The sequence below is a fragment of the Cavia porcellus genome, unplaced genomic scaffold, assembly GCF_034190915.1.
Source record: "Cavia porcellus strain 051 isolate PalLab524CR breed Dunkin Hartley unplaced genomic scaffold, mCavPor4.1 scaffold_28, whole genome shotgun sequence".
NCBI classification, from domain to species: domain Eukaryota; kingdom Metazoa; phylum Chordata; class Mammalia; order Rodentia; family Caviidae; genus Cavia; species Cavia porcellus.
In genome coordinates, this window is record NW_026947511.1 from 39595074 (window position 1) to 39716969 (window position 121896).

Genomic DNA, 121896 nt, shown 5'->3' on the forward strand with positions numbered 1-121896 from the left:
GTTGGTCACTGGGCAGAGATCAGATGCCCCTTACTGTAGGTCACAATGATGTGAACTCATGAAGGGGCTCCATGTCTCACAGTTCTCAACCACTAACCAGCTAAGCAAGGTCTACATTCTCATCTCCAACCTGATACCCAACACTTCTCTCACCTTGACTGCCAGGTGGTCTTCCCAGTCATTGGTGAGGCTCTTATAGAACTCTCCATACTCTTCCTGAGTGATGTCATCAGGGTTTCTGGTCCAAATGGGCTTAGTTTTGTTCAGTTCCTCATGATCAATGTACTTCTCCTTAATCTTCTTAGTTTTCTTCTTCTTATCTTTACCAGTATCGTCCTCCTCATCTGAGCCCACATCTTCAATCTTGGGCTTCTCGTCATCATCCTTATCTTCCTCTTTCTCACCTTTCTCCTCTTCTGCTTCATCATCACTGATTTCCTTTTCTCGTTCCTTCTCCAACTAAAGTATCAAATATAACAGTTAACTTCAGAGGACATGATATTAGGGAAGAACGGCAGGTGGCACTTGCAGAAGGGCTCTGACACATACTTACATAAAGGGTGATGGGATAGCCTATGAACTGTGAGTGCTTCTTTACCACCTCCTTGACCCGCCTCTCCTCCAAGTACTCTGTCTGATCTTCTTTGAGGTGGAGGATCACCTTGGTGCCTCGGCCAATGGGCTCCCCTAGAAAGAGCCAACCAAGACTATCACCATAGACATACTATGAAAAGCACAACTGTTGGCGAAATTTTACAAATAGGATGCCCATAACTTGTTTGCTCCCCCAGAGGACCCTAAGCCAACCACACAGGGAAGCCAACTCACCATGGTCAGCACGGACAGTGAATGATCCCCCAGCAGAAGACTCCCAGGCATACTGCTCATCATCGTTGTGCTTTGTGATCACAACAACTTTCTCTGCCACCAAATAGGCAGAATAAAACCCAACTCCAAACTGCCCAATCATGGAAATGTCTGCACCAGCCTACCAAGAGTTTTAGAAAGTCAGACAGTTTTAATAAATAGCCAAGCCAGAAACACAATGAATGTAAACCTATGTGCACAGATGAAAACACCATGTACCTGAAGAGCCTCCATAAATGCTTTGGTGCCCGACTTGGCAATTGTTCCCAAGTTGTTTATGAGGTCAGCCTTGGTCATGCCAATGCCTGTGTCTACCAAAGTCAATGTACGCTCCTGAGGGTTGGGGATGATGTCAATCTTCAGCTCTTTGCCGCTGTCCAACTTGGAAGGGTCTGTCAGGCTCTCATAGCGGATCTTGTCCAAGGCCTGTAAATACAAACCACTTTCTTACATTTGCTTTTTAATTAGCCCCTCGTTTCATCCAAAGAAAATCTTGTAAGGAGAAGAAATACATTGATCAATTTGGGTTTTGTTCCCAAATAGTCTAAACTCTCATTGTACCCTAAGCTTAAGAACCAGTCACAGCGTCCCACTTACCCCTGACGGAGAGGCTCCCCTTTCAAAGATGGCCACCAAAGTGAAAGGCTATCTTTTTGGAACTGCTTGCTTACCCCCTTTAACAGCAGCCCCAACAAATACTCACTTTGTCTTCACCAGTATTGGGGGAGGGGAGTACCACAACATTCCAGGAGGGAAAAATGGAGCACTCACATCAGAAGCATTAGAGATCAACTCCCGCAGGAAGATTTCCTTGTTGGAGTAGAAGGTATTAATGATGAGAGACATGAGCTGGGCAATTTCTGCCTGAAAGGCAAAAGTCTCCACCTCCTCCTCTCCATGGTGCACCTCTTCAGGCATCTACAGGACACAGAATGTACAAAGGAACTGTTAAAAATCCTTAAGTTCACCTCAGTTTCAATTAAGACCTTAGAGATTGCATTCACCAAAGTATTACCTTTGCTCAAGAGACAGCAACATCTCGAGGGACCTTAAGCTTCACATTAAGACAAGCCAATTCACAAATGAAGAAAAACCTAATGCATCCTTCGAGGCGTACCCAAGTTCAGAGACACCCCAGTACAACCCAGGGCCCTAAAGACCTTCAGATGAGGCCTACACACGGTCACATTCGCCAACCAATTAGTGTGCGCTTAAATAAGGGAACACCGAACAAAAACAGCGGATATTTAACTGCGCCCCGCTTAGGTACCCAACTCCATAAAGATACTGCCTTGCCTAGCAAGGCCAGGTGAGCCCCCACAAGGGCGGTATCACCCGAGGACAATTAACCAAGGACAAAGGACTGGCATGGCAGAAGCTCCACTGCGACCCCTTCGCGCAAGAACCCATGGAAGATGGTGGTCGAACCTCATCTAGCCCCCATCGCAAGGAGTCCGCGGGGAGAGCGAGGTGGCGCCGCGTGTACCATCCCTCCCATCACCCCAGCATCCGGGCACTGGGGCGGGGCGCCAGCCTCCAGAAGCTTCCAGAACAATCTTAGCTGCCGAGTGGGGGGAAGGGACCATGCATCTGCCGAGCCCGCCTCCCCCGCGCATCCTCACGGTCGCTGGCGCGGTGGCCTTGCTGGAAACCGCGTGGATACAACTCCCGGCAAAAACAAACGGCGCAAGGCCACTTCGGGGTCCCGCGCTGAGTCACTGCACACCGCGGCCCCCGTAGCCGCGCCCGGAAGTGGAGGCCAACATGGCAGCGTCCGGACGGCGCGGCCACCACGTGCGGCCGTTCCTTGTTCCGGCCGGCCCTGCGGCCTGCGCCGCCCGATACACGGGACTTAAAGGACACGCTCGGGGCCCGCACCTGCCGCCCCATCCCAGGGCCGCCGAACCCGATTCCCAGAGCCAACACTCGCTGCCATGCTTCCTGCAAGGCAGAGGAAACGCAAACCCAAAAGAAGCTTGAGAGAAAGGCCCACGGCGGCCAAGTCTTTACCTTGATCCAAAAAAGGTGGAATACACGACAGCAAGTCGGCTGGGCCCGTGAAACGCGCTAGCAAAACCAGAGCTGCGCGGGGGTGACTCAAGAGAGCTGCTGTGCGCCCCCCGGCTCCTCTATATAGGTCGGAGCACCGCCCGGCGCCCGAATCTGGATCCTTCCGCCTTAAAGGAAGAACCCGCACCTGCTCTGCCCGCCCACCTTTACGTCATGCTCGGAGTGGAGGTGGGGAGTTCTGAGCACCCATTCTGGTCGGCAACGGAGCCTCGCGCACAGTGGCTCTGGTTCACAGCCCCATCTGCGCATGTAATACACGACCTGGGATTAGGGAGCGGGAGGAATCGTGGGGGAAGTAAACTGGGGTCTACAGTCGTCGACCCTCGGCTGCCCTCAAAATTCAGAGTGTCTGGGGACCCTAACAAGCAGAGTAGGGCACCACTTCGACTGCTGCCTCCAGGTCCCATCCTCTTGGGTCAATCCGCCCTGCAACCTGCACACCCCGATCGCCGACCCCGCCCCGGAGGGCGGTGCGGGACTGGCGCGGTGGGGAGGGCTGCGGGACTCTTTGCTAGGGCGGCGGAAGGGACGGCGGTGCTTCGGCTTTCCAGCAGGTTCCAAGCGCCTTTGGGGCTCCGCCTCTCGTAGCCCCCACCCTCGCTGCGGACTCCGCCTCCGCTGCAGCGGAGCTGAGCTTCTGGGTGGCTGCGCCCTGCGGTCGGCTCTACGCGTCCCAATTCCCTGCCTGCGTGCTCTGAACCCGCGACCTCTACACGTGAGGTCTGGGGCTCGGGGACGGGATAGAGCGGGGAACCCACCGCTTTCCGAACCGGCCGCTCTCCGGGAGCAGCAAGAACACCTGACCAGCGGCCCACCGTTTTCCAGTCTCGGCGAAAGGGGCGCTGCGAGCCCATTCGGGCCCAGGGCACGCCTTCCTATTTCCTCCTGAGTCGTCTACCAGGCCCAGACGACTGTTGTGTCCTAGAACAGGCTCCCGCTGCCCTGCGCACGTGGGGTCTGCCTGTCCTTTACCAGTCCGCAGTACTGGGGGAAAGATCGCCACTTCCCTGGGGCCTGTTCTCCTGCCCTGACCCGCCTTGTTCATGGCCGAAACCAGGGAACAAAGACAGGCCCTCGCCCTCCTGCTTCGAGACCCCTTTTCCACTACCTGGGCAAAGTCAATGGTGTGGAGAAGGTCCTGCGTGCTGTTCCTGTCCCTATCCCAAGCCTAAGGGTCGCAGCTCAGTAAAACACTATGCCCTGGGCCCAGATTCTGCACACCGCTGGCTCAACACGTGGTGTTTTGGTTTTGGGGTTTTTTTGTGTGTGTGCTGGGACTTGAACTCATGACTTCGCGCTTGCTAGCCTGCTGAGCTAAATTCCTGGCGCCTTCGGGTTTAATAAACAGGAAAACTATGGCTTCAAGTGTCTACCTGGGTGCCTAGCCCAGAGTCTTACCTACTCTGGAAGTGGAAAGGAGCTCCCAGGACCCAAGTTAAAGCACAAGAGGGCTGGTTCCCCCTGAGCTTGGCCTCCTGCAAGGTCAGGACCAGAGAAGACTTGAGGCCGAGCCTCAAGATAAAGACAAAAAAAAAAAAAAAAAAAAGACTGGGCCTACAAGCCTCCTGAGAGAGAAACTATATTAACATTAGTAAACCCTAATTGATCTCTTCCTAAATGGTCCTGGTTCTTTTCAGGTACACTTGTTAATGTGAACTGCATTATCTAAATGACTAAACTTGTAATCTTATTGATGGATAGTTTAGTTCCATGTTGTACCCACTTTGTAATTTTACATTCATCTCATGATTTTGGACCCCACCCCCTTGTGATTTTGCTTTATAAAACTTCCTTCGTGAAGTAGGCTTTGCAGCAACAAAGCTCTGTCTCTCACCGGAGCTGTCTCTCAATAAAATTTCCCTATTCTTAACCTCCGTTGTTCCTTAGAATTCATTCTTCGATCTTGAGAGGAACACAAACAGCATATCCCACATCTAGCAGTCCTATCAGTAGGATGCTTTTAGGCACAGTCCCCAGTAGGGGGAGTATGGTTCCATTCTCTTGGAGGAAGCCTTTCCCAAGCCCTTGCCTGTGCCCGGAAGCTCCATCTTGCCCCTACTCACTGACACTAAACTCCACTGTGAGCTTTACTAACCTGCCGGCTGCAGCAGGCCTAATGTGAACCTGGGAGTAGGGAGAAGCATCCGGGCCCCAGCTCAGCCCAGGGAGCAAGAAGGCTCAGAGCCATGCCTGGAGGGGACAGAGACCCCAGCGAGACCATGGCTCAGAACCCCAGAACCTTGTTCCCAGCAGCTCTACCATCAAGATCCCCTTTCTGTGCAGTCAAGTCTTCTGAGACCCAAAGTAACCCTGCTGTTGGGGGGGAGGGGAGGGGCGGCAGCGGCGGGGATCCCGCTGAATCAGAGATTAAAGAGCCTGGCCTGCAGCTGGTGGACCTAGTACTTACTTTTCTTTTTCTTTCTTTCTTTCTTTCTTTTTTTTTTTTTTTTTTCTTTTGGTACCGGGGATCACACTCGACCTTGTCAGGGAGGCGTTTGTACTGCTGAGCTAAACTCCCAGCCCCCATCTTTTTTTTTCCGTAGATGGATAATTTTTTTTACATCTTTTTTAATGCTTCAAAATAATTCAAAAGAACTGTTTAGACAAGTAAAAATTACATGAAATTTGAATTTCAGTGTCTTTAAAGTTTTATTGACTTTTTCCTTTCTTCTCTTTTTTTCTTGCATTGAGGATTGAACCCAGGGCCTTCACAGTGAACTATATTATCAGCTATTTCTTAATTTTGTACTTTAAAACAGTCTCAACTGAGTCAGGAAGCTGCTCAGTCTGGGATTTAATTTGCATTCCTCCTTCTGGGATACAGGCATACTGCACCATGACTGGCTTGTTTATGTTTCTTGATAGACATCAAATAGCTTACAAAGTAGTATCTACTACTGTTCTTACTTTTTATGGAAAAAATTTGCAGACCCCTGAGCTAGCTAATGTCAAGTGAAGTTTTATTTTGTTGCGGGAGAGGAAGGGATTGAGACTGGGTCTTTCTCTGTGATCCAGACTGGCCTTGAACTCACCATGTATCCCAGATTGCTCTCACACTCTAGAGCTTTCTGCTTCAGCCTGTGGAGTGCTGGCCTTACACGTGTTTGCTGCCGTGCTGGGCTGCTGGGTGAAGTCTTGTGCAGGCCTAGGGGCATCACAATGTCTGAGGGTTGTATGAGCAGAAGTGTAGCTATGTTATTTATCTGTCAGTGTTGGGGATCAAGCCCATGCATAGCAGGCGAGCACTGTACCACTGAGTACACCCCAGGCCCAACCCAGCCCTTAGCTCCCAAATTCTGTAGGGAACACCCTGAACCCACACCTCCCCCACTGGTGACTCCCATGCCCAGAGGATACATGGACAGCTGGTAGGTCAGCCCTGCCAGCAAACACCCCACCTCTTCTCCCATTTCACATTCCAGCAAGGCACAAGCTTAAGTCTTACACAACTTTTCCTCACTTTGTTATTCGTACATTTTTGTTTTTGTTTTGATGCCATAGCAAATGGAAAATTTTGTTTCACTTTCTGTTTTCCAGGCACTTTAAAATGCAATCGACTTTTTGTTTATTGATCCAGTGATTTAAAACTTCATTCTTCACATGTCTGTCAATTTCTTGGTGTCTTCTAGGTACAACCATGAGAATGAGAGTTGGGTTTCTTCCCTTCTGATTCTATTTCTTGCTTCTTGCACCAACTCGCTAGGACCTGCGAATGCTGAGGTGTGGGCGTGATGACTTGAGCCCTCTTCTTACTCTGGATCACAAATGCAACGCTTCTGACATTGCACCACTAAACACAGGACTCACTCATTCGTTTCCTCGTTTGCTACACATTTTAATAGAAGTGTTTACACTTTAGGAATCTACAGAGAATATTTTTAAAATTATTATGTTCATACAATTAACGTATTAACAGACATTCTAATATTAGGCCAACATGACCTGTTTCTTTGTAGATTTGTAGAACCTGCCACCCAAAAATTACCCATGGCTGTTATTTTCCATATGAAAACATCTTAACTAAGGATTCTGATTTTTAAAATGGTTTTTTACCTCTCTTTGAGTCAATTTGGTTTAATTTAAATTTTTTTCAGACAGACATGAAGACACATAAGATTATAAAATCTTAGGGGCTGGGGATTTAGCTCAACGGCATAAGTGCCTGCCTTGCAAATGTGTGGTTGTGAGTTAGGATCCCTGGTACTGATAAAAAAGAAAAAGAAAAAGAAAAAGAAAAAAATCTTAGCATTCTGGGAAGCTGAGGCAGGAGAATTGCAAGTTCAAGCCTAGCCTGGGCAATTTAGAGACTTATGAAGATCCTGTCTCAAAATGAAAAAAATAAAGCCTGGTATTTTAGATTGGTCTGAAGGCCCTACATGCAATCCCCAGTACTAAAACAAAGAAACAAACAAATAAAAAAATAAAGTTTACTGATTTTTTTTTTTTTTTGGTCTTTTTCATTTTTATCGGTACCAGGGATCGAACTCACAACGGCCTGCTTGCAAGGCAGGTGCTTATGCCACTGAGCTAAACCCCCAGCCCCAGTTTACTGATTCTTATGGAATCTTCTTTGATCAATTTGAAAATGGTTTAGTATTTTCATTACCTGTTAATTATTCTGTAGATACAGAAAAAAGCAACTTGGAGGCTGTATAGGATGCACTCCAGAAAAGGGGGCTGGAGGCCGAAGGTCAGGCAGGGTGGGAGGTGGGCTGAGCTCCCTATGGGTGAGGGCGGAACGTGGGAGCAGAGGGTCTAGGCATCAGCAAGCTGATGGCTGGAGTCACAGACAAGACCAGGATTTCCCGGGTGTGTGGTGAGCAGAGGGCCAAAGTTATGACCTAAGCCAACCTGAATTATACTCGCATCTTTGTCATCTGCTCTATTAATACACATGTCACTGTCTCCTTTTCCAAGGGTGTAGGGAGGTGACCATGTCCTGCCTGCCAGTCTGCCACTGCCACCTACCCTGAGTGTGCCCTCCTCCTGCCGCCTTGCTGCCAGGCACCCCTTTGGTCCTAGGCTGTGGCCGCAGCCCCAGACCTCTTCTGAGCAAAAAGGGAAAACATGAGCCCAGGTCGCTTTGTCCCAGAGCAGTTATACTCAGGGGCACCAGCCACAAACAGTGCTGACCTCCTTAATGTTTTGGCTGCCACCTGTCCTGTCCACTGTGTCTTCTCCACATGCAGGTCCTGAGCTATCACTGCAGGTCTGGGCCCGCTCTGCCCACTTCTCCTGTGGTGGACTGACAACTGGTAGTCAATTTGTAACACCAGCTGAACTTAATCAGCACGCTGCTGGGTGTGGATTGTTGTCAACAGCATGAAAAATGAGAACTGGAGCCAGATGTGATGGTACACACCTGTAATCCTAGCACTTGGGAGACTGAGGCAGGAGGATTGCTGTGAGTTCGAGGCCAGCCTGAACTGTACAGTGAAACCCTGTCTCAAAAAGAAAAATTGAGAGAGAGAGAGAGAGACAGACAGACAGACAGACAGACAGACAGAGACAGAGAAACTGGAGATGGTACTGTTGGTTCTCCTGGAGGAGCTTGTCATGCTGGCTTCCTGACATGAACTTGGCTGTTCTTATAGTCAGAGATTGGGACCTCTGCTCACTGAGGACAGCTATGGTACTTTTTGGGGGAGCTCTGGCCCTTACTTTGAGCATCATTTCCTGGCTCTAATAAGGCTCTTTCAGCCTACTGGCACAAATCCTTCATCTCATTGGCATGGACTTTCTTTTTATTCCACCCCTGATCTTTGGGCCTTCCCAGTGCAGATCCGTGAAACTGACTTGCATGAGATAGTATCACAGGCTCTTGGCTTCCAGTTGGACTTGTAGGGGCACTGCCATGGGCTCTAGGTCTTTAGCTGGACTCATGCAGGACATTGCCATGGGATCCAGCCCCTCAGTTGGGTTCTTTGAGTCCTTAGAGTGTGGACACATTTCCTGCACTCTTTTGCATTTGACTCTTTGTGACTACTGTAAAATAAGCCTGTAAATTATATGTCCTGTGTTATTTCCCTTGCAAAACTCTGACAACAAATTCTCCCCAGACAAGAGACAGCGGGTTGTGGATGCTGCAGCTAGCAGCAGTGACACCAGTTTCACCTGGCAGTCTGATCCTAGAGGTCAACATTCCCGGAGATGCAGGATCTCTGGGGACGTGGGCAGAGGTGACTGGGAAGACAGTGCACCAGGCCTGTGCTCAGGCCCTTTGTACGCTTGTCTCCTCCCTGCCTGAACCCGTGTGTGTGTGTGATCTACAAGGTGTTCTGCTGTTTACAGCACTGACCCTTTTGTCCCCTCAGCCTACATCCTCTGCAGTATAGCAGCTGTCAATGCAGCTAGAGCCTTGTACAGTCACTGGGAGGTCGGATGAGGCTAAGGGTGGGACACAGCATGAGAGTGGTGGGAAATGGTGTTATTCATGATCTCAGTGCATTTCCCACTCCTGAGCAATAGGGTGGATGTTACCAGCCCCACCACTTCACACACAAGCGGCCTGGCTCAAGGTGACCTGGACACACAGCCAGCAGGGGAAGTCTGATACTTGGTACAGTCCCCACCATTCAGACGCCAGGCCGGGTGACGTCACCCGCCCCTCCCCCACCCTGCAGGCAGACTGGAAATGGCTGGGCTGAGGTTGATTCTGGAAGCTGTTAGGACTGGGGGTGGAAAAGAGGAGCAGCTGGCCTCACAGGAGACCCCAGGATGCTTAGGCTCATCCTAATGACTGGGCTCTGTGTAGGTCTGGAGTCTCCTGCAGACACCCTTAATTTCCCTAACCAGGTCCATGCACGCCTTGTCACCTCCACCCTAAGGAATCAGGGTCACAGAGGACCAGTGTTGTCCAGGTTCTCACAGCTGGGATGTGGGCATAGAGGACACGAGTCACAATCTTGGGAATCTGTAGAAGAGGGCAGCTGTGGAGGGCAGGAGTGGGTCTTCCCCTGCCCTGCACAAGGAACTATGCTGCAGGCATAAGACACAGTGCCATGGGAAGGGGCCTGGGGCTCTGCCATCTCCACGCTCTATGCCATCTTGCCCTGGAACCACACGGGCCCCCAGGCTCCAGGTGGGCATTGCCAACCTGGCCAGGCTTGATCAGCTGGCTGACCACCTGCAGAAGCTGGCTGTTAGCTGGGCCAGCTGTCTCTTTAAAGTGACTTTGCATTTTTCTTCTCACATTCATCTCAAATCACTATCTGGTGACACAGTAGTCTGGGTTTTTTTTTTTTTCCTTCAAGAATTAGGGTTCTCCTGTCTTTATCCTTTTCTTCCCATCCTCTCCTCAAAGTCATTCTGATTTACAGGTCAAATCTCAGGCTTCAATTGTTTTCAAGAATGACTACTGAGGAGTTGGGGATTTAGCTTAGCGGCATAAAAGGCCTGCCTGGCAAGCACAAGGTTGTGCGTTTGATCCCAGCACAAAAAAAAAAAAAAAAAAAAAAAAAGAAAAAGAAAAAGAAAAAAGGTGGGGCTAGGGATTTAGCTCAGCGGCATAAGCACCTGCCTTGTAGGCAGGAAGTTGTGAGTTCGATCCCCAGTACCGGTAAAAAGGGAAAAGACAAAAAAAAAAAAAAAAAAAAAAAAGGCTGCTGAGGCCAGGAGTGTGGCGCACACCTGTATTTCCAGCACTTGGTAGGCTGAAGCAGGAGGATTGCTGTAAATTTAAGGCCAGCCTAGACTACATAGCAACAAAACAGGACCAGAGATTTAGCTCAGTGGCACAAGTTCCTGCATGGCAAAGTACAAGGCTGTCACTTTGATCCCTGGTACCAAGAAAAAAAAAAGGCCACTAATCTTACTGGATTCTCAGGGCTTTTGTTCTGTCTTGTTTTGTTTTTTGAGATAGAGTTTCTGCATGTGGTTCAGGCAACCTTGAATTTACTATGTAGCTCAGGCTGGCCTCAGCCTCCTGAATGCTGGATTACACCCACACACCACCATCTCTGGATCCTTTTTTTTTTTTTAGCTGCACCCACAGCCCTTTATAAACTTTTGAAATGCTGTCCTTCTAGCTCACTAAATCACCTAGGATGAGACTGAATTTGTGATCCTACTGCCTCAGACTCTCAGAATGCCGGAATTACAGGTGCCTCAGTATTTCAAGAGTGCTAAAGGTTTGGCGTGGTGGCACACACCTGTAATCCCAGCACTCAGTTCAGAAGGATAACCTGTGAGTTCCAGACCAGCCTGGGCTACGTAGTAAGACCCTGTCTCTAAAAAACAAAAACAAATAAAAATGAGTGCTTAGGGCCCCAACATTTACCCCCAAAGACTAAAAAAGTCAATATGGGCAGGGGTACAGGTCCCTCCGTGAGAGAGTCCAAAGTAGGTAGACCCTCACCCCACTGTGCCGCACCCACTCATGCTCGAGTCATCGTGCATCTGTGACAGGAACCCACAAGGCTTTGGTGTCTGCACTAAAAAGACTTGGAGCCATTTTTTCAACACCAATTTCCTCCTTCAAATCACTGAGGGTTTGACAGGAATCTATGTCTGGGAACCCAGACGAGTGCCACATGGCCATAGCTGGGTGGATGAAGGCTGTGGAGGGACGAGTATCACTTAGACACAAGCAGATGCCCAGTAGCCAACATTCCAAGTTCCTATGAGGCCAAGAATCAAGTAAAGCACCAGCCATAGCCTCAGAAATGTGACAGTCCTGTAGCTAAGATTAGCGCATGATCGAAGGTAAGTGACAACACTGCAGAAGTTCTGAGGTGCAGAGGAGGACATGGTGCAGACATGCCATCACCAGCAGAGGGACAGCCACACAGGGAGATGGCAGCATGTGCTGGGCAGAGGAACCCCACACCCCTCAGCTGGCTCTCAGATTATTCTTGTGGCCTGCTGAGGCATGGGGTCAGGTGACCTAAAAGAACACAGGGAGAATTTGGCTGTCAGCAACTGGTGCTGAGGAACTTGGGGTTTGGGGACCATGGGAAGGCAGGGAGGCTGTGGCTGGGCAGAGGAGGCGGTGCTCACCCTGAGCCTAAATTGGCCACATGCAATTTGCTGGCAAGAGCCCCAGACCACTGATTCTGAAGGAGGTGGGCCTGTCCCCACCTCAGATACATGCTCCAGCCTGACAAATGAGCACCTGGACTTTGGTCAGACACAATGGTGCATTTAACTACTCACCAGTGCTTTCCTTCATCAAAGGGAAAGAGAATGACCAACAGCACCCACTGGGTATCAGCCAGAAATTAAGTTCCTGAGAGAAAGAAAGTCCCAGGCCAGGTGTGGTGGCACATGCTTAGAAACCCAGCACTCAAGCCAGGCGTAATGGTGCATGTCTGTAATCCCAGCATTTGGATCATTGAGTTTGAGACCAGCCTGGGCTACCAAGTGAGCTCAAGGCCATCCTGAGCTGCATAGCAAGACCCTGTCTCAAAAAGATAAAAAACAAACAAAACCAAACCCAGCACTCAAGAGGCTGAGACAGGAGGATCACAGAGTTGGAAGCCAGTGTGGTCTACATAGAAAATTCAAGTCCAATCTGAACTACATCGAAAGACCCTGTCTGAGAATAAAAAAGGAAGTCCTGACAGAGGTGCCAGTTCAAGTGTGATCTGTTGGTCAGGGACCAGGGGAAAATGTGCCAGCTGGGCACAGGGTCCACCTCCTTCTGGGGGGCGGGCAATGGGGACCCAGAGTTGTACCCCACCCTCCTTGCAGGTCACTGTTCCTGGGCTCTCTCCAAGTCCTGTGCCATCCCTCTCCCCTCAGACAGAGCCATCAAGGAAGGTTCAGCCACCACAGAGAAACATAGGCCCCTTGTTCCCTAGGAAGCCTGGCAGGCCAGGTGCCAGGCAGGGAGAACCCTCAGGCCTCAGCCTCCTCCTGCTCAGTGACGTGGAGCCCAGCCAGGAGCTGGGTGGAGCTGGCCAGTTTTGCAAAGCTCATTTCAGGGACCAGGGACAGAGCTTCGGGGCGGGGTGAAAACAAAGGGAAAATAGGCTGTGGAGGGACGAGTATCACTCAGACACAAGCAGATGCCCGGCAGCCAAGCCTATGAAAAAGTGAATGCTAAAGCAAAGAAAAGCGAAGACGGTGGCTTTCCTCTTCTGGGCCATGGCCCAGGAGTCCTGTCCCTCCCTGAAGGTCCAGCAGGGGGCACTGCAGCCCATTTGAGACTGAGCAGTACCTGCCCACCCCCAGATCCAGGCTACCCCGGCCAAGTCCACACTGGATCAGGTTCAAGCTGGATCCATCTGCCTATGTTCTACCCTCTTCTCTAAGGCACCAAGCCCTGGCCAAAAGATATGGGGAACCATGGAGAAAAAAAAAAAGTTTATTTAATCAGAGAGCCTCAGAAGGCACCTGGCTTGTGTCGAGTATAAAAAAGGCAATAAAATGGCAACTGTACAGGGTGCATGACGGTTAGGGACAGGACAGGGTAGAAAGGGAGGAAGGAGGGGAAATCTGAGATCGGACCATACAAAGGTCAGTCCTGGCCCTCAGCCACCTGTGATGTAGGCAGATGAACGAACAGACACCAAACACATGTGTGCGCCTGCAGGGCCCACGCCTCTCCCATCAGAGCCATCAGTCAGAGCCCATGTCCCCTGGGACTCTCAGGGCACATCCTTGATGTCCACCAGCTTGGACCCCCTCCCCAGGCCTGGCCAGACGAGCCCTGCACAGAAGAAAGCAGGAGTTGGCAGAAGAGGAGACCTGCAGACACGCCTCGCATCCCCAGCAGAAGACGAGGGCAGGAGGCGGGCAGGCCGTGTGGTCCTCAGCCCACCCATGTCACACAATGGCCCGGAACAGGAAGGAGAAGACGGCCCCCAGCGCCAAGCCAAGGCACAGGAAGAAGGCCATGATGGCACCCGCTGTCTCCGCTTCAGCTGGCTTTACTTTCCTGGAGGACGGAGAGCGACACTTTCTGAGGACCAGCCAGAATCTGACCCAGACATCTGAGCACCCAATCCTACTGACTACCCACCTGTCCCAAGACCGCCTGCCCTCCCTTAGGGTGCAGGCCCCCCCGCCCACGGCAAGCCCAGGCCCCCCATGGGATGCCCCTGGCCTGGGACGCTTCCTTCGCTCTCTCTTGCTCTGCCAAGGTCCCAAGGTGTTCCAGGCCTCACCCTGCACACTTACTTGGGTCCGAAGCACATGCAGAGGCTGGCGAGGTAGCCATTGGAGAAGGCGAAGGCAGCCATGAAGAGGATGTACCAGCCATCGTGCTCAAAGAATACACTCATGTAGTGGCGCGGCTTCACATTGCATAGCAGCAAGAGAGGCACGAACACTAGCCGGGCCACCACCAGGCTCGGCAGCCAGCGGCTGTCCTTCCCCGGCTGTGCGTACAAAGTACGGCCCCATTAAAATGGGCCCTTTGGCTACACAGGAATTATCTCTGAACTTTTAAGAGAGTCGTCTGCTGGACATGATGGTGCATGCCTGGCATCCCAGGAGCTCAGGAGATAGAGGTAGGAGGACCACAAGGCCATCCTTGTGCAACTTAGCAAGACTCTATCTCAGAATAAATAAGGGCTCACTCTGGGAGGCTGAGGCAGCAGAATGGAAAAGTCTGAGCTCATGCCAGGCAATTTAGGGAGACCATGCCTTAACAAAATAAATAAATAAAAATAGTAACAATAATAATAGTAATAAATAAAAGGGGATGCAGCTCAGTGGTAAAGCATTTGCCTAGTGTAAAGCCCTGGGTTCAGTTTCCAGTGCTGCCAAAAAAAAAAAAGGTCCCCCCACCACTCTGTTGGGCTCCCTTTCCAGGCCTGTTTGGACCCCTTTTCCCACAGAGGCCTGGTCCACTCCCCACTCACCCACATGAAGACGGCTGTGAGGCTACGGCCCAGCCAGTCAAAGATATTAAAGACCAAGAAACAGGACACAGGGATGAAGTAGTCCCCTGAAGAGGAAGGAGAAGCAGCTCGGCACCTGAACCTCCCGGGCTCTGGGTCTCTAGGTGCACAATGGAGAGGGCACCTCTGGCCCTGGGAAGGGCAGCTGGGCCCAGGAAGGTGCAGCTGGGCCCAGAAAGGTGCAGCTGGGCCGAAGAACCCTGGCTCCACCCCACCCCATGCCCAGGCCTGTGTGGGGCTGTGTCCCATGCTGGAAACCCAGGCATGCTCACTCCAGGGGCCGTCGCCTGCAATGCTGGACTTGACATCTGCAGTCACGGCGGGAAACAGCCCGATGGTGATGGTGAAGATGAAGCAGACAGAGAGGGCCAGGACTGAGATCTGGAGGGAGGAGAGGTCTCACCCCAGCTCTGCATCTCTACAGTAGTTGTCATGAAGGAACTGAGGAACCCGCTCCCCCCCCCCCCACACACACACACCAGGGAGGGCACAGGCTCAGGTCAGAAGGGAGCAGGCAGAAGAGGGAGGGTGACCACAGTTGGGGGAAGGCAGGCGGGGACGGAGAGGCCTGGCTGCTTACGTTCTTCAGGATTTCCTTGATGGAAGGACTTTTGCCAGTGGGCTGGGAGCTGGGTGCTGAGACTACAGGTTCCTCCTTACCTGCTCGTGGCTCCTCTCCAGGTGGGTGAGAGGCTGTGGAAGGATCTGCATTGTGAGCAGGACAGAGCAACAAGGTCGCCCTTAACCCAGCCACAGCCCTGCCTGACAACTCTCCAACTCTTCGCCAGGAGGCGCCAGGAACCCTGGGACGCGTTACTGAAACTGCTTCCCAGTCCTTTTGGTCTAAGGGCTCATGTAGGGTCCCCCCACCCCATCAGTCCTCCCAGTCCTTATACTCTGCTGTCCCTTGCTCCAGCCATTCCCTCTGTCCTTCCCTGGCTCACAGCTTCAGCTAAGATGGTGGACCCATCTGTGTGCCCTCTGCTCCTGCAACCACCACCCAGCATGCCACCCAACTCAGCCTCCTCAGGTCCAAGACCTTTACTGATGAGGTCCAGCTTGGTCTCCTGCTCCCCTGGACCCTCGAGCTTGAGTTGCTGGTAGTAGCGGTAGAACTCCTACCAAGCAAAGGAGACAGGAAGGTGGCATCGGAGGCACTGCCAGCACTCCAGCCTCTCCCAGGAGCGTCCCCCTGGGCTCCCCATCTTCATCCCTAAACCCCAGCTTCTTCCACTGCTTACCAGCCGAGGCAGAGCCAGGTAGCACATGATGGCTAACACGATCACCACACAGGCCGTGATGAAGTAGCCAAAGGCACTTTCCGACAGCTCTGAGCCAGCTGGGGGACAGTGTCTGGGGTCAGAGCCAGCCCATCCCTTTTTTCCCCTTCCCTCCCCATCCCATCCAGGGACACAGGCAGGAGACAAGACTCACTAGCAATGGCGCAGATCATAGCCACCGCTGCAAATAAGCCGGCCAGACCCTGGCCGCTCATGATGGGGGCTGTGTAGCTGACAGGCAGGAGGCCAGCAAGGCCGAAGAGACTCCCTTGCAAGATGGCACCGAATGCTGGGGATAGACAGGGTAAGTGTCAGCCAGGCTCCCCAGGAGTCTTGATGGCCCAGGTCCAGGCTTCTCAGGCGTCTGGGTTGTCACTGCCCTGAGTGTCCTCCCAGCCCGACCCAACCTACAATTGATGAGCATGATCTTGATCATGGTGAGAACAAAGAAGGGCAGAGGATCCATCTGCACCTTCACCAGGATTGCGGTGACCAGGAACACCAGCAGGATGGCCACCAGGCTGCCCAGGATCCGCACGGACTGGGGGATCCTGCAGAGGGAGAGGCAGGGGGTGGTGAGGGCTGGCAGGCCAGGCACAGTGGGGTGAAGGAGGTGGAGTGGTTGCGCCCACCTCTGGTGCAGGAAGGAGTTGAGGCAGGTGAAGAGCAGCAGAGGCAGCATGGCACACAGGGTCATGACGTTGTTGAAGATGGCGCTGAGGGAGTTCCGCTCCGACGTGGCCTCTTCGGGGGAGGCTGAGGCTTGGATGTCCGTGCTCGGCTCGGCAGTGGCTGAGGACACATTCTGGGGCACTTTTATGCGTGTCGTGAAATACTGTGGGAGTGCAGGAAGGAGTGTTGGTAGCCAGGGGACTCACCATCCTGGCACCTGGCACCTAGGGGATTCACCATCCCTCCCAGCTGGTCCCCAGCCTCACCATAGTGGCTGTCATGAAGAAATTCCAGGGAAGGAGCGTCCCCAGGCCCAGCATAAAGAAGATAAGCCAGACGGCTTTGTATCTGGGACAGGAGGAAAGAGAGGCCAAGTCACCCACCATCTACCCTCCTTCCCTGCCCCTGGTTCCCCAGGTGCGCCAGAGCACAGGACAGCCATGCCTACATCCTCCCACAAGATGTGTGCATGCAGGTCCTGGCACAGGGCACAGGATGAGCTGGAAGAAAAAGGGTCAGGGACACAGGACCTCAGTTTTTAGCCATAGGGGACCCAGTAGGCTGGGGGATCAGGGTGACCTTCATTCAGGAGACACCCTACAACCCGAAGGGCCCAGGAGTGGGAGAGGTGCGAGTGACCAGCAGTCACCAGGTAGGTTAGAGCTTGGGTTCCTGAGGTGCCTCCAAGGTGGAGAAGCCCCCAGCAGCTCTGGGACCAGTGGGGTGGGAGGTTGTGGCGACTCAACACCTGGAAAGTGAGGTCTCACTGATTTCTCTTCAGCCAGATAGTACTGCCTGTGTAGGTCACAGTGCCCTAGGGCAGGCTGGGAGTTCTAGGGCCGTCCAGGGTCACTGGATACGATCTGGATCCAGTGTAAATGTGGGCCACCCAGCTCTGGCCAGGTCCTGTTCCTTAGTAGGCCTTGCTTGTGAGCTCAGAGACTTGGTCTCTCCCACCTGTGGCTGCCACAGCATCCCCAAGACAGTGAGGAGCCTGTTCTGGCCAGGATGTGTGTGCCTGCACTATCAGGCCTCACGAGGGCAATGGCTGGGTCAGTGCCTGATTGGCATACCCCAAAGCCCTCATGGATCCTCCTGGGGCAAAGACTCTGATGCCCTGAATAAAGGCACAATGCCCAGGCAAAGTCACCTAGGTCACAGGGTCAGTGGCAACTGGGAAGCTATAGCATTCCAACTAGGTGGCAGACAAGGGACCAGGTGTGGCAGCAGGCAATGTGGGAACACAGGAGGTAGGGGGCACCCAGGTCCACATTGCCCAAACATCTCCCTTCCAAATGGAACCTATGAAGTGGACTTTTATTTATTTATTTTGTTTTGTTTTGAGGTACTGGGGATGGAACTCACAATCTCATGCTTGCCAGGCTGATGCTTTTGTCGCTGAGCTAAATCCCTGGCCACTAGGACTTTTTTTTTTTTAAGTACTTGGGCTTGAACTCAGGGCCATTGCATTGACCTACTTCCCAAACTCTTTTTAATTTTGAGGCAGACTCTTGTTAAATCACTGAATTTCCTGGTGGAACTTGAATTCACAATGTCACCTCACCCTCCCAGAATACTAGGATCATAGGCATTGTACCCTAGGCCTGACATATGTGGCTATTCTTGCTTCTATTTTGCAGAAAGTGAAAAGGCTCCCTTTTCCTCAAAGAGCCAGGGCTCCCTGGCAAAGTGAGGCCAAGTGCACGGGGCCCTGGGCTCCACCCCAGGCATCATAGTGATGGTGGGTCGCAGTCAGATGCGCCCTAGTTTCACAGCCTTTGGCAACGGAGAGAGTTAGCACGGGGAGGGAGGCTGAGCGGGCTTTGGGGCCTGAAGGAACAGTAAGGACAGGGCCTGACATGGCTTCACCAACTTTCTGGATCCCTGTTGGAGAATTTGAGTCAGCTTAGCCTCTCCCTCCAAAACACACATTTCCTGTCCTAACCACAGGTCTGGAAGGAGGGCTTCTCAGGCTCCAGGGCTGGGAAGGGGAGGAAAGTCCAGTCAAAGGCCAAGGTGACCTGGGGTCATCAGGGGTGGAGGCCTCCAGCAACCCCAAGAGACTGGGCAAGTCCCGCCAGATGTGCTCTGAAATGAGGGTGCTGCCAAATGTCTCCCCGAAGCGGAGATGGGAGGAGCCTACCTGGAGAGCAACATTGGAAACTGCCTTCCCTGCCCCTCTGTCTTTTGCTTGTCTTCCCTGCAGACAGGGACTGCTTCCACCCACCCTGCCTTCCTGGGGACAGCCGCCAGCACCCCGCAGAGGCATGTATGCTCCCCAATCTGACACAGACCTAACTCAGAGCCACCTGGCCGGAAGACCAGTCAATTATGGCAGCCCTGAGACCCAAAGGTTGCAGCACCCAGAACCTTGGAGATCCGTGCCCTGGAGTCCATCCCCATCCCACCCTGGTCCCAGTACCTGTCCTGTGGCTGGTGACTGGTTGTCATGGTGCCAGTGTTCTGGGCTGTGCCTGGCAGACAGTAGCTCCCTCCCTGCGGTGCTGGCTGGGGACAGAGGCACAGTGAGGCCCTGCTTCTCCATCTCTGGCAGACAGAGGAGGAGGGGCAGGGCAGCAGGAGGAGGAGCCCAAGACCCCTGGGCCCTGCCCTTGGGGATCATGCCACAGGACCCCCACCTGCTCTACAGCCCCCGCCCTCTCGGCCTCCACCTGGTTCTCTGCCTGGCCGCTGCTGCGCTATTTTTACCCAGCAGCCAAGCAGTTTAGAAGCTGGAAAGGGTGGAGAGCGGGAGAGGAGGAGGAGGAGGGAGCGATTGGAAGGAGGGAGACAGACAGGGAAGACAAGCAGAAGACAGAGAGTCAGGGAAGGCAGTGATGACAGGGAAGGAAGACAGGACAGAGAGAAAGCTACAAGGACAGAGTGTGGACAAGGCAAGAGAGAAAGCACAAAGCAGGAAAGCTACGACCTCCCCACCTTCCCCGGCCCTGCACCTCCTCAGCCCGGCTCAGGCTCAGGGAGTCTATCTGTCTGGAGGTACTCGGGCTCCAGCCTCACCACCTGGGGGCTGTGGGTGATCCTTCCCACTGGAAGCCACCCCCGGGGGCTTTCCAGGTCCTGACCAGTTTTCCAGGAAAACATTTCACAATGAATGTGGAGACACAGCCCTTCCCACAGCTCAGCCAGGCCTCTCCTCTGACCCCCCAGTTCTGGCCCTGGGTCATCCCTTCCCCTCCTCCCCAGTTCCTCTCTGTCTTAATCCCAGCCCACTTATCCTCTTCCCCTTTCTAAGTGGCCTTGAAAGCAGACTGCAAGAGCAGAGCACAGGCCAGAGTCAGAGGCTCAAAGCCTCCAGTGCATGCCTCAGTGTCCCTCTCTACTGGTGGGAGGGAGGCACCCCAAAATCACCAGGTTGGACAGCTTCCCGCCGCCCACATGCAGCACCTCATGCTCACCGGCTGCCTGGACTAGAGGCAGAAGGGTAGAAGTGGAGGGGTCCCCAACAGTCCGCAGTGGGCGGTCCTGGAACAGGGTCAGCAGGGCCTTGTCCGTGGGGTCCTGGGTGAGGGTCCAGAATGAGAAAGGTGGCACGAGAGAACCCATTGGGCCTCACAAGACCCTATCTTGAGAGGCCTCACATGAAACCTGGGAGCACAGTATTGGGAAGATAAAGGACACCCAGGGTCTGGGTGATAAGGCAACAGGGGATCTGGGTTGGGGTTCAGTGGTCAGCACTCATATGCAGTACCTTGGGCAACAGTGCACACACACTCACTTGCGCACACACACACACACACACACACACACACACCCTCAGCGGACTTCTGCACTGCAGCCAATCACCACTCCTCTGAAGCCCTCTGTGGCAAATTCCAGACTTCCCATCCCTAGCCCAACAGGCCCACTCAGCCCTCAGTGGGCTGCAGGCGAGGGTGAGATGGCAGCAGAAGACACCTTCTCATCCTGCCACCGTGGAATGCTTGCTAAGGACCTTGCCTGCCAGCCAGCTCCTTCCCACCCCCCAGCCAGCTGGAAGACCTCCATGGTGGAGGCCAAGACCCTCTTCCCAATACCAGGGCTTGGTCTGCAGCTCTTTCGCTGGCTCCCAGGAGCCCCAGCCCTGCTCTTTATGCTCTGTGTCCTCCACCCGTCCTGGGCACTGGGCACCTCCAGAGGGTCCTCTGCTCGGCCCACAGGCCAGCATTGCTGACCCCCAGCAGTGACCTGGGTTCTATATTAGCTGGAGCTCCTGGTGTCATCTGGCCTGCCCTGGCCTGCCTCAACTGCTTGTCTCTACAGGTTGAGAGAGCCACCAAATCCTGCCCTCCCCTGCCCCAGGCTCCAGGCCACTCCTCCTGGACCCCAATGTCTTACACAAATCTCTGCGCCACATTAAGTCTCCCCTGCCTGTGATCCCACACTGGGCCAATCACTACCTGCAGAGCCCCTCTTTCCTCCTGCCCCTGGAGCTAGTACCAGTGAGGGGGCTCAGAGAGGTTGAGTCAGCTGCCTAAAGTCACAGAGCTACTGAGCATCAATACAGGATTCAGACTCCATGCAGCTGGCTCTAGGGTAGTTCTGGGGAGAGGATTAGTGACAAAGTCTGCTTATAGACTGGGCTGCCATGCAGGTCTGAGTGCCAATTAAAGAGAAAAAGTAAGGCCAGGCCTGGTGACGCACACCTGGAATCCCAGCTACTCTGGAGGCTCAGCCAAGAGGATAGAAAGTTTTGGGCCCAGCTTGGTTAACTTAGTGAGGCCCTTTCTCCAAATAAAACATCAAGATAGGGCTGGGGATGCAGCTCATTGTAAAATCCCTAGGTTTAGTACTGCAAAGAGTAATAATAAATAATACTAACAAAAAATAAAAGGGATTGGAGAGGTAGCTCAATCTGAAGACACTGGGCTCAATCCCCGCTACTACAAATAATATTAATAATAATAAAATAAATAAATAAAAAGGGCTCAGGCTGCAGCTCAGTAGGCTCCATCCCCCAGTACCACAAAAACAAAACAAATGAGACAGGAAGGTGGGTGGGGTCCCAGAGTGTCAGAAGCGCGGGCCAGGCCCGGAGTGCTCACGTGGCGGAGACGAGGGGGATCCAGGGTCTGGGGGTGGCCCGGGTCAGGGTCCCAAGGGCGCCGGTGGAACCCATGCTGCTGCCCGGGAAGGAGCCGCGAGTCCTGGCGCGCCGGGAGCAGCCCGGGCCGAAGGCGGTTGGCGCGCAGACCAACCGCCGGCGCCCACCCCGCGCTCCCGACCCCCTACCCTGGGCCGCCCTCTAGGTTGGCGGGACGACAGCGGGCTCTAGGACAGCGGGCACTGGCGGGGGACTCCGCGCCCCGGACGCGCGCGCCACGTGCTCCGCCTCTGCTCTCTCGCGCCTCAGGGAAGCGGGGCCCCTGCCCGGTCCCCGCCGCCACCCCGTCCTAGCGGGTCGCCCCTCCGGTACACCCGGCCGCGCCGCACCTGTCCGGCGACTCCTCTGCGGACCCGGCCTTCCACACTTCCCGCGCCGGGGAGTCCTCTCAGCCGGCCCAGCGCCCCTCCGCGCCCGCCCTCCCCTGGCCCCGCCCCGGCCCCGCCCCGCCAACCAGCAGGGGGCACTCAGGCCCCCAAGGGACACCCCGGGTCTTTGCCTCCCAAGGAACGCCTTCCCAGCCCCATCCGCCGCCAGTGTGCCCCCAGGCGTCCCAGCGCCAGACCTCTCCTTTCCCCAGCGCTCCCTTTTTCTGCCCCATCTTCTTAGTTCCCCCCTTTTCCCTTCCAGAAGGCTCTTACACCCTTATCCTGCTGAGTCCCCCCAGTTAGCTGCTTTGTGTCCTGTGTGGAAGACTATGTGTCCCAGATTATGGGACACCCCCCCCACCCCGTCCCCTGCCCAGACACCAGGGTGTGTGTGTGTGTGTGTGTGTGTGTGTGTGTGTGAAGGGGAAGAGACACTGCCCTGAAGCCTCCTCCTGGTTCTATTTCCTACACCAGCACTTGGTAAAACCGAGGCACAGAGAGGAGGCCAAAAGAAGCCCACATCCTGTGTGGACACTTTGTTCCCATCGTCTTGATGGTCAGTGTGCACATCCTTGCAGCCTGGAGCAGGGAGGGTGGGCTGCTGAGGAGGGTTACTTCCGATGGGACAGGATTCCATCCCGTGAGCCTGGCATGGTGGAGCAGGCCTACATTCCCAGCACTGTCTCAGGCTGAGGCAGGAGGATGGGGAGCCCAGGGTCCAGACTAGGCAACTTAGTAATTTAATAAGACCCTGTCTCAAGAGAAAAAATAAAAGGGGACCTGGGGATGCAGCTCAGTGAGAAGGTCCAAGCCACAAAAAGAATGTTTGTTAGGCTGTAAATGGAGAAAGGGGTTCCCCCTACAGCAGATCTTAGTGCTAAACAATAACTCAAAATCTGCACAGTCCTCAGGAGAGAAAATCCTATCCAGGCCGCCCCTACCACCACCACACACACACACAACCCAGATACCCAAGGGCCTTGGCCTCTGGAGAAGCCGCAGCCGCTAATTAACAATTAGCAGTAGGAGCAGCCTAGGGAGGTGGTATGAAGCCACACCCTGTCCCACCAAGCCTGGGCCTCCACAGTGGGCTCTGCCCAGGCTACTCCAGGAGGGCTTTCTGACTCCTACAGAGATGACACACAGCTTCTCTAGGCGCTAAGCAAACAGGGCAGGAAGACTGGCGTGGGTGGTATTTTTCTAGCTGCTGCCCCTTGGTCTGTCGCCTGCCCAGATTCCCGCTCTCCTGTTTTGTCTGATCTCTGGCTCTTCCTCTCCAAGTCCTCACCCGCCTCTGCCTTGGCCCCTGTCCCTCTCCCACCTTCCTTCCTGGCTCTGACCTTAAGAAGGTAGCAGACTGGTGGTCACAGAGATCTGCTGGGCACACCAGGCTGGTGGCCTTTGGTCCAAGTTGTGTGCTTAGGGAGCTGGTAGTGGAAAGAAGCCACAGGGTCAGGCAAACGGGGGAGGTTGGTTCCCTGCTGCTTGGTAGATGGTAAGAGCCAAGCTTGTTGTTGTTGGAGAGAAGCCCACCTGGCACGCACCCGCCTGGCCCCAGCCAGCACCCACGGACCGACTCCCAGGCAGAGCTGGGTGCTAGATGCCAGGGCCCCCTGCTGGACAGCGTGGGAGCCCAAACACACCCAGGCCTGTGTCTGGCATTCTTTCTCCTGCCCAGCCCAAGCAGCCTCTCCATCCTCATCCTGTTACCAGGATGCCTCCCACCCATTCTCAGTTGGATTTGTGATTGTACCACAGGTCCTTGAGCAGGACTGGAATGACAGTCAGGCTAGGTTTGGCCTAAAAAGTCAAATTGAAGGGGATGTCAGAAAAACTCAGTGATCAATATAAATTATAACTGTAAGGTATGTATTTTGTTTTCTGTTGCTTTATGGTGCTTAGGATCAAATTCAGGGTCGCCTATATGTTAGGAGGGATGTGCTCTATCACTGAGCTACACGCTTAACCTGAATGCAACATTTAAAAAATCAAAGTTAAATGGGAAGAATGGTGCAGTTCTATAATCCCAGCTATTCTAGAGGCTGAGTCAGGAGGACCAAAAGTTCTAGGAAAGCCTGGGCTACATAGTGAGTTCAAAGCCAGCCTGAACTACATAGTGAGACTTTGTCTCAAAAAAAAAAAAAAAAAAAAAAAAAAAAAGACAAAAAAAAACCCTCATCACAAATAAAAATAAAAATTAAGAAAGGATGGTGCAAGTCTGCAATCCCAGATAGTCCAGAAGCTGAGACAGGAGGATTGTAGGCTGGGGCCAGCCTAATTTTATTTTTTATGGTACTGGGGATTGAATCCAGGATCTTCACTGAATTATATCACCAGCCATATTTAAAAAAATTTTTTTAGGGTGGGTGTCACTAAACTGGTAAATTGTCTAGGCATAGCTCAAATGTGTAATCCACCTGCCTCAGCCTCCCACAGTGCTAGGATTATCCTATGCATCAGCATGCTCAACTGAGCCTGAGTAATTTATCAAAAAATAAAAAAGAGCTGGAAATGCAGTCCATTGGTAGTCCCTGGATTTAACCTTAAGCGTGAGGGGGTGTTCATGTAGACCCACAGTGCACACTATATCGGAAATTTTAAATAGTGACAGATGTGCACACGGCGTGGGTACTAGGTCAGAGTTCAAGCATTCTTTTTTTGCTATCTAGGCCTGGGCCTGGTCTTCCGGTCTAACTGCTCAGGCCGCTGCCAGCTACTCTCTGCTCTGGCAAGTCTCTGACCTTGGGACCAAGAGTAGGTGCTGGAAGGGCAGTCATCTAGCGTCACCTCCAGACTCCCTGACAACTGTCCTCTCTGGAAGAGACCGCAGGCACGGCCTCTCCGGATGACGCAGCGCCTAAGCCCAGCAACGGTCCCCGCCCGCGTGCGCCCCCGGGCCGCGTGGGAACCTCGCGAGCCCCTCCCCTTCCACCTCTGCCCCCTCCCACCTGCTGCGGGCGGCTGAGGCGTCCGGCCCTGGGCAGACGCTTCCGCCCCACCCCACCCCCACCGCACCCCACTTGCACCCCACCCCCACCTCGCCCCGCCTCCTCACCTCCGGGCCGCAGCCGCTGCCGCAGCCATGGCGAGGGGGACAGGTGGGCGCGCTGCCCGGCGAGGGGGACTGCGACAGCGGGGATGCAGCCGCCTTGGCACCGGTGGGAGAAAAGGGGGGCGGGGAGGAGGAGGAAGAGGAGAAGGGGGGGCCGCGACAGGCCCAGGAGGCGTGGCCGGCCTGGCCGGGAAGGTGAAAGCGCCCCGCGGCCGGCCTTTTGGGGTACCCGGACGCAGAACCTGGAGGGGGCTGGGCATGCGCCCTGGCCTTGAAGGACTCGGGAAGAAGCGGGTCGGCTCGGGTCAGGCCGGGTGCGGGGGATGGGGTTCCCCTACAGGGGCCTGTGTCCCACGTTGTCTCCTCCTAGCCTGGATCCCCAGCCCATCCTGGAGTCTAGGATGGCTGCTGAGAACCACAGACAAATGATCCTGAGGCCTGGATGCAAATGTGTCACAGTCTGTGGGACAGGGCCCCCATGGGGAGGGCAATAGAGGCTGGCACCAGTTTTCAGATCCCCTCAGCCCTCCTGGGAAGCACCCTCACACTTGTCCCCAGGGTCCTTTAGCAAACAGAATTGTCTTCCCCACCCTACAGCTGAGATGTCCTCAAATTTGCTCAAAGACAAACAGCCCCCCTGCCTCCAAGCCATCTGCTTCTCTCGACAGACCGGAGCCCCAGAACCGTTAGTGGTCGCTGAGCAACACCATTTCCCAACCGAGTCAGGCACTACCCACAGCTTCCAGGTCTTAAGGGCTGAGCTGGAAATGGAAGGAGTAGCCAAAGGGAGGTGCCTATGGTGGGCAGTGGTGGCACATCAACCCCAGCATCCAGGAGACTGAGGCAAGAGGATTGCCAATTCCAAATTCAAGGCCAGCCTGTGCTACACTGTGAGACCCTGTCTCAAAACAAACAAAACTCCACAAAATCAAAAAGAGTACCTTGAGACTGGGTGCCCCCCTCCCTGCTAGCTCAAACTGTCTTGCTGGGCAGAAGTATGGGTGACAAGACTTTCAAAGGCACCCCAGGAATTAGCAGGTATTTATTGAGCTGTCTTCCATCCTTGCTATGTTCTGGCCTTTGGGAGTAGGTCAGCCTCCAGGGGTCTTATTCTTTAAAGGTCAGTCCCAGGTCTGGAAGGCAGTTTGGATTCACATATCCCCTTTGAGCTAAAATACCACTTAGCCCCCCACCGTGAGGCATTGTGCATCACTGGGCTTTGCTGTCCCTGTCTGCTGGAGGCCAGGTCCGCTGGAGGCCAGGTCCCTGTCTGCTGGAGGCCAGATTCAGGGAGTCCTTTCAGGAGGACCCCATTCATGCCCAGTGCCATGCCAGGCTGTGGCCGAGTGGTGCCAGGACCAGCCCACTCCAGAGGGAAGTGCTTTGCCACCACGGCTGCCAGGAGCATGGCATCACTTTCGGGGGCCTCGCCTCTCCTTCTGCTCCTCAGGGTCCACTCTGGAGGCTTCCCTGGCGTCTGGTGGATGTTGCTGGCTGAGGACAAGCAGCAGGCAGCCCAGCACAGCATCCCGAGTGTCCTGTGAGCCCAGGCGTTGGGCCAGGCGGCGCAGCAAGGGCAGGAGGTGCTGGCGGGCCAAGCGGGCAGCAGGCAGCAGCAGGCGGGACAGCAGCGTGCGCACCAGCAGCGGGAGCAGAGGGGCGGGCATGGTGACCAGGCTCCTGCGAAGGCAACCCTGACTGTAGATCCCAGCCCCTGCTTCTACCTCCCTGCAGTTTAAACCCTTCTGCTAACCACCCTCCTCATGTACACCTCCACCCTTCAGCCTCCTTCCTTCAATCTCCTTTCAACTTCCTCTTTCAACCCAGCAGAAAATTTCACCTTTTCTTTGGAGGCCCTTGATCCACCCAGACCTGTACTCCCTCCCCTCCTGTACTTTCCCATAACCTCACCGATTAGGGGCAGCTCTCACCCTTCAAAAGGGCTGCTCCGAGCCGACTCTGGCTGGCTTTGCCTGCAGTGGAGACAGCCTCACTGCTAGACCCAACACAGGCCTGCCCCACCCAGTGTGGCCTGCTTGGGTGGGGAACAATGGGGACAGCTGTAGTCTAGCACCTGGCATATTCAGGCGCATGGGCAGCTGGCTGGTTGCCTTCCCAGGCTGTGTGTGAGGAGGGAACAGATGCGAAATTCCCCAGCCAGCGTAGACCTCCAAGTTGGAACCTAGACTGTGCTTTCAAATGTGGGACTTGAAGCATCTTCACTCAGGGTTCCGGACCCCTCGTTTGCAACCTCATCACTGGGGGCATCTGGGAGGGAGAGCTGGAGAGGACAGTATGTGACACATACCACATGTCCAGGTCTCAAGTATGGTCTGGAGTGCAGCCAGATACACGCACCCCAGACATCAAGTGGGCAGCCATCCACTCTGGGGCAGGGCAGCGAGGGCACCGTCCATCACTGAGCCGGGCACAGCTGACACAGCTTGAGCATTCCCACACCTGGACAGCAAGGTGTCACCCAGCCTAAGACCCTCTTTTACTTGCTCCCCCCAGATGGAAGGGGTCACTGGAGGTAGCCAGGTGCAGTGACTCGGGTCTAAGCCTGGGTTTTGTTTTCTAACACTTCGTTCTACTTCACGCAATACTTTTTTTTTTTTGTACTCGGGATTGAACTCACGACCTCGTGCTTGCCAGGCAGGCGCTTACGCCACTAAGCTAAACCCTTGGCCTTAGATAATGCATTTTAAAAATTTATCTTTATTAGTACCTATTTGCAGTCATAATGATCACATTCACTGCAGGGAGTTGGTACCTGCCCCTAACATCTTAGTTCTCTTTACTTTTCCTTCCCCGCCTTTTCTCACTCCATAACTTGGTCCCCTTCCCATTTGCAAAATATCCAACTTCTTGTTTCCTGTCTTTTACTTTGCTCTTTAAGTTATTTATACTTTGGGTCTCATATAAAAGATACCATACCATATGTAAGCTGTGTGTCTGATTTCTCTAACATTGTTGCCCCAAAGTACACCCACTTTCCTACACAGCAAATAGGTTTAATCTTTATCTTGCTGGATTCCAGGGAGAGAATGGTACGCAATGTTGTTCAGATTTCAGAGCCTTGGGAAGGTGATCCTTTATCTTCATCTGCCAGCACTGCCATTGACATCAGTGTCACCTCCAGTTACCATCAAGGACCTTGGAGATAGAATCTTCTGATGGTTTCCAGAGGAAGCTGGGCCACATGCTCAACCCAGGGGATGCTGTGGATATAGATGGAACACGGTGTGCCCATCCTGAGTTCATATTTCAGTATTTTTCACCGCTACCCGTTCATAGGGAGGTAGTGATTATAACCATCCTATATGTGTGGAAACAGCCTCAGAGTGGTTTTGCCTCAGACCAAGTCACAGAGCAGGAAAATGGCCTGATCTCCCCTAGACCTGCCCTATCCTAAGCTTTCCTGTTTCTCAAAAGTCATTCTATGTTCTTTTCTGCCAAATTCTCATGTTTCTACTTCCAAAGTATCCATAATTGAGGCTTGGGGTGTAGCTCAGAGGTCAACACTTGCCTGGCAAGTGGAAGGCCCTGGGTTTAATCTTCATCTCTTAATATGAAGAATCTTGCTGTGCTCAGTAGTGTACACGTAGAATCTCAGCATTCAGGAGGCTGAAGCAGGAAAATCCGGCCTAGTCTGTGCTCCAGAGTGTTCAAGGTCAGTCTATATCACAGCAAGACTTCATCTCCAAAACAAAACTACAGGCTGCTATTTCTCTGAAGTTCACATCAAATCATCCAACCTCGATTTGCAGGACTTTGAGGAAAGCACAGCTCCTGTTCTTAGTCATTCTGAGAAAGAATTCAGGATTCAGTCCAATTTATAACTTCAAAGATAATCTGATAATGAGTACATTATAGTTTCCTATCAAAACTTTTTTTTGGATCAGTGCTAGAGATTGAATTTAGCACCTTTACATTCCCAGCTTTTTGCTTTTTAAAAATTTTTTTATTATCTCACTAAGTCTCCCAAGCTGGGCTTAAACTTGTGACCCTCCTCCATCATTGTCTCAAATAGCTGAAATTACACACATGCCACCATGACCAGCTTCAAAAGGCTTTTGAAAGTCTAGTCTGAGATTCTTTATTTAAATGTCCATCAGAAAACCCGGTCTCAAAAATAAACAAAAGTAGCCAGGCATGGTGATTCACACCTGTAAATCCAGCACTCGAGAGACTGAGGCAGGAGGATTGCTGCCTCACTTACACAGTGAGTTTAAGGCCAGCATGAGCTACCTAGTGAGACATCGTCTCAAAAAACAAAAAGCAAGAATAAGAGGGAGTAGAGGATGTAAGCCAGTGGTAAAGCGGTTTCCAATCATGCAGAACCAGCATATACAAAGAGAAAAAGAAAAGAGGAAAGCAAGAAAGCATGCAAGCATTTTGAAGCTAAACTAAACCAGGAACTTATCTGATTGTTCCTGCACTCTGTATAGGTTTAGGTGAATTCTTTTTGTTTGCTTCTTTCTTTTTTGAGATGATGTCTCCCTATATCATTCAGGCTGGCTTCCTGCCATTGCATCTGATGGTTTAAGTAAATTTTTCTGTTGACATTCCCCAAATATATTGAGGTTCCTGAGTTTGTCAAGAAATGAGGTTTTTTTTTTTTTTTTTTTTTTTTTTTTTTTTTTTTTGGTGCTGGGGATCAAACCCACAACCTTGCGTTTGCCAAGCAGGCACTTATACCGCTGAGCTAAACCTCAGCCCCAAGAAGTGACATTTCTTACCTATCTGTAAGGCAACTGTGATGGCACCAGAAGTAGAGTCATTGCTGTCACTATACCTGCCATGTGGCTCAGAAGCCTTTGGAACTGATTTGTGGGAAGATTTTAGCAAGGTTTGGGGACAGCGGGTAGAGAAGCTCTGGAATGCTGTAAACTGAGCATGATGGGAAATTCCAGGTGCAGCTGAGATCAGAATGCTAAGAATTCAGAAAGAATAGAATGTGCTTCTGAGGTTTCAGATAGGAACAAGACTCCACTGGGAATTGAACTGTTACATTCTGGAAGTAAGTTTATTCATATTTTGTCCATGTCCAGAGTCTTTACAAGAGGCCAAATATAAAGGTGGTGGACTGATATGTAATGTAGCTCAGTGGTAGAAGATTTGCTCAGCATGCATACTGTCCTGGATTTGATCCCCAGTACAGCAAGAAAGAAAAATAAAGGTGATGGACTGATTTCTTCCTTCCTAATGTAGAAGCAGAAATTTCAAAGTAACCCAATATTTAGGGTGTAGCATGGATAATGCTGACTGCTTTAGGCTTATAGTGGGAATCAGGAGCAAAAAATAGAGTAGAAAGACTTTTTAAAAAACTTTCATTTTGGCTAGAAGAGACATTTATAAAGTTGGGGCTAAGACAGGTGTGGTTGCTGAAAGAGGTCTATGCTGTAAAAAGGCAATTGACCATTTTGTGTTGGAACAAGAAGAAAGATACCTTGAGGACATTCCCCAAATCAGCAAAACACCATCCATTGTAGGCTCAAGAGTGCAAACATGTTGACTATTCATTTGAGAAAATAACTCCTGGGCTCCTTGCCAAAGCAAGGCTTCTAAGAGAATTAGTTACCTGGAAGTTATTTCACTGTACTCAGCCACCCAGGCACTCAGAAGCTGCTGCAGCCACAGTCCAAGGGGGACAGGCTACTGCTTCAGTGGCAGCAGGCATTGGCATCATTTATGTGATCTTGGTTTTGCAGATATGCAGAATGCAAGAAATCTCAGGAGCTCCCAGTCACATTTCAAAGGAAGGCCCTGGGAAACCAGGCAATGTGTCACAGACCTGGAGACCCTGACATGCCTGAGATGGCAGCGTGTGAAGCTGTGAGACTGAAGCAAAGCTGCAGTGGCGATCCCAAGGAGTCAGATGCCAGGAATGTGGACTATCTGCTGAGGAAAGCCACAAATAGTAAGCAAAGCCATCCAAAGAGAGGAACCATGTGGACTGCAACCTTCAGGGCCATAGGGTTGGTGCTGCCCATGGGCTTTGGAGGTTATATCTCACCACCATGTGCCCAGGGTGCTAACATGGAGACTGGGAGTTAACCTTTGACTTGATAGGTTTCAGTCTTTCTGTGATCATGTTTGTTTTCTATCCTGCCATTTCTCTCTTTTTGAATGGAAATGTTTCCCCTGTCCCATTTTATCTTGTGAGTGTGAAACTTTCTTTTTGGTTTTTATAGGGGTTGACAGCTAAGAGTTTACCTTTAGTCTCAGAAGAGATCTTGGACTTGGACTTTTGAGCAATGCTGGAACTATTGAGAAATTAGTGTGTTTTGATCACACGAAGGATAGACACATCATGTTAGGTGGAATTATGACCTTGTTATTGTCTCTTATTTGGAGATTAAGTATGGTTTAAGGAGAGGTATTCAGGTGTCAAGTTGACAAGGTGTGGAATTGGGATAATCTTGATTGTCAACTTGGTTTGAGATACACCCAGGAAGCTAATAAATTACGCTTCTGGGTGGGTGGGTCATGAGCATATGACCTCACGGGTTATATCTGGTCCCTGTCCCCTTCCTCTTGGAAGCTCTTTGGGTTTTCAGTGGCATGAGCTGGGCACTTTTCCTCCACTATTCCCTTCTGCCCCTATGTTTCTGCCTTGGAGAGAGCTAACCATGGACTGAAGCCTCCAAATCTGTGAGCCAAAACAAACTTCTCCCCTAAATTGTTTATGTTAGATGTTTTTGCTCCTTTAACAGAATTCTGACTATATTTAGGAACGAGTATGTAAAGACTCCTCCTCCTTCTCACCCCTAGGGTTTGTCTCAACTCTGTAAAGTCAACCTTAGTTCCTTAAAACTATTTGGTCATATCTGATTCTACGCTCATTTCAAAATATGTTCTTCATATTTTGAAGCCTTGGTATTATACTCAGTGTTTCCAACTGTATGTTGCAAGAAAGAGGGTTTTACTGAACTTGTACAAATAACTACACTGCCATAAAAATAAGGATTTTCACTAAGAATTCTGAATTCCGGAGCTGGACATGGTAGTGTGTGCCTGTAATTCCAGCTGCACAGGAAGGAAAAGCAGGAAGATCATAAGCTCAAGATCAGCCTAGGCAATTTAGCAAGACTCTGTCTAAAAATTAAAAAAAAAATTAGCCAGGCGTGCGTTGCACATCTGTAATCTCAGCACTTGAGAGGCCAAGGCAGAGAATCACTGAGCATTTGGGGCCAGCTTGGACTACATAGTATGTTCTAGGCCCTGCCTGAATTGCGTAGGAAGACCTTGTCTCAAAAAAATTTTTTAAATAAATATATAAAGAGCTGAGGTTATGTAGCTCAATATTAGAGGACCCCTGGGTTCAATTTCCAATAGTGAAAAATTAAAAACAATTTTTTCCTGAATTCTAAAAGGACAAGTTAGGTATGAAAAAGAAGCGCTCCAATAAAAAAGGTGACCTTAAATTGCTGAATATGTTCCCTTTAGTCAAGCCCCATCTTTTGATCCTAAAGTTATGAGACACTTGTAGCTGTCAGATCTATCCTTTGAATCTCTTAAAGATAGAGAACCTGAGGATTAGAGTTGCTACAAAGTTTTCTGGAAGGCATCAGAGTAAAGGCTGGAAATGGCCACAGTGAAGAATCTGATAAGCAATCATTACAATGGTATTTCAAGGAAATTTCAAAACTTCTGCTTCATACCTTTTTTTTGTTTGGTACTGAAGACTTTCCTGTTTTGTTTCTGTAAAACAATCACTGTGTAGCCCGGCTGGCCTCAAACTTGCTGTAATCCTCCTGCCTCAGCCTCCTAAGGGACTAGGATCACAGGAATGGGCCCTTCACCCAGCTACATAACATATTTCTTTTTTAAAATTTTTTTAGTTATTATTTTAAAGGGGTAAAATTAAACACAACAAAACAGAACAAAATAGGACATAAAGAAGCAATGTAAGATACATAAATTTCAAAGCTAGACAACCTGAGATCTTCATTGTCTATCATATTGTCTCTTGTTTTCTTCCAAATAGTTGTCCATGTCTTCACATAGAGAGAATTCATACTAAACAACATAGTATAAAACTGATCCAAACAGAATGAGGGAGGCGTTTTAGGTCTTCAAAACCAGACAATACGGAAGTTACTACTGGCTATCATAGGAGAGTCTCTCGTTCTCTTCAAAATAGCTGTCCACACCTTCATGTATACTGAAGCTCAACAAAACAAAACAGGCAGCAGGGGAGGGAGTGTTGTTTGGTCTCCCAGCGTTCCAGGTCCCAGAATGGCACGGGTCCCAGTAAACGCCGGTGGCCCCTGTCCTGGGCTGCCGCAGCCTGCTACACTCACAGCCACTCCCAGGAGTGTGTGTGTGTGTGTGTGGTTTGCTTCAAGCTGTTTCTTTCTAATGAATGACCATTTTACTGCCCAAGTGCTGAAATGGCCAATAGACCATGGAAAGACATCTCTTTAGGCTCCTGTTGAAACCAACAGTGTCAGGAAGCTGTCGGCCTTGATTCAGGGCCGTACATAACATATTTCAAGATAAACAGAACTATAACTGATAACATACTCACACCATGATGTACCAGATCACTAGAAATTTCTTCCAACTGCTAGAATACATAAATATTAATGAATACACCTATATAAACAACCTAAAGAAGGTTTAGCATGGCTTAGTATTTGACAATGTTCCTCCTGTTATTTAACATATCAAATAAATCTAATTAGAGTTGGGGTGTACTCAGTGGTAGGGCATGTGTGTGCTTAGTGTGTGCAAGGCCCTGGGTTTGGTTCCTAGTGCACACACGCACACACACACACACACACACACACACACACAAACACACAGCATATTAGATTTACATCTTTGTTTTTACAAGAAGAGAAAATACATGAGGTTCTGAGATGTTCCAGGATTCCATTTTGAAAACCTGGAAGTTTGAGGTATTAAAAAAAAAAAAGACTAGAATTTGATTTGGGAACATGTCCAAAAATTTAGAACATTTGATTAGTATGATCACAGACTGTTAAGAAACAATTCTCCTCACCTCTGCTTGCCCTGTGCTAGGGCGGGAACCCAGGGTGTGGCACAGGCCAGGCAAATGGTCAGCCCTGAGTGGTACCTCCGGCTTCTCTGTTTTGTGAAGTAATAAAAAAAGTGAATGAATTAGCATAAAGCACAGGAAATTACTTTGACAAAACATAGAGTTCTCCCTCCCCAGGGGATATGGAAAGGTTTGTTTCACAATCTCTTATCCAGAAACAGAGAAGCAACCAATGTGAAGTACAGATAAGGCACATATGAATCATGGTGCTCTATCCCAAAGCGTGTGCAATTTCAATATTAATAAAAATACAGAAAACAGAAAAAGCGAACCAATGCTCCAGAAGACCTCACCTTTTTAAGAGAGAAGACCAAATTCTCATTTCACATCTGTTCTTTTGTAGCACTGGAGATCAAACCTTGGGCGTGTGAGGCCATGTCTACCACTTAAGCTCACCCACTTGAGCCCGTGGAGGGGCCCATCAGTGAACCTGTCCAGATCACCACCGACCGCCTTGGAAAACCATTACAAATTCATTCAATTTAGTTCACTTGACGACATGAAATTCTCTATCTCTTTCCAACTTTGTTTTGTTTTGCTTGTGGTACTGGGAATTAATCTCAGGACTTCACACTTGCCAGGCAGGCACTGCAACACTGAGCTATACCCCTGACCCCCAAGATTTCTTTTTTCTTTTTCTGATATAAGGGTGACATAGGACCTCTAAATAAAATATTGTAACTCTCAACCTACTAGATGCTTGATACACCAAGGTCGTGTTCCCCAAATTCAAAGAATGGATTTTAAGGAAGAACAGCTGGCCTGAGGGAGGCTGAGGCAGAGGATTGCTGTGAGTTGGAGGCCAGTGTGGGCTTTAAAGTAAGTTCAAGGCCAGCCTGAACTGCATGGGAAACACTGTCTCAAAAGGATGAAAAATAAATAAATAAATAAATAAATGGAACAACAGAGGTTCAGAGTAGGAAATTATTTATTGAGGGAGAGGCAGCTCCTGCCTAAGAGAGACAGGAGGGGACCTGGAAAGTGGATTGCCATGGACCCCACTTACAGGGGAGGCTTTATAATCATGAGGTGGGTATAAGGTGGGACAAAACTATGGTCAACCAATAAGATTACAAGTATAGTGATTTAGATGATATGTATCCAATGGGGAAGCGAGTCATGTAAAGAATAAGAACCTCTCCTGGAAGGTGATGGGTCAGGAAGTCTTGGTCCCCCACCCAAGGTGACTAATGGCTATTTAGAATATCAGTCATTATTGTTCATCCCTTGGGGAAGTGTGTGGGGATAGTCATTTTGCCTTCATCTTAAGGCCTGGTCTTCAATGAATGTGCCTCCAACCATAATTGTAATGTGTTCTTATCTTCTGCACTGACTTCTTTGGGGGTCTAGCCCTATCTGACTGCCTATAGTATTTCTAACTTAGCTGTCTATAACATTCCCCGCTCTGAAGTGGTACCTATAACTGCTGTGAGGGGCAAGGAACAAGATTACTTTGGCTACTTTTGGCTGAGGGAGGTTGTAACTGTGATTAGAAGTCAGAGGTACGCTATAGAAGATCTATCTAAAGGCCCTTGGGAGACACCAGGCATTTTTGTCTTGGGTAGACATAGCTCTAAGTCTGGAGATGACAAGGCCAAAGAAACAGTTAAATATACGTGGGCCAAATAATAAGATCAACAAGATTATTATAGGACCCTTACTCTTACTTAATAAACTCTTACTGGAGTCTGTAGAGAGGCTTTAGTGACATTCTTAGAAAAAATTTGATTAGGTCCAGGATCATCAAAGGCATAGTATAAAGGCAACACAATTACTTTGTAATGGTGGACTAAACTATGAACCATTAAACCCTTTGTGTCTCATCAGTGTATTCTGGTAGGCTATTTTAATCATCTCCTTGAAGTGGGAATACCCAACAAGGAACTCCTGATGTATACTGAAACCCCTGCAGAGTGTTTAGGACTCCCACCTGGCCACATGGCATATGGAGGCAAAATAAACACAGAGAGATAATATTCTTCAGTTGAGGAGTTTGTAGAACCCAGTGATCTCTGTGGAACAAAGACCACAAGTCCCAAAGTTCATGGTTTTTATTGGTATCAATCAGGGAGGTGGGTGGGGGTCTCAGTCAGAGCACTAGGGAAAAGAAACTTCTCAGGCACTGGCTATAATGAGAAACAGTAAATATGTACCAGGCACAGAGGCTCTCCAATTAGCAATGTAATGGATAGTTTGATGTATGCAAAGCTGGCACCTTTACTGCAGGAAGATATAATTCTTTTTGAGTCCCATGGCCTCAGTTGAAATGCTACCTCACATCTTAAGCCCTGGAATCTCAGTAGCTCCTGTTCAAGCCCTCAGCTTAGCCATCTGCAGGGAAGAAAATTCTCACCCATGTGCTGTAATGAGGCACATTGGCTTCGCCACTGGACTGGATTCTTTTGGTCAATTAAGGAAACATCTATTTAAATATAACCAGCTCTGCATATCTCAGTAAACAAGGCTGAAAGAAAGGTCAGGGAAAGATTGAGGCAAGGGGCCTCATTTTTTAGAAGAGTGCAGCTTACACTGATGTACTTCACAAGGTGAGCAGGCCACATATTTAGTACAATCTTTGTTGTAACAACTCTGTGTAGTTCTGTGTCCATACTGGGAAGGAATTGTATGGTAAAGTAATTAGTAGAAGGGCTGAGTAGCATTTTAGATTACAGACTTTGTCTTCTTTTCAAACAAGAATTTCAAGACTTCTATGGGTTCACAGGAGTATTTGGATGGTTACACTTAGCAACAATTTTTGAATCTCAGGGCTTGAGTTGGGTGTGGTATATCTAGGAGTCCAGACCTGCTACCTGGGAAGCTAAGGAGTCAACAGGATTACAGTGTATGTGTTAGGGCACAGTCATATGACTCATAAAGGCACAGTTATAGAATAACAAACTTATAGACATGTTATAGCAAAATCAAGAGTAGCCTCTGCCTGTGCTCTTGCTGCTTGCCACATAGCTAGCCTGGCAACTTCAGTCAGCCTTGACTGTCTGGGCCCAGCTGCTTATCTTCTGATGATGCACTGGGTCAATTTGACTATTCTCAGCTTATATTTCCCTTAATTAAGAAACTATATCACTTCTAACTAACTTCAGTGACTTTGGAAATAACCCAGTCCAAAGATATTTTTTTAACTCTGCTTGCTCTGGTTGAATCTCCTCCTCTTGTCTCCAGGATGTTGCTCTGTTGTGATAAATAATTCCTTTTAAGCAAATGTATTTAGAGTTAGTTTACCTGACAATATATGACTTAATTCAGTCCCTGTAATCAGTCATGTAATACCTTGTCCTTCCTACTTGTAAATTGTATTTAAACTGAACCCAAAACTGCTGCAGTGCTGATGATTTGGAACTGAGATTCCTATCAGCCTGCTAGCATAATAATCAGTTGCCTTCTAGATTCCTTGTTGCAAAGAGCCTTCCATTCAGTTTGATGTTGGCTGTTTGTAACATGGTCTTTCCCAAGTTGGTCCTAGGGAAGGAGATGATGAGGAAAGAGACTTCACAAGTTTTGAATCTCCAGGGTGGAATATGGCATTTTCCTTTTTCTTCTTTCTTTCTTGCAATTTTTATTTTATTTTATTTTATTTTCATGTTAGGTCACATTGAATCAATTTTTATTTTAAAGAGAATAAAACCAAGCAAAATAAAACAGAATAAAACCAATCAAAACAAAACAGGGTGACATGGGACTTCAAAACAAGATAATAGAAAATCAACAAAGGTTACCGTAATGCCTTCAAAATAGTTTCCCATACCTTCAGACATAGTAAAAATCAACAAAACAGAATAGAACCAATAAAAACAAAACAATGAACACAATAAAGGAATTCAAAACAAGTTAATAGTAAACCTAAAATGATTACTATATCTTGTTATCTTTCAAATAGCTGCCCATGCCATTAGATATAATAAAAGCAAATGAGACAAAACAGAATAAAATCCAGTCAAACAAAACAATGAAAATGATACAGGACTTTCAAACAAAATAATAGGGAGTTAACAGTGGTTACCATCTTCAGAAGGGGCTCCCCGGTAAGTGCACCTGAAGGGGCTGCTGCCTGGTTCTCCCCGCAGTGGCCTGTGCATGGCGTTGACTTGCAGAGAGGGCTTGGCTTCAGTTTTTCTTTTCTTTAGGTTGAGCTTTAGGCTGAAGAGTCTGTGGAATTTAGCCGATAAAGTGACAACTTTTAGTAAGCTATCTGTTTTTTTTTTTTTTCTTTTTCTTTTTTTGGTACCAAGAATTGAACTTCTGACCTTGCACTTGCCAGGCAGGCACTGTGTCACTGAGCTACGTCCTTGGCCCTGGCATCTGTTTTTCTATTGAAGAATCATTAGTAAGAAAAGGGCTTCCATAAAGCATTTTATGTGGAACAAGGCCTAGGATTTGCGGTGTATTTCTTACTTGGATAAGGGTATTTACCATGTCTCTGTATTCCTGGAAGGGCTGTGGTCTGATTAGGAGGACAGTTCTTTTGTTGTATTGTCTGAGAAAGTGCCCCCTCCCTTTTTTGTCTTTTTGAGACAGGGTCTCCTTGTGCAGTTCAGGCTGGCCTTGACCTCACTTTGTATCCCAGGCTGGTCTTGAACTCTCGATGATCTTCCTGCCTCTGCCTCCTGAGGGCTGGGATTCTAGGTGTGCCCTACCATGCCTGGCTGAAAGTCCCTTTATTTTATAACTTTGTAGCCATCTTCTGGGTCTTGTCTCTCTCTGAGTGAAAGGTTTGATGTAAAGACTTAATAATTTTCTACTGACTAGAACTAAGAAGGAATAATTTACCATCATCTGACTATAACCATCCTGATGGAAGCAACTGCCACCCATGAGAGAGAGTGCATTTGATTTCTGACAGAATATTTGGGTTGAGTATGGTCAAGGGACCCTTCCCAGACAAGGGGGGCCTAAAGAGGGGGCCCTTGAGCAACTTTTTTTTTTTTGCTGCTGCTGCTTTGACCAGTTGATTAGCTTGAGATACTTCATGACTTTTTTTGTGTCTTCTATGGTGGATTTTTGCTACTTTGGAGGACATAGAGACAGATGATAAAAGTCCATATATTTCCTTATGATACATTATGGCAGATAATTTTTTTCCATATTGGTGGTATGGAATGTAGTTTTAGCAAAACATTATCTTTTTTTTGGAGACAAGATCTTGCTATGTAATTGAGGCTGGTTTTGAACCACTTCAGGGCCCAGGCTGGCCTTGAACTCATGATGATCCTTGTGCCTCAGCCTCCTGAGTGCTGGGATTACAGGCATGTGCCAACACACCCAGCAAGTATACTATGAATCAGTATAAATATTGACTTTTTGTCTTTGCTGAGTTGGAAAGCCCTGGTCAGAGCTATGAATTTCACAAGCTGAGCTAGTCCCAAGGGCAAGTGAGGAAATGTTAAGTATCTGATAAAGAGTGACTACAGGATACTGTGCCTTTCTTGCCCCATGTTCCATGAACTGCCATCCACAGAGGGGGCCAAATCAGGGTCAGTAAGGGCTGTGTCTAACAAGACTTTTCTGGCTGCGTACATATGGGGAATTACCTGTTCACAGTCATGTCTTTTGGTCTCGCTTTTTCCCTTTTTTGGTAGAAAGGTGGCAGGGTTTAAGGAGGAATATGTCGGGGCTGGGGGTTTAGCTCAGCAGCATAAGCGCCTGCCTTGCAAGCAGGCAGTTGTGAGTTCGATCCCTGGTACCGATAAAAAGGAAAAAGACCAAAAAAAAAAAAAAAAAAAGGAGGAATATGTCTTTCTTTGAATGGCTGGTCCTTCTCGAAGTAGAGCCTGGTATTTAAGAAGCCCAGTGTCTGATAGCCACCAGCTTCCTTTGGAAGAAAGAAGGCCTGCCACTCTGTGAGGTGTATTTATAATGAAATCTCTGCCTAAAACCAGCTAGGATGCCTCTGGCACCAAGAGAGCTACTGCAGTCACAGCTCCAGGGCACACAGGCCATCCCTCTGCAATAATATCTAACATGACTCAGATATCCTTCAGGCTGTTGAGCAGGCCCCTAATCCTGTGTAAGCACTCCCAGAGGCCTGCCCAGCCTCCCATCAACAGTTTCAAACAGTGTGCTGTGGGCTGGTTCAGTGCTGGAGCATTTAGAAGTGTTTGTTCAGCCTTCTGGAACGCAGTTTGGGAATCAGGTTCTCAGGTTAAAGTATAAGTATCTGCATTTTGGTCTTCCTTTATGAGCTGATAGAGACACAGGTGCTGTCTCATCTATCCTGCTATCCAAAGGTGACAACAACTTGTGACTCTTAGGAATCTCCTTAGCTGTTTTAGGGTCCTTAGCTGTTTGTGGGAAGGAAAGTATTGGCTTAATTCTGTCTTGCCCCAGCCTTCAGATTGCTTTAGATATGATAAGGGCTAAGTATTTTACTTCAAGGCTGCAGAGTTGTGCCTTAGACCTAGAGACCTTATAACATCTCTCTGCTAGAAAATTCAGTGGCTCATGAGTGCCTGGAGTAGAGAGCTCTTCTGAGGAGTCACAAAACGATATATCATGTACATGTCATAAGACCATGGCCTGGGAAAAATTATAGTATTCAAAACAAGATGAAATATCTCTCCTCAGGAGGAGACCTGGACTTTCAGGCATAATTAAAAGGAATGAGTGAAGAAAAAGCCAGTTACAGCCCAAGGGTTGTGAGAAATAGTGAGTGACCTCTTCTCTAGCGACTCCTGTCACTGAGTATGATGGGGAAGGAAGGCCAGGGTTGAAAAGAAGGCCCGAGAGATAAGCACCAGTGTCTGGCGCTGGGCTGGTTTCTTTTCCGTCTATAGTCGTGATTACCTGGGGCTCCTCCATGGAGGAAATAGCCTGGCCAGAGGGGAAAGGCAGAGAGTGCCTGGAGGCCCTTCAGTCTCGCTGGACCAGCTGGGAAGAAGGGTCTGCGTTCTGGGTCCTCTTCTTCAGAGGGCAGTCTGGTCTCCAGTGTCACCCTTGCATTCAGGGCTTGGCTTCCTCTTGAAGTGGCCTGGTTTTTCACAGTGGTCTCAGGTGAGTTTAGTTGTCAAGATCTTCTTGGAGCCCTGAGAATCAGATTCACCATCTACTTCTTTTAAGGTCACAACAAAGGCAGACTTTTTTTTCTTGGTCTCTCTGTCTCTGTCTCTGTCTCTGTCTCTGTCTCTGTCTCTGTCTCTGTCTCTCTCTCCCTCTCTCTCTCTCCCTCTCTCTGTGGTGTCCAGCCAGTCTTGATTATAAAATACCAAGAAGGTAATTTTGACTAAAATATCAAATGAGCTATCTGGAGCAAAAGTCATCTTTTGTAGCTTATTCATAATATCTGGAGATGGTTGGATAATAAATTCGTCTTTAAGAATAATCTGTCCTATCGAATCAGGAGACAAGTTTGTTTCATCATTCCTTTCATAAACAATCTAAAGAGGCAGAGGGTTTTCATCTTTTTCTTGATGAATAGTTGGCAAGTTAAAATTACTGAAGGGCTTAGCTTTTGTCCTTTGTAGATCTTCAAGAATCCATGTCTGAAAATGTCTCCCATCTGGTTAGTAGGCCAGTTGGGGTCTTGCGTAGGGACCACTTGGGCTCCGTAGGAACCAGCTGTACTCCTGAATGCCTGTCTTCTGACCCTCTGAAATTAATACGATATTCTACTCTAAATGTAATAGTAGCTTGTAATGTTGCTTTTCTCTCATTAGAAGTCAATGTTTGATTAAAGAGTAATGTTACACCTTTCTAGTCTACTTTATAGGTCTGAGGAAGTTCTCCAAAGACCTCAATGTACTTATTAGCTTCATCTGAAAACTTTTTAAAGCTCTGTTTGGATTCTTTGAAATCACTGAAAGAAAAGGACATATGAACACAGTTATGGTCAAATTTGCCATTCATTCTCCATCTTATAGTCACATTTTGAACACAAAAAAGGGTTATTTCTTAAGTCTGAACATAAGATAATTCTCTCATTAGTATAGTGTGATTCTAGTTCTGAAGTAGTATTATAATCAATACTTTCCCCCGTGTTCTGTTCTGGCTCTAGAGGGTAGCTGCCTATGCAAGGGTACAGGAAATGTTAAGCGGTTCTTTTTCAATATGTGAGGATCAAACATTCCCTGGTGCTTAAGAGTATATTCCAAAGGAGTAAGAGATTTTCACATTGATTTTCCCACCTGAAATATAAGGAAAAAAAGTTGGCATCCCTGTAATGTTTACTTGATTTCCATACCCTCGAGGCACCCTACTCCAGAGTAGGCGGCTGCGGTCTAGAGAGTAGAAGACGGGTCAGGCTGGTCGAGCCACCATTGCCAGCTCCTAACCCTGTATTCTCTGGAAACTTGCACTCCCATTTCTAGCAGATGCTTCCAAAAGCACCAGCTACGATTTATTCCAGCTGTAACAGTCGTGTTTAAAGCAGAAAACATTGCTAGCAAAACCAACAACTGAGAGATCTAAACCACTGCCTTTTAATTCTTTGAAAGCAAGTGAAGAAAATAGAGTACAGGGCAGATTGAAAGTGATCGGGGCACTTCCTATGCTCAAAATCACTCCAAAATTTCTGTCTCTGGAGTTCGTTGTTAAACTTATTACCTACAACCACATGCTGCATGTTAAAATAAAGACATATTTATGTTTTCCACATGCACATGAAAGAGAAAGGCTAATTGAAACCCTCCCTTTTTAACTCTTAGCATATGTAAGGTACAAGTATAAATTGCTTCTCTGATAGCCGTTCCCCTCTTTGAAAGGCAGACAGGTGTTTCAAGGTGCCTCAGTTTGAATCTGGGCATCTGGGACAGAGAAATACAAGGTGGTCTTTTTTTTTTTTTAAACAAAAAGTTAACTTCCAGTGAGCTGGAGAAAAAACCTAGGAATTCCTAACCTGCTAGCAGAGAGGAAAGTCCAAATCTCCAGCTCAACTCTTAAAAGAGACAGCTCTAAATGTGTTGTCTCTGGTCATTCTGGGGCAGAAGATGCCAAAAGACCTCTGAGAGAATTACCTCTCACCTCCCTGAGGAGTGTCAGTAGGGACAATAGGTAAATGGAGATTTTTCTGCTGATTACACAGTCAGGCTGTCATGACCCAGCTTCTACTGAGGAAGCTTTGCGTATCCACCAAAGTGTTTCCCTGGTAATGACCCCTCAGTTGTCAGCTCCGTTTTTACTGGTTCCATACAACCAGAGATTTGTCTTTGGAAAAGAATCCATCTGCCTGACTGGTTCAGCATCCCATTGGCTTCAATAGGTATTGACCAAAAAGCTACTGGAGAAACTGTCCTCTGCTTTACGAGCAGCAGTTACTCTAAGAGCATTTAAGTAGCTGGCAGAGTAACCACTGTTACGTTAGAGTTCTTTAGGAGACAGAGAAAAGCCTGAGTGCCCTTCATCTAGGATGAATTCCTTGTCTTTGGAGTTAATAAATGCTCATTTTCTATGGGCTTAAAGAACTTAAAGATCCTTAGTTGTTGGATAGGAAGAAACGGTTTCTCGCTTTCTAATCTTACGTGACTCCAGCAAAGGAAGGTATAAAGTGGTAGGAAAAGATCAAAATGAGATCAGAAAAAGGAAGTCTTTTCTTCTCACGTTCACGGTGAGTTATTGAGACAACTTGTTCCTGAGTCATCGCTTTCAGTTGGGAAAGGTGAGAAAGGGAAATGTCAAGAGCCAAGATTGCTTCCTCCCCAGTGGAGGGTCAGGCCAGAAAGGAAACTGAAGCAGAACAGGTTTGACATTTTCTCTGGGGTGCAGAGGGGTGATCTGGAACAGTTTGACCCAGTAACACTTGTCCCCAAGTCTTAAGAATAGCTGCTGGCCTACTGCCTTTATAATTGGCAGATGAGATCCTGTGATTTATAAATGAGCATGTATGTTTCCTAAATATAATCTAATTTCATTAAGACTCCTTTTACAGCATTTCATATCAAAGTCCATAAGGGGGTGCTCTGGCGTTATGTTTCCCTGGCATGCTGTCAAATCGGTCAAATAAGAAATACTAGTACATTCAGTATATGCAGCATATGCAGAACCAGAATACAAAACCTTGCCTGTAAAAACAGAGAATAATCTTTCTATGTTCTCAGCTTAAATTTATCATCATTTTTAACTAAATAATGCATGTAAGAGATAAGGCATAAAAATTCAAGGTGTAAACAATTGACAAAGATAAGTCATAAAAATTTAAGGCACAAAAAATTGGCACAGATAAGGCATAAAATTCAAGGCATAATAATCATCAGGTGTGGTGGATCACGCCTGTAATCCCAGCACTTGGGAGGCTGAGGCAGGAGGATCAGTGTGAGTTCAAGGCCAGTCTGAACTACATAGTGAGACTGTCTCAAAATTCAAGGCATAAGCAATTGCCAAACAAGGATGACAATTTTTGATTACCTAAGTGAGTCACAGTCCAGGATCTACGAAATAAAAGCAAACCCTTACCTCCACCCAATTAGCTTGATGGGGCCTCTAAAAATGATATGGGTATGATATGGGACCTCCAAATGATGCAAGGGAAATATAACTCAACACACTAAATGTCCAGTATGCTGAGTTCATGTTCCCAAAATTGAAGAATGAATCCTTTTTTTTGGTACCGGGGATCAAACTCATGACCTCGATCTTGCAAGGCAGATGCGTATGCCACTGAGCTAAATCCCCAGCCCCAAAGAATGAATTTAAAGAACAACAGAGGTTAAGTAGGAAATTATTTATTGAGAGAGAGGCAGCTCCTGGCTAAGAGAGACAGGAAGAGACTTGGAAAGTGGGTTGTCATGCACCCCACTTACAGGGGAGGCTTTATAGAGCAAAGTCAAGGTGTAAGGTGGGACAAAACTGTGGTCAACCAATAAGATTACAAGTGTAGTGATTTAGATAATATTTATCCAATGGGGAAGCAAGTCACGTCAAGAATAAGGACCCCCCCCCCAAAAAAAAAAAAAAGAATAAGGACCCCTCCTGGAAGGGGATGGGCCAGGAAGTCCTGGGCTCCCGCCCAAGGTGACTAATGGCTATTTAGAATATCATCCCTTGGGGAAGTATGTGGGGATAGTCATTTTGTCTTTGTCTTGAGGCCTGAGCTTCAATGAATGTGCCTCCAAACATAGTTTAATGTGTTCTTATCCTCTGCACTGACATCTTTGAGGGCCTAGCCCTGTCTGACTGCCTATAAGAGTTTTAACTTAGCTGTTTATAATCTTTCTTTCTTCTTTGCTTTTGTCTGTGCTGCAGATTGAACTCAGGTTCTTCCACACTGAGCTACATCTCCAGCCCAGTTTTTACTTTTTCCTTTGAGACAGCATCTCACTAAATCACTAGGTTTCCCAGGCCCAGCTTAAACTTACAATCCTCATGTGTCAGCCTTCCAGAGTACTAGGAGGGTGGATGGTACCACCATGCTGGGCTCTTCCCAGCTTTCTACAGTCATTATTTTATTTATTTATTTTTGCTTTTCTTTTCTTCCTTCATTCTGGTTATTTTGTTTTAAGACAATATCTTGCTATGTAGGCTGGCTTCAAACTCAAAACTCAAGGCAATTCTATCTCAGCCTCCTGAGTGTGGGGTTACTGGAGTCCAAGCCCAGCAGGCATCCTTCATTCATTCTGAAGCAACCTTAAAATAACCTCTGAACTAGATAAAATTAATATTTTCCTCTCTAAACAATAATCCTTATACCTTATAATTTTTTTTTTTTTTTTTTTTTTTACCAAAAACGTATCTTAGATTCCATATATACTTTGCATAGAGGGTTGTCATTATTATTTCTAGTGACTTTTTTGTTGTGGTTGTGAGACAGGGCTGGTCTTAAGTGAGGGCTTCAAACTCAGGTTCATCCCACCGCAGCCTCCCGCGTGCTGGGGTTACAGGCAGGCGCTACCGCATGTCTGCCTTTCTATCTGTCTCTCTCAACATTCTCCTGAAGTCTGCACGCAAAAAAAGATGTTTCTCAGGTTGAATAAGCTAGTAAATGGACCCAATCAAGTTTTCTGCGACAAAGAGTTTGGGGGCCTTTTCCTGTATTAGAAATCAGACTCTCCTGGGGCCTGTTTCTGGGTGTTCGGTCCCTTTATGGATGTATAAAAGAGCACATACAACATGAGGAACCCAAAGAGCCCTGGAAGTGAGGATCCTCAGGCAGCAGTGTGAGCTTGGCCCCTCATCCTGGCTGCTTCTGTCAGTTTAATCTGGGACCAGGCCAGAAGCCTCTCTGAATCTTGCAGGAAAGGAAATGAGGGCGGCTGGCTGGGCATCTCAGGGACTTTCTGGGGAGCTGGAGCCATTTGGCAGCTAAAAGAATTTGCTGGGAAATGAGGCCAGATCTTGAGGCGGGGAGCTTAAGGGATCCAGATGCCGGGTCTCCTGGGGGTCAGGGAGCTGAGGGTGAAAGGAGTGTAGCATTGAAAGTGGGAAAGGAGAGTTTATGGTGGATCTGGTTCCAACTTTTGTTTTAACTCTGATTTTTATGGCTTTTTGGTTCTGTTTTTTAGCCTTATCCAGGGAGGACCAGCCCAGCCCTTTTATTTTCAGGTCCCCTATCTGATCTTCCCGTGGGTCTGGGGGAGACAGTTGTTGGGCACAAGGGCTTCACGCTCATGCGTGCACAGCTGGTCTGTGGGCTCTCAGCAGCGCTGCACGGTTCTCAGGGTGAGAATCAACTGTCCTGGGGAGGCTGGAGGTCTCCTGAAGTGGGTGCAGGACTTCAGTCCTCGGGGTCCAGAAAGGTCCCTCCCAGAGATGGGGAAGACAGCGCAGATCCTCCAGCCGCAGGCAGCTAAGAGCAGTGTTTGCTGAATGGAATCTCAATGCACAACGCACACAATGCTGCTCATCTGTGACCCTGGGGGTGGGCTTTCTTAGTGTTGAAGATGTACAAGCCTCCCGGGACCAGGACCTCATAGAGACTGAGCCCTGAGAGCTGGTGTGGCCGGGCAGCGAATTTGGCTCATGGGTCAGGCTCTCCATCTGCAGGACCAGCAGCCTGATGCAAGGGGGCACTTGCACCCTATGGCTAAGGACACCATAGAAGTCATTGTCCATGATGATAAAGTCACACTCTCAGCTGTACGATGTAGGCGGAAAGAGGAGACCTCAGCCCATGATCCATCCCCCTCATGACATAGGACTCAAAAGAAAAGTACTACTGTCAGTGGAGGGGAAGGGGTTGGCAACAAGAGTTCTCATGTGACACATGCAAATGCAGATACACAGGCACACACACAACAGCATATACACACGTGCATGCACTCACACATACAAACTCCAAAGTTGCCCTACGAGATCTAGTTTACACATGAATATTTTCTCCTGCTAATCCAAATTTACACAGGGAAAAAGCCAGGTGGTTGTCAGTATTGCTCCTTTGGGGTCAGAGATCTGGGAGCCTGGAATGGTCACGCCCTGCAGTCGGCCTTCTGCCCGGGCTCTCAGAATCCTGCCTTCTGTACTGCAGCCTGGATGGAGCAATTCAGTAAGGTCCCCTTGGGTCGCCACAGGCCACAATGTCCGGGAGGGCAATGCTGTTTCCTTCTGTCCTTCCCAGTTCCTTAACTGGTCTCCCAATTAAACTGACATAAGACAGATGAAAGGAAGCAAACCATTTGCACTACAAATGTCAGCATGGGAAGCCCACAGAAAACAGAATGGAGACTCGGGTGTGCCCCACCCTGAGCCACAGACAGGAGGGGTTGCGTGGGGTGTGTGTGAGGAGGACAGATTCCGAGAGAGGCAGGTGGTGGACAGAGGCTGCCTTGTTAGGTGACAAAAGCTGTGAGAGTAGCTCCTTCCCTATCACAGATCCCTTTACTGATGGAAATTTCTTCATGAGAAGCAACTCTCTGGAAAGACTCTGGCATCTGCTGGTTTTTAAAATAAGTCAGTATGCCAAGAGGGATATTTTAGGGTGGAACATTCTGGTCTACACTCATGGTTTGGGAGTGTATCCTGAGTCCCTGAATCATCTACTGTTGCTTCCTACAAGGCTTTTTGTTTTTGTATGTTTGTTGGTGTGTGTGTGCGTGTGTGTGTGTGTGTGTGTGTGTGTCCTGGGGACTAAACCCAGGGTCTTTCCACTGAGCTACATCCCCAGTCTTTTTTATTTTGAGACAGTGACTTACTTGCTAAATCACTGGGCTCAAACTCACAATCCTCCTGCCTTAGCTTCCTGAGTGCTGAGATTACAGGGCTGGCTCCTACAAAGCTGTTTATCCAGGTTTCCATGTGGGTCCATTCCTCACTTCCCACCGAGTCTCTGCCTTTAGGAATGTCCCCTGGATTCCCCCCATCTCCACAGTAAACCATTGTCTGACACACAAGACCCTGTGCTCCCTTCTCGGCCCTGCCCTGGAGTAGAGGTCCTGGAGAGTAAGGGCTTCTCTGCTTTGTGAGACTATCCCCAGGCTGTGAGACTAAGTGAAGGCTCTGTACCCTGAGGCCTTGCTCCCACGCCAGAGCTCCACTGATCCAAACCCTTGGGGACAGGAGCTGGACACACTGGGCCAAAGGGCCGGAAAGGCAGGTCTGGGCAGCTCCCTCCAGAGGCCTCCAAAGCACACGGTGATCTGTGACTGCTGTGACCTTGGCTGATCCTATCCTTCCCAGCCTCAGTTTCCACACTCATGGGATCTTGGGATCCTGAACTGGGGCCAGATTCTCCTGCTCTGCTGTGGCCTCAGTAGGCAGCGATGGACTCAGGGTGGGGCTGGTGGTAGGTATGGGTTTCTGGAACAGTGTAGATTGGGGGTGGAGAGAGGGTGAGGTGGGGGCGGAGGGAGGGTGGGGTAGGGTGAGCCCCCCATTGTCTCTATTGCTTTCTGCTCCATCTTCACCCCTACTCTTGACAGTGGCTCTCCACCCCCCTCAGCCAGGCCCAAGCTCTGTTGAGAGTTTCTGGAAGGATAACCACCCTTGCTGCCAGGAGCAGTTTCTCCTGGGTCCTGATCTGGTCCATCTTGTGATCCCTGTTCACCTCTGACCTGGCCGCAGGCAGGCAGCTTTGAGGAAGCCAACTGACCTCCTGTTCCCTCAAGGGCAATTAAGGAGACTCCCTGGGAAGCTTGGGGTAGAGCAGGCACTGGGGGACCCACTGCCAGGTAAACCCATCTAGCAGCATCCTGAGGACCTGCCACCCTGCCAACCATTCACGTTGATAGCTGGAGATGAGTGGGCACCTACTGCCAGGCTGGGGCACGGTATGTGGCAGTGGTGAAGAGCAGACACCACAGGTTGGTACCACCAGAGACAGCACTGGTAAACTGAGGCTGAGGTTCGGAGGGTCCTGGTGGGAAGGTCCCACCCTTGTCTGCTCATCTCCACCCAGGGGGCCGCAGGGCCCCCCAGGACAGGGGTACCACTATGTGAAGCTGGTTACCATCACATGAAGCTGGTTAAAAGTATCTGCGTGCCTAGCACTGCAAAAACACACAAGCCCTTCTGTAATTCACTGAGCCTTGGGTGCACAGCTGGCTCTGGGCCACCCCGATGGCTGAGCAGACTATGCACTACACAACTGGGGTCCATAGTGGCTGGAGGGAGACTTCTTCCCTGAAATAGGACTCAGAGAAGACAGGGCTTGAAGGCGGCTCCTGGACAGAGGCTGGTAAACATCAGTTTCCGTCCTTCCGGTGCCTCAGCTTTGCCCTTGGGTCCCCAGGCCCTGAGATGAGGGAGCTGGCAGCTCCTGGCAGGGCCGGGCATCCTGCTGTGCACAAGTAGCACCAGGCAGACGCTGGGATCTCAGTGGGGCTGCAAGGCCACACAGCCTGGCTCCTTCCTGCTTCCTTGCCCCATGGGCCCTGGCCTGGAGCTCTGCCCAGTCACGGAGGAGTTGAGGACAGTACTGACCCCACGGAAGGTGTTCTGCAAAGGCACAGGGACAGTGGCACCTCCAGCTGTCCTTGTGGCCTTAGAGGACCTCCTGGGGCCTTGGCAGGCCAGGGGGCAGAGGTGTGGCTAGGAAAAGGGCTGAGGCCCAGCCCAGGAATTAGCAATGGGCCATGTCACTCGGCATAGCATCTGGTAACCTGGGAGGCAGACCCCCCCCCCAAGCATCAACCTAGAGGGGGCCTCATGAAGATCTGGGTCCCAATGGGACACCTGGAGGGCAGCGTACACATCAATGTCCCCTGAGGTCAGAAATGACACCCACCCACCGCCCCCACAACAGACAAGAGCAGGTGGGGGTGGTGATGCAGAACCTGAACCAGCCGAGCTCGGATGTCAATAAGCTATGGGGGTCCAGGTGGCAGCTGTGGCCCAGGGAGTAAGTGGGGCTGACAACTGGGGACAGTTGTCCCAGCCAGGAAACAGGAGGCAGCCAGGGACAGGGACCTGTATAGAGGATTCCACTGACCCCAGGAGAGCAGCTGCCACCCTCCCAACTAGGCTGATTGGACCCAAGGTGAGGGGGCGGCTCATGGGCACGGACAGCTGCTGCAGGGCAGCTGCTCCAGGCGGGCCAGGAGGAGGAGGCTGGGAGGACGCTCCTGGCGGAGGCCATTCACGGAGGGAGGAAGCCTGGCGGTGGAAACCACAGGCCGGGGGAAAATCTAACCGTGATTGAGCAAGGGCCTGACCAAGAAAGCAAACACATTTTTTTTTTACAGAGGAAACAGAAGACGAGCCCCAAACAGACAGTGGATGTGCTAGGGCAGTGGTTAGGAAAGCATCAGTCATAAATATGGTCAAGATGTTTGTTCCTTCAAAATAATCTTGAACTTCAACAGGACTGCATTCAAGGACCCAACAGCACTTTCTGCATTTTTTTTCTGGGTCTAGGTCAGCTGCTGTGTGGGAGAAGCAAAGACCTGGAAAAACCAGGTCCACACATGGCTTGGACTACACATCCCTCTGGCCACGCCGGACAGGACACGAAGTGAGTGTGAGGAGCAGACAGACACGGTGGCAAGGGATGGGATGGAGCCAAGGATACCAAGGGGCAGGGGGAATTACTGGTCAGTGGAAAGGGTTACTCATTGCCAGAGACGGGGCTGCAGCTGGGTGGAGTGGTTTGCCCTGTAATGTCAGTCCCTTGGGAGGCTGATGCAGGAGGATTACCAAATTCGAGGTCAGCCTGCATAGCAAGACTCTGTCTCAAAATAAAAATTTTTAAAGAGGGCTGGGAATGTAGTCTGGCATTTCGTGGTTACTGTACACACACACACACACACACACACACACACACACACACAGATTTAAAATGGAATTTGGGACTGTTTTCTGTCCACCAGGAGAAAGGGTCAGATTTGACTCTCTGGCAAATTGACTACAAAATTAAGTTGGGGGCCCGGGATTTAGCTCTGTGGCATAAGTGTCTGCTTAGCAAATTCGAGGTCATGAGTTCGAGCCCCGTTAGCAAAAAAAAAAAAAAAAAAAAAATTAAGTTCTGAGTTTGGGGTGACGGCCAGCCATACCTGTGACCTCTGCACTCTAAGAGGCTGAGGCAGGAAGACTGCAAGTTTGAGCCTAGCCTGGGTAATTTGGTAATCTTGACAGACTGCGTCTCGAAACAAAGAAACTGTTCTAACAAATAGGATGGGGATGTAGCTCGATGTAAAGGCCTTGGGTTGTCTAAGCCCTAGTTGCACAAACAAACAAACAAACAAATAAAATTTTAAAATTTTGGTGGTGTCAGTCTTAAATGTGGCAAATAAAACTATAAAAAATAGGAGTGGGTCTTTAGGAACATGAGAGTGAGAATTATTTATTTTTCAGATTTTTACAAAGTCTTTGTGATGGTAATTTTGAAAATCATGAAGTAGCACTTGGCTTTACTAGTAAATCAGGCCCCTGTAAATCTGGGGATGGGAACCAGAGCCTGGTCTGTATCACCTGGCTCCACCCACCCCAGCCCTTTCTAGCCAGGTGTTAGTTGATAGGAGGAGTCTGGATGGAGCTGTGGCCCCAGGTTCCAATCCCAGCTCCTCTACTGCCAGTGTGGAATCTTAGGCACATACGTCAGTGACCACGTGACTCAGTTTACCTTTCTATGAAGGCAGCTGACTGGTTAGAAATGCATGGAGCAAACATTCAGTGCACAACAGCACTTTGTATGTGACTCCCGCTGTCTTCATTTCCCATCTACAAGCTGTGTTCTCTGCCCCGATGGTGAGTAAACGGAGGCTCAGAGATGGCCTCGGAGAAGAGGAGGGCAGCGGAAGAGCATCCTGCTAGTGGGTGCAGAGTTGTAGGGGTGCAGCTCACTGGGGCCCCTCCGGCCGTGGCCTTCAAATCCAGCATCAGTGAGCATGACTCTGCGAGGAGGCCGAGAGGCTGTCTCGGTGGTTACAGGGAGTGAGAAGGGGTCTGGGAGGTCCCCACTCCTGCCTGTGAACAGAGGAGGGGTGACTGAGAGGGAGGAGGACAGTGAGGGGACTGTGGGGGACAGGACTAAGGAAACAGTCGAGCAGGGATAGGGGCCCAGTGCAGAAGGAATTTGGGGACCCAAGCTGGAGGTCGCTAGAAAGCCAGGACATTGAGCACTGCATCCCTGAAATGCCCCCTATAACCCAGTGCTGTCACCAACTCAGAGGATGTCACAAACAGATGGGGACCAGAGTGTCTGGGTTAGTATGACCAAGGGACACTGGGACTGGCAAACCAGTGTCATCGAAAAAACTGCCTCCTCCCCAATACAGCGCCACACAGTGGAACGCAGCTCAGTGGCACCTTCCCTGTCCCTAGGGTTCTAGCCCCTTCTGGTGCCCCTGGACAAGTCAAGCTGTCACTGATGATGTCCCTGTCCAGCCTACTGTCCCCAGACCCTGGCGTTAACTAATCCAGGCCACCACCTTAGGCTGCTGTCTTTCTTGGCTAATAAGTCTCAACCTATCCTCACCTGCTGATACCTTAATAAACCTTGTCTCACAACCAACCATCTTGGGCATTTTCTTTGGTCTCCTGGCCCCACTCCACTGCCCCAGCACACCTCGGCTGTGGGCAAGACAACTAGCAACCCAGCTCAGAAGCCGGAGGAACTCCTGTGGTCCGAGATTGTAAAGATTAGCAGGAGGAAAGCCAGGAGTGGTAAACACATCAGTAATGCCAGCCGTGAGGAGGCTGAGGCAGGAGGATTGCCTCAAGTTCAAGGCTAGCCTGGACTACATCGGGGACCCTGCCTCAAAAATAAATAAGTAACTAAGTAAATTTTTACAAGGAGAGAAATAGCCAAGATGAGGCCAGACTTCAGATGAAAAGCCGGCTCTGTGCAGCCTGTGTTGGGTCCTGGTGTGCTGCAAGGCTGGGCTAGACTGACCGCAGAGGACTGGAAAGGGGGATTTTCCAGCAGGCCCTGAATGTTAACCAGACAGAGCCCATTTGGAAACATCTTGACTGATTGTTAAATGTGCTTTGGGATTTTATGGTGTAAGTTTATATTTTGGTTTAGTTAGTTGGTTGACTAAAACATTTCCTGTACAGAGCTTTGGATCGATCTCAAACTATAATTACAGTGTTAACTCCTTCTTTTGCTGCTTTCTGTTATAACTTGAGCCCCGGTATAAAATCCAAGGAGGCAAGAGACCGAAAATTTAGTGGCAAAGGCTTTATTTTTAGGCCTGGCGACCAGTCTCCGGGAGCCAATTTGGAGACTGTCTCCTAGAAGCTGAAGGGAGGACTTTAAAAAGGGGCTGGAGGAAAGGGCGGGGGGAGAGAAACAAAGAAACCTGTAGAGCCATCAAACTTGTTGACCCGAGTCTGGAAACTGTATTGCTGTCCACTTAGCTCTGACAATCTAGGGAGTTTTTGGTGTTTTTTAAAAATTATTTTTATCCTGCAGACTGACATTATCTCAGAGTGGCACGTCTGCAGCAATATTTGGAGAAGAAAGTGGACAGTTAATTATCTCAGGACAGCTTGTCTTCGCTAGTGAGTGCGAAGGGGTCACAAGTTATGAGACGCTGGAACTTAAGTTTTATGAAGACCTGATATCTAACTCATTTGATACATACAGAACAAAAGGAAAGCACCGATTGGGATTTGGGCCATAGTATTACCCGGTAATTTGTTTAAGCTAAGCAGTTCTTAAAATTGGGGCAGGCTCATTTTACAACAGATCATCACCGGGTCAGGGGGAGGTCACCAGAAACCCAAATTTTTTATGGCCTAGATAGATAGGTGAGGGGAGAGGGAGGCAATAAGGCGCCATACAGAACAGAAAACGGCGGTAATGTGTCAAGGTCAGGGTAAAGGGTTAAACTCACACGCAAATCTCTCTGCACACAATGTAAATTAATTGCCATTCTAGTTTTCCTTAGCTCTTTAGAGGAGAATAAAGGCTCCTAGCAGTGATTAACAACCCTTGTTAGCTTGTTTTAGCACAGCTTCTGTAGTTTGTAGAGAGCAACAATGGTTAACATATCAATTAGGTGAGATTCTTGCAATTCTTTACAGAGGAGAGTGTTGCTCAACAGATCAATTAGGTCCCTTAACATATCAGTTAGGGAAAAAGGATAAAACAAACACATTTAGTAAGCCCCTATACAGGTTTGCTATAATACACATATAACAAAGCTATTTTCTTAGGGTACAACATTCCCCACTGATTTTAGTCAGTGTGTCAAATCATTGACTCCTTACCATCTGTTTATAACCTTGTATGTGTCTTTATAATTATAAGCTTTTAAGAACTTTGACATAGTTTATCAACTTGTTTACAACACAAGGCCCAGTAGGAGGATTAACAAAGGTCTTGTAGCTGTTATTAAAGCTGTTAACCAAAAGGAGAAAGAAAACCAACATTTAAATTTATTCTGTTTTATCATACAAGTAACAATTTTTAAGTCAGACAGAGGCCTCTTAGGGGTCTCTACAAAAGAGGAGAACACAAAATTATCAGTTATATTAGACAATCTTAAGCTTTAAAGTGTCCTTGGAAATGACAGTTTATTTATCCGCAGGCTAATGGTCTTTTGAAGCTGGGACCTGTCTGCAGTGGGAACGTTGAATCCAGGCAGGCTTTTAGCTACTTTGACGGTCCATTGCAGCTCAAGTGATTTATGGTGAGGTCGCTTGTCTGGGTGCCTAGGCTCTTTAGCTCGCAGTGGGCAGCAGCAAAATAACCAGTGGATGGAAGTCAGAGCTGGCTAAAGAGTCTGGGGGAGACTTAATAAGATCTTGATTAGTTAAATCAGCTAATTTTTAGAAACCTTTAATGATAAGAGGAAGATCTCTGACATAAAACCTCAAAAGAGGAAATATCTGCAACATAGGGGATGCATCACGCACACAAAGGGGCAGAAGGAAAAGAGACTCACCCAGTTTTTGCCAGTTTTTAAGGCCATTAGTAATTATAGTCTTTAAAATCTAACTTATCTTTTTATCTCTCCTGAACTCTGAGGCTGGTAAGCCCAATCGAGTTTTTAATTGATCTGCAAAGCTTAGGTTAATTTGAGTTATTAGGCTATAAAAGCCAGGCCATTGTCGGACCCCATGGATAAAAAGGGAGACCAAATCAGGGAAACTGCTATCAGAGCTGACTCAGACTAAGTAGAAAACGCTTTTACTCATCTAATGAAAGTATCAACCATTATAACATTTATATCCTTGAAGTTTTAGGCTTTTTATTTTTGTAAAATCTATTTTTTAGTGTTTTTAGGCATAGTCTCACGATAACCAGTGGTTTTTATTTGTTGCAGTACTTTTAGATTTACCAATTGGCACTGAGGGCATCTGAAGCTCACAGACTGGGCTAGCTTGATATTAGCCCCCGGGAATCTCTTGGAAGTTGAGCTGCCAGATGCTGGTCTTTTTAAGTGTAAATGGGCTCTGACAAAGAAAATAGGTGGGATCAGCAGTAATGTCAAGCTTATCTCAATCCCCACTGATTTTGGGGCTTTCTGGCTATTTTTTGGAAGGTGGCATTTGTTAAATTATTTTTTTCTATAACAAGATCATCTTTTGCCAAATGGCTTATACAGCAGATAGTAGCCATTCTCTTTGGCATCTAGATGGCAGCCAACAAGTCCAAATTTGGGGAGCAATTTAATCTTTTGACTCCAGAAGACAATAAACTCTATTTTTGATAAAGACAACTTGAGGCCTCAGTGTGGGCAATGGGTTTAGCCCACTATGCTGATGTCTCTGGCTCTAAGATTTGTTCCCATAGAACCTGAGATTTTGTGTAACGGCAGCTCCCAAGACCCGCTTACCTTGATAGACGTAGCTGCTTCTATCAGAGAAGTAGGATGGAACTCTAGATAATGGCTTATCCACTAGATAAGGTCGAAGTCCTGTGAGGTGATCAATGACCTCAGTACAATTGTAGTGAGGCAATGAGGGGTCATCCTTAGGCAGCAAAGTAGCCAGAGTTTGAAGCCGCTGTTTCCAGAAATAGTGCCTGATAATGTATGGCTCAGGAATTAGACATCCGCAGTCTGATGGGGCCTTGATGAGAGTCTCCAGGGAACAGGAAGAAACAAGAGTTTGTGTGTAAAAGTCAGTTTTTAAGCTTCCTTTATGAGGGGGCTACTGAGGAAATCACCACAGACAGGGTGGTCATCTGGTTGTTACAGAATCAAGTGTCTTGGAAAGGTAGACAACAGACCTCTGCCAGGGTCCCAAACTCTGGATCAGTCCTGTGGCTCCTAGAAATTTTGCACTTGTCTTTTAGTCACAGGGACTGGAATCTGTTAGATGGCTCACAACAACCAGTGCAGTCTTTCTTTGTGTAGACTGGTTTTGACAAGGTCGGGGGGACTCGCATCAGAGCAGTTACTTTCTCGGCTGGCCCCTCTGATGTGATTGCTACTCTTTGAGAGGCCTGATCTGCCAAATTGTTTCCTCAGGTGAATAGCAGCAATCTGCCGACAGCCAGACTGTTGCCAGCAAATCTAGGATCTGTGGAGCCACCCCCCCTTTTTTAAATCTTTGCCCTGGCCGAGGTTAAGAGACCTCGCTCTTAATAGATGGCTCCATGTACATGTATAGTAGCAAAAGCATATCTACTATCTGTATAGATGTTTACCCTCTTTTTTGTGGCTAGTTTTAGTACCTCAGTCAAAGCAATGAGCTCCACCTTTTGGACAGAGATGCCAGGCTCTAACCGCTTAACCCAGAGTACCTCCTTTTGGTGGTCACTGCTGCCCCGGCCACTCATCTGCCTCTGCCGTTCTGGATGAAGCTGCTTCCATCTGTGAAATTTTTCAGGTCGTTGTCAGGCATAAGGGTGGCGGGGTTTAAAGTTGAAGAAGTCTTAAAAACTACCAATTCTGGGTCTAGGAGCAGGGCCTAATAGTGTGAGATTCTAGCACTCACATTTTCGGGAGGGGTTTTGATAAGAGTCTCTAAACTGTGGGAGGTCACTACAGAAATCTTCTGTCCAAAAGTGAGGTTTTTTTTTTTTGGGGGGGGGGGCCTCTTTTAAGTAGCATTGCCACAGCGGCCAGAATTTTAGGCATGGAGGCCACCCTCTTGTTACTGGATTGAGCCTTTTGGAAAGATAGGCTATAGGCCTCTTTCAAGAGCCAATGTCCTGGGTTAGGACTCCTTTGGCAATGCCCCTGAGTTCATCTACGAACAAGGTGAATGGCTTGGTAACATCAGGGAGTCCCAGGGCTGGGGCCTCTGTCAAGGCCCACTTGAGCTGCCGCAAGGTCCAGTTTACATTTATCAGTCCAGTTTAGTGAGTTTTTTCCTTAAGGGAGCCCTACAGGGGGTGAGCTGTTTTAGTAAAATTTAGAATCTACAGCCTGGAGTATCCGACAGCTCCCAGAAATTCGCGCACCTGTTTCTTAGTTTCTGGGAATGGGATCTGCAATATAGCCTGGACACTTTTTTAGACAAAATCCTCCTCCTTTTTTTTTTTTTTTTTGCAATTTGTAGTCCAGATGAGTCACAGCCTGACAGCACAATTGTGCCCTTTTAGTCGAGACTTTATAGCCTAATTGCCCCAAAGTCCTTAACAGTTTTTTAGTTGTCTCTTGACAAGCTTACAAGCTTCCGTGGGGGTCGAGGCTATTAACAAGTCATCCATGTGCTGGAGGAGCACTATCTCAGGGTGTTTTTTTTTTTAATTTTAAAAGATCTCTTGTTAATGTCTCATCAAAAAGAGTGGGAGAGTTCTTATAACCCTGAGGTAAATGTGTCCGGGTCAGCTGTTTTTTTTTACCCCCGTATCTGGGTCAGTCCATTCAAAGGCAAAAAGGAGTTGACTCACCAGAGTAAGTGGCAAAGTGAAGAAAGCATCTTTCAGGTTCAGAACAGAGTACCAGGTGTTCTCAGGATTTGGCACTGTTGGGTATAGACTCAGAACTCATGTATTAACTCTCCGAGATCCTGTACAGAGCGATAGTTATTTGTCCCTGGCTTCAGTGACTAGAAGCAAGGGCATGTTCCAGAGAGAGACACAAGGAATGAGAATATCATTGTCTCTTAGCCTCTGCATGTGGACTTTAAATCCCTTTCTAGGCCTGCAGGCTTATCGGGCATTGTCACAAGCAGAAGGGGCATGCTTGGGGTAAGAGCTCCATCAGAAGGGGGACTTGGCTGACTGCTAGCCCTGGAGGATTGTCTTTTGCCCAGACTTCTGGAATCTCCTGATTCCATTTGCCCAACAGTTTTAACTCTAAGTCAGTTGTGAGGACTCAGGTACGCTGGACAAATTTCCCAGTAGATGGTAATTTTTTTAGTTTTAAAAGACCTTTTGTGCTATCTCTATCAACTGGCTGAGGGGCATTTTTTTTAAACTCTCAAACCTTTGTAATCTTTTTTCTAACATGTGGGGCCGACTGAGTTGCAAAGAGACCAACTGGCGATATTAGGGAAACCTCCTTACCTCTGGATGTCCAATCGGCTTGGGACAAAAGGACAACATGGTTTTGGCATTCCATATCAGAGAGCAGGCTTTATCTGGATGGCACACCACCTTTTGTCCCAGGGTGCCACCTGGCAGGCCATCATTTTACTAAAATTACATACTTAATAAAAAGAAGCTTTTTCATAGGTAACAAAATTGTGCCATATAATCTCCCAGAGGTCCACAGCACATGTGAAAACTTATATCTTATCTCTATTATCATCTATAATCTCATATTAATGGAAACACTTTGCAGCAAAGGTTTAGAATCTTATAAATAAATCTATCAAAACTGATCCAATATTGTCAAACTTTGAACACATTTACTTCTTGTCAAACCTGTTGTCTTCAGTACTATAAACCAAGACAAAATTTATATCATCTCGAGCTTTTTATAACTTATAATATACCTCTAAGTTTTATCTTTTTTTTACATTTTGGCACAGCAGACATTTTACTTGAAGACAAACCACTTTCTTTGTCCCTCTTTTTTACTATCACCAGTCAATTATCTTTTTTTTTCGCTTCTCAGACAACATTAAAACTCTCAACAAAACCCTTGAAGTTACCTTCTAGTAGTCTAAAACATATTTAATTAATTTTATGTCTTTTTACCACATTAAAATGCTGGGTTTTTTAAAGCTATAACCTTTTAACTGGCTCAATTACAGTATGACCTGGTTTTTACTTGGTAAAGTTGATATGATTCTTAAAAACCATAAATATACACATATATGTGCACATATATTTACTTTTTAACCAGAAAGAAAAATACTCCTTTTAAAAGGCATGCCAAGGTTGCAAGCAATCAGTTGAAGACTTACATATTAAACAAGGCGCCACAACATTAAAGACACAAACAAAGGGTGCTTTTTGCACAGTTTGGTGAGCTAAAGGAAATAATTTTTCTTATTATGAAGCTTGAATCTAATAAGCCATATGGATCCTGCAACAGAAATGGGCAACAAGCCCCTAAGTTAGTAACAAATCCAAACAGGCAAACAATTTTAAAGAACAAAAACACTGCACATCAATATCTAAATCCCTTTGTCCATTCTGGGCTCATAGAAGGGGTTCCTAGGAGAGAATGTTCTGTTAGATTTAGGGTAACCAAAAGGAGAACAATTAGAACAAATGGACAAACAAACAGACATACAAGACGAGACAAGCTGCAGCAAAAATGGCCTTTGCCCAAAAATTAGTCAAATTTTGGGATCTGGAGGAATTAACAAATTAACCAACAGAGTGGTTCCTCACCCGGTGCAGAGTCACAAATGGCAAAAACCAATTGACTCTGTCCTCAGGAGGTTTCACTTCCCAAATTAAGGGCGTCCCCTTCCAAACGGAGCTGTTCCCCACCCAGGGCAGAGTCACAAATGGACAGAATTTGTCCTACAAACCAACTGACTCTGTCCTCGGGTGGTTCCCGCTCCCAAATTGAGGGCGTCCCCTCAAAATTACAAATTGACCGCGGCCCAAACAAATCCTCCAGAGCACTTACTTTCAAATGTTTAGAAATGAGTCTGGGGTCTTGCTTCCATCCCGGACGAGCCCCCAAATGTTATAACTTGAGCCCCGGTATAAAATCCAAGGAGGCAAGAGACCGAAAATTTAGTGGCAAAGGCTTTATTTCCAGGCCTGGCGACCAGTCTCCGGGAGCCAATTTGGAGACTGTCCCCTAGAAGCTGAAGGGAGGACTTTAAAAAGGGGCTGGAGGAAAGGGCGGGGGGAGAGAAACAAAGAAACCTGTAGAGCCATCAAACTTGTTGACCCGAGTCTGGAAACTGTATTGCTGTCCACTTAGCTCTGACAATCTAGGGAGTTTCTGGTGTTTTTTAAAAATTATTTCCATCCTGCAGACTGACATTATCTCAGAGTGGCACGTCTGCAGCAATATTTGGAGAAGAAAGTGGACAGTTAATTATCTCAGGACAGCTTGTCTTCGCTAGTGAGTGCGAAGGGGTCACAAGTTATGAGACGCTGGAACTTAAGTTTTATGAAGACCTGATATCTAACTCATTTGATACATACAGAACAAAAGGAAAGCACCGATTGGGATTTGGGCCATAGTATTACCCGGTAATTTGTTTAAGCTAAGCAGTTCTTAAAATTGGGGCAGGCTCATTTTACAACAGATCATCACCGGGTCAGGGGGAGGTCACCAGAAACCCAAATTTTTTATGGCCTAGATAGATAGGTGAGGGGAGAGGGAGGCAATAAGGCGCCATACAGAACAGAAAACGGCGGTAATGTGTCAAGGTCAGGGTAAAGGGTTAAACTCACACGCAAATCTCTCTGCACACAATGTAAATTAATTGCCATTCTAGTTTTCCTTAGCTCTTTAGAGGAGAATAAAGGCTCCTAGCAGTGATTAACAACCCTTGTTAGCTTGTTTTAGCACAGCTTCTGTAGTTTGTAGAGAGCAACAATGGTTAACATATCAATTAGGTGAGATTCTTGCAATTCTTTACAGAGGAGAGTGTTGCTCAACAGATCAATTAGGTCCCTTAACATATCAGTTAGGGAAAAAGGATAAAACAAACACATTTAGTAAGCCCCTATACAGGTTTGCTATAATACACATATAACAAAGCTATTTTCTTAGGGTACAACACTTTCTACATCTACTAAGATAATTTTCAAGGTCACATAAAGGCTTCAAGGATTGTTCTCCCTGGCTGAAATGTAACCCTGGCTGAAATGAGACCAAAGAATAAAGAAAATGACAAAAGCCTCTTTGAAATTTGAGTGTCAGCAAGCATCCAGCAGAAAGCAACCAATAAGTAGATGAGAAAGAGAGAAATACAAAAACAATGAAAAATTATTATGTGTGATAAAGATTTTGTTTTCCTAAAGTAAAAGGACTAGATGGTTCCAGAAAGAGTAACTGGACATTCGGCCTCCCTGAGTAATCCTAGTGCTCTGGGAGGCTGAGGCAGGAGGATCACAAGTTGCCCAGCCTGGACAATGTAATAATTCAATGAGATCCCATCTCAAAAAATAAAAAGATGCTGGAGCTGTAATCAAGTTCAGAGGCCCTACGTTTATCATACACGTACAAATAAGATAAGGACAAAGTTGAAGAAGGTTCATGAAGTATAAAAGTTGTAAAAGAAAAGTTGAGCTGGGTGTGGTGGCACACACTGTAATCCCTGCACTCGGGAGGCTGAGGGGGGACGCCGTGATTGCTGGCCAGCCTGGGCTATATAGGGAGCTCAAGGCCATTCTGAACTACATCGTGGGGCCCTGTCTCAGAAAACAAACAAAAAACCAAAAAGAAAATGCTGTATGATTAAGTTGGTTATAATTGAAAAGGTCATTTAGAGTTTTCTAATATCAAAATTTGATGTACTGCTGTAAACCCAAAATCTGATTCTCTATGTTTAACACTGATCAGTTTTGAGTAAAATATACACAAACTGGCCTAGGAAACACAGCTATTATCAGGATAATTTCTTGTGTTTCCAGTTGTCTTCGATAGCTTTGGGTCACTGGGGAAATTCTCTATGTGTGCAGCCTCACGCTAAAGAACCTGACTGGTCCCTCTTGACTTACATGTATCAGGCTGTATTCTCCGCCATTCACATGGTTTCAGAAGCATGTTAAAAGTTAAAACTATTGGGGCTGGGGATTTAGCATAAGTGCCTGCCTTGCAAGTGTGTGGTTGTGAGTTTGATCCCTGGTACTGATAAAAAAAGACCAAAAAAAAAAAAAAAAAAAAGTTAAAACTATTTGATCCTTTTTTTTGGTCAGTGCTGCTAACCTGTGCAGAGCAGTGCAGTGGATCATTAAGATGATTAGTTACAGGTTACCCGGGAAACACATCTGTGTACAAAGGAAGGCGTAAACAAAGGTGATTCTGGTGAGAGTTGTCAGCTAGGGCTTTTTATCTTAAAATCTGTACCCCTTTGTCTTGTTAATTGCTAACCATTCATCAGAATTCTAATCGTGGCTGTTCTGTCTTGAATGGCCAGTTTTTTGTTGTGGTGGATGTTACTGGGAATCAAACTTTGGACCTTGCCCTTGCCAGGCAGGAGATTATACCACTGAGCTATATCCCCTGCCCCTCAACCACAGTTTTGATTCATGGTTTTAAATTTCCTCTGAAATCGTTTGATTTGTGAAAGACTCTTAACAAGTCCCTTAGACAAACTGGCTTCACTTTCGATTATCTTTGATAGAAAATGATGTAGCTAAAAGTTATAGTTCATGATTCAAAACTTACACAATTTGTTTTGTTGGGCTGGGGATTTAGCTCAGCGGCAAAAGTGCCTGTCTGGCAAGCGCGCGGTTATGAATTTGATCCCTGGTAGCAGTTAAAAAAAAGTTTTTTGTTTTGCTTTTTGCAGTTTTTATTTTAAAGAGAATAAAACACAGCAAAATAAAACAGAAGAAAGCCAATCAAAACAAAACAGTGTAAGTGATACAGGACTTCCAAATAAGACAATAGGAAATCAATCATGGCTATCATAAGGCCTCTTGTCCTCAAAACAGCTGCCCATGACTGGGGATTTAGCTCAGTGGCTTAAGTGCTTGCTTGCTAAGTGTGAGGTCATGAGTTCCTTCCCCAGTACTGAGAAATAAAACAAAAATAAAACAGCTGCCCATAACTTCAGACATAACAAAAATAAAACAAAACAGAACAGAACTAATAAAAACAAAACAATGAATGCAATAAAGGACTTCAAAGCAAAGTAATAGTAAATCCAAAATGGCTACTGTAATATTATCTGGTTATCTTTGAAATAGCTGCCCACACCAGCAGACATAACAAAATTAAACAAGACAAAATAGTATGAAACCAACCAAACAAAACAATGAAAATGATACAGAACTTCAAAACAAGATAATAGGGAATTAACAATGGCCACCACCTTCAGAAGGAGATCCCCATAGGTGGTACATTGCATACAGTTATCCTCTGAATAGGTGACCAGACCACTGACTTTAGACCTGCAAAGTCAGTGAAAGCATTAAATTGTATTTTGCCTCAATAGCTATCCCAGCAGCCTGTGTTTCTCCAGATCAGCCAGTTGCTTATGGGGATGGGATAGGGGCCATGCTGGCTCTTCCTGACTCCCAACCCATGCACCTGAAGGGGCTGGCGTCGGGTTCTGCCCCCAGCAGCTCACACACGGCGCCGACTCGCAGGGAGGGCTTGGCTTCTTGTTCTCTTCCCTCTACAATTTGCTTTGATCTAATAGGTTTTGTTTTATATTTTCCTTTTAAAATTTTGTGATTCTCATCAGGAATGGTGCATACCTGTCATCCCAGCACTCAGAAGACCATTGCAGCAAGTTGGAGGCCAGCCTGAGCTACATAGTGAGTTCAAAGCCAGCTTGAACTACATAGCAAGACCTTGTCTCAAAAACAAAGCAACAAGAGCCGGGCGTGGTGGCACACACCTGTAATCCCAGCACTCGGGAGGCTGAGGCAGGAGGATCCTTGCGAGTTTGAGACCAACCTGGGCTACAAAGTGAGCTCAAGGCCAGCCAGAACTGCATAGTGAGACCCTGTCTCAAAAAGACAAAAACAAAAACAAAAACAAAAATAAAAACAAACAAACAAAAAAAAACAAGCAACGAAACAACAACACTATGATTCTTGTCTCTTTGAACTCTACAGAAGCGCAACTCCTAATATGAAGGCCTGGTCCAGTGTTCTGAGATGTTAGCTGTCACTTAACAAGAGCCCATGAATGTTCTAAATCTCTTTGCTGCTTGACTGTGGCTAAAAGGTTATGATACTTAACTGGATGTGCTGGCACGTACCTGCAATTCCAGTACTCTGAGAGACTGAGGCAGGACAATCTTAAATTCAAGGGCACTCTGAGAAACTTAGCAAGACTTGATCTTGAAATAAAAAATGATTGGGGAGGTAGTTTAGTGTGAAGGCCTTGGATTCACTCCCCATGCCATACAGAAACCAATCAACCAATAAAAATCAATACTAAAAGGCAATCACTTCCAACTTGGGACCAGATGAGATTAACAGTCGGAATAGCATTCTGGCAGCGAAGGACAAATAGAAGCATAATTACTACACAGTTGGTCAGTGATGCCTTTGGAGAGGATCTCACAGAGACCAGGGAGGAGCTGTGTGTGGTGGGGTATGTCCATAACCCATCTCAGGAGGCTGAGGCAGGAGTATTGCTGGGAGTTCAAGACCAGGCTGAACTGCCTAGTGAGACCCTGTCTCACAACAAACAAACACCAGCAGAGATGTAAGGAAAACATAAGAGCTGTCAAAATCAAGATGATTCCACTTGTGTCAAAAAAGTTAAAGCAGAAAGTGCTCTTACTCTTAAGTGCTCTGCGCTAAATACTGCAAAAGTCTCTACCAAAACCCTTTGTCCTGAGTCGGTTTAATCCTAACCTAAAAGAGCTGTTTTTGGATGTCCACACAGGGAAACAGCCTCTAAAAGCAGAGTTAAAAATCAACTTCCTTATCACATAAAGAGCTTAACATGTAAAGAACTCAGGAAAAGCAGTCTTCCCAGAGTTAAAGACCAATCCAAAAATGGCCATCCGAGATGAACACACACTTCTCAAATGATGAAATACAAACAAAAATAAGTATGTGGAAAATTGTTTAACATCACTGGTCACTCAAGAGATGCAAATTAAAACAATACTGAGGGTCCACCTCACCCCAGAAAGAATGGCTCCTATCAAAAAATCAAGCAGTAACAAATGCTGGAGGGGCTGTGGGGAAAAGGAACTCTTCTCCACTGTTGGTGGGAATGCAGACTGGTGCAACCACTGTGGAAATCAGTGTGGATAGCCCTCAAAAAACTAGCACTAGAGGTCCCATTTGACCCAGCTATTCCCCTCCTGGGTATCATTCCAAAAGAATTAAAAACATCATACCACAGCAATATATGTTCACCCATGTTTATAGCAGTATGATTTGTAATAGCCAGATCTTTGAAACAACCCAAATGCCTATCAATTGAGGAATGGATTAAAAAAAAAATAGAATTTCTGTGGAATAGAGTACTATTCAGCCATAAAGAAGGATAAACTGGAGACTTATAGGTAAATGGATGCAACTTGAGCATCCTCATAAGTTAAATAATGAGACACACACATATAAATGTCGTATTGTCTCACTAGTGTGAAGAGCTGAAGGAAACAACGTATGTATATGTGTATGTATATATGTATGCAAAAATAGTTAAGATAGTTATAATACTGATTTCTCTGAGCTCACTGAAGAGAAAGCTTTTTTGCTGGTATTGTTCAGACAGTTGAATGCAGATGTCGTATGCTCTGGGTGAATGATTTAGGGATGACAATGTACTATGTATAAACCATTGTTGCCCCCTGATTGACGTGATTTAAAATTTTGTTTTAGTAATTTTTCTTCTTTTTGACTTTGAAATTAAAAAATAAAAAGTACAGCCAAGAACAATGCTACTTTTTTTTGTTTGTTTGATTGTTTTTAACAATGGTACTTTGAACATAGTTGATGCTCAGTAAGTTTTCAGGTCTCAGAAAATTTGATTGATTTGATCCAGAATTTAATTTATACTTTACCTTGTCTTTATATTTTATTTTATGTATTTTTATTTTTTGTCTTTTTGAGACAGGGTCTCACTATGCAGTTCAGGTTGGCCTTGAACTAACTTTGTAGCCCAGGCTGGATTTGAACCTGCAGCGATCCTCCTGCCTCAGCTTCCCAAGTGCTGGGATTATAGGATTACTGAGATTACAGGAGTACACCCCACACCAGGCTCCCCTTGTCTTCATTTTTTAAAAATCTTTTTTATTGGTACCAGGGATCAAACTCACGACTGCCTGCTTGCAAGGCAGGTGCTTATGCCACTGAGCTAAATTCCCAGCCCATGTCTTCATATTTTTAATGAGCACCTTTAATGATGACATTATTTTTAAATAAAAATCTGTATAATTGGTTAAAAAAAATCACCTTCCTTAGATCACACTACATACTTGTTTTTTCTCTCTGAATGGGAACAATTGAACATAACTGAGTCTTTGCTGGGGTCCTACCATCTGGGGTGGCTGCGGGACACACTAGGGCCCCTCATAGTACAGAACATGGAATAGACGCGTCCATGCACATCCTGGGTAATTCTCATGGTGCATCTTGAGTTTGACATACATCGTCACCTCTTATAATGGTTATAGATCGACTCAAGAGTTTGTCCTGTCTCCGACTGGTTACAATTTCTTCCTGCCACCTGGGGAACCGTGTTATTCCACTTGCCTGTCTTTGTAACAGGGCTGCTTATAATCTACTGCTCTCTGTGCTGTTACTGTGGGATCCGGTCTCGGTGCACCGTCTGAGAGCCGCCTGGAGGATGCGGGTGTGGTGAGATCCTCAGGGTGGGCAGGCACAGCGGGGGTGGAGTGTACATTCCCTGAGAAAAAACGAAGGCAATTAGTTGCATGTCCCTGAAATGACCTTTCTGTGTTTCTGTGATGCTTGCCAAATCAAGTGGACATTGTAAACGGACAGGGACTGGAATGTCCGGAGGAGTACTATCTGAAGGACCCTCGGCAAACCAATGTTATCTGTAGAAACTCCCTTCCTGCCTGTGTGCCAAGTCATCTCTTTCTTGGAATGCTGCCCTTACCATGAGACAAGGCATGCTAATGTCACTGTTAGGTGCTTTAATCAATAAACCCCCTCCCTGCAATAACTGAGTATTTCCAAGAACCATCACCCAGGTTCTCTCTGGCCGCTTCATGTCTGCTCCCCGCCAGGCCCTGGCAATGAATTAGTCTAGACTGCTGCCACTGGACTTTCTGGGTACTTTCTGGTGACTGTCCTGTCTGGCCTGCCTCCACTGGACTCTGTCCTTCTCTGCTAATGAATCTCAGCCCTATCTTTTCCTGTTGATATTTTAATAAACCCTGTCTCCCACAGCAATCTCTGGGTATTTTCTTCCATCTCTGGGCAACCTATTCCACCACCCCCGTCCACTTGGGCTGTGAATGGAACAAACGACTTTGTGGATGCTGGTGTGGTGGCGCTTGACTGTGATCCTAGCATCTGGGAGGCTGAGGCAGGAGGATCACCGTGAGTTCAAGGCCAGCCTGGACTAGTTTGTTCAAGGCCAGCTGGAACTGCATAGTGAAACTTTTATTTCAAAAGAAAAAAAGTTCTTATGGACCCAAGTCTTGTCCTTTTTGCAAGAAGATGCTGAAAGAAACAAGGAAACCAGGGTGATTCTGAATCCTTAGAGCCTCTGTGGCTTTGGGGTGGAGGACAGAAGTTTGGTGAAAGAGACCCTGAGGCTTCATGGGGTTGAGCAGGACAGGAAATGCCTGCCAGCTGCTTTGGGATCGGAAAGCACGCAAGGAGTGGCCCACCAGGCCAGGAAGCACAGCTGTGGCCTCCCGGCCGGTCTGCTCCAGGTTAAGAGATTGATTTTGTAAGTAAAATGCCGCAGACACAACATGGAAGCACGGACAAAGTCAGGAAGAGTTACCCCAGGAGGGCGGTGAAACGGAGTTTGGATTTTCTTCTGTATTTTTCTGTGCTTCCTGTATTTTAATGAGAATATGTGACCTTGAATCCAGAGGAACATAGATGCTATTTACATGGGGCTGAGGGAGGAATCCTCAGGCTGGAATCCTCCCAGTGGGTTGTCAGGAAGATCACGGGACGACAAGGGCCTGGAGATGTGGCTCTGGGAGGGCACAAGGGGCACAGTGCACGTGGCAGGAACTAAAACCCAAGGAGGAAGACTGATGACAAAAGAAGGGAAATGTTTACAATCCCCGCAGCTGGCTAACGTCTCATCTTCCTAAAATACAAACAGTTCCTAGACCTTTGTAAGGAAAACCAAGAAAGCCCAAAATACAAATGTACAAGGGATATGTGGAAAACAGGATGTAGACAGAAGCAAAGCACAAATCTGCGCTCAGGTTCACTGCAGCAAGAGAAATGCAAACCCAGGCTCCACTGAGACGCCGAGGCTTTGGTCTGCGGGAAACGGGCAAAGAACGTGAGAGCAGAGCACGCTGCGTCCACGAGGCTGCGGGAAATAAGCGGGCTCTGGTCTTGCTGGCAGAGTGCAAATGAAATGGAAGAGAACTTAATCCTCATTCTAATTACTGCTGTCTTAGAGATACTGTGTACCTCTCGCACAATAGACTTGCTTTCAGAAATGCATCCTATAGTTTGACACATGCGTAGTGCGTAGTGTCACTTACTGTGTTAGTCGTTTCTAAAAGCTAAAGTCAGGGAACAGCGTCACCACAGAACTATGAGAAGATACGAATGAAACTTTGATAGAGCGGACGGCACGCAACTCTAAAAGTAGTAAGGAGCCTCTCTACACACGAATAGAAAAATATCTCCAAGATATGTATGTTAACGACTTTTAAAAATAAACTGTGTACTTTAGAATAGTTTTGGATTTATAGGAAAATCGCGGAGATTGTGCAGTTTCCTCCTATCTCATTCCAATCTATTTATTGGAGAAAGGAATCAGAAACCTGTACCCGGCCGCTGCATGTGCCTGCTGCTCTGGGAGCACTGCTGTTGCTTCAGGATGGAGGAAGCATGTGTACAGAGTCACCTGTGTGTGTGCACAAATGTATACATTTTCAGCCGGGCGTGGTGGTCAGACCAGGTCATCAGCAGATCTGTCCCCTGGGACAGTTATCACGTGTGCTGAGAACATCCAAAATGCTGTCTGCCAAGCCAGGGAGCGTGGAGCCATATCCCAGCACTTTAACAATAACAAAAGCAAGTCAGGCATGGTGGCACACACCTTTAATCCCAGCACTTGGGACCACCGCCATCGCACATGTGTGTTGAAATATCACACTGAGTCCCATGACTAATGGACACTTACTAGGTGTGGATTAAAAATAAAAATATATTTTTAAAACATTTTAGGGACTAGGGGGTTAGCTCAGCAGCATAAGTGCCTGCTTGGCAAACGCAAGGTCATGAGTTCAATGCCCGGCACCAAAAAAACCCCCAGCATTTTAAAGAAAGAAGTGACCTCTGGATTTGGGAGTGTTTGCTTCCCTTCCATCCTGGCTTGACATTAGCAGTGTCACCCTCCACAGAGCAAGAGCCAAGACTGGGGGATAAAAGTCTCCCTGGAGTGTTGCTTCCCAGTGTTCCTTGGCCTCTGGGGACCTTTAGCAGCTCTGTGGGAAGGAAGATGAGGGTGCGGCATCCGCCCTGTAAGAGGCTCTTAGAGTTCCATCTATCACTGGGAAAGGGGGTGGCAGGTCAGGAAATGGCTCCTGGACAAGCAGTGGGAGTGACCCTCTTTCCAGGCTGACCAGCTTGGGTCTCTGAAGTTACACAGGAGGTGGGCTTGCTGGCCTCAAGTCCCTGGTCACAGGCCCCGGAGGACCTGAGTTCCAGCTGTCCTCTCAGCGTGCTGAGGTGGCCTAGTTAGCACCGTGGTGGGCAGCACCGGAGGGGGAAGCTGAATCGGGAAGGATCTAGTTGCATTTAGGGTTCTGGAGGAGCAGCTCGCAGTAGAGGACCCTTGCCTTGCATGCGGAAGGTTGCATCCCCAGCACAGAGAATAAAAAATAAGTAAATAAAATGAAGTTTCATTTTTCAACACAGTTCATGAGGGCCCATCCCTGAGCCAGGGGTGGGGGATTGGCAGAGTAGATCCACAGTTGGGAAGAGAAGTGGCGTTAGCCCTTAGGCTTTAAAGCTAAGCTGTGAGCCCATCTGCCTCAAACTGAGACGGGCAAAGGCCATCTGCAGCCCTCCTGCCAAGAACATTTTCACAGAGCCAGAATTTGGCATCTTTCTGGGCCTGGCAGGTCCTGGCCTCAGTGATGCCCCTCATGGAGAAAAAGCCCCTCTGTGCACAGCAGCAGGGGGTACCAACTGCCCCCAGTTTGGCCAAGTGTGAAGAAGTTCAATCTCCCCTTTTCCTTGGGTTTTTCCTACTTGTACTCTTGATGGCAGACGGGCGGGTGACCGGGCCCCTGGTGACGGGTTGCCAGGCCACAGTTTCCCACCAACAGCAGTGACGGTTTGGCTCTGACACCTGTAAGGCAGCGCTGAGCCACCACGGGGCCGCGTCTTCACCAGGCCCCTGCAACCCACAGAGCCTGCGGCCACTGCAGGTGTCAGCACTTTGATCTCTGAGGCCCTGCGATGCCACCTTCAGGGACCCCAGAGTCAGGCTGGAGATCATAGAGGGGCTTGGGGGCTGTGGCCCTTCACTGCCAGCTGCAAGGCAGGTTCTGTGGGCAGCTGGCTCAGTCTCTCTGCCCCATCCATCGCCAACCTGCCGCCCACTGGCCCCACACAGTCTCACCCCAGGGACTGGTGGTGCCCAAGCTTCCTGGCACTGCCCATAAGTGCTGACAGTGCCCTAGTCATCAGATCAAGCTCTCCTTTCTTCCTTCCATCCTTCCTTCCCTCCCTTCTCCTTTTTTTTCTCCATCTCTTTCCAGCACTGAAACAAAGACTTTCAACCCTTTATAAAACTTAATTTATTTTGAGACAGTGTATCTCCAAATCACTGAGTGCCCAGGCTTGGCTCCACCTTATGATTCTCCCGCCTTGGCCTCCCGAGTGTTGGGATTACAGGTGTGACCCTAGCATGCCTGGCTTCAAGCACACATTCCTAAGTGCTCCCAGAGGTGGGGTACCATCCTTTTCACTGGGAGCTGGGGACCCCCACTTTGGTGCTGGCTTTGCATGGCACAGAGACACAGACCCCAGCAGCAGGCAGCAAGTGCCATTTATTATAACACAATCCACGGGTGAGGGGTGGCCGCAGGTGGGTGTGGGTGGACTTGGGATGCTGGGCAACTGTCACTTAACTTTTAGTAAAATAAGAGTCAGACAGAGTTGCAGACCATGGGGCCAACCCAGGCCTGGCAGGGGTAAGGAAAGGGGGCTCTGAGCTGGGACAGCAGGCACAGGGGAACTTCAGCAGGTGGGGCCCATGCCACCTGCAGGGGCAGGGCACTGGGGTGGCACAGAGCACCTGCCCTGCTGATCCAGGACCCCGCGGGCAGGGGAACCGGCTGCCCTCACATGGTCATCTGTAGCCACTGTGGAGACAAGAGCAGTTGGGGGGGCGGCTAGGAGAGGGGTGGGGGGCAACAGCGGTCACTGGGGTGGGACCTGGACGCCCCTCCAGCCCTTCCCATGCACCTGCTCCAGGTTTAAGCGAATATAGCCAGTGTTATTTGGATCACTGGTGAGAAAGAACACTGTGTTAAAAAAGAAAAAGAAGAATGCTGTAGTACAGAGGAGACCGGACACGGGGCTGAGAGCCGGCTGGAGCTGCAGGGCCCATCCCCGAGTCAGAAGGGTTAGACGCCATGCTCCTGCTGCTTCTCCAGCCTGACTAGGGCGCCCAGATGCACTCTTAGATAGATACACCCAGGTGCATCTCAGATATAGCCCATGCGCACCCCAGCCCAGCTCATCAGCCTTGCCTGGAGCCAGAGTCGGGGCTCCTAGCCTGGGGCTCACTGCTCTCCTCCACCCCTCAGTCCTGGGGCCACTCTCACCCCCACTACATCTCTCATTTTATCAAGGGGGCTGGAGCCCCTGGACAGCTAGGTCCTGTGGGTCCCAGGGCTCGCCAAGGCTGCGTGGGGTGCAGGCCGTTGCCCCACTCACTGAACATAGCCTTCAGCCTCAGGAAACAGCAGAGGAAGCTGTTAAAGTCCACGGTCAGGTTGTCATCTGCATACCGAGTCACCAAGATCTCTGCCACCTTGTTGTTTAACTTAATGCCTGGGATGGAGAGGACAGGAAGGGGACAGTGCGGGCCTCTGGACACAGCCTGCCTCCACCCTGCAGCCCCATCTGCCCCAGCTACCTGCTCTCTCCACGGCCAGGCGCATCTCGTAGGAGTTCAGGGTGCCCGAATGGTCTTGGTCGCACTCTTGAAAGACATCCTGAGTGTGGGGTGACCGGGTGCAGGGTGTGGGGTTGGGATCATTAAATACCGGGGTCCCGGTACCAATGTTGGGACCCCAGCCTAATCCTTGAGCTCCTGATTACCCAGGGGCTGAAGGGTTAATGCCAAGCACAGCAAGGGCCTCTGATGCCTGGCGTTTCCTGCTGCCACGGTGACCCTCAGACCTGGCCATGCGGTTTATTAAGCATCTTGATGAACATGCACCAGCTCCAGCAGGGGGCGCCATGCCGTGTGTGTGTGTGTGTGTGTGTGTGTGTGTGTGTGTGTGTGTGTGTGTGTGTGTGTGCATGGATGTGTGCTGGCTCTAGGACTGTGCTGTGTTTCACTCTTCCTTATCCCTCCCCCTGGAGGGCCACCCTGTGCCCCAAGATGATCCACCCCTTGGTGCCAGTTACCACCCATTTCCTGATCTTTTTCCACAGGATCTGGAACTCCAGAAGGTCCAGTTTGCCCGAGCCATCTTTCTGGAGGTTAGTCAAGGACTGTAGGGATGGACATGAAGGGGCCACTCCGAGCCAGGGAGCTGAGGGGCTCACCATGGGGCGCAGACTCCAGTTCCTCAATGGCTACAGCCACGAGGACTGGCATCTCTTTTTTTCCTCCCAGTACTGGGGATTAAACCCAGGCGTCTTTGACCTGAGCTGTACCCCCAGCCCTTTTTATTTTCTTATTTTGAGACAGGGTCTTACTAAATTGCCCAGGATGGACTCAAATTTGCAATCTTCTTGCCTCAGCCTCCCAGGGTAATAGGGGTACAAGCCTGCTCCACTGTGCCCAGCTAGAACTAGCATCTTTTGCAATCCCAGGGTTTCATCCCCATCCCATAGGAGGCCAAGGCTGTCCAGAGAGGTGGTGCCTTGGAGTCAGGGGTGGGCGGTGCAGGGCAGGGGCCAGAGGGCATGGGACAGGCCCATCCACATACATGGAAGATACGTCCATGAGGTTGATCATATGACGACAGGTATTCAGGCCAAAACCCGTGGTCTTGAAGTTGCTCACTGGGGTGGTGGGAAGAAGGCTTGGAATGGATGGGGCGTGGGGTAAGAAGGGACGAAATGCCAGCCATGGGCTGCAGGGCTGGGGCAGAGACTCACATCTGAAGGCCAACCTGCTGAGCAGAACTTGAAGCCTGTGCACGTTTATTTCTTCGTCCTAGGAAAAGGGACCGTAAACCCCTGACCCCATCCCTTCATCCCATCAGCCGCCTCTCTGCAGCCTCAGACCTGGGCTCTCTCACCTCACCGGCCACCGATTCAAATAGACTGAGGATGCTCTGGTCCATGTCCTGCTCCAAGACAATCTCCTGGGGGGTGGGGCGTGAAGTCCAGATTCTGTGCACACACACCCCGGGTCCCTCCATCCCCGGCCAGGCCAGGCCTCCCTCACCTCCTGGAGATGCTCAGCGTAGTTGACTTCATCCAGCTCCCTGAGTGAAGGGGATGAAGGCTTCCGGTTATGAGGGCTGGGGAACGGGGATGCCTTGGGTGGTCCCGGGGTCACATCGCATCAGACACTCTGGGATCTGGGGTCTAGTCCTGGCTCTAGTGCTACTCCTAACTGGGACCTCATCTTTCATGTCTTAGGCTCCCCAAGCGTGAGTAGGGACCCCAAGGAGGAGGGGCATGTGACAGCCCTCAGCACGGAGTCCTGCAGCTGTGGGGGGGGACCTGTCATCCTCACCAGGACTCGCTGTGTTTCTCCGTGAAGACTCGAAGCAGGAAGTCAGCGTTCTGGTGCGGCTCGAAGGTGGAGGGGACAATGATGTACTCGCCCGGCGACAGCCGCAGCTGGTTGTGCACCTCCCTTGCGGTGGTGAAGATCTCAGAAAAGCCGAGGTCTGGGTACCGCGCGAAGAAGTCTTTCCTTAGGTGGCCGTGCTGAAGCCTCTGAAACTGCGGGCCCCGCAGTGGGCACGGGCCCCGGACAGGGCCTCGGGGAGCAGCTGGCTGGCCTGGACCCCATCCTCGGGACAGGCAGCTCCGGGGTGGTCCCTTCCTCCTCAAGCCCCACCAGGTCCCCAGGGTGCTGGACTCCCAAGCCAGTGCTCCCCGTGCTCGAGGCCAGATCCCATCCCTGACATCCATACGAAGTTGGGGTGAACTGGGCATTGCCTAGGAGGACACCCTGGGTCCTGGTCTCCTGTACCTCCTTGGGAACCTGGGGGACAAGCGAGAGCAGGGTCAGACCTCGTGGGTGTGGGAGCAGGGCACGCACAGTGGGTGTGTGCGACAGTGTTGGGGTGCGTTCACAGGCACTGGGGTGATGGTGCTGGGTGGGACGCGGGTCTGATAGCACCGAGGAGCCGGCAGCTTCAGACAGCAAAATACAGTTTCCTCAGAGCTTTGACAAGCAGATCTTTATCGGCCAGGCTAAGGACAGGAAACTCAGTCCCCAGAAGCGCGGTGATTTGTTGACCTCACACTGATAAAAGTGAAAGAGCTAGGGGAAAAAAATCTAACAGAGGCTTTTCCGGGAATCTATTCCAAGGAACACTCATTTCCTGCAGGAAGCAGACAGGAGATCATTGAAATCGAGGACTAAGGGTAAACAAGGATGTGTGTTTGCTTTTTATGATGGGGTCTTACAGTTTGCCTAGGCTGGCCTTAAACTTGTGGGTTCAATCGCCCCTCCAGGCCTCCACTTCCAAAGTGCTGGGACTACAGATGTGCAAGATCTTGCCCAACACCAAGTGAGCTTTGGTGAGTTAAAAGCAGCATGTCACAGCACACACTCATAATCCCAGCACTCCGGGAGGCTGAGGCAGGAGGATCACCATTGATTTCATTGCTAGCATGGGCAATAGAATGAGGTCCTGCCTCAAAAAACTGAACCAAGAAAAGAAGAAGAAAGAAGAAGAAGAAGGAGAAGGAGAAGGAGAAGAAGGAAAAGGAGAAGGAGAAGAAGAAGAAGAGAAGAAGAAGAAGAAGAAGAAGAAGAAGAAGAAGAAGAAGAAGAAGAAGAAAAGAAGAAGAAGAGGAGAAGGAGGAGGAGGAGGAGGAGGAGGAGGAGGAGGAGAAGAAGAAGAAGAAGAAGAAGAAGAAGAAGAAGAAGAAGAAGAAGAAGAAGAAGAAGAAGAAGAAGAAGAAGAAAAGAAGAAGAAGAAAAGAAGAAGAAGGAGGAGGAGGAGGAGGAGGAGGAGGAGCAGCGAGATCTGAATTCGTGGTTTCCTCTGCTTGGCCGGGTGATACGATGCATCAGGGAAGGTCCAGCAGTAAGTGCTCATCTGTGCTAGGCAGGCAGAGGTGCATGCGCTTCAAAAGAAGTCTTTTTAAAATCCCCTAACTCTTGTAGCACTGGGTTATGATGGCCATAACCTTGGACCCGAGCCTCAAGGTCCTCTTGGATCTGTGAATTCTGCAGGTGCAGCCTTGGAGCTCAGGGCTTGGGTCTGCTGGGTTGATTCTGCTGTGCTCACACCTCCAGGCATGGCTCTTTCTGCTGTGCCCGGGATGGGAGAGGGACCTCGAACACAGTAGGTGATCCATAAATACTTAATGTAGCTAGATGTGGGTGATCAGATGGCTGGTTCTGGGATTTGCAAAGCACCATGCATCCTGGGAAATCTGTTGGAATTTCTTTAGGTCCCTGGACAGAGGGCCACAGGGAAGGTGGCGGAGGGCGGGGATCCTTGTTGGGGGAGGTGACAATTGTGCCAAGTCTGGGACTAGGGCATGGGCCCCGCTCTTGACCCTTGGATATGTGTGTGGCTGTGACTTGAGCCTTCTGGCTCCCAAACTCCTTCCTCTTTTTCAAAAGCATGGGTGCCACAAGGATGTGAGATGACATATGTCACAGAGGAAATGCCGCCCAGCTAGGGCAGTGGAAGGAAAGGACCAGGCCGAAGCCGGGGAGAAGGTCGGAGGTTATGGCCAAGCGAGGGCAGGGGAGGTGTGCGGTGCCCACCGGGAAGATGACGAAGCCGATGGTCAGCAGCGTGGCCCCGTGTGGCTGGCCAAGCCTCCAGTTCTTCTGCATCAGAGCCACCACGCAGGTGCAGACAACCGTGTCATCTTCTGGGTCATCCTCGGGGTCATCCCCCACCAAGAGTGAGACCCTGAACTGGGGGTTGGTCCAGAATGTGTCTGTGGGGAGGCGGTTGGGGGTCAAGGTGCGGGGCTGTGCAGGGAGTCCAGGGGTCCAGTGGACACTTGACTTCAGGTACCCCGGCCCCCCAAGCCCTTCACTCACCAGGGTTGTTCCTGCAGCCCCCCGCAGTGCTGCCCCTCCGCCAGCTGCCCTCATAGAAGGTGACGTGCCAGTGCCTCGTGGTGTCCCCGGCCAGGGCATCGGGGGTGAGGTTGCAAACCTCCAGGAAGGAGAAGTGGCCCAGGAAGTCGTGGAAGGACATCCTGTGGCAGGGAGGCGGGCATGCCCAGGGTGCCCCAGCCTCCACACCCAGCCCGGCACGGCTAGGCGATGGGGACGGGGCGCGGGTCGGGAGCCCCCCACACTGACCAGAACTCGCCGTCCTCCTTCCTGTGCAGCAGCTGTCTCTGGATCCTGTCGTCCACCTCGGCCCACTCTGCAGAGCTGCAGGAGGCAGGGCTGGAGGGGGCCAGGGACACCGCCTCCCCCTGGACACTGCCACCCGCAGGCACTGCCTGGCCCCCACAGGCATCCTGGACTCCACATCGGCCCCCTACTTGTCACTCCAGGCTCCGTTCCATTCAATCCGGCCCCAGGGATTGAGCAGCCGCAGAAGCGTCTCTGTCCGGCCCCTGTAGGGGATCTGGTGGAGGAGGAGAGGTCAGGGCCATTGCAGGGGCCCCGTCCCTCTCATGGCTCTTGGGGTGGGCTGTGGCCAGGACTCACCTCCACCATGCCAGTCACTGAGTAAGCGTGGCCCCTCACCAGCAAGCTCGGCGTCACGGACTCCAGCTCACTGTTATTGGTGACCTGCAGGGTGAGGAGGAGGAAGGCAGGGTCTGGACCAGGTGCCCGGAGGAGGGAAGAACTCATGGGGTCTTTCTTTTTAAATTACACTGTATATTTGGGAGTAGTTACTCCCAAATACCTGGGCACATGGTTGTAAGCAGTAACACAGTCGGCCATGGTGGTGCACTCCTGTAATCCCACCCCTTGGGAGGCTGAGGCAGGAGGACGGCAAGTTTGAGGCCAGCCTAGGCTCCGTAATGAGTTCAAGCTCACCTTGAATTACACAGTGAGACCCTGATTCTTTTTTTCTTTTTTCTTTTTGTCTTTTTCCTTTTTATCGGTACCAGGGATCGAACTCACAACTGCCTGCTTGCAAGGCGGGCGCTTATGCCGCTGAGCTAAATCCCCAGCCCCAAGACCCTGATTCTAGTAATAATAATAATAATAATAATAATAATAATAAAAACAAGATAGAGCCTGTCTGCTCTTTAAGTTTCCCCTTAATGACATCCTGCAAAGCTATTGTGAGAGACATTAAGCTGGGATGTTGGCACTGATGTGACCCCTGGACGTTTCCCAGACCCCCAGGCTCATTAGTGATGATCTGTATGTGTTCCCTGTGATGCACCACGTGTGTTGTTTGCCCCACAGTCAGAGGACAGAAATGTCCTTTGGTTGCCTGTTTATTACCGCTCACCTCTTCTCTCCTTCCCTTTCCTTCTCTTCCCCCACCTGTCACTGCTCTGGGCCCCATTTGTCAAAGGGCCTGGTTATTTTCATTGCTGAGTAATATTTCATGGCTGTGGCCCTGCCTGACTATAGGACACCTACATCTGGGCTGTAGTGTCCCGAGAACATGCTTTGTGTGGGAACAAGTGACGGATGGCCGAGAACATGACTGCTGGTCCTAGAGCACCATGCTGGCTTCACCCATTCCTTTGTGTAAGTTTTTGTTTGATGCCTGTCCTATGCTAGATACAGTCCAGAGCCCCAGGTCAAAGCACTGAATGACACAAATAAGATCACCACTCTGGTGGCAGGTGGTTGCTGGACAGAGAGATGTATAGATAAACAGACACAATGGGTGTAGGGGAGAAAGCCACATAGAAAGTTCACCAGAGAGGACAGCTGAGCTGGGACCTGAAGAGGACAGCTGGTTCTATGTACACCTGAGGTAGGAGCCCTTGGGGTAGAAAGGCCAGCAGCAGGTGCAAAGGCCCTGGGGCAGGCACAGCTTACCTCAATGGAGCAGCCCATGAGAGAGCAGTGCTCCAGGGCCCGGCGCATCAGCCACAGCAGATTGGGTGGGGGGTTCTGGAGCTGGAAGGTCAGTGCCACACCACCCGTGAAGTCCTCTAGGCCCTCTATGGTGCTGCCCCCTGCCAGTGCCTCATAGGACCCGCTCAGCCTGTGGGCAGAGGCATAGTGGGGCTCCGGGCAGGGGTGTGAGTGGGACTGAGGACTGCTTGGCTGGTCTCCCTGAGGCCCAGGCTCACTTGGCGTAGGCCTTCTCCAGCAGGGCACTCCAGAACTCCTGGCGCTGTTCCGAGTGCACAAACAGCAGCTGGTTGGCCCTGGTGGGCAGACGGTCATCCACCACCACGTCCAGCCACTGCCCGAACTGCCAGATCTGCAGGGGCGAGGCGCTCAGCAGGGCACATACGAACACGTGCTCACAGCTGCACACACGTGTGCACGCACAGACACGCAAGCACGTGCACGCACTTGTCATAAGGCAAACATGCACGCACTCGCACATGCCCATGCATCCGTGCACGCTGGGACGCTGTCATGCCTGCGCCCCCTGGTGGCTATGACTAGTAACACATAGGTCCCACTCCCCAGCACTGCTCACCCTATAGCTCAGGGTCAGAGCTTTGGGGACCTAAGTGCTCCGCTCAGGAAAACATCTGCGATACACAGAAGAGCCCATGCATTATTAAATTAAAGGACACAGCACAAAAATGACAGAACGGAAGCTTCCAGTGTCACACACATGGACAAACAAACACGCACAGGCACATGCGTGTCTAGACACAAACAATGAGATGAAAAGGAAAGACACAAGCTCCTCACTATTTACTTTGGAGGCTTAAAATTTAGCTTGCATGGTTTTGGACTACCATTTATTTCTCAGATAGGTGAGAAGTCACTTAGATCTTTTTTTTTTTGTCTTTTTCCTTTTAATCGGTACCGGGGACCGAACTCTTGACTGTCTGCTTGCAAGGCAGGTGCTTATGCTGCTGAGCTAAATCCCCAGCCCCCTGTTTGTTTGTTCTTGAGACAGTGTCTCTCTAAGTCACTAAACTGCTCAGGGAGCAACATCTTGTCATCCTCCTGCCTTAGCCTCTCAAAGGGCTGGGGTCATGCATGCGCCACTGAGCTGGGCTTTCTCCCCTCCCTCCCGCCAACATATCTCACCTGGAAATGGAAGATCCCAGCGTAGTTCTTCTCGAAGCTCTGGCCTCCGGGCACCACGCGGGACAGCAGCCTGGGGCACGTGGTCAGAGAGCCGATGGCAGCCAGCAGCCAGCAGTCCCCTGCCAGACCAGGGGGCTTGAGTGATGCCCCTCAGCTCCCAGGAGTGCAGGGGACAGGGCAGGGGTGCAGGGTGAGCTTGGCCCTGCCTGTTCTGTTAGAGCCCGGATCAGGGGGTCTCAGGAAAGGAAGTGGCCCAGGCCTCACTTGGCTCCAGGACCTGCTTTCTTGGGCAGCCAACCTGCTCTGTCTCGTGTATAAACCCAGCCTCTTCCCCGTGACCCTCATCCTATCCTGGGTGTCCTGGCGTGGTGAGGAAGGGCCCAGGAGTTCTGTCCCTCCTGTCACCACATCTTCTGGGAGACCCAGGGGCTCCTCAGTCCCCCAGCACCATGAGTCTCCACTGCCACCTGCCTCCTGGGGTCAGCCTTGCATGTGGCTGGGAAGAACACTGGTGCCCCTTACTCGATACCCGGGCTGGGAAGGTTCTGACCTTGGCAGTGGGGTAAAAACCTGTCCTTACATCTGTGCCCCCTTGAAAGATGGGGCCCACTTGCTGTCCAGAGTCAGAGCTGGCTTCTCACAGACGGAGCAGAGAGATGTGTAACTCCTGAGACCAGGTCACAAGAGACTGTGGCCTCTCCTCGTCCTCTCTGGGATCACTCACTTTGACAGAGGGCAGCTCTTGGGCTGTGTGGACACTTAGAAGCCTTGGGGACAGTGCCAGCCTGGGGACATCCTCTGAAGACATAGCCCAGTGGGCAACCTCTAGACAGACCTTGAGCCGGACCCACCTGGCCAGGCTGCTTCTGACTTCCTGACCCACAGAAACTCTGGGGTAAGAAATACTTGTTGCTATCACACTGGTGCACGCCTGTAATCTTAGCTCCTTGGGAGGCTGAGGCAGAAGGGTTGCAAGTTCAAGGCCAGCCTGGCCAACTTCGCAAGACCTTGTTGACTGTCTGGCAATGTAGCTCAGTAGTGGAGCATGTGCAAAGCCCTGGCTCTGGGTTAGGGGTTTTAAATCCCTAAATATGGGTGATTTATCATGCAGCAATGGCTAACTAATGTCACCCCATTTTACTCCAAACTCAGGCTGTGGGTGTGCAGGACAGGGCCAGGGAAGCACAGTGGGCTGTCTGAACCAGTGCCCCCCAGGGTCCCTACTCACCCACGCCCCCCTGCCGGATGTCCGTTGAGGTGGGCCCATCCACAATGAATTGGGGATTGCGTGTGATCTCCTGCGGTGGGGGGAGGAAGAAGGGTAGTGGGGGCTGGGCACCTCCTCCCACCTCCCTCACCTGTCTGGTTTCAGGGGAGCAGATGATGGGGACCCAGACCAGCCGGACACAGCTTATCTGAGACAGTAAAGCATGGTGAGGACTGCAGGCTAAGAGGGACCCTGTGCAAAGCAGGCCCAGAACTGTCCCTGGGGGTCTGGAGGGGACAGAGGGGAACCTGGGCTCCAGTCGGACTGCCCACCCAGTGCCCACCTTGGGCCGCAGCCAGTGGATGTCCTGTGCCTGTTTGGAGTTGGGACCCAGGTCCTTGAAGCCTAGAGAGCGAGGCTCGGCGGGGAACAGGGGATCCTCAAACAGCTCCCTCTCCCTCAGGCAGGCCTCGTGCAGGCTCTCGAAGCTCTGGCCGCGAAAGCTGTAGGCGTTGTGGTGCTCACCCACGCCCTTGGCCTTGAGCCGGCTGTGGGTTATGGAGGCTGCCACGCCTGTAAAGGGCTCTGCTTGGTAATAAAAGACAGGTGCCCTACTTAGAAATGGAGCAGATAGATTTTTCAGAAGCTACACGAAGGACCAGTAATCACTGGGGGAAAGAGCTCACATCATTCTTTATCAGAAGCATGCAAATCAAGACCACAAGGAGAAACCTCTTCATAGTCAGTTGGGCTGTCATGGAAAAGGTGAATACTAATAAGTGTTGGGGATGAGATGGAAAAAATCAGAGTCTTTGGACTTGGCCAGTGGGAATAAAAATGGTGCAGCCACCTTGGGGAACATCACATTAGTTTCTAAATAGTAAAATACAGCCAGGTGCCATGGCTCATGACTGTCATCCCAGCTGGCTAGGAGGAGAGGCAGGAGAGTCACAAGTTCAAACCCAGCCTGGGAAATTTAAGTGACTTGGCAGGACCCTATCTCAAAAATTAGAAAGGTAGCCCATTGCGAAGGCCCCGGTTTCAATCCCCAGTACTACAGGTAGGAAGTGAAAGCTCAGAAAGGCAGGGTTTGTGGCGTGTTTGCTGCTGTGTTGAGCACACAGTAGGTGCTCAGTGAGTGCTTACAATGCTCTTCCGGCAGCTCTGGAAAAGAAGCGCAGTGTGGTTCTTCCTTTCTCCCAGGAAAAGTTCCCATACTGATGGTGACAGGGTGGAGAGGGTGCGGCTCCGCCTTGGGCCTCCGGCCTTCGGAGGCAGCCTGGGCAGCAGCCCCCCTCACAGCCTTCCCGCTTGCTCTTTGCTCCTGCCCAGCCTCAGAGGTGGGCAGCCAGAGTGGCCAGCGCCAGTGGGAAGGAGCAGAGCTCACTGTGGCAGCACCAAGGACTGTCTGGGGTCCCTCTGGGTTTGCTGGCTTTAAGAATCACTTCTGCTCCCCTTTCAACCCAAGTGCTCTGGGGTTCTCTTAGAAGTAGAGGAGCCAGCAATGGAGGTGCACATCTGTGACCCCAGCTACTTGGGAGGCTCAGCAGGAGGATCTCAAGTTTGAGGTTAGCCTGAGCAACTTTGTCTCCAAAAGTAGAAAGGAAAATATTTATAAATAGTAGAGGAGCTCCCTCTGACTCTGGGGAGAGGGTTAAAAAGGGCACATGTGGTGATTATTTTTCTCTCTAAAGATGAAGAGGCTGTGGGGCTAACCCATCACCCCACTGACAGGAGCTCTCCCAGGAAAGGGGTGAGGTCCCCAAGGAGGGTGGGACCAGGGGTTTCTCTTTCATCCTCCTGCCTCCAGTCACCATTACTCTGAGCTCAACTGGGAGAGAAGCCAAGGCCCTGCAGGGGTCCAGGCGAGCCTTCCCCAAGGCCATGCTGCCCTGTGGACTCCACCGGGTCCAGACAGTTGGTCATCACCGCTGGATGGTGGCACCACAGGAGGCCCCTGGTGCTGCCAAACGTCTTTGGACACTTGGACAGCGCCCCCTACACCCGGGACAGAGAATGAGCACACCCAAAGTGCCCACAGCACCTGGCCAGGCTGAGAAACCAGGTGAGGGTGAGGCCTGGCCAACCCACCGCGAAAGGACCCTCAGTATCTGTCCACCTCAGGGCCCGCAGGATGGGGTCCATCCCTCGGTGTGCTCTCTCCTGGGGTGCTGGGGATCATGCCAGGGGTTGCCATTGTGGCTAATCTCACCCTCAAGCCCTCAGACCCTTGTTTCTTCTCACTAGCGTGTCCCAAACTCAGTCGGATTCCCCAAACCCGGGGACTTGAGCCCGTCACAGCTTGCAGCCATACAAGGGCGCAGCTGTCACAGGAAACCTCCCTTGGGGGATGCGGGCCCGGCCCTGTGCCTAGGTTGAGGTTGGGGACTGAGCTCAGGCAGGCAGGCAGGCAGGCAGGCAGGCAGGCAGAGACAGACAGACAGACAAAGTAAGCTGGTGTGTGGCCCAGACAGGGACCAGAGGGACACCCTAGAAGGCGCAGATGGACAGAAGCTTTGGATTCATTGCTCTTAGAGTTCACCCTGGACATGGGGCCTGGGGACCTGGACATTTAAAAGAACTGTATTGTTTTATGTTTTCATTAACGAAAAAAAAATAATATACATTTGTCATGTCCACCACGATGTTCTGAAATTGTCCACATGGCAGGAACACACACCACCTCATAATGCACCCCCTCCATGGTGGGGACACTGGGACCCCACTCACTGGCCCACCCACTCAGTGGCCTTCAGAATCAGCTCCTTGAGGTCACAGAGCCGGAAGTCTCCAGAGCGGGAGGAGACTGAGGTGCTGTGGCCTCAGGGCCCCAGAGGGCCTGGCCAGGAGCTGGTGGGGGCGATGGCCCAAAGGTGACCTGGCAGCTGAGTGCTCCTACAGCACCCCTTTCCCCCCAGGAACAACTCAGCCTTGCAGCCCCTCTGGGTGCTCCTGAGGCCCGAAGCCAGGGTCCCCACTGGCCTCGCACCCTCTTGGACTTTCCCTTTCTGGGCCCCAGGGTCCGGGCTTGGGATGGCTCACTCCGTCCCCAGAGGCTCACTGCTCTGACGGCTGCTTGGGCCCAGACTTGACCCTCTCCTCTCCCCACTGCCAGCCCCTCAGCAGGATGAGACCACGCTGTTCCTGCTGCTGGAGGCCGGTTCTCTCACACTGGGCAGCTGGTCTAATTCATGAGTCCTGAGCTCTATCCACAGGACTCCCAGTCTGATGGGGGCTCAGGACACCCATTTCCGGGGAGGTCTGGTCTGCAGAAAGCCCAGGCATAGGACAGGGGACCAAGGCCCTGTGGTGCTTACCGGGGGAGAAGTGCATGCAGGGGGCCAGCTCCATGGTGGCAGTTGAAGCCCTGGGGGAGCAGAGTCTGCCCAGCCCCCACTCCAGAACTCGCTGGTGACCACCTCTACCGGCCACCTTCCTCCTCTCCATCTTCCCATTTGTCCCCTCAGAGACCCAGCCCCTGCCAACTTGCCGGGAAATTTGGCTTTAGGAAAGGCCTTTAGGATAGAGAGCTCAAGTTGAGGTGACAGGGACAGCACCTTTTTGGGGTGAGACTGTGGAGCTGGGGTGCTGGGTTCCTGTCCCTACTGAGTGTGCTTTGGGACCAATGAATTGGAAACTGCTCTGTGTGACAAGCCTGGAGCAGGGGTGCTGGCTGGGGTGAATTCCGCCATCCCCCAGGGCTGTCCTGGGCGTCTTCACTGTGTGTGGTTTGGGAACCACCTGGGCTGCACATCTGTACACAGCTGGACCTGGTGTGCAGCCCAGGCCCTGCCAGGTTGCTCTGGCACAGGGAGATGTGCTGAGCAGGGAGAGACCGAGGGGCCCTGCTGATGAGTGCCCAGGCTGAGGTCTGTCTGGTCCATGCTGTTGACATGGGGCCCACTGGACAGACAAGAGTTGTCCCGCACCCACCCCTCATCGAGGAGGCTTCCGGAGCCTCTGCCCAGCTGGTGCAGTTTCCGAGCTTGCTCCCTGGCTGGTCCTCAGCTTCTTGCTGTAGGTGCCACGCCTGTGATGCAGGCGTGAAGGCTGGGGCCAGCGCTATCACTGCCACTGTCAGCGGCCACCTCACTCTACTGCCATGGCTGTTGGCCTTCCAGGCTCAGCTGCTGGCAGAGGGTATCCATCTCTCTGTAGTCAGTAGGCCCTGGCCCTGGATGCTGCCCACCTCTGCTGGTACCTGGGCAATGTACACTGTCTGTGCCAGTCTTTCTCAGGGACTGTCACCTCTATCCTCCTTCCCACCCCCACTGATACACTGTGTCCTTTCCTGGGTCCTGCTGGTATGTGGTAGCTGGGGCAGACAGGAGGGTGCGAAGCCACCCCTGGTCCTGTACCTCAATTTTATTGGAGGAAACAGGTCCTGAGGAAGCACGGCTCTCTCAGGGTTAAGGATGTATGCTATGCATGAGAGACAGAGCAGGGGTGGATGCTGTGTGTGGGCACACGGCCCCGTGGGGTTTGCACATGCAGCACACATGGCCTTGTGGCTCTGGTGTCCCAGAGAGCCCCCAGAGAAGTGGTATGGAGGGCTCAGGCCCGCTGCAGGCTGCCCGCAGGTGCCCAAGGTGAGCGCCTGGCGGCTTTCGGGGTCGTGTCCCCTGACTGCTGTCCGGTGGCTCTCAGGGCTTCTGGGGAGTGAAGGGGGTACCGGCAGAGCTCAACTGGGGTACAGAGGACCCCTCTGTCTTGGATACATCCTGCAGCTTCTCCCAAGTAGGGAAACTGAGACCCAGGACCTGAAGTCTTTCCAGGGTTCATGCTGAGGCTGTGCAGAGGCTGCCAGCTGTAAGGCCCCAGCACAGCTGACCAGGTAACACACAAATCACACTGGCCTAGGAGCTTTTCTGTTTTTATTTTAAAGGAAAAAAAAAAATGAAAAAACAAAAAAACAAACAAAAATAAACACCCCCCAAAACAGTGCAAAACCCCGTGTTCCAGTGTCAGCCATGCCCACCCAGGTCCCGGCTGGGGCTCCTCCCCTGGGCTCCCCCCCTTCTCATGCATCCTGCAGGTCCCGCAGGGCCAGATCCCAGGAGCAGAGGGGAGAACAGACTGGAGCGGGGTGTGCAGTCCCTGGGCCGCCTGCCCCCAGGTCTCCAGCCATGGCAACAGGTACCCCTCTTGGCTCTCATCAACCTTTCCTGACCACACTACTGGGGTGCTGCTGATCTGGGGGACTCTCCCCACACCCCTCTTCGCCCCGGGGCCGGCTCGGGGCTGTCCTCACTGAGGCGAGGGCTCCCTGCCTCCCTCGCTGTGGGGGAGAGAGGCAAATCCCCAGATTTAAATACCTTAATGAAAGCAGAGGGGTTGGGGGGCTTTAGATCTAATAAATTATTAGCATCTTGTGTCCATGGGGCGGGCAGGGGGCGCAGCCTCCAGGGCCCTGCCTTCACTGGTGGACCTCATTTTCTATGAGGCTGTCCTCGCACGACTGGAAGTCCGTGTCTGTGAGGCCATCTGGGGGCATCAGCAGCTCCTCATCTTGAGACGATGACGATGGGGGTTCGTCCCCTGAGCTCCCAGGAGCCCCGTCCCCATCCCCGTCCCCCTCTGAGTCCTGCAGCACCTGGGCGATGTACTTCTGCAGGAGGAGGAGCAGTGGTGAAGGGGTGTCCAGTCGCATGGGCAGGGCTGACAGCGGACAGCCCTCCTGTGATGAGGGCCTGGAACAGGCTGCCCCATCTGATGACGAATGGGGTGCCCGGCTTTGGAGCCAAGTCTCCATCAGGCACCCCGCTTCCTTGGCCAGGGTACAGAGCACTCACCGCAGATTTGGGGACGGCAGCAGCTGAGGGGGGCCGTCCATTGCTTCTGGGACCCACGGCGTCTGTCTCTGTGTGCTCGATCTTGAGAGATGCAGGGCGGGTCAGGGTGGGAAGATGCTGTCCCCAAGCCCTGCAGCCTCCCAGTGCCCTGCCATGGGCCACCCGCAGCTGTGCCCACCAGCCCTCGGCCCCCACCTTGTAGTTGTGGGCACTGAGGTATTTGAAGTGTCCAAAGCAGACGTGGCAGAGGCAGATGACGATGGTGATGACCAGGACGACGAAGGTGAACATGGATGTGGGGGCGAGGAACCCTGGTGAGTGGGGACAAAGGACAAGGCTGCCACCTGGCCGTGATGCGCCCTCCTGGCTCCGGCCTGGCTTTCCCGGGGCTCTCCAGGCCCCCAGCCACTCGGTCCTCCCGTCTTGGCGCAGCCCCAGCTCCAGGGGCAGGGGTGCCCCCACCTGTGCGCATAGTGGAGAAGAAGAGCAGCCAGAAGAGGCAGAGGATGGGCGCGGCCACCACCTGGTTCACGGCACCCGAGTGAATCTTCTTGTCCAGCTTGGCAGGCAGGTAGGCGTAGTAGAGGTTGTACCTGTCCACCAGGTGCTTCAGCAGCATGTACATGAGCCCTGGGGAAGCCACACGGCGCTCACCTCGGAACCAGCACCACGGACCAGGATGTGTCCGGCACAGGCTGCCTTCTGTCATCGCCAGGGCTGGCTGCCTGCGTGCCGTCCCTTCCCCAGCCCAGGGCAGCACAGGGCTTGGGCCTCCTCAGCCTGGCCCCATGCCAGGACTCCGGCCCCCAGAGATGGCCCAGAGCAAACAGCAGGGGCCCCCTGAAGCCGCCCTTGCTTCCCTCCATCCTGAGCCTCCACATATGAGCTAAGTTACAGACGGCTCTAGTTCCCTGCAGGCTGGGACTGAGGGTGCTTCCGGTGGGACAAGCTTAGGCTGGGAACCGGAGTCTTCACTGGCCAGAGCAGGTGGCTGGGCTAGGGTTAGAGTGTCACGGGGAAGCAGAGGCTGCAGGGGTGACGGTTAGAGGCAAACTGCGCTAGACATCTAGAGAAGAGGGCTCTGTCCAAGGCACACGCTTGGCTATGGAGGAACAGCTTTGTGGGTGGCAGGGAGGCACCCTCCCCTGGACCTGGGTCTTCCCTGGCCTCACCACGTGGTACGCGTGCAGGGTGTGAGCAGCTTGTGGCGTGTTAGTGGCAGTGTGATATGTCGGTGAGTGGCAGCACCAGTGGGGCTGACAGGGCCGTGTCAGGGTGGTCTTCCCGGGACCAGCACACAGGGCAGGTCCAGCCTGAGCTGAGCTGCTCCCTCTCTTTCCCAGGCCGGACTCCAGATTGGGCCAGGAACCGGGCGGGAGGCCGAGGGGCCAGTCTCCCAGCCGGGCCCTGTCCACTCTGGGTGGCCTGCTTTCTAGGGTGGCTGGACAAGGCCCCGGGTCCCCCCGAGCAGGGCCCAGGTCCCGGCGCGGCGGCGCCTACCGAAGGGCACGATGATGGGGCAGGTGATACTGTAGGTCATGACCACCGTGAAGACGCACATCATCCAGGCGTAGGCAGCGCCGAACTGGAACTCGTAGGCCTGATGCTGGGGGGGACATGGGCGGGAGGGGCTCAGGGCACAGGGGACAGGCTGGAGGCCAGGGCAGCAGGGAGAGACCAAGAGCCCTAGAGGGGTCAGGAACGAAGCCGGGAACAGCAGAGTCCTAAGGTTGGGCAGGGAAGGCAGGAGAGGGTGTGGCTGAGGGAGGCAGGCAGGGACATGATGAGGGTGTTGAGGGCCTTCTGGGCAAGAGTGCTGAGATCACGGGCAGGGACCAGGACCCTCCTGTGTGGTCAGGACACAGGGACCTACATCTAAGTGGCCAGACCTCTCCCAAGTCCTAGCATGGAACACTATCTTGTCAGAATCGGGGGCTTCCAGGGCCTCCCCTGTCAACCATAGCTATGTACATGGGAAAAGAAGGGCCCCAGATGAGACTGGGATGAGGGCCACAGAAGCGGGTTCCCCAGAGTTCCAGCCCTATGCCCCTCAAGAACCCAACGGCTGCAATTTCCGATCTGGCCAACAGAGGGCGCCCACGGGCCGCTGCGCCGGGGCGGCCATACCCGCTTGACGTTGCGTCTCTCGGCCGCCGAGCGTGCCAGGCACAGGCGGATCATGTACATGAGCAGGCCCGGGATGCGCAGCAGGTCCATGGCGTTACCGATGAAGGCCGAGGCAATGACATAGTTCACGAAGAAGGCGCCGTTGTCCGGCAGGAACACGCACCTGTGGGCACCGGGTGCTCCAGCGCCGCACCTTGGGGGCCCCGCTGCCACCTTCACCCTCCATGTGCTTCCCTCACCGGTGGGGCCAGGATGGCCCCAACACTGACCCAGTCGCCCCCACAGTGTGAACCCCAGAGACAGACACCAGCCTTGAGAGAGATAGCCCTAAATAAGCTTAGGTGCCCCATAGCAAATGCAGATGTGGCCTGACGCCTGGCCCAGAGGCGCCCCCTACCGCATGCCCCACGCAGACCTCGGAGGGCACAGGACACAGAGGCCGCCAGGCTGTGCAGACAGCAGCTTCCAGAGAGCTCCTCAGAACACCCAGTGGGGCCCACAAAAGCCCAGCATGAGCCCCAGAAGAACCAGACATCCCACAGACCCTGCCTGAGCCCAGCGCATCCCAGGATTTGAGTCAAACGCCTCCACAGACAAGCTTCAGAGTCTGCCCCAGGCTCCAGGATTCCTGTCAATGCCTGAGACACCCCAAATCGGGAGCCCAACTTGGCACAGATGGCTGACAGGAAGCCCCCAGTCCTGTGCCCCAACGTGCCCCAGGGTGGTTCCCACAGAAGGGGTCATGTACAGCCCTGCCAGAGACTGGGCCCCGACTCCTTAAACAGTGAAAACTGAACCTTGAGACACTCTGAGGCCAGGAGCCTCCCTGGACCCACAGCACAAATGCCAGGGAGCTGCAGGGACGCTAAGTCCCTCCCAGGTGACTGACGTTTCATGGCCAGCTGCTCCCAAATGAGACCAGACACCCCCAGCCCCAACGCGGAAGCCCTAGAGCCCTGGTGCACTTAGGAGGACGCCTGCTTCCAGGTGAGACCCAGGGGGCCCAGCAGCCCCCGACCTCAGCCCTCTCTGCTCTCCGCCCAGGGCTGGGCTGTCAAACCCTCCTTCCTGTGGAGGTTGGCAGAGTCCCCACCGTGCCCCCTGCCACCCGGTCTCTCCCTGGGGCCCCGGTCACTCACTCAAACCGAATAGCTGCCTCTGCCAAGAATTTCTTGTCGAAGAGCCAGCGGAAGAAGAGATCCAGGCTGGAGGGAGGAAAGGAGGGAGGTGGGTCTGTGAGGGCCTTGGGGACCCTAGGAACAGCTTTCCTGACTTCCCCTCGCACCTGCCCCCCCACCCAAGGCTCACCTGCTCAGTCCCAGGGAAGGCAGGAGCAGCACCATAAAGATGAGGAAGGTGTAACACTTGTGCATAGTGGTCCTGTTCTCCCCGGAGCTGGCACAGACACAGGGCATGGTGGAGGTCAGGGGTGCCAGCCAGCGGGACAGGGCTGGGGGTGGGTGGTGCTGGCACCGGGAACCTGAGGGCAGAGGGCACCCTGCCCTCTGAGCACAGGGCACAGGGCACAGCAGGTATGGGGGTGGCACGGACCCTCACCGTGTCCAGTGTGCCTCAAAGAAGGCCGAGTAGTAGACGATGGTGGGGAGCAGGGCTGAGAAGCACCACAGCAGCAGAGTCGGGAAGAACTGTGTGATGATGGGGTTCTGCAGATACAGGATCGTGTGTCAGGCAAGTACTGCCTGCTCCCCACAGTCCTCTGGCCCCAGGGTGCAGGATGCTGACACTCAAAGCTGCCACGTCCCCAGCATGACATCCATCCTCACACCAATGACATTGGCCCATTTTACAGATGAGTCAACTGAGGCAGACTCACCCGGGTAGCAAGCAGAGGGATGGGGATTTAGAAAGGTACTCTGGGTCCTATATACAAAGCCAGAGTCCCTCAGGGACTTTCAAACTGGCCCATGACTGTGTGTGGCAGGAAGGGACAGGGGGCAGGTGGGCAGAGTGCAGAGGAAGGGAAGGCTGAGGTGAGGAGCGCACATTGAGGTACTCCACAGGCTTGGTGACGTTGAACTTGTCCATGGTGGTGATGATGATGGCTGGGGTAGTGAGGAAGAAGAGGAGGAGGAAGAGGACGACATTGATGACCAGGCAGCGCAGCCACCAGATGAAGCCGCGGATGGAGAGGTGCTCCCTGGAGCACGGGGGAGGAAGAGTCAGGCAACCCTCCCCATGCCTCCTCCCTGCCCCCCCCCCCCGTCTTCCCCCATACGCCACTTCTCACCAGTAGATGTTCTGGGGGTCCGGGGCGTAAGACACGGTCCAGTTGGAGATGCGCAGGGACTCGCTGCAGGAGGAGGCACGCGGCTCCCCGCGACAGGTACACCCCTGGCACTTGCACACGTTGAAGTCCTTCAGGATGCTGGCGGGGATGGCACTGTTACTCCCAGGAAGCCACTGGCCATGGGGACGGGGTGGGCCAAGGGAAGAGGGGCGGGGCGCAAGGCTCACATGGCCGTGATGGTCTCGTTGTGGAAGGTGACGAAGGCCATGCCGAGCGGCTTCTCGTTCACCTTCTCCTTCTCCCGCTTGTAGTCCTCCTTCAGCTTCTGCTCCAGCTTCGTGTAGTACTCGACAGCCTCCACCTGCCAGGCGGGCGGGCAGGTGGCAGCCAGGGCCTCTGGTCAGAGCAGGGACCCAAGGCCCCGCCCCGCTAGCCAGGCTTCCTCCTCCAAGGCCTTCGCAGAGTGGAATCCTGGGCCCTTTTTATTGGGTATCTTGAGACAGTGTCTTACTAAGTTGCCCAGGCTGAGCTCAAATGCAAATTCCCATCCTCCTGCCTCAGTCTCCAAGGGTGTGGGATTACAGACATGTGCCATGACTCCTGGCTCGGAGGTGTTTTTACACACGTGAGTACCACCAGCCTCATCTTACAGACGAGGAAATGAGGTATAGCGTGGCTAAGGACCCTGCGAAGGCGTGTTAGCAGAGTGACAGCACAGTCCTTTCCGACCTGGGCCCCGCAGGTGAGCCGGGGCTTCGAGGCCATCTCCATGCCTGTGCCCATTCCCCGCCATGTGGGCAGCAGGGCTAGGGACAGGGCCTTCCTCGTACCTGTTCACAGCCCCGCACCACGCAGCAGCAGAGGTGGCCACAGGGTTTCGGGTTGATCATGGTGGGCACGTTCTCCTTGCTCTGCAGGTTTGTGAAGTACAGCTTTCCCCGCTCTGCTTTCTTCCTGTGGGGCCCGATGCTTGTCACCCCCAGCCAGCAGGCTCGTGTCACTTGGGCCACCCCCAAGGGCAGGAGCTGTCCTGCTTTGGCTGTCTAGAGTATGCTGTTCAGAGGCCCCCAGCCCAGTGTCCCTGGGCCAGGCAGGGGGAAGAGGAAGGCCAACGCTCAGGGTGGGGATGGGGGTCTGAGCTCAGCCAGCTCCTCCCGGAGCTGAGGGCTAGTGCTCTGGGGTGGAATTAAACCCAAGCGTTCACAGTGCCCTGGGCAAGGAGGCAGGGCCTCGGGTCCCCTCCCTGCCCCAGCCTACCTCTCTGCATCCAGGAACATGAGGCGTGCCACGTTGTAACAGGGACGGGCTTCGAGGACAGTGCAGTTAGGGTAGGCCTCCCTGAAACAGGGCCAGTGTCACTTCCTGCAGGAACCCCACTGCCTGCAGATGCTCACCCACCTGGGCTCTGATGCACCAAGGGGACACACCTCCCAGCTCCCACTGCGCCTTCTGATAGCCAAGAATAAAGCCCTGGACCCCTCCTGGGGTGCTCACGGGGAGGGGTACGGGGTGCTGTGGGGACGCTGCTCTCCATGCACAGCCATGACCCTGCTCCCAGGGTCCTGTCTCACACTTGGCCTCAACGAGGGCCGGACCCAACCACCCGGCAACCGGCCTCTGTGGGGATCTTTCACCCCGGCCTGGGACCATCAAAGGTCCTGAGGCCGACCTATAATGCAGCCCCGACTCCCCACCTGAGGCCAGGCTCAGGAATGCCTGCTGACCCAGGAAGGACGACTTACTTCCTAAACCCAATCCCACCCCGTTTCCTGATCCCTGATCCTTAATTTACACTGCATCCCCATTTATTTTTCATTTTACTTTTCCACAGTACCGGGGACTGAACCCAGGGTCTCTGTCCTGAACCACAGCCCTAACCCTTTTTATTTTGATACAGTGTTTTGCTCAGGTGCCCAGGCTGGCCTGGAACTAGCAATCCTCCTGTCTCAGTCTCCCAGAGTGCAGAGGTTATAGTATGTGCCCACCAAGCCCAGGGATGGCCATGACCCCTAACTTTAATCCTACTCTTTCCTGCAGGAACTACAGAGTGGGCAGGATGGAGTGCTCCCCAAGGACGCCCATCAGATTGGTCTCCCTGCACACAGCGCTGTGCACAGGCTGAATGAGCTGGCAGGGTTGGTCACTCGCTGGCTCAGGCCTCTGCTCAAATGGCACCTGCCCACCCTATGGCCCCAGGGAGTCTGCCTGATTCCAAATGCACAGTGAAATCACTGAATTCAGAGCACACTGTCCTCGGTCCTGACCCAGACTGCTCCCCATGGCTAACGTCAGCACTAGCCCCAGACAGGACCCCAGACAGCTGCTGTACCAAAGGAGATCTGCTCCGGATGCTGCTTTGCAAAACGACATGGTACAGAGAAGGTGCCTACCCCGAGCCAGTCCTTAACCCTGTAGCACGGGGCTCCGGCACTGGACCCTATCCAGACGCTGCCCCCAGGCCAGCCCAACACACTCCCAGTAGAACCCCCGGGTCTGGGACGAGGCCTGAGCTCTATCCTGGATCTGGATCCGGACAGATCTGGATTGGAATGATCCCTTGTGCTTGTGCCAGACTGAGCCTGCTTCAGGCCACCGACACTAGCCCAACTGTGACACCAGCCAACTTCTAATTCTAGATGACTCAGACCAACCTCTGACTGGAGCCTGGCCCTGCTCCTAAGGCTGATCCCCACAGCACGTGAACCCCAAGTCTGAGGCCCTTTCATTCTCCTGTCACAGTCCCAAGCCCATCACTGTAACTTATGGGAAAGTGCCTGCATGCACAGGTGAGCCCAGGCCCTGCACCTTCCCCAGTGGGCCCTCAGCTCCAACTCTGCCGCCCTTGGCTCTGTCCCATGTGACCTCTGGCCCTGGGGACTGAGCAGTGCCCTCCTTGTCACTCGAGCTCCCTTCTTTTCTCCAGTTTCCGGCGCCTGGCAGCGCTGGAGTTCCTCTCAAGACAGGATTCCAGAGCCGGAAGAGCCTGAGAGGGTAGAGTCCAGCCTTCCTCAGGCTCCTGGAGTCACAGCCACTGGAATCTGCCGGCTTCACCCCCAATCGGCATGCCCCAGAACATGGCTGAGAATGGAGGAAGGCATCCACCTCCAGGGGACCCCAATCAACAACCTGGAGCCCGTCCACGTTGGAGGGGGAGACAGACGTGGCACACCCAGACTGTATTTTCTCCTACTCTTTCCTTCAGTAGGGAGCTGGGCTTGAGCGCTGGGCCTCACTTGCTTAACGCGCACTCAGCACTGAGCTCTACCCAGCCTTCTACTCCCGAAGGCACCCCGATGCTAAGCCACCCTGGAGGCGGAGACTGCAGCCCTGCTCTGACCTTGTCCTGCTGTGCACCCCCCCCTCCTCCCAGGGGCAGCAGAGGATGAGGTCTCTCTGGGGTAAAGGCACAGGGGCACTGACTCACTCAAAGTGCTTCTTGATCTTCTCCGACTCCGCGTATTTGGAGATCCCATTGATAAAAAGAGTGCGCTTCACCTGCAGGGACGGGGGGCTTCCTGAGAGAGGACCCTTGGGAGCGGGAGGTTGTGGGGAGGGATGGAGTGGCGCTTTGTACTGAGGGGTGGAAGGTGGTGAGCAGAGAGAGGATGAAGGAGGGGGCTCACTGGATCCTGGGGAAAGTTGGGGTGTACTCAGTGAATCACTGCACAGACTGCTATAAAGATCAGGCAGCAAGCTTAACTCCGGAGCCACACAGCCCAGCTTCTGGAAGGGCGACAGGGCTGATAGAGGGTTGCCCTGGGGTCCCAGTATAATGACTGGCTTAGGGTTGGTGCTCAGAGCTGGTTGGCAAGTGACCAGAAGACGGGGAATACCATCACCCAACACCAACCTCGGCCACTTCCCAGGGCCAGGCACGGCTGGCAGTGCATGTGCACTGCATGGTCTCACCTTCTGAGAAACCCTGGGAGACTGACTACAATCCCATTCTACAGTGAGGAAACTGAGGCCAGGCTATGTCTCCATAGGACAGTGCAGCTCCTCAGCCCCGGGGCCAGGGCTCACAGCTAACTGCAGCTTGGCATGTGGAGCAGGGCGGGGCACGGCCTGCAGGGCAGGGCAGGGCAGGCTCCCGAGGCTCACCAGGTCGTCCTCCTTGTAGCGCATCTTGGATGTGTGCCTCCGCATGCTGTAGACGGTGAGCAGCAGGTACAGGAAGGCGAAGGAGGTGTGCAGCCACAGCAGGTTGTTCCTGGGCAGCAGGGGGTACAAGTGGCTGGGACAGCCGATGCCTCAGCTCGGTAAACCCAGACACCAGCCTGCGGCACTGAGCCTCAGAAGATGGGCCACGCGGCCCACATTCCCAGGACACCCCAGTGGAAAGATCCCGCATACCCTGCCCACTGGCTACGGCGTCCTCTGGTCAGTAGCCTTCCCTGGCCCGAGGCGGCCTTCTTACATGGCGGACTTGGGGATACTCTAAGGGATCTAACTCTGCGGTCTCCAGCCGCCTCCAGCCCCACCCTCAGACCAGGGCCCTCCCTGTTGGTCCCAGACTTACCCTGATTTCAAGTTGGCAATGGTGGTTCTCCCAAAGCTGTAGGCATTGTTCTCTGGAGGTGGAGGGGGCACAGGTGATGGTGGGGTCAGGGCTGGCACCCCTGTCCCTGCCTCCCCTGCCCCAGTTGCCCCAGCCCTCACGGACCCAGCAGATCCCCTGAGAAGTTGACAGGCAGCACGATGCCCACGGAGAGGACACCCACGACAACCAGCAGCCCAATGATGTGCCGCTGGAAGGACAGGTAGTGCACAGCGTCGCCCCCGCACTTGTCCCGGATCTCATCGTCCCTGCGGGCCAAGGGGTGGCGGAGCACTGAGGTCAGAACTGGGCCAGGAGATCACAGGTGGCCCCAGTTCCCAGCCATCCTACCCACTGTCCAGCCCTGCGTGGGGCTAGAATGGGACTTCTGAGTCCCCAGTTTTCTGGGAAGGGAGGGAGAAGGACCAGAAAGAAGACACAATTCAAGAGGGGCAGAAGGGGACGGTGAGAAAGAGGTTCTGGCAGGGCCTGTTGGGGGGCTTCTGCCTTGGCCTGGGCAGGGGTGGTGCTGACCTGTCCAGCTTCCTGCCTCTCTCAGCGCTCACTGCCTGCCTGCCGACTGCCTGCCGGACTCTGGCTCGATCGCCTGCCTTGCTGCCTGCTGGACACTGGCTTCTGCCTGCAGCTGCCCTCCCTGCTGGCTGCAGGGGGCTGGGCCAGGGTCCGGGCCCTGCTCTCAGGGAGCAGGGCAGGGAAGGAGACTGAGGGCTGTGCTGGCCCAGGGCAGGGCACCATGGAGTCTTGTGGGAGAAAGTGAGCATTTGGAGACCACGGAGGCCGGGCCCCACGGCCAGGCAGCCTGAGGTGGCAAGCAGGAAGCACTCGCTGGGTTGGCTAGCAGCGCTAAGGCCCTCCGAGCTGTTGGCCTCTGCATTTTGGAGGGAGATGCCATGCCTGAAGTTCTTGTTTCTCTCTTTCTTTAAGCTCGAAGCATTCACTTACTTTATCCTGAAGATGGCTGTCAGCCAGGAGCAGAAGCCCTGGGGAGACAGAGGCTGTCAGCAGGCGGCCCCAGCCCACCAGTGCCCTCCCTCGCCCAGGGCACCCTCATTCTCACAACCGCATCTAGGCTGTGGCTTACCTCACATGTTCCCCCACCCTGACACCTCCCTGAACCCTAAAGCCCAGGAAGGAGCTCAGCCCAGCGAAGGGAAGCAGGGGGAAGAGGGAGGTCTCTGGTCTCTGTCCTCAAAGAGAAAAAGGACAGCCCCAAGGCAGGTTATCTGTGAACCCTTATGTCCAGAGCTAGAGCCCCACAGAACCCTGTGGCTGTGTGGGCAGTATGGGGTACATCTCGGGATGCCTAGGAAGCCTCCCTCCACCTCCAGGTGCCAAAAGCAGAGGGGTGCCCATGCTGCCTGCACTCCTGCTGTCTTCCATTCCACCCCGGAGGTACCAAGCCCAGGGCCACCGTGGATTGCAGGACGTCTCTCTCTTTCATCCCCGAAGCCCCTCTGGACAGATGGTAGGGAGCATCAGGGGTGGCCAGGCAGAGAACCTTCCCCCAGGCTCCCAGCAAGAGGTCCAGAGCTCACTCAAGGCAGGGAGAAGGTGCGTTTCCCTAGGGTGCTGCTAGCTGGGTAGCACCCATGGCTGGGAACCATCTGGACACCTCTGGCCAGCGAGGCTGAAGCCTGTGACTTGCCACTTACCTCAATGTGTCCAACTCAGGAAGTGACAGTCACTTTCTGCGGGACTGTCACCCCCAGGACCTCCAATCTAAACTGGGCTGATCAGGGACCCCACAATCACAATGACAGACGGCTAGGTAGGAACACCCCTGTTGGGTGTCATATGAGATGCAGCTGAGCATCTGCAGACTGCTGTGAACTGCAGGCCATCTGTCCCCCCAGCCAGGGCCGCCACCCACCCCTCTGAGCACTATAGCACAGTCTGTACACCTAGCCGCTCAGCCAGGAGAACACACTGTGACTTTTTACTTTTCGTTTTTTTGAGACAGGGACTCACTATGTAGCCTAGGCTTGCCTTGAACTTGTGGTGATCCTCCTGCCTTGGCCCCTGAGTGCTGGGATTACAGGTGTGTGCCACCATGCACAGCAGGTACACTTGGGATTTCTAAAGCCACTTCTACAGCAAGATGGTGGCCTTGGATTAACCAGCAGCAGACATGGGCACTGAACTCTACTGTAGCAGAGTCTGGAGTTTACAGTGTTAGGGCCAGGCTATCTGGGGGCTGTGACATAGGATACAAGCCACGAAGACACTCAGACAAGTCCCTGACCTCACAGCACTGCGTGCTACAGAGTACCTGGCCCACATGTAGGGTTGGATAAGGGGTTAGGGGAGGACACTCACATTGTCCCTCTGGTCAAAGTCAACGGAGCTGGACACGGAGGTGAGACGTTCATACCGGTCATGACTGTCCCCATGCATAGCGGAGGCCACACTGGGGAGGGGAAGATGAGACCAGAGTGGGGTGAGCGTGAGTCCTGGGGAACGGGCAGGGAATCCCAGAGTTCCAGGGCCACCAAAGGCACAGAAAGCACAGAGGCTGAAGCAGGAGTGATCCCCCCCACTCCATCCACCTCTTCCCTCTGTGCACCGAGCACCAGTTTGGTCATGGGGCCTGTGGGAGGCGGTTTCTACCCATCACACCCCCCAGATGAGGCCAAAGCAAGAATGTTAGAAGCCCTGCAGTTCCGGTCCTGACCGGCAGGGGGCAGGCGCAATAGAGCTGAATTAGGCAAAAAGCAAAGAGAGGTGAAGGTGGAGGGGCCGGGGGAGCCCAAGGAGGGCTTGGAGGATGAGGGTTGATGGGGAAGATGGCTCCCTCCTTGCTCCCCAACCCGACAGCTGCCCAGCTCCAACTCCAGCCCTATAGACAGAGGCCAGAACAGGGGGCTCCTTGGGCAGCCCCCTCCCAGGGCAGACAGGGAACCCTGGCAGATGAAGAACCAGCTGTTAGGGGGCAGAAGCGCAGGGGACACCCAGCTTGTCTCTGTGTGACCGTGAAAGGACTCTGTGGTGCGGTTTCCTGGAGGGGGGCACATGGGGAGGGGCCTTCTCTCAGGCAGGAGCCTGAGAGAGCAAGTGTGGGGAACAGAGACAAGCCAGGGAGTCACCCTGCTCTGCAAAGCACACCACCTGCAATCGTCTGAACCGCCGAGAGCCTGCAGAGGAGAGAAACCAGCAGCTTGGCAGGAGGAGAGAGAAGCGTGAGAGGAGAGAGAGAAAAGCTGGCTTAGTGGGGGCGAGGGGCTGGTGCCCCACATACTATTCCTGTTCCACTCTGTCCCTCTCCTGCCGCCGGAGCCTGGGGACAGAGAATAGACCGGGTTATCGGTGCGGGAGGAGGACTGGCAAGGGACCAAGGCACCCACGCGGTCTCTCTACCCCCTCACTCCCAACTCCCCACAAAGGGGACCAGAAGGGCCTGCCCCCTCCTGGCTCTGAGCAGCATGGAGTGAGGCGGCCAAGTGCAGACCCTTACCTGTCCGCATCTGTCACCAAGGCCAGCCGCCCATAGTCCCAGGCCACCTTCCGCAGGATGGAGAACAGGAACAGTAGTGCCTGAGGGAAGAGAGGAGTGGAAGGTGGGGACCAGCCGGCCTGGGCCTGGGGCCAGAACCTCATCTTGGGGGGACAGGCTGGCAGGGTGAAGGGCCAAGGTGGGCGGGAGGGTGTGGTTTGCCAGGGCTATTGTGCACAGGTGCCAAGGATAGGGCGGGCAGTGACACTTACCAGGAAGCACATGAAGTCAAGGGCCAGCACGGTGGGGACACCCCCAAAGGGCAGGCCCTGCAGGACAGTGCTGCGGATGCGTGCACTGTAGCAGTAGTCCTTGGGGTTGCTACTGTTGAGGGCCGTGGTGCCCAGTGTGGCCAGCAGGAAGGGCAACATGGCGCCTACTGCCGCATGGTCCTCCCGGGTGAAGTGCAGCGTGGTCAGTGGGTTCACCACATCCCCTCGGCCCAGCCAGTGGGCACCCAGTGGGGAAGGGGAGGGAGGCAGCTCCAGGCAGAGGGAGGGCGGAGGCTCTGGCCTGGGAGATAAGGGCCAGGAGAGAGGCTCGGGTCACAGCCCTGCCTTCCCTGGCCCTCACACTTGCACCCTCACCCTGGGCCTACCGGTCACACTCAGGGGAAGGTGTCTGTCACCCTCAGTGGCTGCCTCTACCTGCTCCCTGGCCTCACATTTTTTGCGTGTGGAGGTGCTAGAGACTGAGTCCAAGGCCTTCACACTGAGCCACATCCCCAGCCCTCCTCCCCTCTCTCCCTCCCTCCCTCCCTGCCTGCTTGGAGACAGGGTCTTCCTAAATTGCTAAACTGCCCAGGCTGAGTTTGAACTTGTGATTTTCCTGCCTCAGCCTCTCACCGTGGATGGATGACAGGCCCACACAGTTTCCCTCATTCTGTTCTTTCCAAAGGGGTAGAACAGAGCCTGAGGAACAATGGCAGGGGTTAGGCCTGAGGACACAAAGCTAGGAGAGGCAGTTCTAGGACAGTGAGGGTGGGCCAAGAGCCAGCAGGGACTCTGTGATATTATTCTAGGCTGGGACTGCGGCTATAGCACTTGACTATATCCTTCCTAGCATGCGTGAGACCCTCGGTTCCATCCTCAGCCCCAAATAAAGAGGCCTGATTTCATGTGATTAGAGTTTTCAATTCTGTTAATCACTTCAATTGACCAACTTCAAAACCACATTTTTTAGCTTCAGGGTCCTCAGAGCAGGGGATTGGAGGATGGGGTCAGAGTAAAAAGACAGGTAAAAAGACAGAGTAAAAAGCAGGATTTTCTGGTCTGTGCTACCTGCTACCCACGCCCTGGCTCTCTGCTGCAGCAAGAAAGTCCCTTACTCCCTGCCCCCCTCCAGCATCTTACCCTCTCCAGAGATAGCTCAGGCTTACCATAGTGAGGACTACAACTCCCAGAATGCCGTGCTCCTACCTCTAAAGCAAGGCAGGCTGGGAACACCATGCCCTCTGGAAAGATGCTCCACTGGCAAAAGCTGGGAGAGTACATGGTGGCCTCAGCCCACTCAAGTCCCTGCCACCTGGTGTTGCCTTCTTGCCTGTCCCTGCCACAATCCCCCATGCTTAGGCCAGCTGGATGGGCAGGAGGGGAGAAGGGTACTTGGGGACTGAGCTGAGTGGGCCCTGGGGATGTTTCTAGAGTAGGGAGGGTGAATGGGGCTCCAGCCTCGTGCTGCCCCACCTCCTTCTACTGGGGGACCCTGGGGGCCCCTTCTGCTGCCAACTCTACAGCTCTGTGGAGGAAGGGGGTCCCGAGGGAAGAAAGGAAAGTAGACAAAGAGAGAACAACAAGGTGGTAAAGGTGATGGTAGCTCTGGACAAACATGGGTCCCTCAGTTAGACCCAGGTAACTCAGGATTTCTCTGGCCCACCCACCAGTCCTGGGGCTCCCACGGAGTCTCTGTAGCTGGTTGGGAAGTGAAGAGTGTAACTGCCTGTCACTTATGCCTCCCTCTTTTCTTGCCCAAATTGACTTTCAAAACACCCTAATTTAGTAACGTGGCAGGCACCATTTATTAAGCCTTTCATGAATATGTACCTGATTGCATCAAACCCTTGACAAGCTTTTTCTTTTTTGGGGGGGGGGGTACCAGGGATCGAACTCTCGAACTTGCGCTTGCAAGGCAGGCGCTTATGCTGCTGAGCCAAATCCCTGGTCCACCCTTAAAATCTTATGAGTGTCCTTATGAGTGTCTGTACGATGAGACCAAGGGGCTCAGAGAGGTTAAGTAACTTTCCCAAGGCCTCATGGTAAATAAAATGATGGGTCTGGGGTCCAAACCTCAGACAATTTCTCTATAAAGCTAGAATATGATAGAGCTCCATGCTTTTCAGCTGTGCCCAGCACAAGCCTCTGGAGACTGAGGAAGCTTCAGAAATAAAATGCCCATTAAATATTCTCAGGCCTGAGAACACAGAAGCATGGTGGGAAGGTGTCTAAGTGTGTAAATGCGTGCTTATGTGTGTATGTGCATGGGAGTTAGGTGATTGTGGCACCCACGGAACCAAGGGATTTGCTGGCCTCGGAGTGGAGGTGTGGTGTAGGTGTGTCCGGGAGCCAGGCAGGTAAACACTGGGCACAGATCCCAAGCTCCAGAGCAGGTTAAAGGGTGGTGTGCGGAGGTCCTAACTGGTCCCCTCTCTCAACTGCAACTGCAGTGCACTCTGGGAATCACAAAGTCCATTCCCACTGCAGGGCTGGGTTTCTTTCCCAGAACTGAACCAAAGCCCTGCTCAGCCAGCTCCCCACCCATCTTCCTACTCCAGGGAGGAGCTTTCTGGGTGCCTCTGCACACTAAGTGATTTCAGAGCAGGTGATCGTCCAGCTGGGAGCTCAGCACCTGAAATCACCTAGTCACTCTGCCACCCCCTCTCCACTGTCCCCTTCAAAACTGCCCTGCTCCTCCACCTGCACAGAATAAGCCCCCTCAGGTGGCTGTCCCCATTTTTCAGGGCAGGAAGCAAGGCCCAGGAGGAGAGTCACACAGGTCAAAGGGCAGGTAAGGGGTGGAGTGCGGGTGGCCAGGCCGGTTGATGAGGATACTTCAAGCTCTTAATTGTGCAGGTGAGGTTGGGATTGCTGGTCGATTTCAACATCAGCAGCTGCTCTCAAAGTCAGGGCAGGGCTGTGGGCATAGAGGGCCAGCCTGAGGCAAAACACTGGGGCACAGGGGCTGGTGGCAGTTCTTCTGGACACACCCCACCCAGTTGTGTGTGTGTTTCTCCTGGGTGACACTGAGGCTTTGGCTGAATGTATGCAGCTGTGTTAGAGATGGAGGATCAGATGTCCGGCTACACTGTGATTTTCCCATTAGGAGTGTACAGTGGGGGTGGGGAGCCATAAGTTTCATTTTTTTTCCTCATGGAGTTACTGGGGTGACTTAATGGAGGGTTTAGGTTCACAGGAAGGCAGGTGGAGATGCAGACTGGCTCTGTTTCCATGTAACCCCAGGCCTCAGTCTTCCAGTGTGTAACAGAGATATTAACGTCCTAGCCCCACCTCTTACTGATTTCAGGTGGCTAGGCAAAAAGGTATTCACACGTGAGGATAAGTAGCATTAAAAGAATGCATTTAGGAGGGTGTGGTGACTCACATTTATAATCCAAGTTACTCTGGAGCATGAGGCAGGAAGATTGCAAATTAAAACCCCATCTGGGCAATTTAGGGAGATTCCATCTCAAAATGAAAAATAAAAAGGTGTGGTGACGTAGCTCAGTGCGAAGACCCTGGGCTCAATCCCCAGCATCACAAATACAAAACACGTAAGTCTGTAACTCAGCACTTTCTAGAATCAGGCCTCACGTTTTTAAAAAGGCATTTACCAAACGTTTGTGCTAGGCACTGTTTTAACACCTCTGCAGATGTAACTCATTTGCTTCTCCTCAAACTTCAGGAGGGCCTTGAGGTACGGAGAGGCTAGACAGTGTTCCCAAGATCACACAGCCGGTCTGAGGTAGGTCCAGAGAGAGACTGAATTTACACTGCTAACTGCTGCACTTGCTTCCTCTGCAAATACAGGGGAGGCTGCAACCCATTTCTCTGCACCTGTCTTTGTTCCTACTTGGGTTGTGATCTCAAGTCCCTAAGGTAGGGCAGGCACAGCCTGGTGACTAACAGCATAAGCACCAGGACAGTCAGACCTGGCTTCTACCCTAGTAAATTACCTAACTACCGTGGGCCTTGACTCCTTAATCTGTGAAATGGGGGCAACAATTGTTGTGTGGCTGTTTAAAGAATTAAGAAGATTCATGCAAAGCTCTTCACATAGTTTAGGACAAATAACAGGCTCTAAAAATAGCTATTGTTAATATTGATATGCAGAATACAAGAGATTTAGGGGAGAAAAATCAGTAAAAAAGTAAAAGAAAATATAAAATTTAGCATGCATGTACTTAATCCTAGCCACTCCAGAAACCAAAGCAGGAAGACAGCAAGTTTGAGGCCAGCCTAGGCAATTTAGGAAGACCTTGTCTTAAAAAAGAAAGAAAGAAAGAAAGAAAAAACAAAACAAAATGAAAGAAAAGGGCTGGGGATGTGGCTCAGTTGTAGAGCACCCTTGAGTTTGATCCCTAGTATTGCTAGACTGAGACAGAGAGAGATAACCTAAAACTTCAAGATAAAATATGACACAACCCATCAGCCAAGCAGGACGGCTTACCCTGTGTTAGTGACTTTGACAATGAGTGGCAGGGGAGGTTCTCAAACTCTCTGAACACAACCCATCCATCTGCACTGGGCTGGGAGGTGGGTGTAAAGGCAATGCTATGCCAAGATAGGTCTAGAGAGAACCCAGTGTTAATCCATTACCAGGCTGGGTGTCAGTCTCTCCACCTATGTTATATTGTTTGATCCCCAAGACAACCTTGTGGGAGTAACCATACTATTTTATAATTATTATTATTTTTTTTTGAGACAGAGTTTGGCCAGGTATCCCAGTCTGGCCTTGAACTTCTTTTTTTTTTTTTTTTTTTTTTTTGTCTTTTTCCTTTTTATCGGTACCGGGGATCGAACTCATGACTGCCTGCTTTCAATGAACTTCTGATTTTCTTGCTTCAGTCTCCTGAGTGCTGGAATTACAGAAGTGAGCCACTGCACCCCACTCATAACCACATTTTTTAATGGAAATAGAGGTTCGGTCAGGTTAAGTAACTGGTCAAGGTCACATCGCTAACGAATGACAGAGCTAGGACTCGAACTCAGGTCTCTATCACTCTCTTATAGTTGGAGTGATCTTGTAGGATACGCAAGGAGGACTTCTTAGCCACTTCTGTCAGCAACGTCCCCACCCACCTACTCACGCTGACTGCACAGGGTGAAACTATAGAAGGCCCCAGCAGATGCCACCCCAGGGCATGCCAGGGCCTGGACCCTCGGGTGCCCTGGTGGACTGTCGCGCTGCAGCACATCCCCGCCCCCTCCCTGCGCCTAGGAGACAGGACCCTGGGCTCGGGAGGTGCCGGGCATAGCCCGCGGACCCCCGAGAGGCCCCGCCCTGGGGCGGTGGGTGCAGACCTCTCTGCCCGGCAGATCCTGGCAGGTGGCAGCAGAGCCGCAAGGGCAGCGCCCCTCCGACCTCTTCCCCCACTGTCCTGGCGTTCTTCCCCTCTTAGGGAACAGCCGACAGCTTCAGGACAGTGGCCCTGGGCGACTGGCACAGCAGGAGGGGCAAAGGCGCCCCTTACTCCGGGCCTCTGCCCGCTCGTGGGGGTCCCAGGCCCCTCGATCCCCGGTGCCCGCTCTGGAACAGAGAGCGCGGTGCGGCCCCCGGACAGGACGCGCGGTCCCTCGGAGCGGGGACGACAGTCGCCCGGGCCAGCGCAGCCACTAGGGCAGAGCTGGGACGCGGGAACCCCGGTCCGCACTCTGGGCGCGGCGCGGGCCCAGGGTAGGGGCGCGGGCAGGCGGGTCCCACCCCGGGGCTTTGGGGCGCCGCCGAGCGGACCCCGACGGAGCCAGGGTGGTGCGGATTCCTAGGGGGATGTAGGGAGAGGACGCGCGGCGGCGAGATCCGGGGTCCCAGGTAGGGCGCGGACTCACCCGGCGCAGCTCGGCACGGGCGCACGGCCCGGGGCTCGGGGCTCGGGGTCGGCGGCGGGCTCGGCTCCTGCGGCGGCCGCGGCGGTGGGGGAGGGGAGGGCGGGGCGGTGCCGGTCCCCGCCCCCCACGCAGCGCACGCACGCTACGCACGGCCAGGGCGCATGCGCAGAGGCCGCGTCTTGAGGCCGCCCCTGGCGGGTGCGCGGCGGCAGCGAAGTGGTACGGGTTGTACGGGCACGGGGAGCGGGGCTTGGGGACCCAGTCTTCTTCTCTGTTTTCCCCTGCACCCGGGTGAGCGGCAGTGAGGCCTTGGGGAGCTGAGGGTTTATGGGAGGGCCCGACGGGGAGCGAGGTTTCACCCTGGGCCCCTCCCCCTGGTCTTAGGGTGAGGGCTCCCCAGCTTGTGGGCCCCGCGTGCACTCACTTGCAAGTCTTGTAGGAGCGCGCCCGTTGACCTGCACCTCCCTCCCTCCCTTTGCAGCCGATTGTGCTGTGACTGATGTGACGCCAGGGCGTCCCAGGTTTTTTATTTCCATCAGAGGCTTCGCCCAGCAATGATTAAGTCTAGAAAGATGGAGATGGGACAGGTGCGCTCGAATCTTAATCACCGAGGCACAAGGAGCACGCCAGTTTGTTTAATTTCGAGTTTTGAAGGGGACACAAAGAGAGGATGGCTTCCCACGTTGGGCGGCAGGGACACCTTGCCACCTTGAGACGTTAAAAGGATTGATATGTGAAGAGGTGCAGAGGCATGGAGCCTCCTTGGGATTCTCGAGAGATGTGTGGCAGGAGCTTGAACCAGGACCGCGGCCACTGCTGGGCAGAAGGATACTGTCCAGCTGGGCAGTCTGGTTTTGTATTGTTCACTGGCTCTGATCGGCTGGCTTTGCAAAGCTGATTAGGAACTTGTGGAATGCAACAGTAAGGTTTGATTTTTTTTTTTTTTTTTTTTGCAGTGTTTTTTTAAACTGTGAGTTCCGTGGTGAGTTTGGAAGTCAGTTTAACAGCTCTGGCCACCTTTTAGAAAGAAATAGAAACTATCAGAGACTGTTGTGCTTAGCAAGAGCGTTGTTTCTTGACACTTTCCTCGGGTATGAGTGTGTTAGGAGTTGTTTGTTAGTGCAGTATTTTCCTATGCGTCACCGAAAAGGTTTGGAAAGCATCGATCACCTGAAACCTGTTGGCTCTCTTACTCCTCAGACTGAGTTTGCAGGCAGTTCACATTGGCCAGAAGGATGTGGTTAGAACTCAGGGATGTACAGGAAGGAATAGGGTAGGTCTCTATCATCAGGAAGATTGCTGCCTAAAAACAATGATGTTCATTTTTTTCCAGTACTAGACTTTGACCCAGGGAATTCACATTGAGCTTATCACAGCCTCCTTTATTTTATTTTATGTTTTGAGACAGGGACTTGTGTTAAGTTTCCCAGGCAGGAATTGTATTTATGATCCTTCTTCAGGCCTCCTAGAAAGCTAGTATTACAGGCCTATGCCACCATGCTCTGAATCAAAACAAAACCAAACCCAGAATTTTGTTGGGGGTAAGTAGATTGGCTTTATAGGAAGAGCTGTTTTTTTCAACTGTGACAGAAAAGGGGATGGGGATGAAGCTTTTTGTAGACTGCCTGGGTGCAGGAGTCTTTGTAGGCTTGGAGGCTGGGGGTTGTTTGGGAAGGAGCAAGAAATTTAATTCTGTAATTTTTTTTTTTTATAATTTTTTTTGTCTTTTTTTTCATTTTTATCGGTACCAGGGATCGAACTCACGACCGCCTGCTTGCAAGGCAGGTGCTTATGCCGCTGAGCTAAACCCCCAGCTCCTTCTGTAATTTTTTAAGGAAGAATTGTCCATTTTATCTTTAGCTCTTGCTCTCCCTCTCTTTCTCTCTCTCTATATATATATATGTTGTGTGAGTGTAGCTTTTTACATAGTGTGTGGTTTAATGGTTGTAAAACTAGTGTGATCTATTGCTTGCATAGAGCAATAAATTTCTTTTTGAGCCCCATTGTGGATAACTGGAAAATGAAAATAGAGGACATAGTTACTGGTTTGGGGAGCTCTGAAAATCATTGGAAGGCACTTCTGAAATATTATTTTTTTTAAATAATTCAGTTATGGATCTGAACATCGGGATTCCTGAGCTATTTCTGTCTGTGCCTAATGAGGGTCGGTGTCCTTGGGGAGTATAGCACTCTGCAGAGCAAGGGAAGCCCTTCAGCAAACCTGCAAAGAGCTGAATTAGGGCCATGAGAGAATCCATGAAGGAACAGTTGCCATAGTGTTGAGACAAAGTCTTACTCTGGCCTGGGATGCACTGTGGCTCAATATTTTATTGTTGCCTCTGTTCATCGAGAGTAAATTCCTCCCAGAGTCTATTACTCTGGTGGGAATCTGCTGGGCCCTGACTGTGGTAATTTAGACCCTCCTCAGCATCTCGAATCCTAGATAACATGGCATCCATTAAAGCCTGTTTTGCTTCATAGCCAGACCTACCTATGGTGGATTTTCCTGTTTGTGTCACTTGGGTAGTTTTGATTGCGTACCCCACAAACTCTGCAGGGGCTTGGAAAAGCCTAAAAAGATCAGATTACAAATCGAATGCCTTGGCACACATCTGTAATCACAGCACTCTGGGAGGCTGAAGCATAAGAATAGCAAGTTTGCACACAGTCTCAGCAACATAGCGAGGCCTTGTCTCAAAATTTTAAAAGAAAAGGCTGGGCATGTAGCTCAGTAAAAAGCCCTGCGTTCAATTTGCAGTACCAGGAAAAACAAATCAAAGTAAAGTTTAGCCTTCTATTTCATAGGCAGTGGCTCACATTGTGACTTGTCATAGTATGATCTGACAGGCATGTTACTGGTGACAGTCAGCAATAGTTCAGGTTTCAGTGGGTTGTCCTGGGTCAGGTGATGTGCTGGTTGCAAGTAGCTTGTCATTCATTAAGGATCTACAGGAAAGCATAGGAAAGTCCCCTTTGGAACTCCATTCTTACCTCTAGGGAGGAGAGGTAGCACTTTTGCAGGTCCACTTTACAGCGAGATGTGATCTTAGAGATACCCATGAGCTGCCTGGAACCAAGGAAATAGGGCGCTTGTCCTGCACACCCAGCCCCTACCGGATGATTTCAACTTGTAGTAGATGTATGGCATGTGTGACTTGAGTTTTTGTTTTAAAACAAAAGATGTTAACATAGGAGTTTTTCCTAAACTAAAACTTAAGTATTCAGGTTTATTGTAGTAATGGCAGTTTGTGATAAATAAGTGAGTTTTAAATTGCAGTTTGGCACTTGCCTGTAGGTTTGCCATCACTGATTCAGAGGGCTCCCCAGTCGCAGTGGCTCTTGCCTGGCTGGAGATAAAGCACTTTCATTTCCATGTAGCTTTGCTGTTTCCAGGGACCCCTGCTTGGCAGAGTCACCAAGACCTGGAGAAGTGATCTCAAGGTCTCAGACTTTGAGGCGGAGGAGGGATGGCCGGGCTGGGGTCCTGTCCCACTTTCCTGTTTTCTCTTTCCTTGCTGTTCTCCAGCACACCTGGTCCCTTGTCCCTGGCCCAGTGTAGGTAGTAACAGGCAGCAGAGGCAGGAGACATGTGGGATTAAATAGACCCCGCTCTGCCTTCTGCAGATTTTCCTGAGCTCAAACAATCCAAACTTGTTTCTAGGTTGTAGGGACCCCCTTCCCTCCACTGCAAGATAAAGCTGAAATTTATAAAATCTGTGCTTTAAAAGACCAGCTTAATGATTGAGATGTATCAGATCTAGCTAACAGTCAGTACTTTAAATACTTTTGTAACAAATACACAAGTATAAGACGAATTTTTTTGTGGAATGGGATTTTTCTTAGCAGTAGTTGTGTTAGAAATAGCCTGTCGGGGGCTGGAGGTTTAGCTCAGCGGCATAAGCACCTGCCTTGGAAGCAGGCAGTCATGAGTTCGATCCCTGGTACCGATAAAAAGGAAAAAGACAAACAACAACAACAACAAAAACAAAGAAATACCTATCATGCCGTTGAGGGATGCCTTGCTTATTTATTTTTTACTTGTTATTTACTTCATGGTCCTGGATATTGAACCGAAGACCTTTGCACTGAGCTATATCCCCAGCCCCATTTACTACTTATTTGTTTGTTAATTTATTTTTGAGATATGATCTCACTAAATTAGTAAGTGGCCTGGGCTGGGTTAGAACTTATGATCCTCTTGCCTCAGCCTCCCAGAGTGATGGGATGACTGGCTTGTACCACAACAGCTTGTTACCTGTTTAATTTTTGAGGCAGGACTTTGCCTTGTAGCACAGGCCAGCTGTGAACTTGATAGGCAGCTCAGGCTGCCCTCAAACTCGAACCTCCTGCCTCAGACTTCCTGGTCCTGGGAAGCAGGTGTGCGCCACAATGCCCAACTTGGCTTTGCTTGCTAGTAGTGACACTGCGAAAACTTGCACCTTGATCAGTGAGTTAGCTTCAGCTGTGGTTCTGGGTTGCACTGGGTGGGTAATGTTGATACTTACTGAAGAGATAGCTGCTTATTGACTGCAGCCATGGCAAAGGAGACGGCTCATGTGTGGTGCGCTCGCCTTGGTGCAGTTTGTTGGTAGTGAAAGCAGCCTCTAGTAGTGCTCAGTGCCCGTCTTGCAGAGGGCAGGATAGGACCTGTGCTGGACTCTTTATCTGGACCCTGGTGCCTGCTAACCCATAATGAGTCGGCAGGTGTCAAGCTCTTGATTTCATTCACCATCTGCAGAATGGTACTTGCTCAGTGAGACCTCAGAACTGTTAAGAATCTTCAACTGATGCAACCTCTTAGGCTTTTGTTTCTTGTTTCTTTGTTTCCATTGGGTACTCAGAAATGAATTCAAAGAAAATGACCTGGGTGAAGATACTTTGAGAATTGCAACATGGTATACTCTTATAAATTTAAAAAGATACATCGTAGCCAGGCAAGTAAACATCGTAACCAGGCATTGTGGCTACTTGGCTGTAATCCCAAGAGACAGGGGGATGGCTGTGAGCTCTAGGCCAGCCTGGACTACAGAGTGAGCTCAGGGCCACTGAGGGGTATAGCAACACTGTGTCTTGAAAAAAAAAGATACATAGTAAATTCTTATGAAAGGGAATTGTGGGGCAGCAAAGCAATGATGAATTATCAGTCAACACACAGAAGCACTTACTGGGTCAGGGTGAGCAGGAAAACTGTGGGGCCCAGCAATGAAGCGGGTTTCCAGTCTACGAGCCCCTCCTCCCCAAAGCTTTCCTGGCTTTGATGAAAGACCTTTAGAGGCTCACACTGGTGGTTTGTTCTTTTTGTGGCTGGGCTTTGCATTTGGTTTCTTAGTGTTTCTTTTCTCTAACAGAATCTCTTTTAAGCACTCACTTGTGTTGGTGCCGGACTTTTTTTTAAGACCTCATACATGCTTGGCATGTACTCCGCCACCCAATTGCCTCTGTCCCCACCCACTTCCCTGTTTGCTCACTTTTCTGTAGAGCCTGTTTCCTGCAAAAGGCTTCAAACCCGTGCAACATACCAGGCACTTACAGATTGAAACTGGGTGGAGACAATATATAGATTGGTCTGTGAACTTAAGTCAGCTCTGCAGTTAGATACAGCATACACAGATAGCATAGTTCTGTATGGTGAGGATCTTTAAAACTCCAGTGGTGATGCTTTCTGTCTTCCCACAAGCATGAGAAGTCCTTTCTGTCTGCTTTTCCAGTTCAGACTCCATGTGTGAAATGAGATACAACCTGGCTCCCCTCATCCTTGGGAGCACCCCATCCTCACCACATGGGAACTCAGAGGTTGAATTGCAAATCACTTCTGGCATGGTCTGCAAGCTCTAGATGTGTATGCGCACTGTTCTGGACCCAAAGGGGGTGGCGCTGAGCTGGGCCCCACAGTCCCTGGTCCCACAGCCATCATCCAGCAGTGGCTGTGGAGGCTGACCCAAGTGAGGGATCCTGTGTGTCCCTGACCCCCACAGCTGAAGGCGGGGTAGGTAGTGTCAGCCAAGGCAGGAAGTGAGCATCAAGTCATTTCACCCATCACCCTGAAGGCAGAGGTTGTGGCTTACTTTCTGAGTTGGGAGGGTGCCATCGGGAAGCAGGAGAGTGTAGAGAAGGTGGCAGCATCAGATTTCACTTCCTGCCTGACACCAGGCTTAGAGCAAAGCATTATGTGTAGACTAGGTGTGAAGTAGAGGGTATATCTGTCTATACCATGAAGAACCCGAAGGGCCACCAGAGTCACTCTGAAGAGGTTTGCTGCCTCTCATACTCTTCCTGATACAGAACACTATTTAGTGGTGGGAGGGGGTACTTACACAGCAGGCAGTGTGGCAGCCGGCTGGAAGATGACTCCAGGGCCCTGCAAGTGACCCTGGGGTTGTTCTGATCACCAGCATCTCTCAAAGCCTGGGGCTTGTGAGGTCGTGGGTCCCACCCTGTAGACAGGGCCCCTTCCTTGGGTTGCCCTGCCTGCAGCCATGGTCAAGATGGGGGCCTGTGTTCCTCTTGGCTACCTCATTTGTTATTTCTACATTGATTGTCATTTGTTTTGTTTTTGAGACAGGGTTCCACTGTAGTCCGAGCCAGTCTTGAACTTGCTGTGTATCCCTGGCTGGGCTGGAGTCTTCATTCCTTCTGCCTCAGCCTTCCGAGTGCTGGGATTATAGGCATGTACCTCTGTACCCAGCTTGCTTCATTTATTTGATGAAGAAGTGTTTATTGCACTCTTTCTGTTTATCAGGATCCATTGTGATAGAGGAGGAGGGAGAAACAGTATTTTGTTTTGGAGTTTTTTGGCGGGGTAAGCAATAGAAATGGTTAGTATTATCTATTTGCTGCTTGGGCCAGGGGTCAATGTCACATCCATTGCGAGCTACTGAAAGTTGTTGAGTTGGCCTTTTCTTCTGATAGTGGATGTGCTCCCTGCAGGCATGCCGGTGTCACTCTTGTATTTGAGGCCAGGGTGCCACCTGGTGCGTGTGGCCTGTACTCTGCAGCCAGATCAGGTGCCATGCATGAGCTCCTCTGTAGTTTCTGAGTTCTGGAGAGGAAGCAGCAAGGAATGGGATGCAGGGGACATTAGCCTTATCTCAAAAATCTCTAGTTTATTCAGTGTCTCTGCCTGATGGTGAGGGCTGCACCAGCCCGGGTATGGCTGTTCCTGGTGTGTAGGAGGGTGGTGGTGAGCCTGCAGATCTTCACTGGCTTCTAGAGGAGGTGGGCTGGTGCTGAAGGAGACCTGGGGTGGGTAGAGAGGGCAGCTGTAGCATGGAGAGGAGGCCTAGATTTGGATTGGAGCAATGATACTCTGCAGAATCAGGCAGGTGCCTGGATGCTCTGTGTCTGAACCTTCCTGGCCACTCCTGGCCACCTTCGAGCAGGTCTCGCCAGTGTCTCTGGTGAAGTGGGGAGCCAGGCGCATTGGTTGTACCATCCAGGTTGTCTGGCTGTGATTGGAGCAGACTGCCTCTGGTTGTCTCTGGTCCTGTGTGTTGGTGCTAGTAATTTCCTAGGTTAATGGCCTTCTTTTGTACTTAATTTTTGGATCATAATTACATTTGGCCTGTGCTTTATGTGTTATCTTGGGGAGACACTTGGGAGCAGGCCTGGAGTTGGGGCTGAACTGGAGTTACTTTTCGTGAATGGAATGTCTGGCTTTTCCTGAGGAGGTAAACAGTGAGTCCCTCCCCACCTTCATTAAATAAAGTCTTATCTGAGAGCCTTGAACTTGTGCAGGGGAAAGCTGTGTGTAAACATTCTGGTTAGAGGCTTGGCTCACAGAGAGGCTTGCTGCAGACAGACATTGTGGGTAGGGGCAGATGTGGTAGGAGGGTTTTTTTGGTATTTTTGAGACAGGATCTCACTGTGTAGTCCAGTCTAGCCCTGAATCCTCCTGCCTCAGCCTCCCTAGTGCTGGGATTGATTGCAGGTGTGCTGTACCACTCTATACCAGCTCTGGAGGCTTTTCCTAAGGAGACTCCTGGTGATGCTCAGGTATTACAGGTCCTGGTGACATCTGTGTCCTCCAAGCTGAAACCACACATACTGGGTTGGTCTTAGTGCTTGGTTTTCCAAATGATGTAGGCAGCTTTTCTGTGATTCTGTGGTGTTTGGGACACTGACCCAAGTACAGACTTTGGCCAGTGACTTCACAAGGGCCACAGTGGGCTCTGCTCTGCTGACCTTGAGCCAGACAGCTGTTTTGGCTTTGCATTTGGGGGAGAGGTGACGAGGTGGCTGGTAGTACTTAGGTGACGCCCTCCCTTAGAGGTGAAAGGGCTGACTCCAGAAAGCCCACAGTATCCGTGGGGAGTCTGCAGTCTCTTGGGGTTATTAGGGAGACAGCTGGGGGGCCAGTGGATCCATGCAGTGGTGGCCATCATTATCACTTCAAATAGCTCTGAGGTCCAGTCTGCCCTGACCCAGGTCAGCCGTGACTCAGCAGTTGGGGCAGGAGCTCGGGCTCATCCTCTCTCTTGTAACCACTGGGATTTATATTTAGTGATAATGATCTTGTTCAAGAAGCACCGTCTCCCACACACGTCCCCAAAGAAACCTGGCTCCACAGGACTCTGCCCTAACCATGCTTCTCCCTTCTCCTGGCAGGACTACGCTGTGGAATCCATGGCTGCCCCTCTTGCCCTGCGGGGCCCCTTGGCCTACGTCAGCAGAGCACTTGGCCAGCATGCTTTCAGGTGACTTAAGACCTCCCAGCAGGCCCACAAAACAGGGTGACAAGAGTCGGTGGAACCTTGGGGGTGGTCCTGGGTTTGGGAAGCTGAAGGCATTAGGCTGAGCCGGGCTTTGGTCAGGAGTGGGGAGGAGGTAAGTAGGTGACAGTTCTGTCTGGGTCATGGTGGGAATGTCATGGGAGATGGCAGAGGGGCGTAGCTGGTGCTTTTCAGCCCCTGCAAGACCCAGCCCCTGTGAATCTGCCATCTCTCAATGCCACATTCTCCAGGCATCAGAACTTTCTGGATAGAAAGGATGAAGGATGGAAATTTCATTTCATAACAAAAACAGTACATGCTTCGGGGGTGCTCAGGTGTCGCGGGCCTGGTGACTGAACAGGAAGGCCCTGTGCAGGTGCCCAAGCAGGCATTTGCTGACCTCAGGCCTGCATGGGAATTGTTTCTTGCAGTGTAGACTTCTCTGGGGACTACAGGGAGAAGCTTAAAAACAGATGACCAAGAAGATATGACAAGTGTGGTGGTTTCCAAAGGCCTGAGATAGGACCTGCTGATGGAGGAGGGGAGGAAGGGAGGGAGATACAGGTCAGGCCCCTGGGGCTGGGAGAGGGTGAACCTGGAGCACCTGGAATTCCCACTGCTCCAGGTGCAGGGTCCATTCGGGGCTTGCCTGGGCACAGGGAGCAGGGCCACATGGATGGTGGGGAATCACTGACGCTGTAAGCAGGAGGCAGCTATGCTTTAAACTCTGGAGGGCTCATCTCTACAGGGCGCAGTGTAGTGGCCTGGAGGACACTTTTGCGTGTGTCCCAGTATAGAGGGAGCTGCTGGAAGAAGGTGGGTGTGGGGGTGGAGAGGAAGGACGGAGCCTGGGACGAGGCCTGGGGATGTCAGGGCAGGGGGTGTGGTGGGAGCTGGAGTCCCTAGAGAAGCCACCTCGGGAGGAAAGGCAGCCTGGTGCCCCCGGGCCTTTGTCTGGGCATATTGCAGGGACTCTGGGCAGCATGTGGGAGAGGGGTGGGCCTGGAGGTGGGCTTTACCTGTAGGCTGTGGGGGTAGAAGACATGGACCAGGACAGGAGCCCTGTTCACTTGGATCTCTGAGAGTCATTTTGAAGCCCTCAGTGACCACATCAGTAATACAGTACCTGCCTTTAATAGGCTTTCTGCAAAAGTTTTCATGCTTTTTTTTTTTTTTTTTTCCTGTTTTTAATTATTGAGACAATAGCTCTCTAAGTTGCCCAGTCTGGACTGGAACTTGCAACAGTCCTACCGCCCAGCCTCCCGGAGCGCTGGGATACAGGCATACATCTCCATGCCTGCTTCCTTCAGCTTCTGTCCAGTGTGGTGCATTTTTTTTTTTTAATGGTAGCAAAGTTTTATTAAAGGTGGGAAAAGAACCAGGCTCTGCAGAGTAAGTTTGAGCTAAGTGAAAGAGGAAAAGAAGTAAACCCTCCATGTAATTACGCAGGCCCCATAGAGCACGGTGGCCTTGCCGCATCTGACTGGGGACTCCTTGGCAGTCCCGCTCACCCTGCTGTAGACGAATGGGGGAAGGATCTGGGAGGCAGGTTTCTCAGGGGAGGTGGGCGGGCGCCTGACTCGCGAGGGGGGGGGTTCTTCAAAGGTTTTAAATTAAGACACAGTGAAGTATATTGTCTCTTAAAAATGTATCCAAATCAAGAGTCGGGCATGGTAGATCATGCCTGTAATCCCAGCATGCATGAGGCTGAGCCAGGTAGAATGCTGCAAGTTTGAGGCTGGCCTGGGCTGCACAGCAAGATTTTTAAAAAAAAATCTATCCAGATTGACACCTTGGCACAAGAAGCTCTCAGCTAGGAAGAAACACTAGTAGAGAAGTCTTCAAGGGCTCAGCCTGTGTATATGACTGTGTGTGTGTGCGTGTGCGTGTGTGTGAGTGTGTGTACGCGTGTGCATGTGTGCCATCTCTCCGGCCTTCTTGGGCCTCTGACCTTGGCTCAGGACCCCATCCGTTGTTCTCTGTCCCCAGCACCATGGGCAGCCTCGCTGCAATCCAGAAGATGACACGGGTGCGTGTGGTGGACAACAGTGCCCTGGGCAACACGCCTTACCACCGTCCTCCCCGGTGCATCCACGTCTACAACAAGAACGGGGTGGGCAAGGTGGGCGACAGGATCCTGTTGGCCATCAAGGGGCAGAAGAAGAAGGCGCTCATCGTGGGGCACCGCATGCCTGGCCCCCAGATGAGCCCCAGGTTCGACTCCAACAACGTGGTCCTCATTGAGGACAATGGCAACCCTGTGGGCACTCGGATTAAAGTGCCAGTGCCCTCGAGCCTGCGCCGGAAGGAGGGCGAGTACTCCAAGGTGCTGGCGATAGCACAGAACTTCGTGTGAACGTGCAGTTGCAGCTGCACACAGCTGTGTGGACAGTGCCCTCCAGAGGGGAATGGTGTCCTCTGAGGGAATAAACATTGTTGTGCACGGCTGTTTCCTGTGCATCGGGGTTAGGACCATGAGGCATGGGGTGACAGCCTGCGTCCTGCTTTTCTTGTTGGGGCCCCGTGGCATGAGTTTACCCAGGTTTGGCAGGCTTGGGAAACAGTACAAATCAGCTGTCCATTTATGTGCTGTGGAGTCTGCCACTTTCTAACTCAAAGTTTTGCTTTGTTTGCTCACGTGTAGCATCTCATCCTGTTTTAGAGGGCTCAAGTAGTGGTTGTATGGTTATAAAGATCACAGGGACTGGGAAAGGTGATACATGTCTGTAATCCCAGCACTCAGGAGGCTGAGGCAGGAGCATTGCTGTGAGTTTGAGGCCAGCCTGGGCAATGAACAATTTTAGTGGGACCGTGTCTCGAAAAAGAGATGACTGGCCCGCTGGAATGTGAGCTGGGCCATGATCTGTGGGCTTCAAGACCCAGACAGCACCCTACCTTTCCTTGGGGTGTCAGTCAGTGCCCTGCTTTGTGCCCAGGGCTGCAGGGAGATGGATGGGTCCTGCTTTGCAGAAGACATAGTATCAGGCCTGTGCTGGTGACTCCATGACGGTTCGTCTTCCGTTCATTCATTGGTCTCTGTGGAGAGGTGAGGTGCTAGGTGCTGGCTTGGTTTCTGTACAGGAGCTCGGCCCCTGTCTGCATTCCTTTGCCTCCACCCCGTGGGTACTTGTCAGCCACTGCAGCGGCCTCAGACACCAGGTCATGTCCTGGTCAGGAGCACAGCTCTGCAGCTGGGCTGCCGGATGTGAACCCCGCTCCCCCCAGAGCCCAGTGAGGCCTTGCACAGGTTATCTGACCCTGTGTGCCTCAGGTCCTTGCTGGAAGATGTGGATGTAACAGTGGCCCCTACCTGGCAGGGTTAAGTGAGCTCATTGCCTCCGAGTGCTTTGCATAGTACCTGGGGGAGAAAGCAATCAGCATGGCTGAGCCATTTCCTGTCCTGTGACTATGCCAGCTCCAGGAAACAAAAGTGACTAAGAGAGGGGCGGCTCTTGTCCTTGTGGAGCTTAACAGTGTCACATGGGAAACTGGCATGAGCCCAGGGATGCCTCAGATGAAAGCCATAGTGTGGCGGGGCGCTGACGGATTACAGTGCCACTTTCCAGGGAGAGGGTTCCCCACCAGCCTCATGACGGAGGCCACAGGGCTGCCTGGGAGAGGCTGAGGATGGGGTGTTGGAGACCCCTGGGGAGCCCAGGAGAGCACCCCTGGGAACTGGGTGAGCTGCATGCTTGGTGCACTCATTCCCTGGTCATAGTAAAATGGATGAGTAGTATTGGGTGACAGGATGGGAGATGTGGTGGGTGCAGAGTGGGCGGAGGGAGGGTGGGGCAGGACAGAGGGAAGCCCGTTCCTTGGAGCGGGGAGCATGGTGTGGGTGGGCTGGTGGGCCATGTGCGTGTCAGCTTTCTGTCAGCATCTCAGACCTTGGGATTGGCAGCTCGTGAAGAGACTGAGGCTTCAGTCAGGCCCAGCCAGCCCGTGCGTGGCCCGTGGGCAGCTGCTCAGATTCCACCAGAAGGCAGGAAAGGAAGAGCTCGGTCCTGCTGTCCCCTTGAAGGGCGTGACCTGAAGGCCATCCAGTAGTCCTCACCTTTGAGGCTTTCTCTACTGCGGGGGGTTGGGGGCCAAACCTGTGACATACGAGCCTCTGGGAGGACATTTAGGGTTTACCTGTAGCCTAGTGTGCTGGCACATGTGTGGCCAGCTACTTGGGAGGCAGGAGGATTGCAAGTTCGAGCCCAGGATGGGTAACTTGGAAACTTTCTCCAAATGAAAAGGCCGGGGAGGAGGCTGGGTGGTAGAGCATCTGCCTGGTGTGGACTGGGCCTGGCTTTTGTCCCCATGGCCACAGCTAGGACAGGGGCAGCTCCTCTGCTGCACCATCTCGAGCCCTGGGAAGGTTTTATGACAAGCGTGCTCAGCCCATGCAGGGTATTTGGGAAGCAGGGGTGGGTGGTAGAGAGAGAAGATAGTGGAAGGTGGAGAGGACAGGCCAGTGGTGTCAGAGCAGGGCGGGAGCCCCTTGCAGAGACTTGGCCATGGGTCATGTGGTGGCGAAGGCCACCGTGAACCCAAGGCTTCTGCGTCCTGCACCTGTGTGGGTGATCTCACTAAGCACCAAGTCAGAACCTCCAGGAGGCCTGCAGGCTGGCAGGGACACCTTGTCATTGAGGATTCAAGAGCCATGTGGCCACAGCTGGGTAGGAACAGTCTCTTTTTTGGAATCAGGGTGCACCTTGCAGATACAGGGATGTATGTGTGCCCGGGTCCCTCAGAGACCTGAGGCTTTGCAAGCATCAGTCCCATCTTTCTGGGAGGACCTGGAATTAGAGGCAAGGTGGTTTCTCATGGACCCCAGCTGCCCGTCTGGGGTGTCCCAGTATTGCCAAGGCACGGTTCTGTGGTAGCTGTGCCCCTGCAGTCTTCCATGCCCTGGGGCACCCTATGGTGCCTCTACTTGGTGCTCATGCCAGGAGGCAGGGCTGCTGGCATCAGATCATCTGGCCGAGGAGTGTGTTGCTGCCCAGGGTCCTGAGCGTGGCTTCCCGTGCTCTGGGCACCGCCTTCAGCAAGGGCTGCTGGAGTCTGGGTGCCTAGTACCACTCTCCTCAGTGGGCTGCCCTGTGGTGCAGTCACTGCACTGCCTTGGTGGGACCTGGGGCTTGAAGTTGCCCACTGTCTGCTGTCCCCCCACAGGCTGTGGCAGGAGGGGCCCGGCTGGGGCACAGGCAGGGGACTTGCTTTCAACCTGGCAGTGCCCGGGATGGAGCATCACTCTACCCAGGGCAGCTTGACCTCCAGCTTCTCTGCTTGCTTCTTCCTCGTGTCAGGCCCTGTCCTCTCTCACTTCATGGGTGTGAGAGTTTGTTCCAAGGTGTTCTGGACTGTCCACCGGAAGGCTATGGTTTCTGTGCAACCAGGTGTCCGGGGCTGTGACGCAGGCCTCGCCCCACACTGCCCAGAATAGCCCTGCCTGGCTGCCGTGCCCGCTGCCCGATCGCTTTGCAGCCGGGGACTTCACTTGCTGTCCACTCCACCCACTGCCTTTGCCCATGAAATATTTATAATCATGGATTGTGTTTCGCTCTCTGTGAGGATAAACTTGCTTTGTTTTCTCCTCTGTGCCCTTATGAAGCTGTTCAACAGCCCCAGGGCCTCATCCTTCTAGTCATGGATGTCACAGTGGTGTCCTTGCTGAAGTGTCCCCACCACCTGCGGTGTGACTGCTCTGGGCCACTGCAGGGGCTGTGGGGGCAGGGTAGATTGGCAGCAGTGGTTGGCAGACTCAAGTTCCTTTCTGGACCCTGCTGCAAGCCAGCAGGGTGACTTCGGGAAGCCACCACCCTGGAGAGCTGGGAGCTCTGGGCCTAGGAAGAGGCCTGGCTCGCAGTGCTCTGCCCCCACCCTGGGGTCATGTGACAGTGGCTGTGGCTCTGTCCCCTGCTCCCCGAAGGGTGTATCCTTAGAGCAGATGGGGGACCCACACGGATACAGAGTAGCGATCCTAATTAGTGAGTGCTCCCAACCTGCAAGCCCTGTCCTGAGCATCTCTCTTCATTTATTTTTGGGGGGACAGTTTCATGTTGTAACCTAGGCAAGCCCTGAACTTGTGATCCCCCTGCCTCAGCCTCGAGTGCTGGGAATACCACCACCACACTGAGCCTGTTCTAAGCATCGTGCAAGCCTGGAATTATATCATCTTCCCAGTGGTCTCCTGGGGAAGATCCTCTGGGCTCCACTGGGTTTATTCCTGGGCTGGGAATTACATTGCTGGGCTGCTTAAGCTTCCTGCAGTGTGGGGAGCACTGTGGAAGAGTGAGATGTGGGGTCCTGGAGGGCTGAGCAACTGAGGGCACCCTGAGCCACTTACGTAAAATAAAACATGCCAGTGCTCGGTGTTGTCTCTTGTCTGCTGCAGATGTGGAAATGTTTTTGTGAGCATACACCAACGCAGGGGTGCAGTGACTGCTGGCAGCAGGACTCCTGGGGGGAGGGTGGGGTCCTGGCTGGAGATAAGGTGCCCGTCTATAAGATGCAGGGTTTTGTTTTGTTTTTTTAAATCGGTACCGGGGATTGAACTCATGACTGCCTGCTTGCAAGGCAGGTGCTTATGCCACTGAGCCAAATCCCCAGCCCCATGCAGGGGTTTTTTTTAGTGGTCCTGGAAATTTAACCCAGGAGGAACTTTGCACTGAGTTCCATCCCAGCCCTTTTTCAATTTTGAGACAGGGTCTTGCTAAGTGGCTAAATTGGCCAGGCTGGACTTAAACCTGTGGTCCTCCTGTCCCAGCGTCCTAGAGTGCTGGTATGTGGTGAAACTGTCTGGGGCAGGTGGCAGGGAGGCCACTGGTCACCCGCGTTTCTGTGCTTATGGTGCCACCTAGTGGCCACAGGGCTCCTGGTCACCAGGTCCTCAGTGATGTGTGACCTTGGCACTGGTGATCTGGCCTAAAGAGGTGAGGAGTGCGGGGTGGCTTTGGCAAGGCCTCTGTGTGCAGTGGGGGTGACTATCAGGGGTGCCCCCCACAAGGCCTGGCTGACGTCAGGCCTGCACTTGGTTTCAGGCAGAGCCTGAGGCTTGATGCCAACTCCACTCAGCCCTGGGTCCTGGTGGGAACCAGAGCACCCACGGGGTCCTTCCGGAAGAGAAGAGAGGGAGGTTGGGCTATGGAGCCCTGGAGTGGCTACAGGCGTGGGCCAGACCGTCAGTGCCCACATCCACTGGTCTCCCTCTCATGCCTCAGTTTCCCTCCCTGGCCTGCAGCAGCACCTTCCTTACAGGAACGCTGTGAGGGAAAAGAAAGCACATATTCCAGGCCTGTCCAGAGTGAGGCTGGGTGCCATCTCTGGGGTTTCCAGGCCCCTGTGAAGATGACTTCGCCTCTGACCTTCTTGGGGGTCAGAGCAGGGAGAACGGACAGGAAGCCTTGGGCTGGCTCTAGGGGTCCCTGGCTGTGGGAGGGGCAGACTGGGAGGAGGGCAGAGTGGGCAGGG

The 121896-nt window shown here is 51.4% G+C and overlaps 6 protein-coding genes, 1 long non-coding RNA gene and 1 other non-coding gene across 14 annotated transcripts in view; 2 read left to right on the forward strand and 6 right to left on the reverse strand.

Moving 5' to 3' along the window:
• Hsp90ab1 (heat shock protein 90 alpha family class B member 1) overlaps nt 1-3013 on the reverse strand; it is a 5760-nt gene extending 2747 nt beyond the window's left edge. The window contains exons 1-6 of the mRNA XM_003473833.5: nt 2878-3013; nt 1639-1785; nt 1087-1293; nt 829-988; nt 554-687; nt 154-459 (exon numbers count right to left, since the gene is read on the reverse strand). Coding sequence (XP_003473881.1) covers nt 154-459; nt 554-687; nt 829-988; nt 1087-1293; nt 1639-1785 — 954 coding nt within the window. The 5' untranslated portion in view covers nt 2878-3013. The remainder of the gene's footprint in view (nt 1-153; nt 460-553; nt 688-828; nt 989-1086; nt 1294-1638; nt 1786-2877) is intronic.
• A 10214-nt stretch (nt 3014-13227) lies between these two features.
• Slc29a1 (solute carrier family 29 member 1 (Augustine blood group)) lies at nt 13228-23568 on the reverse strand. Of its 4 annotated transcripts, none has more exons than XM_013156882.3 (14): nt 23545-23568; nt 20152-20254; nt 19158-19243; nt 17002-17083; nt 16696-16898; nt 16475-16614; nt 16218-16352; nt 16025-16122; nt 15823-15901; nt 15364-15476; nt 15056-15164; nt 14745-14830; nt 14059-14258; nt 13228-13816 (listed from the first exon to the last, which is right to left on the reverse strand). In XM_013156882.3, the coding sequence occupies exons 3-14, from the start codon at nt 19184-19186 to the stop codon at nt 13705-13707; spliced, it is 1386 nt and encodes a 461-aa protein (XP_013012336.2). In that variant the 5' UTR covers nt 19187-19243; nt 20152-20254; nt 23545-23568; the 3' UTR covers nt 13228-13704. The 4 variants fall into 4 exon arrangements, with proteins under 4 accessions (XP_013012336.2, XP_013012335.2, XP_063094868.1 ...); XM_013156881.3 differs by having other exon boundaries at nt 15364-15488; XM_063238798.1 differs by lacking the exon at nt 23545-23568 and adding an exon at nt 22166-22242 and having other exon boundaries at nt 15364-15488.
• A 1910-nt stretch (nt 23569-25478) lies between these two features.
• Mymx (myomixer, myoblast fusion factor) lies at nt 25479-27305 on the reverse strand. Of its 2 annotated transcripts, none has more exons than XM_023566649.2 (2): nt 27168-27305; nt 25479-26936 (listed from the first exon to the last, which is right to left on the reverse strand). In XM_023566649.2, the coding sequence occupies exon 2, from the start codon at nt 26921-26923 to the stop codon at nt 26669-26671; it is 255 nt and encodes an 84-aa protein (XP_023422417.1). In that variant the 5' UTR covers nt 26924-26936; nt 27168-27305; the 3' UTR covers nt 25479-26668. The 2 variants fall into 2 exon arrangements, with proteins under 2 accessions (XP_023422417.1, XP_023422418.1); XM_023566650.2 differs by having other exon boundaries at nt 27188-27286.
• A 6303-nt stretch (nt 27306-33608) lies between these two features.
• LOC111757979 (small nucleolar RNA SNORA2/SNORA34 family) lies at nt 33609-33743 on the reverse strand. The gene has a single exon (XR_002792232.1). It is a non-coding gene; the product is annotated as a small nucleolar RNA SNORA2/SNORA34 family (small nucleolar RNA).
• A 38014-nt stretch (nt 33744-71757) lies between these two features.
• Nucleotides 71758-84840, reverse strand: Capn11 (calpain 11). Its single transcript, XM_063238802.1, has 22 exons — nt 84792-84840; nt 81818-82059; nt 81496-81565; nt 80268-80386; nt 79343-79476; nt 79086-79254; nt 77784-77867; nt 77615-77700; nt 77427-77501; nt 77160-77320; nt 76875-77053; nt 75117-75128; nt 74652-74863; nt 74358-74397; nt 74209-74274; nt 74066-74123; nt 73905-73969; nt 73367-73435; nt 72870-72948; nt 72668-72784; nt 72194-72252; nt 71758-72090 (listed from the first exon to the last, which is right to left on the reverse strand). The coding sequence occupies exons 1-22, from the start codon at nt 84823-84825 to the stop codon at nt 72070-72072; spliced, it is 2151 nt and encodes a 716-aa protein (XP_063094872.1). The 5' UTR covers nt 84826-84840; the 3' UTR covers nt 71758-72069.
• Nucleotides 73319-77254, forward strand: LOC134473678 (uncharacterized). Its single transcript, XR_010044053.1, has 3 exons — nt 73319-73441; nt 74128-76962; nt 77177-77254. It is a non-coding gene; the product is annotated as an uncharacterized LOC134473678 (long non-coding RNA).
• A 1491-nt stretch (nt 84841-86331) lies between the features above and the next one.
• On the reverse strand, nt 86332-105869 carry Tmem63b (transmembrane protein 63B). 2 transcript variants are annotated; one of them, XM_003473836.5, is made up of 24 exons: nt 105731-105869; nt 99902-100202; nt 99651-99730; nt 99435-99473; nt 98516-98606; nt 97142-97179; nt 96305-96447; nt 96161-96212; nt 95743-95851; nt 95066-95136; nt 92899-92979; nt 92472-92595; nt 91869-92002; nt 91642-91779; nt 91398-91551; nt 90951-91057; nt 90702-90788; nt 90533-90598; nt 89394-89556; nt 88767-88872; nt 87729-87896; nt 87462-87577; nt 87267-87347; nt 86332-87082 (listed from the first exon to the last, which is right to left on the reverse strand). In XM_003473836.5, the coding sequence occupies exons 2-24, from the start codon at nt 100058-100060 to the stop codon at nt 86891-86893; spliced, it is 2499 nt and encodes an 832-aa protein (XP_003473884.1). In that variant the 5' UTR covers nt 100061-100202; nt 105731-105869; the 3' UTR covers nt 86332-86890. The 2 variants fall into 2 exon arrangements, with proteins under 2 accessions (XP_003473884.1, XP_013012284.1); XM_013156830.3 differs by lacking the exon at nt 99435-99473.
• On the forward strand, nt 105841-116881 carry Mrpl14 (mitochondrial ribosomal protein L14). Of its 2 annotated transcripts, none has more exons than XM_023566641.2 (3): nt 105841-105949; nt 114335-114423; nt 116428-116881. In XM_023566641.2, the coding sequence occupies exons 2-3, from the start codon at nt 114353-114355 to the stop codon at nt 116792-116794; spliced, it is 438 nt and encodes a 145-aa protein (XP_023422409.1). In that variant the 5' UTR covers nt 105841-105949; nt 114335-114352; the 3' UTR covers nt 116795-116881. The 2 variants fall into 2 exon arrangements, with proteins under 2 accessions (XP_023422409.1, XP_023422410.1); XM_023566642.2 differs by having other exon boundaries at nt 105906-106021.
• The last annotated feature ends 5015 nt before the right edge of the window (nt 116882-121896 follow it).

Excerpts from the sequence above, each read along its gene's own strand:
- Mymx (XM_023566649.2), bottom strand. The coding sequence starts at position 26,923 with ATGCCCGCCCCTCTGCTCCCGCTGCTGGTGCGCACGCTGCTGTCCCGC.
- Tmem63b (XM_003473836.5), bottom strand. The coding sequence starts at position 100,060 with ATGTTGCCCTTCCTGCTGGCCACACTGGGCACCACGGCCCTCAACAGT. Across the intron at positions 96,448-97,141 it reads ACAGCCATCTTCAGGATAAA|GGACGATGAGATCCGGGACA; the intron begins GTAAGTGAATGC and ends CTTGGCCCGCAG. Across the intron at positions 91,552-91,641 it reads GACCCCCAGAACATCTACTG|GGAGCACCTCTCCATCCGCG; the intron begins GTGAGAAGTGGC and ends CCCGTGCTCCAG.
- Mrpl14 (XM_023566641.2), top strand. The coding sequence starts at position 114,353 with ATGGCTGCCCCTCTTGCCCTGCGGGGCCCCTTGGCCTACGTCAGCAGA. Across the intron at positions 114,424-116,427 it reads CTTGGCCAGCATGCTTTCAG|CACCATGGGCAGCCTCGCTG; the intron begins GTGACTTAAGAC and ends CTCTGTCCCCAG.
- Slc29a1 (XM_013156881.3), bottom strand. The coding sequence starts at position 19,186 with ATGACAACCAGTCACCAGCCACAGGACAG. Across the intron at positions 15,165-15,363 it reads TCAAGGAAATCCTGAAGAAC|ATCTCAGTCCTGGCCCTCTC; the intron begins GTAAGCAGCCAG and ends TCCTCCCTCCAG. Across the intron at positions 14,259-14,744 it reads TCACAGCCGTCTTCATGTGG|CCGGGGAAGGACAGCCGCTG; the intron begins GTGAGTGGGGAG and ends TTGTACGCACAG.
- Capn11 (XM_063238802.1), bottom strand. The coding sequence starts at position 84,825 with ATGGAGCTGGCCCCCTGCATGCACTTCTCCCCCG. Across the intron at positions 77,701-77,783 it reads CAGTGACTGGCATGGTGGAG|ATCCCCTACAGGGGCCGGAC; the intron begins GTGAGTCCTGGC and ends CTCCTCCACCAG. Across the intron at positions 74,275-74,357 it reads ACGCTGAGCATCTCCAGGAG|GAGATTGTCTTGGAGCAGGA; the intron begins GTGAGGGAGGCC and ends CCCACCCCCCAG.